This window comes from Eulemur rufifrons, chromosome 17 (genome assembly GCF_041146395.1).
Source record: "Eulemur rufifrons isolate Redbay chromosome 17, OSU_ERuf_1, whole genome shotgun sequence".
NCBI classification, from domain to species: Eukaryota; Metazoa; Chordata; class Mammalia; order Primates; family Lemuridae; genus Eulemur; species Eulemur rufifrons.
The window spans coordinates 58,633,762-58,777,940 of NC_090999.1; the positions used below are offsets into that span (position 1 = coordinate 58,633,762).

Consider the following 144,179-nt stretch of genomic DNA (forward strand, 5'->3'; position numbering starts at 1 on the left):
ATATTTTGTAATGTATTACTTTCATATTTGAATTGCCAATAAAGCCAGAATGAGCCAACTTCATTTTCCTAAGTTTTCAGTTTCTTTTCATATGCAAGTCTTTGCCCAGCATTTTTATTATTTAGTGTTCATTAAATTCTATATTTCAATATCTAGAGCAACTTTTCTAAATTTCACTAAATTTCTAAAAATATAATAGATTATTTTATTAAAGGTAAAATGTATTTTGAATTTTCCTCTTTTTTTGTATATTGTTCTGTCCTTTAGTACCTACCTATTCAATATTATCTGTGAATTTAATTAAGACTGTTGAATTCCCTTTGTTAACTTATATTACATAACACCATACTTAATATCAATTCCTGAAGAATTCCTGTAATGCCTCTCTTCAAATAGATATTTCATAGTTTTCTTTTTCTTGTTCTTCAGTTTTTGACTCCCAAAACTTCAAGAAGTGTATTTATGTCAGAAAATTCAAGGGCTTTGAAGAAAAGAAAAGGGAGATACAGAAGTAGAAACTGAAGGAGAAATTAGCAGGAAAAAAAGAGAACATGATACTATAAATTAGAGATAAGCAGAAAGTCAAGGTGAGCAGAAAAAATGGCAATAGACACATTAAGCTCTTTTGGAAAAAATAAAGTCATTAAAAATAGACTACACGTTTGAGATTCAGAAAGTACACAAGCAATAGTAAAGATGAAAGCCTACATCTGTCCAATAATAGGAATATATTACATATTTGAAAATACCTTATAAAAATATGTGGTAATCTCTTTGGATGAAAAGGACAGTACTAACTCTAAGGTTAAATAAATATAAACTAGGTAAGACATTGGTATTAGATTGATTTACAAATAGACATAGTAGGTCCTTCCTAGTAGCTAAGAAATTGATTTCCAAAGATGTGAAATCTAATCCAGTACTTGTTAGAAGGATAGAGATATGCTCAAAGTAGTGTGTCAAGGATGCCTAGAACTGGGCTAGGTAGTAGGACAGACTGATCATAGGTTGTATTTGCAGTAGAGTTTTGTAGATACATACACCTAAAAGTAACTAGAAAACAATATATTTCAGTGTATAATAGGTGTTAGGTCAATTAAATATTGACCTTGACCCTTAAGTGCTAAAGAATTTTCAAAAAAGGAGAAGGAAGTAATTCTGCAATTAGAGCAGTGAGCCTGACCTGGACTCTCGGATAACATACAGATGTGTGAGCATTTAGAGAAGATCCGTGATAACAAAGAGCTGGTGACAAACTCCCAGGCCAATGTCCTGCATTTAAGGGTGATTGGTGGTGACTGGGGTGCTAACATGCTGTAGGTTTTCAAACACAGGCTATGTGAAAATTTATTGGGGATGTTGTACTTAGGGTTCATATGTTGGGCAGTAGGCAGAGTTGGTACTTTGACAGTCTTGTCTAACTCTGAGGTCTAAGTTTAAAAGAAAAAGAAAAACTGTTCTTAGGGAGGCCATAAGTAGTACTTCATTGTTATCTTAAGTATTATGGAACTACTTCATTCTCATTTCCTAACTTCCTTTGTAGAATAGCACAGTCCTTAGCAACTAAATACCCACATCTCTTACCTACTCACCTAATGAATGACATCCATTTTTTCTTTCAGAACCTTTTTTAGGTATTGCATATCTCCTTCTTTAGAGCATACTCTAATATAATGGTTCTCAAACTTGAGTGTGCAAGCAGTCACTTGGAAGGCTCATTAAAATAGATTGCTATGTAGTTTCTGATTCAGAGGTTCTGGGGTGGCATTTCTAATGAATTCCTAGGATGTTGCACCTTTGAGTTTACTCTGAGAACTCTAGCTTCTGTGAGTAGTCAATCTTCCCTTTTCCACGTGGTATCCTGCATAAGTGGTAAGCACAATGAAGGAGTCCTCAGGACTTTTTGATTGTTGTGACTGACTAGGTGAGTAGGCCTATGCAAACTTAGAAAGGAAATGTATTGTCTGCACCTTGTGACTTCTTCTGGTGGTCTTTTCCCTTTTTCCTGGGTTTCTATTACAACCCTTTGTCATCCCCAATGTGCTCCTATGTTGATTTGATCATCCTTAGGAGAGAAAATATTGATCACAAAGATCAATATTCAATGGTATTCCACGTGGGATTCCTCCTGGGAGGAATTTAAAAGACAAGAACAATATTGTAATTTTAAACAAACGAAATGATTCCTCCATCTATATGAATACATATAGTTTGTATACATTTTAGTATAAAAGATAAAATAAAACCCCTCTCTTGACTGTATTAAGGGTGAGATTTCTATTTATTGATAATTTTTGACATTACATATAATAATTTTAACTAGCATCCTGGGACATTCTTGCCATTTGACTTGTTGAAGGTGCTTGTATGTGAATCATGCCCTGTAGTGTTTTGCACAGAAATGAGGACAAAAGAGCACTGTAGTGTTCTCTGTGGCACCCTTCCTCTTCACACCTCTTCATTAGTACCCAACAGACTGGAAATGGAGTAAGTATACGTGTGTATGAGACAGTTGGTAAAGAAAACACGTACATAGAGGTAGAAACCTAACTTCACAACCACTATTTCTACCAAATTCTCCACCCTATTCATATGCCCCCCCTTAACCATTTGGTTTTCTTGAGTTCCAGAATCTAGTTTATTTTTTAGTGTGTAATTGTCCTATAGTGATTTTTATCATGAAACGAAAAGGAAAGCATTAATAGTGCTGGCCACACCTTCAAAGTTGCCCCCCAGCCCCTCGCCTGGGTCTGGTTTCTGTGCCGCCAGCTAATGCAGTTTTTTCTACGGGTCAGGAAATAGGGAACTAGTTTTCGAGGCATTTTTCTTTCCCTTTCCCCCTTCCTTCCTTGCCACCGCCTCCATGTCCTTCTCGTCTCTCTAATTTTCCTGGCTCTCAGCATCCGTATGCTCAGGTACTCTTCCCTTTCCTCCTGGCGATCACACAAAGCCCCGTGAGGCGCGCGCGCGCCACTGCCACACGGACAGGAGGAGAAGATGTCGCACCACCATGCGCTTGGCACTGGACTGGGACACCGAGCGCGAGCGCGCATCGCGCGTCCCCACAGCTTCCTTCCCTCCCTCCCTACTCTTCCTTTTCCTCCCTCCAGGCCTGGCCGGCCCCGCCCCCGCGCCTGCGCAGAAGCTGCCCTCGCTCTCCTCTTCCACCCTTCCTTCCCCCTGCTCCTCCTCCCCTGCCCCGCCTTCCTTTCTCTCTCCGGTTTCACTAACTGAAAGCTCCAGGTAGTGAGCAGTTCGGTCGATTTCCCCACTACCCCGCCCCCGTTCCTCCTCTTCCCCCCACCCCTCCCATCTCCAGCCTGGTGGAGGATGAAGCGGCTGCAGTGGCCCCAGCCCCTGCAGCGGCACCGGCGGTGGCTGCGGTGGGGGTGGCCGGAACTGGGGTGGTGAAGAAGCGGTGGAGGTGGCTGAAGGAGCGGCAGCCGCCTCAGCCGCTTCCCCTGTGCTTCCTTTCCTCTTTAGTGCAGCCAGGAAGTTTTTCGCTTCTGTACATGTGTGTGTGCGCGTGAGTGTGGGTGTGTAAGGTGAGGTTTGGGCAGCGTTGTGCAGGCGTTGGGTTTTTTGCCCACTTCGCTTCCCGTAACCGAGGCAGCTCTGGAGCCTGGGCTGTGGCCCTAGGAGGGGGCGCGGCGGCGGGCTCTCTCCTTTTGTTGTTGTTTCCTCCGCCTAGGGAGCTAAAGGGGGGACGCGCCTGGGTGGGGCGGCTCGGAGCCCGGGCCTGGTGGCCCCCGGGGCTCCCGGGCGGGCAGGGTAGGGCAGAGTAGAGCGGGCTTCAACATGATGGCGGCCGAGGCCGGCAGTGAGGAGGGCGGCCCGGTGACTGCCGGAGCAGGAGGAGGCGGCGCGGCAGTGGGCTCCAATGCCTATCCGGCAGTGTGTCGGGTGAAGATACCCGCGGCCTTGCCTGTGGCAGCCACCCCCTATCCTGGCCTGGTGGAGGCCGGAGTGGCCGGGACTGTGGGTAGCGGAGCCGCTTTGGGGTCAGGGTTCCTAGGAGCTGGGTCCGTGGCGGGGGCTCTGGGGGGAGCCGGGTTGACAGGGGGAGGTGCCGCTGCTGGCGTGGCTGGTGCTGCCGCCGCCGGACCTAGTGGAGAGATGGCGCTCACCAAGGTGACCACCTCGTTGCCTGCTGAGACTCTCGGGCCAGGCGGCGGATTCCCCCCTTTGCCGCCGCCTCCTCCGCTGCCCCCTTTGGGCGCGGGCCTGGGGACCGTGGATGAAGGTGACTCTTTGGATGGACCAGAATACGAGGAAGAAGAGGTGGCCATACCGCTGACTGCTCCTCCAACTAACCAGTAAGTGGCTGTTCAGCGATCGGGGAGGCTGGCTCCAGGAAAGAAGTGGGAATGATGCAGTAAAAACATACCTTGTCCTTTCAGCTGTGGTATGTTCTGAAAAGTTTTGAAGTTTCAGGTTTCATCCGTAGGGATTTAATGCGATCACTCATCTTCCCTACAGGCATACTACTCCCTGGCGTCTTCTTATATTTAATGCTCCTCTGGGAAGATGTAAAGTTTTTAAGATGGAAAGCATGGGAAAATGTGTACCCAATGAGAACCGGATATGGTTCTGCCCCTTCCAAATTGAGCTGGTGTCCCAGGATTGAGCCAAGCTGCAGCTACCAAGGCAGTCATAGTCTGTATTAACCTGTGTGTGTTCCCTGATAAAGCTAGATGGTTAGTGAGAAGCTTTGAATACAAGTATTTAAAAGAGTACTATTTTAATATAATTTGAAAAATAAATCGGTCAGAATGTTTTTGTTGCACTGCACATCTCAGCTTCTGTCTACTGAAAGCATAGTGATGCAGAAAAGTCTTTGGATCACTTATGAGTACGTGGATCAGAGAGAAAGGAGTTCTATGAATTGCAGGTGTGATTAAGGAGGGCCTGTACGCCAGCGATGTCTGTATCTTCTTCCAGACTTCCTTTTTATGTATTACTTTTTATGTAATATTCATGTAATACTTTTCCAGTTGAGACTTTAGAAGTACAATAGTGAAGTAAAACTCTAATAGTATAATACTATAGTGTTATACTATGGTATGGTATAGTATAATGGTATAATACTATAATAGTATTATTCTAATACTGCTTCTCGTCAGTACTTTTTGTTGGTGACCAGTACAGTATTTTGTTTGAAAATTAATTTTGATAATTTACTGCGAGATATACAGGACAAATGACTCTCTTTATATAAGTTAGAATCTCCTTACTTGTTCTCTTATGTGAACTTAGGTGTGTATTTTATAACAGTGGTCCTTGGTAAGAGCAAAAGGTTAGGATGAGAAATGGTGATAATAGGCAACACTTGTTTTATAGATCTCTTGAATCAGTCTTAATTGACACTTAGAATTTCAACAACCTTGGTGAGTATCAGGAGAAAAAGATTTGGTTCATATGTTGACAGTAACTCGGGACAATTCCAAGTTTTTTTTGGGTTAGCTACTTTAGAGGATTTAGAAAAGATTTAAACTAATTAGGAAAAGATTCTGTAATACTAATCCATTTTTGACTTAAGGCTACATCTTTTGATACTTAAGGTGGAAAAGTAAAGTTAGTCTGATTTATTTCACCCATATTGTACTCCTTTTATATTATTCAGTAGAATTCAATTTTTTGGTCTAATTATATTTCAACTAATTTCATGTCTATGTATTGCAAAATTTTGGGGAGTGTTCTGGAAGTGCTAAAAATTCCAGTTTTACAGCATTGCTTTTGACAAAATCAGTTAAATATTTGTTGAGTGCCCACTGCACGCTTAGTACTGTAGTTATAATAAATAGAATGCAACTGTTCATACTGAAAGAATCTAGTCTTCATGTCAGTTTAGAACTGAATTGACTTAGGCATATTTAGGATATTGTAGTTCATAATTTTTTTAATATATTATTTTTTAGAGTAGTTTTAGGTTTGCAACAAAATTGAGGGGAAAGTACAGAGTGTTCCCATTAAATTCTTAATAATAAACATGATTGAGTACTTAGGGAAAGTAGTGTTTGTGAGAGGTCTATTGTCTGAGATTTTCATCATTATTATATATATTTGGGGATAAAAATAACGTTTGTATGACTGTATATATGAGACTTGGTTCATGTTCTATCTAAAAAGTACCCTCCATTTCTAGTGTGTTTATAAAATTTACTGCTGAGAAGTACAAATTTCCCTCTTTTTTTTATCATAGATATCAACCCAGAGTCACTGGAGGCAATACAGTGTAGTGGTTAAGCGTGCAAATTCTGAAGTTAGACAAGATTTGGGTTGGAATCCTGACTCTGCCACTTACTAGCTGTGTGATCTTGGAAAGGTCAGTTTCCCCATCTGTAAAATGGGGATAATAATGGTACCTTCCTCATATGGTTGTTTTTAAGATTTAATGAGAACCCTGATGTATTCAGCAGTGCCTGGCACATAGTAAGTGTTCAATAAGTAAATAGTCCTCCTCCCCAAACTATAATATAATTTTATTTTCATTAAATTGCCTACTAATTCCATTGGTATAGGGTCTCCGTCATTTATTACTATTTTAGAGAATGTTTTGAACTCCAAAGGCAAACCTACCTTGATTAATTCTATTAAAAATTTCATTTTAACTTCGTAAGGGCTTCCAGTAGTAGGTTAAGCAATTTTAGAGGTGAAATCAAGTGTTCTCTATAAATTCCTATTTTAAAATGAAAGGAAAAAGCCTTTAAAACTTCGTTAAATAATGTCATATCTTTTGTAAAAATATTGAAGAAATGTTGTCTAGTAATTGGTCATACCTTATTTATTTATCGTGTGGTATTAAGGGAGTTTAGGTCATAGGTTTGAGTCTGTGTTTTGTTAGACTAGGGTTCCCTGGTCAGGGAGTTCAATCTTATTTCTAACTAGTTTTGTACTGTTGATCACAAGAAAGTTAAGTGACAATGTGTAGATAGATCAATGCAAATATACTAACACTGTTAGTATTTTGTACCTTGTTTTTCTGTGCATGGTGAATCATTAGTTCTTATGTTTATCACTGAGTATTTTCATTAGTTTGGTTAAGGCTGGAAAGGTTTGTGTAATTTTCGCTATTACATTTATCTGAATATTTTCCTTTTTGCACGTTTTGAGAAAAAATTTTATGAAGAAAAAATTCTCACTGTTTTCTGCTACAGGGTTCTTTATTTAGTTCTATCTAAAACTGCTAACAAATTTCTTTTTCAAAATAGAGAAAAGAAGTTTGTCACTGGTAGGTACTCTGTAATTTTATGGAGCTGCTTTTCATGGTCATTATTATTTTTTTCTTTCTTCTGTAGAGGTGAGGGGTGATGGGAAAGGAGTATTGTTTCCCGCTAGTACACCTTCTCCCCAGTATGCCTTCAATTCTGTAGAGAGATTTTTTTTTTTTTTTTTTGTTGAGACAGAGTCTCACTTTGTTGCCCAGGCTAGAGTGAGTGCCGTGGCGTCAGCTTAGCTCACAGCAACCTCAGACTCCTCGGCTTAAGCGATCCTACTGCCTCAGCCTCCCGAGTAGCTGGGACTACAGGCATGCGCCACCATGCCCGGCTAATTTTTTCTATATAGATTTTTAGTTGTCCATATAATGTCTTTCTATTTTTAGTAGAGACGGGGTCTCGCTCAGGCTGGTCTCGAACTCCTGACCTTGAGCGATCCACCCGCCTCGGCCTCCCAGAGTGCTAGGATTACAGGCGTGAGCCACCGGCGCCCGGCCTAGAGAGATTTTTAACTGTGAGCCTGCAGTGGCAGGAGGCCCTTAGTGAGAATCCAACCCACAGATATACATTGCTTGCTCTTGGTGTATTTGGAACGTTTAGTAATTAGGTGCCACCATTTGAAAATAAGAATATATCACATTTAAGAAGTCTTGATTTCTAGCATTTCTTGAAAAATCACAGACTTGGCTATCCTTGGTGGCCACTCCTGCTTGAGAGTAGATTACTAGAGCTGAACAGCGGTTGCCCCTTTTGGGTGGGTACTGAATGCTCCTGTTTGCTGTAGTCTCTACCGGGGCTGCTTTGCCTTGTATATTACAATATTTGTCTGGCATCTGACTCAGATCTTACCCCTGACCTAATATTCAGTTTTTTCAAGCCTGAAACTTTAAGAAGAGGAAAATAAGGAATATAAATAGTATCTTTTTTTTCCTTAAAAATCATTTTGCTGTCTCTGTAAAAATAAAACCATTTTCAATTAAGTCAAATAATTGCTGAAGGTTAATGTTAGAAATGTAGCATTCATTAACTTTGCCACTGATTGCATTATAACTATGAGTGAGTCATTGTTTCTTAATGAAAATGGGGATGAGAATTACAAAGATTAGTTATGGACAGAGTGGTTGCTGACCAGGACTCAGATATTTTTACTCTATTTGTTTGAGTAGTAGAGAAATGTAGGTGCTTCAAGGGTTACAATGAGTAAAATGCCCCTTTTCTCAATGAGTCTCTCTTCCAGGGGAGTTTTAGATCTAGTAGGAAGTTAAATAAACTAATAACTATGATTCAGGCTAGATTAAGAGAAATATCATGAGTGAAGTATGAGCAAAGGGTTGTGGGGGTTAAAAGAACAAGAAATTTATGATCAGGATCAGTAAGTTTTTTGAGGAAAAGTAGCGGATATGTTTTTCCTGGTGCTTAACTTATTTTCTGAGCAAGAGGTGATTGGTTCTGATGCCCTTCACTTAATGGTTCTATCAAGTCAGAAAGAATTATGAGTTAAATGAATATAAACTTTCAACCCTTTGTGAAGAATGTGTTTTACTGAACTCTTTTTTTTTTTTTTTGAGACAGAGTCTCACTCTGTTGCCCGGGCTAGAGTGAGTGCCATGGCGTCAGCCTAGCTCACAGCAACCTCAAACTCCTGGGCTTAAGCGATCCTACTGCCTCAGCCTCCCGAGTAGCTGGGACTACAGGCATGCGCCACCATGCCCGGCTAATTTTTTGTGTATATATATTTTAGTTGTCCATATAGTTTCTATTTTTTAGTAGAGACGGGGGTCTCGCTCTTGCTCAGGCTGGTCTCGAACTCCTGACCTCGAGTGATCCACCCGCCTCGGCCTCCCAGAGTGCTAGGATTACAGGCGTGAGCCACCGCGCCCGGCCTGAACTCTTAATTATGTACCTGTGGTCAGGAGGGAGGTTGAAGGGGCTTCTTGTAGTTAGTGAAGTATAGAGCACAACTGAAGGCTATAATTGGTATGGGTCATTGATAAGCCACTCTGAGGAAACCAGGCAGACATTATTGACAAAGATAAGAAGGACAGCTGTAAATTAGGAATAAGAAGAGGAAAATGAAGACTAGGCCTTTCTGATTGCTTTACTCCTATATCTTTCCTGGCTATTAGGGAAATGAGCAGAATGCCTTTAAGAACACTCAAATACCCAAAACAGTACCTTTGGGGAAAATGTTTTCAAATAATTACTAATAATAATTATTACCACTGACATTTTTTTTGGTTGCTTACTACCTAACAGCAACAGTTCTAATTGTTTTGCTTATCTATTGCTTTATAATAAAGCACTCCAATACTTAGTTGCTAAAACAACAATTATGTATTTGCTTTTGATTTAAAATTGGAGCTGCACTTGATGGAGACTATTCCATGTGTCATCTGTTGGCTATAATGTCCAAGGTGGTTTCTTAACTTGTAAATCTGGTGCCTCAGCTGGAATGGCTAGAACAGCTGGTAGACAGCTGGGCATCTTCCTCTCTTCCTCTTTCCTTCCTGCCACATGGGTTTCTTCATAACATGACAACTGCGTTCTATGAGGGAGCTTTCTAAGCCCCAGTGTGCCAGTACTTATTAAGCTTGTGTGTTCCTTATGCTTGCTAATGTTCTATTGGCCAGTGCTAGTCACATGACCCAGTGTGAATTGTATGGGAGGGGACCTGAATACTGGGAGGTGAACTTTCTTGAGGATACCAAAGTAAAAGTATACCATGTGTATAACTCATTTACTTGTAATACCAGGTAATACTGGAATACTATTGGTGAGGTATGGGGTGGGAGAAAGGGCAAATACATAAGAGTTCTTCCCTTAGACCCAACATGATAAATTGTCTTTCATTAAATGATAAGTATTCCCACAATAGATGTTACTTTTTGGCTACCATTATCTTAATTTTAAACCAAAAATATTGACTATGGACTGTGGTTATTGTTTCAATATGCAGGTATTTGTATGATGGGTGTGTTAGGTTAAAATCACCTGCAATACATTTCAATTTTGGGCTAAATTAAAAATAGCTGTTATTAAAGAAAACATATTGAAAACGTCTCCGTATGTTTTACTGCTTCTTAACAGGATTTGAAGTATGATTTTAGGCATTTAATGATTATGTGATTTAGTAAAACAATGAACATTATGGAAGATGAAAAAATTATAAACGAATATTCAGTCTAGTTGAAAAATAAGGCATTACTGATAGAGAAATAGATGATGAAATTAGTCTGCAAACATGTACAGGTTAAGTTTTTCAAATTCAAAGGATAGGTATGGGAGAGTTGAAAGAATGCAAGTAAATGAAAGAATGATACTGAAATCTCATACCGTAATCCTCTCATTGGAGTTTTATAGGGAAAAAGTTTGATTGGTTTTTGTAGCATTAGCATTTGATGTTATAGTCATAAGGTGATAGGTATAGATGCATAGAATTTTAGTGACAGAGGGAACCCTCTCACTACCCAGGTACAGAAGCAGACTCAGGTAGAGTGGTTTGCTTAAGTTTCACATAGCCAGGTAGCAGTAGGATTGGGACAGAACCCAGTTCTCATAATTTTTCGGATATGTTCAGACTTGGGTAATATTTACATATATATTTTGGAGAGGACTAGAAGGTAAAAATCTCAATATTTACTAATCATTCACTGTATATCAGCAGGTACTTTACATAGATTATGTAGTTTAATTCTTACACAGTAAGAATAGGTATCATCTTTATTTTCATTGAGAAACTTGAATGATAGACCTGGAATTCTAATGCAAACACTGTGCTTTTTGCTTTGGCTTGCCCTCTTTCCCTTCCAGTACATAGAATACTCACGTATATATGTGCACCCGTACAAAACTGAATATATAATACTTCAAGGCTGCCAGTCACTGAGTGTTAATGGACTGAATTGTTTCCCTCCTCCCTGACACCACCCCTACCCAAATTCATAGGCTGAAGCCCTAACCCCCAATGTAACCTGTTTGGAGATAGTTCCTTTAATGAGGTCATAGGGTGGCTCATGAACCCTGTAGAATGGGTACCCTAATAAGAAGAGACACCATGAGTATGTGTGCACAGAGAAAAGGTCATGTGAGGACAGAGTGAGAAGGCCTTCATTTGCAAGCCAAGGAGAGATGCCTTACCAGAAACCAACTTTGCCAGCACCTTTATATTTCTATTTCTAGCCTTGAGAACTGTAAGAAAGTAATTTCTGTTGTTTAAGCCACCTAGCCTGTGTAGCATTTTACTATGGCAGCCCGAACTGACCAATGCATGGGTAGCTCTTCATCTTTAAAAATGAATTTGGATGATTTTGGAGCAGATTAAGTGCACATCTGCTGCTTGAGAAATAAGGTCCTTGTTCTTTTAATTCCTGTCTTATACTGTAGGAAAGAAAAACTAGCCTTATTTTACCTTATTAGAGATTTTTTATTTCTTTTGGCAATACGTGTGTTGAAAGGTGGAAATCATATTTAAATCATGTCTAATTACTATGTGTAGGAAAGATCCTACACATGACCATGGTAGCCATGGAAAATCCTTTGGATGATGTTACTCCAGCAAATTTTCTGTATTCATTGTATGTTCCTTGTTATAACATTCAGTGTTACTTTTAAAATTCTGTTTCTCTAATATATCTGTCTGAAGCTAAGGGAAAGACCTAGAGATCTCTCTCAATTCTTGTAAGTCTTTTTGAGGTATAACTCACTAAACTGGATTCACATTTAAGACACTTGTATAATAATAGAACCTTATTCCTCCTCTATCCTTGTCTATCTATCTAAATATTGATCTATCTCTCTAACTTTTGAGTTAAACTTTTTCTTTTGAGATCATTATAGATTCATGTGCAGTTTTAAGAAATTAATAATACAGAGATGTACCCCTTCATCCCTTTTACCTCAGTGATAAATTTGCATAACTAACTATAGTACAGTATCACAGTTGACATTGATATAATCCATCTATTTTATTTAGATTTCACCATTTTACATGCACTCATTTTTGTGTTTGTGTGGGGTGTGATGTATTTAGTTCTGTGCAGTTTTATCACACCATTTATTGTGGTGTAAATGCATGTAATTACCACCATACTAGAGATACAGAATAGTTTTATCACCACCAGGATCCCTTGTGCTGCACTTTCTAACCAGCCTCTCTCACTTCCCTCCCTCTTTCCCTAACCTCTGGCAACCACTAATCTGTTCTTTATTTTGTTATTTAAAGAAGGTTATATAAATGGCATCATATAGTATGTAAGCTTTTGGGATTAATATTTGTCATTCAGCATGGTTTCCTCAAAATTCAACTAAGTTGTAGCATATATCCATATTTTGTTCCTTTTCATTGTTGAGTAGTAGATCATGCATGATACGGACGTACCAGGATTTGTTTAACCATTCAGACATTGGGGAACATTTGGGTCATTTCCAGTTTTTCTGTTATGAAAAAAAGCTGCCATAAACATTTGTGTATATGTTTTTGTGAGAACATAAGTTTTCATTTCTGTCAGATAAGTTCCTGCGAGTATAATTACTATATTATATATTAGTTGCATGTTTACTTTCATAAGAAACTGCCAATCTATTTTCTAGAATGACTATTTTACATTCCCACCAGCAATGTTTGAGTGATCCAGTTTCTCTACATCCTTACCAGCATTTGATGTTGTCACCATTTTCTATTTCTATTTTAGCCATTTTGATAGATGTTCTGTGATATCTCATTGTGGTTTTAATTAGCATTTTCCCAATGGCTAGTAACATTGACAGATCTTTTCAGGTGCTCATTTGGCATCTGTATATCCTCTTTGGTGAAATGTCTGTTCGTGTCATTTGTCTGTTTTCAAATACTATTTTATTTTTAATTGTTGAATTTCAAGAGGTCCATCCATTTTGTAGCTTGTGTCAGAATTTTCTTTTTAAGGCTGAATAATATTCCATTGTATATATCACCTTTTTGCCCATTTATATCCATCCATGGACATTTGAGTTGCTTCTAACTTTTATTTATTGTGAATAATGTACATATGGTATACAAATATCCATGTGAGTGCCTGCTTTCACTGGTGTATACCCAGAAATGAAATTGCTGGATCATAAGGCAATTCTGTTATTAATTTTTTGAGGAATTGTCGTACTGTTTTGTACAGTGGCTACACCATTTTGCAGTCCCACTAGCAGTGCACAAAGGTTAAAGTTTCTCTACATCCTCACCAACACTTGTTATTTTCTATTTTCTTGATAGTAGCTATCCTAGTGAGTGGGAAATGGTATCTATGGAAATGCATTTCCCCAAGATTAGTGGTGTTGAACATCTTTCCGTGTGTTTATTGGACACTTGTATGTCTTTTTTTTGGAGAAATGTCTGTTGAAGTCCTTTGCTCATTTTTGAATTGGGTTTTGATTTTTCTGTTGTTGATTTGTAGGAGTTGTTTATATATTCTGGGTATCAATCCCCTTATCAGATGTAGGATTTGCAAATATTTTCTCCCATTTCATGGGTTATCTTTTAATTCTGTTGATAGTGTCCTCTGTCCTCTGCACAGAGGTTTTTAATTTTCATGAACTCCAACTAACCTATTTTTTTCATTTGTTGTGTATAATTTTTATTTCAACCATCAACCATCAGCTATGATTTTAAAATCTCTGGAATAGAAGGGTGATCTGTTTTTTTTTTTTTTGGTATAGATGGAGTCTCATGTTATCCAGGCTGGTCTCGAACTCCTGGCCTCAAGTAATCCTCTGACCTTGGCCTCCCAAAATGCTGAGATTACAGGTGTGAACCACTGCACCTGGCCAGTTTGTTTTTCACCCACATTTTTGCTTTTCCCATTGTTTTTTCTTCTTGATGTTTCAAGATTCCTTGAAGAATTTTCTTAGCCATTCTTAAAGGGTATGTCTGCTAGTGACAATTTCTTAGTATTCCTTTACCTGTGAATGTCATTTCACTATCATTTCTGAAAGATAGTTTTACCACATATAGAATTTATGATTGACAGTTCTTAGTTCTTTTTTTTCAGTGCTTGAAAAATTTTGAGTGACTTTCTTCTGACCTTTGTGCTTTCAGATGAGAAATCTGTTGTCACTTGAATTGGTATTCCCCTATAGGTAATGCATCTTTTTTCTGTGGTTGCTTTTAAGATTTCTTTCTTTGTCTTTGTTTTCAGAAGTTTATTGATGATATGTGAAGATGTAATTTCTTTGGATTTACCTATTTGAGGTTTGCTCACTTCTTGAATCTGTAGGTTTATGTCCTTCTCCAAATTTGGTTGTTTGTGGCCATTTTTTTGAATACTCTTTCAACTCCCCCTTCTTTTTCTTTTCTTTATGGAACTCCAGTGATACCGAGTTAGATCATTTGTTATTGTTGACACAAGTCCTTGAGACTTTGTTAATTTCTTTTCTTTTTTTCTCTCTGTTGTTCAGATTGGGTAAATTCTGTTGACCTGTCTGTCTTTAGGTTTGCTGATTCTGTCTTCTGTTATCTCTGCTGTTGAGCCCATATAGTACGTTTTTAAAAAAATTACTTTTTAAGCCTGGGCGTGGCAGCTTGTGTCAGTAATCCCAGGGCTTCAGGAGGCTGAAGTGGGATGATCTTAAGACCAGCCTGGGCAACATAGCAAGACCTCGTCTCTACAAAAAACTTGGGGAAAAAGAAAAACAAAAAGCCAGGCATGGTGGTGTACACCTGTAGGCCCAGCTACTTTAAAGGCTAAGGCAGGAGGATAACCTGAGCCCAGGAGTTTGAGGTTATGGTGAGCTATGATTGTGCCACTGCACTCCAGCCTGGGTGGACAGAGCAAGACCCTGTCTTTAAAACAACAAAAATTAATTTTTCAATTGACAAATAAAATGTGTATATTTATGATGTACAATGTGATGTTTTGAAATATGTATACATTATGGAATGGCTAAATAGAGGTAACTAATATATGTATTACCTTACATACTGAGCATTTTTTGTGCTGAGAACACTTAAAATCTTTGCAATTTCAAGTATACGATATTTTATTATTAACTATGTTGTACCATAGATCTCTTGAACTTATTCTTCTAACTGAAATTTTGTTTCTTTTGATCAACATCTTCTCAACATTTCATCCAGTAAGTTTTTTTTACTATTGTTTTTGTTGTGTTTTTTAGTTCTATAATTTCCATTTGTTTTTATAACTTTCTTTGCTGAGATTTTCCTTTTCTTTCCTGTTTTAACAGAATTTTTAATTGATTGTTGAAATGTTTTTTATGAAGTGTTTTTTTTTTGCTCTGAAATCTTTTAAAAATCATTCCAACATCTAATACATATCAATGGTAGCATCTGTTGGTTGTCTTTTTCTAATCCAAGTTGTGATTTTCTTGGTTCTTGGTATGATGAGTGAGCTTTGATTTTCTGTTGGACAGTTTGGCTTCTATATAATTTTTTTAAATTACTTTTTTTCCCACTATGTATGATTAATATGTGTTTACTGTATAAAATTTGGAGACTATTAGAAAATACAAAGAAAAAAAATCATTCACTTTTAATACCAAAGGTAACTGCTATAAATTTTTTGTATTTTATATATATACGAAATGTATCTGTATATATCCCTGTCCCCCTGAATATAATTATAGCTAACACATATGAGCTAACATACGAGGACATTGAGATGTGGAGAGTTTTAGGTAACTTTCTCAGATTGCAGAGCTACCAAATGATTCAAACCAAAGTTTTGACCCCTAAGTCTATACTTTGGTATATTCACTCTTCTGTTTTTCTTTCTTACCACTTCAGAAAAATTGTTTTGGTAGGAGAATGAAATTCTTTTAAGAGGAACAGCCAGGAGAGTAATAGCCATCTTAAAGCATTTAGTATAGTGTTTAAGTACTTCAGAATATGTTGATAGATATTTAGATACATGTACATACATTCTGGAGAATATCTCGGGCAATAGAGAAATGAGCTTTAATACCTCTGTATATGCATTTACTTAGGGATGTTTGAATAAATAAATAACTCCTTAAAGTTGAATGAGAAGTGATAATAGGTCTTTTTTTTTTTGACAAGTTTTTATCTCTTTTCAAGAGAAATACAGTAAGTCCTCATTTAATATTGATAGGTTCTTGGAAACTGTGAATTGAAAGGAGGTATAGTGAAACTAATCTTTTTATCATTAATATTATAATAAAATGACATTTGAGGGCCCTATTGCGTGTTGTTTTGCTTAAAGTTGCAGTTTCCAAGAACCTATCAATGATGTTAAGTGAGGACTTAACTGTAGTATTTTTTTAAACTAAATTATTGTTAGCTTTCTTACAACTGTAAGAATTCTTTCATACATTATCTCACTTAAGTAATTATAGTTTCCTCTTCCTATATACAAATAGGTAGATAGTGTGCTTGATTGCTTGTCCACATCAGTTGAATTTTCGTGTGGCTGCAAAAGCATGGATTTAGAGGAAATTGTTAATCACTGGATTAAATAGTGACCATATGAAGCTTAGGAATATTTTACTGTTTTTTAGTTCCTCCTTGACCAAGAAAGCTAATCCAGGTATCCAGAGGAATGAATACTGCACTTAACATTTCCATTAGATTTTAGTAGTTCTTTGGAATTATCTAAGAATTCTCTACATTTGTCATTGCTCACAATTAAAGAGAAGTTAAACATGTGGTTTGTTTTTATATGTTTGCTTCTCATTTTTACAGTGATTTTTTTCAAGGCAATGAGGACAAAGGATGCAAAATAAGAAAAGTCATTGGATTTAATGGTTAAAGGTGGTGTATAAATGGCAGGAATGTAGTTTGAGTAAAATAGTGAATATGTGATAGGCACAAAAAGAATTTGTTTTCCCCAGTTCACTTTTTTAAAATTAATAAACTTTGTTTTTTAGAGTAGTTTAAGTTCACAGCAAAATTGAGGGGAAAGTATAGAGTTCCCATATTTCTCCTCTCTAGCTATTGATATCCAGCACTGTGGTACATTTGTTACAGTTCGTGAACCTACATTTATACGTCATCACCCTATGTTCATGATTTTCATTGTTTATTCTTGGTATTGTACATTCTATGGATTTTGATGAATGTATCACCCATTGTAGTATCATACAAAATAGTTTCACTGCCTAAAAATTCTTTGTACATTTCCTGTTTATCCCTCCCACTCTCCCTCCTCCTTAAACCCCTGGCAACCACTAATCCTTTTACTGTCTCCGTAGTTTTGCCTTTTCCAGAATGTCATACAGACGGAATCATACAGTACATAGCCTTTTCAGATTGGCTTCTTTAACTTAGTAATATGCATTTAAGATTCTCCCATGTATATTCATGGCTTGATAGCTCATTTCATTTTAGTGCTCAATAATATTCCATAGTCTGAAACATAATTGTTTATCCAGTCAGCTACTGAAGGACATCTTGGTTGCTTCCAGGTTTTGGTAATTATGAATAAAACTGTTTATAAACACCCACGTTCAGGTTTTGTGTTAATGTAAATTTTCAGTTTATTTCAGTAAATTCTAAGAAGCCCAATTGCTGGATTGTATAGTAAGAGTATGTTTAGTTTTTTGAAAGAAACGGCCAAGCTGTCTTCCAAAGTGGCTGTGCCATTTTGCATTCCCACCATCAGTGAATGAGAGTTCCTGTTGTTCCTTGTTCTCATCAGCATTTGATGTTGTCAGTGTTTTGTTTTTTGGCCATTCTAATAGGTATATAGTAATATCTTGTTTTAGTATGCAATTCTTTAATCACATATGATGCTGAACATCTTTTCATGTGCTTATTTGCCATTTATATATCTTCTTTGATGAGATGTCTGTTCAGGTCTTTTTCCTGTTTTTAAATCATGCCATTTGTTCTCTTATTGCTGAGAAGAGTTCTTTGCATATTCTTGAGTAATATCAGATGTGTCTTGCAAATATTTTTCATTTAGTATGTGGCTTGTCTTTTCGTTCTCTTGACAGTGCCTTTTGCATAACAAAGTTTCTAATTTTAATGAAATCCAGCTTATCAGTTATTTCTTTCATGGATCATGGTTTTTGTGTTGTATCTAAAAAGTCATTTACATTACCAAGGTCATCTAGGTTTTCTCCTATGTTGTGTTCTAGGAGTTTTATATTATAGTTTTGCATTTCACAGTTAGGTCTGTGATCCATTTTGAGTTAAATTTGTGAATGGTATGAGGTCAGTGTCTAGATTCATTGTTTTGTTTTGTTTTTTGCATGTGGATGTCCAATTGTTCCAACGCTGTTTGCTAAAAAGATTGTCTTTGTTCCATTGTATTGCCTTTGCTCCCTTGTCAAAGATCAGTTGATTATATTTATTTGGGTTTATTTCTGGGCTCTCTATTCTGTGCCATTGATCTATTTGTGTATTGTTTTGCCCATACCACACCATCTTGATTATTTTTGCATTATAATAAGTCTGGAAGTCTGGTAATATCTGTCCTCCAACTTTGTTCTTCTCCTTCAATATTGTGTTGGCTACTCTGGGTACCTCTCCACTTCAACTTTTCTTTTTTGAGACAGAGTCTCATTCTGTTGCCCAGGCTAGAGTGCCCTGGTGTCAGCCTGGCTCCCAGCAACCTCAAACTCCTGGGCTCAAGCAATCCCCCTGCCTCAGCCTCCCGAGTAGCTGGGACTACAGGCATGTACCACCATGCCCGGCTAATTTTTTCTCTATATATTTTTAGTTGTCTGGCTAATTTCTTTCCATTTTTAGTAGAGACAGGGTCTTGCTCTTGCTCATGTGGGTCTCGAACTCCTGACCTTGAGCGATCCTCCTGCCTCAGCCTGCCAGAGTGCTAGGATTACAGGCATGAGCCACTGCGCCCTGCCTCCATATCAACTTTAAAATCATTTTGTCAATATCTGAAAATAACTCGCTGGAATTTTGATTGGGTCATGTTGAATCTGTATATCAAGTTGGGAAGAACTGACATCTTGGCATCATTGAGTCTTCCTATTCATGAACTTGGAATGTTTTTCCATTTATTTGGTTCTTTGATTTCTTTTGTCATAGTTTTTTTTCATATAGATCTTATATGTATTTTGTTGGATTTATTCCTAAGTATTTCATTTTTGGGGGTGCTAATATAAATGGTAATGCATTTTTAATTCCACATTCCACTTGTTCATTTCTGGGATTTATAGGAAAGCCATTGACTTTTATATTAACCTTATATTCTGCAGCCTTGCTTGTTAATTTCATGAGGTGTTTTTTTTTTTTGTTTTTTTTTTTGCAGTTCTTTTGGATTTTCTGCATAGACAATCATGCCATCTGAGAACAAAGACAGTTTTATTTTTTCCTTTCCAATCAGTATACTTTTTATTTCCTTTTCTTGTCTTACTGCATTAACTAGGACTTTGAGTACAATGTTGAGAAGCAGTGGTGAAGGCGATATCCTTGCGTTGTTCCCCATCTTAGAGAGAAAGCTTTAAGGTTCTCACCATTAAATGTGGTGTTAACTGTAGGTTTTTTTTCTAGATGTTTTTTTACCAAGTTGAGGAAGGTTCCCCTCCATTCGTAGTTTGCTGAGTGTTTTAATCATGAATGAGTGTTGGATTTTGTCAAGTGATTTTTATGCATCTCTTTATATGATTATGTGATTTTTCTTCTTTAGCCTGTTGCAGTGATTGATTGCATTAATTAATTTTTTGATGTTGAGCCAGCCTTGATAAATCCTACTTGGTCATGGTGCATAATTTTATTTATACATTGCTGGATTCTATTTGCTCATATTTTGTTGGGATCTTCACTTCTATATTCGTGAGAGTTACTGGTCTGTGGTTTTCTTTTTTGTAATGTCTTTGTCAGGTTTTGCTATTAGGGTAATTTTGACCTCATAGAATGAGTTAGGTAGTAACTGCTTATGAGATTGTAGAGATTTATTATAATTTCTTCATTGAGTGTTTACTAGAATTCACCAGTGAAACCATTTGGGTCTGGTTCTTTCTGTTTTTGAAAGTTATTAATTATTGATCCAATTTTTTAAATAGATATGAACCAATTCAGGTGATCTATTTCTTCTTCTGTGAGTTTTGGCAGATTCTGTCTCTTAAGGAATTATTCCATTTTATCTCAGTTTGCAAATTTGTGGGCATAGAGCTATTAATAATATTAGTTCATTATCCTTTTAATGTGTTTGGGACCTGTAGAGATGTCTCTTTCTTTTATGATGTTAGTAATTTGTGTTTTCTCTTTTTATTTTTCTAAGCCTGGCTAGAAGCTTATCAATTTTATTGATCCTTTCAAAGAACCAACTTTGTTAATTTTCTCTATTGATTTCCTGTTTTCAGTTTCATTGATTTCTGCTGTAATTTTTATATTTCTTTTCATCTGCTTTGAATTTAATTTGCTCTTCTTTTTCTGGTTCCCTAATGTGAAGCTTAGATTATTGATTTGATCTTTATTTTTTTTTCGTATATGCATTCAGCTATAAGTTTCCTTCTAGGCACTGCTTTCACTGCAGCCCACAAATATTGATGTTTTCATTTCAATTTTATTCAGAATATTTTAAAATTGCTCTTGAGATTTCTTCTTTGATCCATGTGTTGCTTAGAAGTGTGTTGTATAATCTCCATGTATTTTGGGATTTTCCAGCTTTTTTTTGTGATTGATTTCTAGTTTAATTCCATTGTGATTGGAGAGTAGACGTTGTATGATTTCTATAATTGTAAATTTGTTAATGTGTTTTATGGCCCAGAATATGTTCTATGTTGGTGACTATTTTATGTAAGCTTGAAAAGAGTGTGTAATCTGCAAGTGTTACATGAAGTAGTCTATAGATGTCAGTTATATCCACTTCATTGATAGGGCTGCTGAGTTCAACTATATCCTTTACTGATTTTCTGCCTGCTGCATCTGTCCATTTCTGATGGAGGCATGTTGAAGTCTCAACTCTGATAGTGCATTCATATATTACTTCTTGCAGTTCTGTTTTTTTCCCCCTTGTGTATTTATGCTCTCTCTTGTTAAGTGCATATACATTAAGAATTATTATGTTTTCTTGGAATAGTGACCCCTTTATTATTATGTAATGCTGCTCTTTATCGCTGATAACTTTCCTTACTCCCACTTTGTTTTGATTAATGTTAGCATATAGTATTAGTATTTTTCATGCAGTGTTAATATTTTTCTCCATCCCTTTGCTTTTAATCTGTATGTGTTTTTAGGTTTGAAAAGGATTTCTTGTTTTTATAGTTGTCTTGGGTTTTGGTCCATTCTGACAGTGTCTTTGAATTGGTGTATTTAGACTCGATGTTTAAAGTGATTATTGATATAGTTAGGTTAATATTTACCACATTTGTTACTGTTTTCTATTGGTTGCCCTTTCTCTGTGTAACTATTTTTTTCTGTACTTTTCTGTCTTTGGTGACTTTAATTGAGCATTTTATATGATTCTGTTTTCTCTCAGTTTTTAGCATATCAATTATACTTCTTTTTAAAAGTTATATTTTAGCTTGCCCTGGAGTTTGAAACATACATTTACAAGTACCCAAGTCCATTTTCAAATAATGCTGTATTGCTTCATGGGTAGTGCATATACTTTATACTAAAAAGTATTCCTGTTTTCTCACTTCTGTCCTTTGTTTCATTGCTGTCATTCATTTCACTTATATATAAGTGTACCTAATCAAGTACATTGTTGTTATTATTTTGAACAAACTATTACCTGTTAGATCAATTAAGAATAAGAAAAATAAATGTTTTTATTTTACTTTCACATATTCTCTGATGCTTTTCCTTTCTTTATGTAGATCTGAGTTTCTGACCTATGTCATTTTCCTTTTCTCTGATTACCTTCTTTTAATATATCTTGCAAGACGGGTCTACTGGGAAAAAAATCCCTCCAAGTTTTGTTTGAGAATGTTTTTATTTCTCCTTCACCTTTAAAGGATAATTTCACAGGGTATGGATGTTTAGGTTGGTGTTTTTTTTTCTCTCAACCCTTTAAATATTTCGTTCCACTCCCCTCTGTTTGCATTGTTTCTAAGGAGAAGTTGATCTTCTATAGGCAAGGTGTTTTTTGCCACTGGCTTCTTTTAAGATTTTTTTTTTTAATCTTTGAGTTTTTGAAGTTTAGATGTGATATGCCTAGATGTATTTTTTTTTTTTTTTTTTTTGGTCCTCTCTCTTGCTTGTTGTTCTCTGAGTTTTATGGATCTGTGGTTTGGTGTCTGACATATAATAACTTGGGGAATTTCCCAGTCATTATTGTTTCAAATATTCTGTTCCTTTCTCTTTTTCTTTTCTTTATGATATTTCCATTACATGTAAGTTACACCTTTTATAGTTGTTCCACAGTTCCTGAATGTTCTGTTGTGTTCTGGTTTTATTTATTTATTTTTTCTCAGTCTTTTTTCTCTTTGCTTTTCGGTTGTGGAAGTACTTCTGTTGTCATATTCTCATGCCTTGAGATGCTTTTCTCATCTGTGTCCAGTCTACTAGTGAGCCCATCCAAGGCATTCTTCATTTCTGTTACAGTGTTTTTGATTTTTGACTTTTTTGTTCTTTCTTAGAATTTTCATCGTTCTTCTTATATTGTCTGTGTATTTGCATGTTGTCTACCTTTTTAATTAAAGCACTTGCATATTAATCACAGTTTTTAAAAATTCCCAGTCTGATAATTTCAAAATTCCTGTCATGTCTGGTTTTGATGCTTGCTCTGTCTCTTCAAACTGTGTTTTTGCCTTTTAGTATGCTTTGTAGTTTTTTTGTTGCAAGGTGTGCATGATGCAGTGGGTAAAAGGAACTGCTGTAAGTAGGCTTTTGGTAATACAATGGTAGGGGAAACAGTCTATAGTCCTATGATTAGGTCTCAGTCTTGTGGTGAGGCTATGCTCTTGGACTTCACACTTCACCGGTGTCTCTCAATCCCCCACCTTCATCTTTGCTGCCCTTAGGTGGGACAGAATGGCTGTAATGGACTAGTGTTCAGTATTTTCTTTTTCCCTTGTGAAAGGATAAAGGGAGCTGGATTTTCGTACAGTATTTCCTTTCCCCCAGGTAGGTTAGGCTCTGGTAAATTAATTTCTCCTAAAGACAGGTCTTGTTAAGAAGGTGCTCTGACATATTTCACAATTGTTCTTTTTCCCTTTCCACTACCCAGAAGCACAAAGGGATTTTTCTCTGTTACTTACTGTGAGGACCTAGTAGAGCTCACAGAGATAAAATTCACAAAAGTGTCAGGGCCCTCCTCTGACTGGGCCCCCCCCCGGAGTTTTTAACTCTCAGACTTGTCTACACTGAGCCTTCAGCAATTCCTCAGTTATAGTTCAGGGTTCCCTAATCTGGCACTGGTTCCCAGGGAAGTTTCTGCTTGTGGGTTTCTGCTATGGTGAGTTGTGATTTTTCTGTTTCTGCCTGTCTGTCTCTCAATTTTGGGCAGTGGTTTGCCCTGTGACCTCTCTTGTCTGAAGGAACTAAGAAGAGTTGTTGATTCTTTAGTTTGTTCAGTTTTTTACTTTTTGTTAGCATGGAGTAGTGACTTCTGACCTTCTTACATGCCAAACAGGAAACTGGAAGTAGCTTAAAGGAGTTTTAAGTTATAGGTTTTAAAGGGCTTAAAAAGAGATTGGTTTGTTGGACTTTGGAGACTAAATCCTTTAAGGAATGGGTAGAAGGGATAATAAATTAAGGAGAGGAGTGTTTTTCAAAATAGCAAAAGATGAAATTTAATAGATAATTTTTTTTATTCCTAATAGTAAATATTTTGCTGTCTTCTTAACCAGTCATTTAGCTTGGCTTTCTTGGTTTTACTTTAGTTTATTTGTGTTTATTTATTTATTTTGAGACAGGGTCTTGCTCTATTGCCCAGGCTACAGTGCAGTGGCGTCTTCATAGCTCACTGCAACCTCGAACTCCTGGGGTCAAGCAATCCTCCCGCTTGGACCTCCTAAGTAGCTGGGACTATAGGTGAGTGCCACCACGCCCAGGTAATATTCAAATTTTTTTGTAGAGATGAGGTCTTGCTATGTTGCTCAGGCTAGTCTTGAACTCCTGGGCTCAAACAGTCCCCCTGCCTGTACCTTCCAAAGTGCTGGGATTACAGGTGTGAGCCACTGCACCCGTCCTACTTTAGTATATTTGAAAGTAAGTAATGCTTTATTTTCAATATTTGCTGATATATTTAATCAAAACCTAGAGAATTGAAATAGATATTTTACCAGAAGAAAGCAATTTTGAATAAAGAGAGGGAATTACTGGCCAGGTAACAAGTGTCAACTATTTCATAAGCATGTCATACCATTTACTAAATTTTGCATAGCATTGTTCAGTTAAAGGAATTAGTGTTCTGTGGCCTTTTTGATAGTTTAAATAATTTGGGAACTTCTGCATTTTGGGTCTGTGCTCTTGGAAATCTGGAATGCACATTGATACAGGAGTCCTAAGAGTCTTTGATATACTAAACAAACTTTTTTGATTAACTCTGCTTTTTCTAAACTTAACGTGCTTAGTGATCGTTCTTTTCGGGGCATGTATTGAGAAACTTAATTAATAGCAGGTAGCTAGGTTTCTGTCTACCTGATGCTTATAGTGGAAGTAGTACGGAGGAAAAACCCATAGTTCAGACTTTGGAAAACCTGAGTTTGTGGTTTTAATGCTTTTAGTGAATCACTATTTTGGAAAAGTTAATTTAAGTTCCTCATGATTCAGTGTTTCCTTTTGTGAAATATGGTAACATTTCTCGTTTTCTAATTCACAGTGATGTTGATGTTTTATAATTATCAAAAGGCTATAATAAAGTATTTACTACAAGGTTTGTACATGGTTCTTGTTTCTTTCTTTTTTTTTTGCTTGTATATAAGGTACACAACACAGTGTTTGATACACATATGCATAGTGAAGTATACTACAGTCAAGTAAATGAATACATCATCATCTCACAGTTAACTTTTTTGTGTGTGTGGGGTAAGAATACATAAAAATATGGAACACTTAACAGATTTGCATGTCATCTTTGTGCAGGGGTCATGTTAATCTTCTCTGTATCATTCCAATTTTTAGTATATGTGCTACCAAAGTGACCTTTGTATTTGATTCTTACAGAAGAAAGGGAACGTTTGGCACCTATTTTCTGGTAGCAGGTGATATTGATGTGAATTGTCATAGGAATCAGAAACCTACATAGATGTTGAAAGAGAAAATCAAGTTGTAAGTGAATGACATGTTAACATTATATAGAGGCTTAGAAGGTATGCTGTTTTCTTGTAATTTTTTTCTTTGGACACATTATAATATGTGGCCAAGAAGAGATGACCCATAATGCAAGAATAGATAGATATTAATTGTTGCTTATTAAGAGTTAGAGGGATTAAGAGGAAGCCTCCCTAACTGGGAAGCTTATCCTATTATTGATATGGCATTAAATGTGATAGAAACATGATAGAGAATTTTTGGATGAAATCATATGTGGTTGATTAAAGTTTGCATAATTACCTAATGAACAGAGAAAGTGAAAAATGGTGAGAGAATCCTGAGAGTTATAGAAACACACATGCCAAAGAGACAGAAGGATGGATTTTCTAGTCATATTTTTGACCTCAGTGGGCATGAGGTATGTTAGTCATAGAAAGGCAGAACTGATGAGACAGGGCTAGGACCTGGTTCTGTGTCACCCATTGACTCAGCTCTTGGTACTGACCACTGAGTCTTAGGCTATTGAGCAGAACATACGTGAATTTTCAAAAGTTACAACAGTTTGGCCTGTGCAAACATTTAGCAGTATTGGGGGTTAAGGGAGATTCGGTCCAAGACGATGTAATAGGTAAGGGAGGGGGTAACAACTGGACAGTGCACTGTTGTGAAGTGTTTGGCGTGGATATAACTTTGCCTAATATTGTTTATACACACTCCCCCACACACATGCACATTCTGTATATACATACACACAAATATTTTTAAGCATATTCCCCTTTAACATTGAAAGTGTTTGTATAAAGAGGTTTTCTGTATTTAGAATTACTTTTTTTCCTTAAGTATTCCTTTTTTTGGAAGTATAACACATAAAGTGTAGTGTTCAGCTAAGTGAATTTTAACAAGTGGATGTACCTCTGTAATCGATGCTTAAATCAAGGAACCAGAATATTACCAACATCCTAGATGCCCTTTTGTGCCTGTTCCCAGTCTAATACCCACACCGCCTCTCCCAGGGGTAAACAGAATCTTGACTCTTATGCTATAGATTATTTTTGTCTTTTGAATTTTATATAATAAAATTGAATCATATACTGATTAGGTATCCCTTAATGCTTGAGATTAGAAGTGTTTTGGATTTTGAATGTTTTTGGATTTTAAAATATTTGCTTTATACTGGTTAAGTATCCCTGATCTGAGAATCTGGAATCCAAAATGCTCCAATGAGCATTTTTAATGAGTATTTCCTTGGACCCTCATGTTGGGGCTCAAAAGTTTCAGATTTTAGAGCATTTTGGATTTTGGATTTTTGGGTTAGGGACACTCAACCTATAATACATATTTTTTTGTGTGTTATTTAACTTTGCTTATGAGATTTATCCACGTTGTTGCATGTAGCATTGTTTTACTCATTGTGATTATACTACAGTGTATTTTCCTTTTTACTAGTGATAGACGTGACATTTAGGTTGTGTCTAGTTTTGGATATTAAAAATAGCATTGCTGTGAAATTTCTTGTAATGACTCTTGATGAACATATGTATACATTTATGTTATATACTAGGATTAGAATTGTTGGGTCATACGATATTGATATGATAAGCTTAGTGGATATTGCTGAATAGTTTTGCAAAATGTTTGTACTAGTTTACATTCCGAACAGCAATGTGTGAGAATTTCAGTTGCTTCACATTCTGTGCAGCACTTGATACTGTTTATTCTTTTATTGTAGTGATTTAGGTGGGTGGGTGGTGAAATAGCCCTTGAGGTTTTAATTTGTATTTTCCTGATATGATGCGAATGAAGGTATCTTTTTGTATGTTTATTGGCCATTGGGATAATCTCTTCTGTAAAGTGGCTGTTCAAGTCTTTTGCCCAGTTTTCTTTTGGCTTGTCTTCTTTTATCATGTTTATTGTTAGTTATTCTTTGTCCTGGCTATGAGTCCATTGTTGAATGTATATTTTACAGATATATTCAATTTTGTACTATTGTTTTTGGATGAACAAAAATTCTTAATTTCATCAATTTTCCTTGTATGGTTGGTGCTGTTTTGGTCATGTTTAAGAAATCTGCCTACCCTTAAGGATGTGAATACATTTGCTTGTGTTTTTTTTTTTTTTTTTTTTTTTAGAAGCTTTATTGTTTTATCTTTTTCTTTTTCATGTAACACAATTCCACAATATGAAATTGATTTTTGCTTCTGGAGCAAGGAAGGTCAAGATTCATTTTTTAAAAATATGGATATCTATTTGACTCATTTCCATCAACTAAAAAGCCCATCTTTTTCAGATTCAACATTGTTGTGAAAAATGGCAATGTTTGTGTGAGTTTGTTATTCACATCTCTGTTCTGTCCCGTTGATTTATTTCTACATTCTTGTAATTATTCTTGATATATAATAGCATAATTAATTGTTCTTCTGTAGGATCTATAGGATGTCCGTTTTTCATTACTGAAATTGATAATTTGTGATCTTTTTCATCATTTGTTCAATGTTGTGCTAGGATCTATCAATTTTATTAGTCTTTCCAAGAACCATTCTTTAATTTTTTCCTCAAGTTTTATGTTGTACCTTTGCTTTTGATTTCATTAATTCTGTTCTTTTCTATTTTCTTTCTGCCTTTTCAGGTTTAACTTTTTGCTGATTTTCTAATTTCTTAAGGTGGATACTTAAGTAATTGTTCTCAGTATTCTAATATAAGCACTTAAAGCTAAAGATTTCCCACTAAGTATGATGTCAACTGCAGTCACAAATTGTTATATGACTGATTTTCATTGTGATTTCTTCTTTGATTCAATAATTATAAAGGAGTATATTGTTTAATTTTCAAATAGATGGGAACTTTTACAGTTTTAGGGGATTCCTGATTTCTTGATTAATTCTATTGAGGCCAGAGAACATACTCTGAATGATTGTTTTGAAATGAGGCTTGCTTTTTGATTCAGCATATGGTCAGTTTTGGATAAATGTTCCTTGTTAACTTGAAAAGAACCTATATATTCTTTTTTGTTGCTGGATGCAGTTTTATTTATAGGTCAGTTATATTTATGAATCTTGGTTATATTTGATTTTTTTTTCTATTATCGTCTTCTTTTATCAACTATTGAGAGAAGTATGTAAAGGTTCCTGGCCTCTCAAGTCTCTTAATATTTATCTCACTAGCTTTGTGAGACTGATAAAAGTGCTGCTGGATTATTTTCCTCTTATTAGGGTCCAGGAGGAGGACCTGGGTCTTTTGAATGGATTCTCAACCTTTTGTTTTGTGACCACAAAAGACAAATAGTCTGAGGGAAAAAGTGGCTACTGAGTGGCACCTTACTTCTTCAGGTTCCATTTTCTCTGAAATGTTTACTCCTTAAGTTCCGATTGCCTCAGTATCTCTTGGATGATTTAAAACAATCTTTCTTTTTATTACTTTTATTTTTAATATTTTATTTGCCTTTGTAGCTATTCTTGGTAGGAGGATTATTTTGCTACAAGCAATGTAACAGGTGATACCTATTGTTGAAAAAAAAAACAACCAAAAAACGAATAAGTGTTCACTCTCTTATACCTCCCTAGTCTAACTGTTCCTAGTGGTAACCATTGCTATTGCATATGTGTATGTGTATTTGTATTTATATATGTATAAATATGCATATGTATAACATGTATACGTTTATTGTATGTATAACATATAGTCATATGTTGCATAATGACTTTTCAGTCAGCCCATAAGATTATGATACCATATTTTTACTGTACCTTTTCTATTTTTAGATATGTTTAGATATAGAAACACCACTGTGTTACAAGTTTTCTAATAGACAATATATATTTTCACACAGGGAAAAAATGTAATATATAAAAAAAAGTACTCTTTAGTTATAAAGATCCCCTTCAATCACTGACTCTCAGTTCCCCAGTTACACTCTCTAGGGTCAACTGTTTACCATTTCTTTGTATATTGATTTATTTAAAGATGAATTTTTCAGAACCTGTGTTATGCCAGGAATTCTATATGCTTAGGATAAATGAAAAAACAAATGAAGATACCTGCTCCTTTGCAGGTTACATTTTGCTAGTAGGAGAAAGGCAATAAATATGATAAATAAATAGTGTGAAATGCTAGAAGGTAATAAGTGCTATAGAAAAAAGAAAAAAGAATTGGAAAAGATAAAGTAGTTATTGACAGTGTCAGAAGAGTGGGTGCTATTTTAAATAGGATAGTCAAGATAGGACTCATTGAGTGAAATTAGTGTGCAAAGACTTGAAGGTAAGTTTATGGTAATACACACAGACAATGTGTTTGTATACTTCTGAATGTTTGAACTACCTTATTGTTTTAAGTAGGTACATAATTTTCTGTTGGATATACATAATTTATTTACCCTTATTTCTAGTGATTAAATAAGTTTTATCTTATGATATTGTAAACCGCTATAGTGATGATCCTTGCATTTGTTATGTGAGCACATATGAGCATTTAGTGTTTTGCCTGCTTTTGTTTTGATATATTCTTTTATTTCTTTTAAGAGATGGGGTCTGTCTCCATTGCTGGACTGCCGCAGCACAATCATAGCGCTCTTCTGCCTTGAACTCCTGGGCTCAAGTGATCTTCTTGCCTCAGCATCCCCAGTAGCTGGGACTATGGGGATGTGCCACCATGCCCAGATGATTTTTATTAATTTTTTTAGAGATGTTACCCAGGCTGGTCTTGAACTCCTGGCCTCAAGGGATCTTCCTGCCTCAGCCCCCCGAGTTGCTGAGATCATAGGCATGAGCCAGTGCACCCAGCCGTATTTATTTTTTGTACTGTCAAATCTCAATCTTCTTTGTGTGTATATTTCTTTGATTTTTGGTTTTTGTTTTGGCTTTTAAATAAGGATTATCGTATTCATCAAGATTTTATATATAAACCTATAATTTTTATAATTTGATTAAAAAATAATACTTTAATTTGGCACTTATTTTGGTATAGTTTAGGAATCTAAGTTGGTTACTTTCTAAACATCTAAATAGTTGTTCCAGCAATGTTTATTTGAATATTTATATGAATATTCTTTGTGATGTGCCTGCCATAATACATTAAATTTTTATATGCTATAAGGTCCTTTCCTAGGGTTGATGTGTATGTGCTAGTTGAAATATCTGCTACTTGTTGGGTGAGCTGGAGGGAGGGCTTTTAGAGGAAAAAGTGGAAGGTGTGCTGTTAATGATTTGACTAGAAGGAAGACTTATATTGTTGGCTGTGGCAAGTAGTGTCAAGGAGCTTGTTAATTTTGAAGATTAGTTAGGCGATAATTGTCTGGTTTGAGGTTCATTTCTTTGAAAGTTAAAAGTATTTGAAAGTAAGATATTCCTAAATAATTTATAAATAATTTCTGAAAATTTGTTAAAGGTAAGGAACATATAGAAAACCATCATGTAGAAAGTAAGGAAATTTTAAGGAATTTTGTAAGTGTATGATTTAACCAAAGAAAAGTAATCTAAAGAGACTGGATTTATCATCAAAATGTTTGTAAGCAGAAGAAAAATGTGAAAGTTAGGAAGTTAAAATCTGAAACATATTGGAATATAATGGTGGTCAGATTAATAAATTATTTAGAAATCCAGTTATTTCTTATTTAGAATTCCACAGTTATTTCTTATAACCGAGTTGATCTTATTTGAAAACAGTGGTAACCCAAAATTTGTAACTAATGGTGGCTGAGTAGGCTTGGCATGAAGAAATAGAGAGGATGGACTTAAAATTTTGGTTACAGTATTGGTGATGGTCTTGTGTTTCACATACGAGTTGACAGACTTAGCTGAGTCTGTTTAAGAACGAGGTTGGAATGGCTTCCCTGGGATTGATAGTCTCTCCTAGTCTGCTTTCACAAGAGTATTGGTTCTAAACCATGGGGTTCCCTGAGACCATTTCAAGAGGTCTGTAAAGTCAAATGATTTTCTTAATACTAGGGCATCGTTTGCCATTTTCACTTTCTTTACAGTTGCATTGATAGTACAAAGCAGTGACAGGTAAAACTTCCATGCCTTAGTATAAATTAATGGAGTAATTGCATTAACCAAGTAATTAATGCACCAAACTGTACTAGTAGTCATTGTATTCTTTGCTGCCGCATACTTGGAGAAAAAAAGAAGAAAGCCAATTTCAATTAAGAATGTCTTCTGTGGAGCAGTAAAAGTTATTAATTTTATTAAGTTGCAATTCTTGAGTGTATGTCTTTTTAGTATTTTGTGTATTGAAATGAAAAGTACACATAATATTAGTCCTGAGAAGTGCAGTGTTTTGAGAAAAAGCAGTTATGCGGTTATTTGAGTTTAGAGCTGAACTAGCCACTTCTTTTGTGGCCCACTGGTTTTACTTTAAAGAATGACTGACAAACTGCGGTTATTCTGACTTGAATATCTGGTGGATGTTTTTCTGAAAAAGAACTAAGTGAGCTTGTCACTTTAAGGAACATAAGTGGCAGTATTTGGTGCTTTCAGGCAAAATTTGAGCTTTCAGGCAAAAGTTAGAATTTTGGAAGCCTTATATCTGCAATTGTGAGTTTGAGAGCTTCCTGAATATTTAATGACTTTTCTGATGAGCTTGATAGTTGTTGTCAGAAGTTCCTAAGACCATGCTTAGGTTCAGTGATTTGCTAGAAGGATTAATAAAACACAACACAGCAAAGCTGTTATACTCACAGTAATAGTTTATTATAGCAAAAGGATACAAATTAAAATCAGAAATGGAAAAAGATGCGTAGAGCAGAGTCCAGGAGAGACTAGATGCAAGCTTTCAGTTGTCCTCTCCAAGTGGAGTCATATGGACAGTGCTTAAGTTTCCCAACAACAATGTATGACAACACATACGAAGTATTGCCAACCAGGAAAACTCACCTGAGCCTTGGTGTCCAGGGTTTTTATCAGGAGTCGATCATGTAGGCCTGAAGCACCCATGTGGCTGACCTTAGTATAACTTCATCAGTTTGACGCTAGAGGTCAAACGGATACTGTGTGGACCAATGCCCCATCAAAAATTACATTGTTAGCTAAAGTGTCTGTTGTGGCTCAAGACTTCTGGTAAACAAAGGGACTGTTATTAAACAGGATATTTCAAGGGCTTAGAATTTAACTTCTGGGTGCTGGGCAAGGGCCATACCTTTCTTTTGGAATATCCAGAATTTGAACAATATAGCCCTGCTAAGTTAATCCTTTACTGCATAATGATGTCTTAAGGAATGTGATGTTTTGATGTTGTAAATGAAATGCATTAATATCTTAAATATGCATTGCTTAGTGAGCCAGTATTTTTTCACTTGATCATTGCATGATAGGAATCATGATATGCATGAGTAAATAATAGACATTGGTTGGATATTTATAGATATGGTCAGAATTTATATTTTATCTAACTTATAAGTAACTATATTAAGTAATAATCTTCATAGACTATGGACCAAAACAATATACAGCAACAGATTGAATACAGAAGCAAATATGAAAATCCAACTGTTTTCTGTTAAGTTAGATACTAAACAATTGTACGAAAACAGTTCTCTGTTTTTAGGAACTTTCTGCACATACACTGTCAAAGCCTCTCACTAGTATAGATACAAAGCTGTTTTCTGGTAACTTGTGGACTCACTGATATCTTCTTCCATGTAGAAAAGGAGCTTTGTAAATTAAAGCTTCTGTGCAGTGCCAGAAGAGTCCAAGTTTACGGGAAAAGTTACTTGAGTGTACTCTTTGAATACTACAAATTTGCGCTAATTTCATCTGTGCTTTTATTGCCGCTCTGAAATTGTTCATGTCTTCTAGACTTCCAATATATTTTCCCTTAGCTTCTCTTTCTTGGCATTTTAACATACTGCTTGAGGCCTACCCCCTTCCTCAATAGATGGCCTTATTTACTACTTTATTGGAAGAATTGAATATATATATATTTTCAAGTTCACTCATTACTTTATTTGTGAACTTAAGGAATTAGACTTAGATGTCTGAGGATTTTTTTCATCCCAGAAAATTCATCTCAAAATAATTTTCTTTACTTTTTACCTTGAGACTACCGTGTATTTGTCCTTTACCATTCTAGGATTGTAGATGCTGTTTCTCTACCCATTCTTTTTTGTTTTTAAGGAAAAGATGACCTTCTTCCTTACTATGAGTAAGCATTTTCCTCGTATTCTTAAACTCATTTTTTCAGATTGCCTTTAGAGCTTTCCAATATCAAACATCCATCCCCCTTAACTTGTATAATAGATAGTTGTAATGAAACAGTTTTCATAAGGAGGTTAAATTTAGACTAATGGTACTGCCCTTAGATTAGGAATGAGGATATAAGGTTAAGATTCATTGCTGGGCTAATATGTTCCTGACATTTTGAAGGGTGCTTTCATATATATATATATATATATATATATATATATATATATATGAAATCCAGAGAATTAGTTCTACCCTAACTTTTAGTTTAACCTTCACAGATATTTACAGACTCCCTACTGTATGCAAGGTCCTTTGCTGAGAATGCTATAGGGGATATAAAAACCAACGAGATTTGGTCCTTTAGAGGAGGAGTTTATGGCTTACTATAGGGAACATGTAAAATAAGTACTATGAGATAGAAAAAGATTAACATCTAAATCTAGAGGAGTTTAAAGGAGGGAGGTAATATATCCAGTTAAGAGGGATAAAAATGACTTTAGGCAAATATACTTTAGACTGGACTTCAGAGTAGAATAGTGTTTTGACAAGCAGAAATGGAATGATAAATGTATTGAGAGAAGTGGTCAAGCACAGATAGTATTTGTGGACTAACAAGCAGTCTAGTTTGGCTGAAAAGGTAGGTTGGAGTCTTTAGTGGTGGTCTTTGAATGCCAAGTTGAATAGTTGGTACTTCATTTGGTATTGGATAGCCATTTGTAGACTTTTGAGCTATTAGAGTAAAATGATTAAGCCTGTGGTTTAGGAAGAAAGAGCCTATTAGGAAGATGAATCTTTCTATAGTTGTAGGAAGGATTGGAACAGTATGAGAGAGAAAGAGGGCCTGAATTAGAGTAATCAAAGGAATGGCAAACAGGGGAATAATTTGAAGGTACAGTATACAACTTGGCAGTAATTTTATGGGTAGGAAGATAGGAAGGAATCAGAGTTGCTTTAGCAGTTTTGAATCTGGACACAAGGAAAGATGCTGATGCCATTTAACAGTAAAGAGGCAGAGGAGTGTGTGTGTGCTGTGTGTGTTTGTAGAGGTAGTTGCTGAATTTTAGATTTGAATATATTCATCTTAAAATGAAGATTCTTAGCAAGTATTTGTTAATTTAAGCCTGGAGTTTAGGGAGAGAATTTAGATTTAGAAAGGGAAATTTGGGAATCGTCATCATAGAGGTTATATAGTTTCAGCTGAATTGGTATTGATATTTCCATGAGTAAGAATAATAGAGAAATTGAAAATTCTGAGGAAAAAACCCCATAGGAAATGTGTTAGTTTTAGGATAGCCTTTGAAGAAACTGAATAATCTTTTTACCTTCATTTAAAAAAATTTAATATAGGAAAAACACCTTGAGAGAGCATAGGAGAGAACTTTTTTATAAAACAGTGCCTAACACATAGTAGGTGCTTAAAAAATCTTTGTTGGATAAATAAGTGTAGTTTGGTTGGGATATAGAGTACTTATACGAAAATAATGGGCATATTGTGGAGAACTTTGTGTGCTGTAGTTGGTGATGTCCATTCCCTTGACCCCCACTGGTAGGATTATCGCAGAGACCAGATAAGAGGATAGATTTGAAGATAATTTGAACTTTTAAAGTGTTCTTTGAGGCATATTTTTCATATTTTTGTGGTGTTGAGTGAATGTTTTCTATCATTTCTTTGTGATGATACTACTATTTGTAGAGACAGAAAGTGTTGCATTTTAAAAAATTGAGTATTTTAGACAAATATCCACTAGGGTAGTGTCCACTCTTGGGGAGTAAGATATCTTATTGGGGTTATATTAATATTTTGAGAAGCCACATGCCATGTTATTTTGTATCTTGAAAAGAACTACATTGCAGACTTTAGAGAGAGAGAGAAGGTAGATAGCATTTTCTTGGCTGCTGGGGTTAAATAGAATATATACTTTTCTATGAGGGACTGGCACATTAGGGACTCTAAATCTTCTGGTAGATAAAATTTTTGTGTTTATAAAAAAGATTGTTAAAAAAAGTTGAGAAACATTGTTTTTGAGTAGAACCAAGGACTGGTGTTTAGTGGATATAGAAATTTACTTAGGGTCTATAAATCTGTGAAGTATCTGAATCAAATCTTATCACATTGGATTTATTGTGATTTATTTGTAAGGTATTTGTTTCAGTTGCATATGGTAATGCCATGTACAATTTAAATAAAATGATTATTTTTACCTAGTGTAATGCTAATGATTTTCTGATTTCCAAGTTTTTACATGGGATTAGATAGCAAGTTGTATCAGTTTAATTGAAGTGCTTTTGTTCTACTTTAACAGTAGCTTTAAAGTATCTGGGCAGATACATTTAAAATATTCTCGTTACTGTGAATCACCATGATATTTTGGAGTAAACCAGACAGATAATTCAAGAAATTCTTCTGACTTTTGATTAAGACCATTCAATTTTTTTTCTAGTACAACCAGAGTCTTGTAACAATTGAAATGTTTTTGAGAATCAGATCAACTACATATGTGCTTATAAGCTTATTATTGAACAATTTAATTGCAGTTTATAGTCATAATAAAAAATTGACATGTTTTGCTTTATGTGTTTGAAGTTTATGAGCTTTTGGCATGAAAGGGAATTACTAATATTCAGAAAAATAAAGTTTATTTAGATTAATGTCTCTGTCTTGAACTTAACCATTTTAATGCTCAAATCTTACAGAAAGTACATAGATATAAAAACTAAAAACAGTAAAGGTCTTAAGTCAGGTATTTATTATAAAATAGTGATCATGTAATGCCTTATGTACCTCTGTGTATCATCTTATGGTGACTTCACAAGATAAAGGAGGTTAACTCTTTTAATCTTAACATTTTGCTTAAAACACAATAGAAATTGAACAGATATCAAGGATACAAAAAGAGATATTTGCTTAAAATTTTCTTAATTTTGTCTTTGTTGGATGTACAAGTCTGCTTTGTGGGATAGTTCATTGCTTTAGGTAATAGATAATCTACCAGTTTCATATCCTAAGGGTATCTCATATATTTTCACAATGAAACAAACTTCCAGCCTGAATTTCAAAATTTTATTTTCACATGTCATTAAATTTTAGTTCTTCAAGGGATCTTCAGTGGCCTCTGGTCTAAACTTTTCCTTTCAGGAAAACAAACAAACAAACAAAAAACCCTGAGCTCTTGAAAGTTAAATTTACTTGTCAGTTGTCTCAAAGATAATGCTTGTAGTAAGGCTAGGAATTTAGAAGGATGCAATATTGATTATTCTTTCCTTTTCTCTAATACTAACAGTTTATGTTTTCCCTATTAAGTTATAATAAAACTCTATGAATAAGTTTTTCATTATTTTATTTTCAGCCTTATGCACAGACCTTTAAATAAATAGGTTGGTTTTAGAAGAAAACCAAAAATAATTTTTATTGAGGAGTTTTAATTTTTTGTGTTTTTGTTTTGTGTTTTCAAATAAAATACAGAGTCAAGAATAAAAAGCTTTTGTTACAGCAAGCTTACAAAAATAGTCATATTATAATAGTATAATAGTTTTATCATTGGCTTGTATATGATATATTATATAATTAAATATATCAATGTAATATGAATGTTTATTGTTTTCCTCTGCATGTTTCAAATTAGACTATAAGTATCTAAGGATGTTTGGATCAAGTATCAAAAATGTGAAAGTATTTCATGCCAATTACTTTGTAGATTTGTTACTATGCCCATATGATAATTACAGTCTATTTCTAAGTATGCTTCTGTTTATATCCATCTATGAGGCTTTTATAGGCATAGAATGGTAGCATGAATGATGCTAGTTATTTAAGCAGATTTTCTGATAGTACATAGGTAGAATATAATAATAGTTAAATTGAGAGCAAGAAGGTTAGAGGGACAAAGGTGCTATTTATTCTCCACATATTTGTTAAATAAATTTGGGAAGTTAAGTTCAAATCTGTGGTCATGGAGTAGATCATCTTAGCACCAAAGAGAATAATCAGCTTCATGTTGAAACAGGAAATTAGAATAGCAGCCTTTATGCAATATCATTCTGTTTTCCTATCCCAGAACACAAACTCTAAAATGGAATAAATGTTTTATTTTCTCATAGTTCTCTTGTGCCCTTGTTATGTCAAGTCTTGGTTCCTGAGTATATAGAGAAGTAGTAAATTAATCATCCAATTCCATTTGTCCATCTAAGTAAGGAGTTGATTGTGATAAGTGCTTACATTTTGAACAGATAGACTATCCTGGAAGTAGGGAGATGGGTAGAAATGGAAGAGATTTGTTTGGGAGATGATTGGGCCCAAGCTTATAGCACAAATTAAAAACTGAGTAAATGATTTTTTTTTTTTTTAAGAGACTGAGATTAAAAAGAATTGAGTTAAAATTGCAGTAACTGGTTCAGAGAAAAATGTAAATGTTTAAGTTACATATAGGTATTTAAAACCTCTTGTAATGTTTTTCAACTACCGATAGTAACTTTATGGCTGCTATTTTTGTTCTAATCTCTTATGTTTTTTCTTCCTAGGTGGTATCATGGAAAACTTGATAGAACAATTGCAGAAGAACGCCTCAGGCAGGCAGGGAAGTCTGGCAGTTACCTTATAAGAGAGAGTGATCGGAGGCCAGGGTCCTTTGTGCTTTCATTTCTTAGCCAGACAAATGTTGTCAACCATTTTAGGTAAGTCTTTATTCCTGTTATGAGGCCACATTGTGTAGCTGTTTTGATGTAGTATTCGTAAACATACCTGCTGTCATAAAGATGAATGACTTGTTGACATTTAAATAGTGGAGAAAGAAACTTGCTGTCATTTAAAGGCTTTAATCTGTGACTTAGAGTAGATGCTGTTGAATGTTTACATTTCTTGTTTAAAAATATTATTAATTGACTATTACTGTGCTAATCTTCATGTATTTATCACTTTTAAAGTATAAAGAATTATAAATAACCTTTGGTAATGCTGAAACAAAGGAAATGTATACTTTTAGACTACAGAGTAACAGAAAATATAGGAAACATTGTTTAAAAGTCAAGGTTTGTGCCCTTTAATTCATTTTAGTTAGCCTCACTATTCTGAAACTCTTTGCAGACATTTACTTCAGTGAAATAGTCATGTAGATTTTCAAGTACAGATATTAAAATCTGTATATGTAAGTATAATTACAGATGTATTCTATTTCATTTTTGTGGAAGAAATTAGAAAAAAAATCTAGTATTTATAATGTTAATTGGTAAAATGTTTGTGTACTCTTGATTTTGACATTTAACAATAAGCTTTAGGAGTACTGTCATACCACATGTAGTATGTGAAATTATTACTGTTCTTAATATAAATATTTCAGGGAATCTGTGAACTACTTTTAGCCAGAGAAAACTTATTAAAAATTGCTAATTTAGTCTTAAATATGGAAAGTGATGGGAGAGGTATCGGCATGAATTTTCAAATGTTTGATTGAATTATATAATTCAGGTTTATAGGCCTTATTTGTATTTCATATCAAATGCATGTATATGTTTAAAAGAAATAACCCCAAGAAATTTGCTTATGATGAAGATACTAATAATTGATATTTTAGTACAGAGATATGACCAATTGGGTGTCGGACATAGGTGGGGGGTGGGGAGAGGGGATGGGGGTATACCTACACAATGAGTGCGATGTGCACTGTCTGGGGAATGGACACGCTTGAAGCTCTGACTCGGGGGGGTGGGGGGAGCATGGGCAATATACATAACCTGAACTTTTGTACACCCATAATAAGCTGAAAAAAAAATAAAATTGATAAAGGGAGAAAAAAAAAGAAAAAGAGTATGAATTATGGATTTATGTCTTCATGAAACTTGGTTTTAAGAATTGGCTATAGAGATTTTTATTATACTGTTTTTTTTGTTTTGTTTTTTTTTTTCTGTCCAAATAGGATTATTGCTATGTGTGGAGATTACTACATTGGTGGAAGACGTTTCTCTTCATTGTCAGACCTAATAGGTTATTACAGTCATGTTTCTTGTTTGCTTAAAGGAGAAAAATTACTTTATCCAGTTGCACCACCAGAGGCAAGTAAAACTTTAATAAAGCATCTTTCAAAACTTTATTATTTCACTTTAATAATGGTTTTAGCTCTTGTTCAGTTACTTATGATGTTTATTATAATTTGAGAAGTACAATGTAAAATTTTAATTCTGGTTAAAATGTCAGAACAAAACTGACAACTTCTTTAATAAAAAAGAAAATAAATTTTTTATAATTTTATATTTACATAACTAGATTTTTTAAAATACTACTTTATAGTGATAGCTTAATAAATACTTTTCAATGTATGAGAAGTAATTATTGATTGCACAGTACTAATACTGAAGTTACTGCAAGATTTTGAAATGCTTCTATATCATCAAAGAAAGGTTAACTTATATGTTTCATGTAGTTTATTTAAAATTAAATGATCAATTCATATTACCTAATAACATTGGTTATATTTTTTAGAGAATTTCTATAAAAACGGCAAAAACAAAAACATTTCTAGGCACTAGATGTTCACAGTTTCAGTAAAAATTAATTTGAATAATCCTGTGGAGTTTATAATGTGGATTTTTATTCGCTTTAATTTTGTGTGAATATATGTCTTTTGACTTTGAGACAAAAAGACTATTTATCTTTTTAAATCTTTTTTTATGGTTTCTAGCCAGTAGAAGATAGAAGGCGTGTACGAGCCATTCTACCTTACACAAAAGTACCAGATACTGATGAAATAAGGTATTTTATAATATGTTTTCCTATATAGGCATTTGAAAGAGCTAGACTTTGAAGATTTATTGCTCTTAGACTAGGAAGGTTTTGAAATTTGAGGAAATGGCATACAGCAATGTAAAAGTGCTTTTAATATTTGGTCTGTTGTTCCTGTACTCCTGGGTTGGTTTATGTGAACCAGGATTTGGATTAAGGTGGCAGTAGTGAAGATGACAGGAGAAATAACTTTTATTACACTGTCTCTGACAAAGTAAGGAGCATTTTCTTATAATCTATACCCTATTAAATTTTTATTACCATGTGGCATTTATGCCCCAGTTATAAATAATAGTCAAATGATAATTAAACTTCTTCTATAAATACAGTGGGTGAATAATTTTCAACCTTAAGAATGTTACTGAACTATAGAACATGATAGTTTTTTGTTTTTATTTTTTATATAAAATTTGATTTATTTTATAATTTGATAGTGAAATTATCAGTGTCTTTTTGTAAGCTATTTAACTTTCCAATAGAAACTTTGTTTCTTACCAGTAAATCATTAAGGCTACTTCTGAATAATTACTGATTATAAATATATAGTTTTTTATTGAAATGAATAGCAGCATTTAAAATGTAGTGAAAACTTTTTTGGGGTACTAAAAATTTCTGAAAATTTGGTACTAAAAAGCAAAGATTCATTGTTCTCTATTCTCTAGTAGGTTCCAGAAAAAAAAAACCCACAAAGATTCAGGTATCTGAGTCTCAAAATAGAAATTTTATTTTTATATGGTTGTTCTCAAAATAATTAATTCTCACTTAATTCTTATTGACATACTTTTTTATTTGTGATCTAAGCTGGAAAGGCCAATAAAAGAAAGAGAAAGGAGAAAATATATATATTAAAGAACAACAGTGATGAATTGCAAATTCAGGCATTTTAAATAATTTGTAAATTTTCATTGCGATCATCTAGAACAGCAGTTTTCAAAGTGTGTTCCCTATAATGCTGGGGATCTTCCAGATCCATTTAGAAGGTTCATATATTTATTAGTCAGGGTTCTTCAGAATAGACTTATTATGAGGAATTGGTTCACATAATTATGGAGGCTGACAAGTCTCATGTCTACTGTCTGTAAGCTGGAGGACCCAGGAAAGCCATTGGTATAATTCAGTCCAAGTCTAAATGCCTGAAAACCAGGAAAGCCAATGGTATAAATCCCAGCGTGGGGGCAAGAGGAGATGAGATAATGTCCCAGCTCAACTAGTGTGGCCGAAAAAAGGGGTGAATTCCTCCTTCCTCTACCTTTTGTTCTATTTAGACCTTGAAGGAATTAACTGGATGATGTCCACCTACACTGGGGATGACAGAGATTGTCATCTTTTTTTTTTTTTTGAGAGTGAGGCTGTCTTACTATCTTGCTATGTTGCCTGGGCTGGCCTCAAGCACCTGGGCTAAAACTACCCTCCCTCCTCTGCCTCTGCCTGCAGAGTAGCTGGGGTTACAGGCATGGTCCACCATGCCCATCTGGTGGGATAGGGTCCTTTCATTCAAATGCTAATCTCACTAAATCCACTGATTTAATGCCAGTCTCATCCAGAAACACCCCCACAGACAAACCCAGAAATAATGTTTAATCTGGGCACTCTGTGGGCCACCCAGTCAAGTTAACACATAAAATTAACCATCACAATCCATGAGACCAAAATTATTTTCATATACTATGACTTAATTTGGCCTTTTCACTGTGACTTTTATAGTGATGGTGCAAAAGCAATGGATGGTAAAGCTGCTGATGTCTCAGTAAAAATCAAGGCGGTGGTGGCACTAAAGTGTACAGTATTTGTCACTGCCACACACTTGGAGTTAATCAAAACCAGTTTCACTTGATGAGGCAGTAAAAAATATTTATTAAATTTCAACCCTTGACTACACATCGTTTTAATATTCCGTATGATGAAATGAGAAGTACATATAAAACACTTCTGTGTACCATGTTCAGTGTCATGAGGAAAAGCAGTACGTTGAGAGCTGAATTAGCTTGCTAATACACACCATTTTTACTTGACTGGCAAACTGTGGTTATTCAGACTCAAGTGTTTGACATATTTTTGAAAAGGAACAAAGTGAGAATGTTATTTCAAGGAAAATAACTAATTGTATTTGTTGCCAATGACAAAATTTGAGTTCTTGAGCAAAAATTAGAATTTTAGAAACCCTATAATGGCATTTAAGAGCTTGACAGCTTCCCAAATAATGACTTTTTTGATGAGATTGGTTGTGATATTACAGAATGAGATGTTTGATAATGTATTATATATTAACAACTGAAAGATATACATAGCTCAACGAACCAATATTTTCTAAATGATTAATGAGTGATATTACAAAATCATGCATGGGTAAAAGATACATTTAATGTGCAAGGTAGACCAATGGATGTCACTGGAATGCTTAGAGAAAGTTCATTGATATGTAGTTTTAGATTCCACATTACAACTAACCTTCAGGAAAGCACCATTTGTTGAGTTTTCAGTGTAATATCATGGAATATCTATAATTATTTGAAAAGGCTATTAAAATACTTATCTCTTTCACAATTGCATGTTTATTTGAAGCCAGATTTTCTTCATATAGTTCAAGCAAAAAATCATATAGCAACAAATTGAATGTAGAAACAGATATGAGAATCCAACAGTTTGCAGTTAAGCCAGACATTAAAGAGCTCTGTAAAAATACAAAATGATATTCTCACTAAACTTGTAAAAGTTATAATTATTTAGTCATATTCTTTAATGAGATATATTATTTTAAAAGGAATTAATAAATATTTAAAGACTTTTAAAAATTCTAATATGATAAGTATCAGTAGATATAATACATATAAATAAAATCCATTTATGATATCAATTTTTAAGAGTATAAAGGGGTCCACAGAGACCCCCCCAAAAATTTTCATAACTGCTGACTAGGAAGATGGAAGTTTAAACAAGAATTAGAATGTGTAAGTTTTAATTTGATGATATAAACTTGTATGAAGTTATGAGTCTTTTTTAAAAAATTTGAGTATACTTATGAATTTTTTAAGGTAAAAACATCTGAAAATGAATAAGATTTAAAGTACTTTAACCCTTTTGGGGGGAAATGCAAAATAATACAGACAGAATTTTAGGGTCATCTTATTTATACTAGTAAGCTTTTTGTTTTTTTAAGTTTTTGTTTTTGCACTGTAAAAAGTTGGTATAGCAACAATAACAGAACTTGAAAGTTTAAAAATCTCTTATGACTACTTTTGACCAAGAAATGAACTTTGCCAGTTTTCATTTCTGTTTTAGTTCTTGTCCCTGTGCACTCACTTCTTGAACACTTAGTGATTTTCTTTAATGTGCTAATGTAGCTGGTTCTAGAAAGGAATAATTCATTTGATTGAGTGATAATGTCTACCATTCCTCTGAAGTACTGGCTATCATAAAGAAGGGTTGTAGAAGCAAGATAGAATGCAGTGTTCTGTGATTATTCAAATACAGTGTAAAAAAATGTGTACAAGTTCTGTTTGCTGAAACCTGTCCAAGCAGCAATTTGAGATAGTTTAAACAATTAAAACTTTCAAGGATATGAGAACTTTTTATTCTTCATTCTTACTTAATAGAACTTTGGTTTGTGAATTTTAAAACTGAAAGGAAAATAGCTGAAAAATATATGACAGATATGGTTGTAGATAGAGAGTCAGTGGTAGTGTCCAACTAATCTTGAAACCTTAAGTGTTCAGAAGCGTTCTTTTGAGCCTGAAAGGAAAAATTCAGGGAATTTTTTGATGGTTTTATATTGATGATATATATCAGCAGCTTCTTGCTCCCTTTATTGTGCGGAGGTTGAAAACATAGAGGTTCAAATGAAAGGAAACTGAGTTGTATATGTGACCCCCTCCTCTGAAATTGATAACACAAAAAAAATGCATGCTGTCTAATACTATATCCCCTGGTACCACTTTCAGAGAAAACATGCTATACTCATTGGATGATGGTGTCTGAGTGGGTTAAATAAGCCCTATTTTTTTTTTAATAAGAAAAATGTTAATTGGCATAAGCATCTCCATGATAAAGTTAACTGTGTTTATCTAAAATAAACTTTTTGGAGTGTTTTATTGGATGCATCCTCTTTGATAATCAAGGTATTTATGCATTTAATAAAACATCTTGCAAGAAAATGTATTTAATCGTTCATAGTGAATTTCTTTTTAATTGATATAATTATACATATTTATGGGGCACATGTGATATTTTTATACATGCTTACAATGTATAATACAGTCCCATGATTTAAAGGAGGAAATCTATTCCTCATTTCACTTGCCTCAAAGGGAAGAAAAACAAAAACAAATGAAGAAATAAGACTTTCCTTATTCTTGTACTAAATTTTTCTACATATTTGACTCCACTGGTAGTATTTTATAAAAAATAAAATAAAATACATAAACTTTTTCTGAAGTAACTCTGTATCTTGTATATGTATATGTTAATTATATTTATTTTGTGTTTTTGATTTTATAGCTAACCTACATCTGAAAGTAATAACATTAAAACTTAAATTTTTCAACTTAATTTTCTTGGAGTTACACTCAAAAGCCTGCAATACACATATAATTAGTTACTGTTTATAAACATTTTAGTTCAAATCTAACAATAATTCATGATATAGATAGTTCAGGTACTATTATCAAACCCATTTTACTCATGAGGAAATTAAGATATAGATTATTAAGTGTCTTCAGAATTTTGCATGTAGATAATGCCAGAAACAGGACAAAAATTTAGGGTATTTGACTCTAATTCTTGTATTTTCCAATATCATATTATCTCTGTGTTGTGGTATATGGCTATTCAAATTTCCTTGTTTAAATTTTTAATTTTAATAACTTTATGATTGCTATTTTCAGTTTCTTAAAAGGAGATATGTTCATTGTTCATAATGAATTAGAAGATGGATGGATGTGGGTTACAAATCTAAGAACAGATGAACAAGGCCTTATTGTTGAAGACCTAGTGGAAGAGGTGGTAAGTTTTATTTTTTTCTTCTCAGTTCCAGATTCTAAATATTTTATAAGATTTGGAACTTGTCTGTGATCAGGGAAAGTAGGTGTGAATACATTCTTCTGTGAAAGACCTTAATTGAAAAGTATAAGGAATTTTTCATTAAAATCTATTTACTATTAGTAAATGCTATTTATTTATAGCAAAATTAATCAAGCTGGCATGTTATAATACATAGCTGCCAATTTTCAGAAAGCTTTCATGAGTTTCCGTGAATTAAAAATGTATTAACATACTAACACATCTTTTAAGTAAGAAAAAAATGTATTAACATTTGGGCTTATTTTTATCCCTTTTTTGCCCTCTTGTTCTTCCCCATAAATGAAATTATGGCAAACTGATCATGGTTGTACATGTTTGGTTTCAGATCCTTTATCTTCCAAGCATATGCATAATTTTCCAGTAACTTTGTAAAAATTCAGTTATTACACATATATTATTACATGATTCTGCATTTTGAATATTCCCCTTGTTTCTGTTGCTATCACATAATATATTATTAGTTGTCTTATCACAGTATAAATTACCATATGTGTGGATTTTTTGAAAACAGGTCAGCAGTTTCAAGCAGCATTTGTACTTTAGAGATAACAGTGTCACTGAAATATATCAAACATTATATTAAAATTTTTGAATTCTCTTTTTCCTTTTGGATTTGTCCAGTGGGATGTAATGGATTTCTGTTGTCTTTAACAACTGTCACAGTTACTGTTTTCAAATTATGCCACAGACCTGATAATATGTTGAAACCTGTTTATTGCTCCAGGAAGATGGCAGTGGAGAATATTCTTCTTTGCTCTTAATTCTCTTGTCTGCCTATCTGGCACCCAGATCTTGGTGTATAGAAGTAAAACATACTGAGGAAAAGTGGAAGGAGTTGAGGAAATGGTATGATACATTCCACACTCATATTCACATAGTTACCTACTAGTACAACAGTTGGAATTACAACTTTTAATTCCCAGATTAGTTTTATGTATTCTACAGGAGGAGAGAGTGTTATTCCATATAGGCAAGAAGTATTAAAACTGGAGCATCTATTGTCTGTGTTGGCTTTCTTATAAAATTTGTTAGTTAAACTTTTATGTTGGATTTCTCTCTCCCTGCTATACTACCTACCCCCTTCCTCCTCCTCATTATTTAAAGGAATTGCAGTATAGTTGGATTTTCTTGAGCTCTTGGAATTCTGGATCAATTTAAAAAGAACAAGTTCACTTGATATGAGTGAACAGTGTGATGTGGCTGCTAAAAACGAATATAGTCATACTTTGAATTAATAGTGCAATAATTACAAGTTAGAATTATAAATAGTTTTCACTCCAATATTTAGAATAATTTTTCACAGTGGGCTTTTATTGTAAGATAGTGAATTCCTTATAGATTGAAAAACCATTTGGACATTGTCTAGATTGTGAAGATGTTTTAGGCATTCAGTTAGTGGTTGGATTTAAGAAATTTCCCCTCTAAAATTCTAATTACTGTTCTCCAAGCACATTTATACTTTTATGTTTTAACTCTAGAATGTATGCTCTGTGAGGGGAGGGATTTTTGTCTGATTCAATGATATATTCCCATTACCTAGAATAGTGTCTGGCATTAGTTGGCATTCAGTAAATGTTTGTTAAATTTATGAATGTTTCTTAAATTTATGAATGTTTCTATGCCTATACTATTCACTCTTCCTTGACACTCCTGCCCTGATAGACTGCCTTGTAAAATTTGATTCATTGCTATCAGTTCAGTTCATGTGTCACCCCTTCTTTCACAGGGGTTTTAATTGCCTTTCTAGGTTATCTTAGGCTAAATTGTTTCCTCCTGTGTTTCCATAGCACTTTGTTAATTCTACATTCTGTTACATTGTATAAATGAATTTATTGTTTAAATTTCTAAAAGAAAATAACTCCTTTTGGGCAATGATAATGCTGTTCATTTTTATAGGTTTTTTTTTTTTTTTTTTTAGTATACTGCCTAGGATTTAGTATGAATTCAATGAATGTTTGCTTTTAGTTTAATTAGGTATTTAATGAATGAGGATCAGATTGAGGGAAGTAAATCCATCTATAGTTAGCCCATTTTTCTACTCCTTCCTTTGTTATTTATTCACTGAGAACTCAGTGCCAGGTGCTGTGCTAGCTATTATGACTGCAGTTCAACAGAAATTCAATGAAAACTATGTACCCAGCATTGTGCTGGTGCTTGTGCCGGTGGTGGGTGTCAAAGAATGGCAAAGACCTTAAGATGCATATAGCCACTGTAGTGGAGTGAATAATACTAGTGTATCTTAAAAAATAGGAATATAGTATAGAGTGAAGTTCAAAAGATGATAAAAGGAAGGATGTCTTTTGTATTCAAAGTAAAAGTTGATATTCACTTTTTAAGAGCCCAAAATGTCTCACTGAGGAGGTAGCATTTGAGATGGATCATTCCTAGATGTTTATCTAACAGGTAGCAAGCAATATATGCGGAAAGGATATTCTAAGAACAAAAAGAACAAGCTACAGTGGTGGGGGATTGGCAAATAGGTAGTTACATGTAACCATGGTTTAAGTACCTAAAGAGACTTGTTAGTATGAAACAGGAAATGTGGACTTGAATCCTATGATAAAGAAGTTTGGTTACAGAATGAGAGGTGTGTAGGCAGTAGAGAGGTATTAAAGGTTTGGTTTTAAAAACGTGTTTTTGTTTGGTTTGGTTTTTCTTAATGCAGGGCAGAGCTGCAGTTGAAACTGATGCATCCAGATTGGAGTGGTGGGGTGGGACACAGAGGTAATTATACTAGTTGGGCTACTGTAATAGTTTAAAAAAAGGGGGAAGGGGGTCTATATTAGCGTATGGCAGCAAGGATAGAATAATAAGGGAGAGAGTTAGGGAAAGATATTTCTTGAACAGAAACTTCTTTTATACACATATAGGGAGATATGTTTGAAGATATGATTTTTATGAATTTTAATAAAAGTAGATTAATAGTTCGTTATATAAAATACTGTCTTAATGTCTTCTCTTTAGGGCCGGGAAGAAGATCCACATGAAGGCAAAATGTGAGTTTGTGTTAATTATTAAAAGAAAAAAAAATTGTAAACTTACTAACTGGAAAACTTTGGCCAAAAAATATTTTAAAGTGTTTTTGGAGTGACTTAAAATTTTTTTTTATTTGACTCAGGAGACTGATGTCTAAATATTTTCTTAAGGATCCAGTGATAAAGTTTTATTTTTAAATAAAAGGTAGCCTATACTCTTGTATCATCAAACTAAAGACTTTCAAGAAACATTACATTTATAACATTGTGAATGTCACAGTTTCTCACATTTTTCTATATTATTGATTATTCATAGTATTTCTTTTTGTTTTTCTTTGCTGATTGTGCTTTGTAAGTATTTCTTGTTTTTATAGCCACATCTTTTATGCATTTTATGGTTCAGATTTTTGGGGGGGAGGTGGTCAGAGAACTATTTGCCAAGATAATGGTTCTTTACCATTTTAATAAGGTTCTGTAAGGTTTTTCTTTTGATAATCTTTCAGACTGACTTTTTCAAAATCTTAACCATTAATCCAAATTCTGTCTTACTCATATTATTTTAAGAGACTGTTCATATTCTAATATCTTTTTAGTAGAATTTTTTCTTACTATCCTGTCAAGATTAGGTACGTGAATGGAATGTAAAGCTTGCCTCAAGTGTTTGCGTTTTCTGTTTTCTAACTACTAGAATTTACAAACATTAAGCTGAATACTCCATTTGCAGTCACCCTACTTAGTTCCCCACCCTTCCTTAAATGGAATATATAAGATATTATATCTGAGTTTATTTTTCCTACTATTTCATGGAGCTATAAAATAGACTCTGTTAGTGAGACTGTCTCTTGTTGATTGTATTAAAGTCTCCCTCCTACCCATATTAGGAGTTACAAGTTCTAATTAGTGCTTGGAAAAGTCAGATAGGTAACTTACATAAGAAAGTGAAATGGGTCAGGTGTATATTTTCCCATTTTTCTCTAAACACAATAATTTTGATTTTTTTTCCCCCCTCTTTGATAGAGATCAAGGTGCATGGAACCATTTCCCTACTGTCAAAAAACCACACTGTAAGTGTGGTGATAAATGGCAACTGACATTCACTCTTGATGTTAGGGAGGACTGTGGGAAGCAGAAAACTAGAAGGTGTTTGCCTCTTGCAAGGTGATCACTCTGTCTAGTTGATGTGTGTAACAATGTGAGTTTAGTGTTGTGAGATCCTCCTGATTTTCAAGAGAACCTATAAATTTAGATTTTTATTCCTATTTTAAATAGCTTTTTCAAATAAAAAAATGTAGGTCAAATGCCAGTAAATATTTAAAACTATTTCCATTTTTCTCACAGTGTAAAGTATAAATCCCACTTTCAGTGGGAAGTGTTTTCTTATTTTTAATACCATTATTCTTCCATTTTCCCAACTTTGTATAATTTCTTACTCATTTGGTATTTAGGATAAGTTAAATTTGCATTGTTAGTTTATTTTATGTGTGTGTGTGCTTCCTAAGGAGCTGGGACTATGGCAGTGAAGTGGCACTTTAAATTCTTCAAGGTGTCTCAGTAACATCCACAAGTGCCCTTTAGGATTAAATAGATGATATAACTTTAGCTGAGTTTCTTTCCAGCTCCCTCTTTCTACAACGTAGAAATGTGTTAGTCAGCAAGATAGATAATAGGCCTTCATGTAAGTAAAAGGAGATTTTAAATACTTTGATGACTAGTAAATAATTTCTAAAGCAGATTTGTTATTTTATTTGAAGGTAAAATTTAAAGACTTTAATTATTATGAGTTATGTATCTTGACGATAATGACATTTATAATAATTTCTAAAGGCTGAATTTAAGAATACAGAATATAAAATACTTTAGCAACTGAGTTTGATAGGTACCTCAAGTAGAATTAGGAATACTACGTCCTTTTCTTTCAGTTCTTGATGTTAGTATCTACTTGTTCTCATCACCCCATCTTATTTTCTGGCTTTCAGTAAAGAATACATCAACATATTGATTTTATTTGAAGAGAGAATTTATTACGTTATAGGAAAATTTACTTTGAGAGAAATATGAGAAAAATTGAATCATTAATTTATTTTTCTGAGTAATTCTAGAGTGAGCTCTACCTGTACTGCTTCTCCTCCCCTTTATCCCCCCAAAGGAATAAAAGAGCTAACTACGAAGTAAGCATGTATCAGTTTGTCATTATCAGGATTAAAATCTTTGCTGTTTTTGTGTTGTAATTAATATGGCAATTGTAGTTTATATTTGGTAGTTTCTAGTTTTTTTCTATTTTGTTGAAATTAAACATGGTATGTCTACACAATGTAATGAATGTGATAAGAATGAGATAATTTGATCAATTGCATTGTATTTATTTCATTATGTCAGTTTGAATTAAGCTCATTATGTTGGTTGTTTAGTTTTGATCATACGATAACAGCAAAAAGGACTTTTGATTTATATATCTAATTGGTTCTCTTTTTAAGATGGTTCCATGGGAAGATTTCCAAACAAGAAGCTTATAATTTACTAATGACAGGTACTTGTATATTCACTTATCTTTTCTAATGTCTATTTAAAAAGAATAGAAAGGTGAACCAACCATTTATCATGTATTTTGCCTTTTGCATTCTGTTAATGTTTATGCATGTTGTAATTTCTTTCCTAGCACTAAGAAGCTGGTGTTTTTTCTTTTGTTTTTAGTTGAAACATACATGTAGTATAAAATTTAATGAAATGTTTTCCTTTTACACCAGGCCCCTGTGGCCCCTGTGGCCCCTTCCCCAGAAGTAATACCAGATGACAGTTCTTTCTCCATGTTTCTGGAAGTTTTCTGTGTCTATGTGAATCTCCCTTCCTCACTCCTGCACATACACACATGTACAGGAATATGTAACACACTTTTTTCATGTTAGGAATATATTGGGAGATCATTTCTTTTGTTCAGATATAAATTTTTATTCTTTTTTATAGCCATAAGCTTTTCATTATATAAATACCGTAACTAATCTGTCCGCTATAGAGGAATAATTGTGTTGTTTTTTAATTCTTTTGCCATTCCACTGCAACAAACATTCTTGTGTTTATCTTGGTGTACTTGTGGAATTATATATTTGAGGCTTATTTAAAATGTATACATTTTAACATTTCCCAAAACTCTTGTAGCTGTACAGAAATGCAAAGTAAAAATTGACTTGTATAGTGAGTTTATTATTTAAAATAAAAACCGTCCTGTCATTCTTTATTCTTACTAAATATTTAAGGCTGAATTTAATTTAACTGCCAAATAGTTCTTCAGTAAACCACATCTTATAAAAGATCTGATTTTCTGAGACAAATTGAAACTGTAATATGTAATTTAGAAGTTGTATTTCTTTAAAAATGACCCTTGTTTGATACTTTCTATATTTGGTGGAATAGATTCTTATGGTAAATAAACTATTGATTATTAAAGATATGATCTGAATTGTTGTTTTAAGCCATAAGGCATTGCCCTTTAAATTAATATTTTTGCACTTTGAAAGATTTGAAGCAGTTTTTGAAGTGCCTAATTTTATTGTGAGGATCTAGGTTTAAGTGGGTTCAAAAAATAAAGAATATGATAATGCTATATGGTAATAATAGAGAACAAATGCTAAACCAGAATGACATTCTATCAGCTTTCAAAGTATAACTAAAAATACTCATTGTAGTGAATTTATTGAATTCCATTTCTTTTTTGGAACTTGGGTTCACCAGATAATTTAGGCACTCTTGTTTTAGGCATGTAAAGTTAAAAAGGAGTGCTAAACTTCATTTCCTTACATTAGTTTGTATTTTCCTTGGGTCATGTGCTTTTTTGAGAATCTGGTGGGATTTTCTCCCTTGAAAAGTTCTCATAAGAACTTGCATGAACGACTTTGCATGAAATTCCTATCTCAACTTTCTAGAAGTATAGAGAGTATACTGGATTCTTGTTACCAAAATTTGTTTTATCAACTTAGAAACACTTTTATTTCAACCTGTATTAAATTATACAGTTTCTGCAACTTTTTTGTTTACTTACATATTAAGCCTTGATGTTTACGGAGGTTTATTTTTTACATCTTTGTACTGAATGTGAAATTACTTGGTATTAAATGCCTTGGCTAGATGGCTGGCACTATTAGTAATTTACACAAAAATTACATCTGATGTGTTAAGTGCTCATTCTATTTTCCTAAAAACAATCAAGTCCTGATCTTTTCTATGTCATCAGGATTTACATGGAGAAATGGCAGACCATCTCTGTGTTAGGAGTCACTGCTAATTGAAGATATCAAAAAGACTTCTCTCAAGTTAATATGAAAATATTTAATATATGATTATTTGCTTCTGTATGTTTTTTCAGGATCATGCCTTTTGAATAAAATATAGTACATGTGTGTTGATTTTGATAATGTACAAAAATTTTTTAGTTGTTTTGAACCTACCTTTGTAAGATATTGGTACTATTCTCTTATTACAGTCATTACTGTTTAATAGTTAATTGGAAACACTGATAAAGTACAGAGTATTCCTAAGGAAAATTGGTCTTAATTTTTTAGAATCTTATTCAGAGGATTTATAGGCAGAAGGTATGAGTTTAGCCAGTCTCCCCAATTGTGCTTAGGTTAATCTTTCCATTATTGATCAGAAGTAACTACTGCAAAATTTCTGCTCTGTGTTTTTATGTAATAAAGCTGGTAAGTTATGCCAGAGATTTAGCAGACATGTAACATGGGTGGTTGTGAATCATAAACCAGAAAATATGAAAAAATTATCTTAAAAAAATAAGTTCCTGGTGAAAATTTACATGTTTATGACCTTGAATGTACTTTGTAATTATACTACTTAATATTTTTTTCTTTTTTATTTGATAATTAGGGAATAAAACTAACAGCTTAATTTTTGCAGTTGGCCAAGTCTGCAGTTTTCTTGTGAGGCCCTCAGATAATACTCCTGGTGATTATTCACTTTATTTTCGGACCAATGAAAATATTCAGCGATTTAAAATATGTCCAACACCAAACAATCAGTTTATGATGGGAGGCCGGTATTATAACAGGTAAATCATGAGACATTTTTAGTTATCTTTTAGTTTTGGCAAACTAGTTGAAATCTTGATAATATAATATATCAGATTCAAAATTACATAAAAACTCCTTACTTTTTAAAATTACAGGACCTTAATATAATTTGGTAGTAGTCATGTCCAAAAATTTTTTAGGCAATGTCATAGATGAATAAAAGTTACTAACTTATAATTTGTTTCTTTCCAAAATAATTTGCAATTTAAAAAATTATTTGTGCATTAGCTATTTGCAACAAATTTGCTAACTCCATATATTATCTGTAGGAGAAGCAAAACATCTAATCTAGGAAAAAGAAAATACATTCTTTTAACAGTGAGATGTTTTAATAGGAAGCAAAGGTTCCTAAAGAGTTACCTGAGATTTATATAATGTTACTATGTAACTGGGTTGTTCTCAAGTTGATATTTCTTATTTGTAATTATCGGTTTCTACTTCTCACCTTCAAAGTAAACTCTTTGCTTACTCAAAATTCACAATGAATTTAAGTTACTTGATTAGGAAGATAAGAAGAGGAAATCACATGGTAGAATGTCAGCATTTTTTCCGTAAAATAGAAAGTAATCTTCATTTCTGGATAAAGGTTTCCCCATACCTGATTACTCTAGTAGCATTGTTTTCCTTTTTTGGAGACTGGCATAATCTTGTTCTTTTAAAATACTGACATTTGCCTAGGTTAGCCCCCAAATATCACAGCAGCATTATCCATCCCAGTTAGAATTTCTCTCAATTACAGCTAGACTTTTGAGTGAATAGAGATCCAGCAGCTACTTTATCTGGCAAACAAAACAAAACAAAACAAAAAAAATAAGTTCTTGTAGTTGCTTGCTAGAGTTCAGTGGACAGTTGTAAGATATCAGATGGAAGATATGAGTCTAGGCAGTTGTACCCTTTTTTATACCTTTGCACATTTAAGCTGCTTTAGTGCCTTCTACATTACATTCCAGGTTCTAGACATCCTTGTTGAAAATCTAGCCAGTTGCAATTTCAACTCTTTCTGTATGAAAATTAATTTTTTCTGTTGTCTGGTTTTCTAGAGATTTGGAACATATACAATTATAAATTAAAAACATTGTCTTAACTAAATAAATGTACATATGGAATTTTTTTAAGATAAAATAATTTATATAGATTATTTTTGGGGATTTTGTTTTGTTTACTAACTTAAACTTCCTTAAAACGCCTATATCCTGCAAGGATGGAAATTCTTCCTGCATACTGAGGCAGTGGTAAAACATATAGTCTTTTTGTGTCAATAAAGACCATGATCTAACAAGCAAAAAGAAATATTTTAAGTACATTTCTTTCCAAATTACTGCAAAATTATTAGTCTCTTTGCAAAATAAAGACATCTGAAAAAATTAACTGTATGCTAATTTTAGTAGCCTTGATCATTCCCACAGACCTTTGAGTTTTAGAATTTTTGCTCCCTGTGAATATGTTCATCTTACAAAGTTCAGTTAGTTGTATTGCTGTTTCTAGTTTTAATATTTAATTTATTTTAAGAAAGGCCCAAATTATGTGAATGATACCTGGAAAATGAAAGATTTTACAGTTGTTTAGGAATTATATACTCCATTTCAGCATTAATGTCGTAAATAATTCCTAGGAAGCTTCCCCTTTATGATTATCACTTACTGTTTAAATACAAATGTATAAAGTAAGAGTTTTCAATAAATCTGTTTAACACAACAGTATTCTGCTGTCCTGTCTCCCCATTAACTGTACATTAGACTTTTGGTAAATAGAGGTAGCAGTTATATCTGTTTGATTTAGAAACTGTTAAGATACAACTTTAATGTTCCTATAATAAAAGTTTAAAAAAAATAGAGGCATGTAACAGTAAATTGAATTTAGCAAATAGTAATTGACCAGTGTACCTTGTGAATGTACTGTGCAGATCCTGTGCATATACATTAAAGAAAAAGATATAGATTCTGCATTATTCGTGCTCAGGTCTATTAGAAAAGATGTTTTGCAGACTATGATAAATTCAGGGGATGAACAAATATGCATGAGAATCAGTGGAAGAGAGTTGAGATGGTGGTGAGACCGAAGGAGGATTTTGGTCAGACCTTGAAGATTATCATTAACATTTATCTAGGCTTCAGGAAGAGGAACATGTGATTTTATATATTAAGTGTATTACTAAAATTAGAGTATAGGATATAGTATCTCTAAAAACTCAAATTTCAGAAGTAATTTTATACTGAACATGTTTTAGTTTTCTGAGATGTAAATCTGTCTGATTTCATGGCTAGAAATTTTATGGAATGTCTAGGAAATTTTGGTTTGCTGTATCTTCCTTGACTGTTTCTTTAGGTGTTTCTGGGTAGATTATGAACAGAAGACTAATTTTTAAAAATATCCCTAAGTCCACCTCATTGGTAAAAACCTATCTGATTGGTTGCTACTCACTTTGGAATTTGCTCATTAACAATCTGAACTATATTTCACAAGTTTCCTATTCTTCGAGCTCATGGAAAACAATTATACTGTAACATTGAGGTGCTACACCGGGTTGATTTCATTTTACAGTTACTGAGCCAAAAACTTTGATGTTTACTGATTTTCATAGATTTGATGCTTTTTGCATTAAAACACATCTATTTAGTGGTATCTAGTTATATTCAAATATTTTCCTGATTTTCATTTTTCTTTTAACAAGTTTGGATTTATGTGGTGTTATATTTTTTCTTTAAAAACTTAACTATCCTTGTCTTTTTTATGATAATTTCTTTTTATTTGTCTCATTTTTACCCTACCCCTCTGCCTTTGTATTAAATGCTGCCTCTGGTATTTAGTTCATATTTATTCATACTCATTTTTTTATTAGTTATCTTTTCAGTTTTGTTTTGCTTTTAACATTATTTATATTTGGTTTAAATTAACTTCATAGTATCGGGAAGATAACTTATATTTAGATATATACCCATACACATATACTAATTATTTTATCAGTAAAAAGAATTATGAAAAAAAATCAAGTAACAGGTTAAACAAAATCTGTTTGGGGAAATGTTTCCTAGGTTTAAAATTTCAGGATTTAAATATTTAGAACTTTATTAGTGGCCTACTGATTATAGAGAAAGACCCCTTTTAAATATTAAAAGTACACCACATTATGGCATGCTAAAATTTATGTTAAAATACATTGTCATTTTGTTTTCAGTTTTATTTGTAACATTTCTCAAATATTTAGAACAATTTATAGCATTTTTTATTAAAGTCATCAATCAGCCTTTCTTGCTATATTTCCACATGTAGGATTACCTCCTGGTTTTTTTGTCTTTTTTTCAGGGGTGGGGTGGGGAGGCTTTCTTCTTTCACTTATTCATATGTTTTATGACCTAACTGCATCTGATATAAAAGCAGAACATGTACATGTTTTGATGATAAGAATTCTTAGTTTATCTGAACTCTGCTTCCTAAATAAATGCCGTTTCTCTGTCAGTCTTCATTCTCAATATCTCAGAAGTAGTACTCTTGTTAAAAACAAAAACAAAACGTAGGCTTTTAATTATTTCCTCACTTATGGTGAGTCTTTGAGTATGGGTATTATTGACTTGGCTGCCTACTTGATGTGTATAGAAAGTTGAAACTTCTAACTCACGTATTCCGACCCGTAAACCTATATTGGGAACCTTCTTGTTTTACTAGAATAATGTGATTATTATGATCATTTATTCTATTAATGTATTTGGATTGTATGCTTTAAAAATATTTGATAATAGATAATCCTTGATAACAGGGTTTACATGTATTTTATAAGATTTCCATTTTTTATAAGACAATTATGTCAATGTTAGTAATTTTTATTTTAACAGCATTGGGGACATCATAGATCACTATCGAAAAGAACAGATTGTTGAAGGGTATTATCTTAAGGAACCTGTACCAATGCAGGTCAGTGTTTTTTGTTTTTTGCAACAATTAGCATTTTAAAATGCATTTTGGTGGTATGTTTATACTTTTGTACAATTAAAAATGGATAAAATTGAAAACTGCAGATTATTTAGATTCAGAAATTAAATTGTAAGAGAATATCTTAGTTTACATGTATGTTGATTCTAGATAATTAGGAGGTCCTCGGTGGCTTTTTGAGAATACACACAGTCATGGTGGCAGAAGCCAAGTTACACTAGGACAGCGAGGGAGTGTTTTGGAGGCAAAAGTAGAGACACCAGGGTTATAAACCACAGGCAGGCTTATTTTGGTAAGCATGATAAGCAAAGAAATTAAAAAAAAATAGAAAAGGATCAGGGACCCAAAAATGGTTTAAACTTTCTATTTCGTTGTTTGTTTGCCTATAGTTTTATGAAAGCAGAATTTAAGCATGTCCATATACTCCAAGTAAAGACTACAGTAAAAGCCAGGCACAGTGGCTCGTGCCTGTAGTCCCAGCTACTTGGGAGGCTGGGATGGGAGGATCGATCACTTGAGCCTAGGAGATTGAGACCAGCCTGGGTGATACAGCAAGATCCCATCTCTTAAATAAATAGATAGATAGATAGACAGATAGATAGATAGATAAAAAGACCATTGTAAAGAGTACAGTGACAGTGGTCAGTGGAGGATGAGTAATGGCAGTACCTTATGTACAAGATCCTACAGAATGCATGATTGAATGAAATCCAGAACATAAGAGGAAAGATTGGCCTTGAACAAGAGAGCTGGTTAAATATTAGTTGCTTAATGCATGGGATGATTAGTCTCTCTTCCTCATTATACTTTCTGAAGTGAGGTAGGGAAAGGGTGTCATGTGGATTTGAAAAAAGTGCAGAAAAAGGTGCTTAAAAAGAGTGATTAAGAATTTTCCTACATGGAAATGGAGGTACTGATAATTCCAGGGACATAAAGGATTGTGAAAGAGGTTTTGTGTACCCAGGTGAAGTTGTACAGTAATTTGTAGCATCTCTTGTTTCTCAATGTTTCCTCTTTTTGACAAGTTTATTTCAGATGGTTATCCCTACTGCTCATTGTAGTTACTGGGGCAGGGGAGGGGGGAAAATCATTCTGAAGGTAAATATAAATTCAAGAATCATCATAATCTTGTCACATTTTAATATACAGGCATACCTCATTGTGCTTGCTTTATTGTACTTTGCAGGTATGCATTTTTTTTTTTTATAAATTGAAGGTTTGTGGCTATACTGCATTAAGGAAGTGTATGGGTACCATTTTTCCAACAACATGCTCATTTTGTGTCTCTATGTCACATTCTGGTAATTCTTGCAATATATCAAGCCTTTTCATCGTTATCATATTTGTTATGGTAATCTGTGATGAGCGATCTTTTATGTTACTATTGCAATTGTTTTGGGCTTCCATTAACTGCACTCATAGAAGATGGTGGTCTTAATCAGTAAGTGTTGTGTATGTTCTGACTGCTCCACCAGCTGGCTGGTCCTCCATCTCTCTGCCTCTCCTCTGGCCTCCCTTTTCCTTGAAACACAACAATATTAAAATTAGACCAATTAAAACCCTACAATAGTCTCTAAGTGTTCAAGTGAAAGCAAGAGTCGCATGTCTCTCATGCTAAATAAAAAGCTAGAAATGATTAAGCTTAGTGAGAAAGGCATGACAAAAGCTGAGATAGGCTGAAAGCAAGGTCGCTTGTGCCAAACAGTTAGCCGAGTTGTGAATGCAAAGGAAAGAAATTAAAAGGGTACTCCAGTGAACATATGAATGACAAGAAAGTGAAAACAGCTGGGGAAGCTGTAGAAGAAAAATTGAAGCTATCAGAGGTTAGTTCATAAAATTTAAAGAAAGAACCCATCTGCATAACATAAAAGTGCAAGGGGAAGCAGCAGTTACTGATGTGGAAACTGCAGCAAGTTGTCCAGAAGATCTAGCTAAGATCATTAACAAATGTGGCTACACAACAACTGATTTTCATTGTAGGCAAAACAGCCTTCTATCGGAAGAAGATTCCATCTGGGACTTCCATGGTTAGAGAGGAGAAGTCAATGCCTGGCTGCAAACCTTCAGAGGATAGGTTGACTCTTGTTATGGGCTAATATAGCAGGTGATTTTAGGTTGAAGCCAGTGCTCATTTACCATTCCAAAAAGTTTAGGGCCCTTCAGAATTATGCTGCACCTACTCTGCCTGTGCTCTATGAATGGAACAACAAAGCCTGGATGACAGCACCTATTTACAGCATGGTTTACTCAATATTTGAAGCCCATATTGAGACCTGCTCAGAAAAAAAGATTCCTTTCAAAATATTACTGTTCATTGACAGTGCACCTAGTCACCCAAAAGCTCTGATGGAGATGTGTAAAGAGATTAATGTTGTTTTCATGCCCACTAATACAACATCCATTCTGTAGCTCATGGATCAAGGAGTAGTTTTGACTTTCAAGTTTTATCAGTTGAGAAATACATTTTGCAAGGCTATAACTGCCAGGGACAGTGATTTCTCTGGCGGATCTGGGCAAAATAAATTGAAAATCTTCTGGGAAGGATTCACCATTCTAGATGCCATTAAGAACATTTGTGATTTGTGGGAGGAGATCAGATATCAACATTAACAAGAGTTTGAAAGAAGCTGATTCCACCCGTCATGTATGACTTTGAGGGGTTTAGAACTACAGTGGAGGAAGTAACTGCAGATGTGGTGGATGTAGCAAGAGAATGTTAATAGAATTAGAAGTGGAGCTTGAAGATGTGACTGAATTACTGCAATCTCATGATCAGTCTTGAATGGACAAGGAATTGCTTCTTATGGATGAGCAAAGAAAGTAGTTTCTTGAGATGGACTCTACTTATGATGAAGGTGCTATGAACATTTTTGAAATGACAACAAAGGATTTAGAATAGTCTATAAACTTAGTTGATAAAGCAGTGGCAGGGTTTGAGAGGATTGACTCCAGTTTTGAAAGAAGCTCTACTGTGGATAAAATACTATCAAACTGCATTTCATGCTACAGAGACATTTCTCATGACAGGAAGAGTCAGTTGATGTGGCAAACTAAATTGCCAAGGGCACCCAACCTTCAGCAACCACCACCTTGATAAGGCAGCAGCCATCAGCATCAGGGCAGGATCCTTCATTAGCACAAAGATTAGAACTGGCTGCTGAAGGCTCAGATAATCATTAGCATTTTTTACCAGTAAAGTTTTAAAAAATTAACATGTGTACATTGTTTCTTTAGATAAAATGCTATTGCAGACTTAATGTCTATCAAGTATAGTGTAAACATAACTTTCATATGCACTGGGAAACCACAAAAAATTCATGTAACTCACTTTATTGCTGTGGCCTGGAACCAAGTCTACAGTTTTCTCTGAGGTATACTTGTATCTTTCTTCATTTACTTATGCATTGCTAGTAAAATATAAGGTCCATGAGAGCAGAGATTTTTTTTTTTTTTTGAAATTTTTTCCCTAGCGCATAGTGCAGTACTTGACATTGATTAAATAAATGACTCTCTGCTTTCCAGCAGGAAGTACCCACTTTAAACTGTGTGAATTAATACTAGTATGTTTTAAATCTCAGTGTATTCCTTTCTGTCACCATATCAGTCTCTTCCTCTCTGCCTATCTAAATACTGCTAGTTTAAAATCCATCTTAAGTTTTACTTCCTTCTTGACATCTTCCTAATAACTACAGTCAGCATGGATGTACTACTTTTGGCAGTTCTGGCAGACCTTGGGTGCTTGCTCTTCTAATTACTGCAAAAGTAAAACAGACTTAAAAAAAAAAAAAAAAGGACAACACAGTGTGGTGTGTACTTTCTAGAAACCATTGCCCAGGGTTTTTTTTTATTAGGGGTCAGGGTGCCTTTGCCTCCCCAATGACAGATCCTGCCATATAATTCCATTGCTATATTCTTAATTGAAATTCACATTGACTCTTTGAGTAAGTTATGATTTTGATTTGTTTCACAGGTCCATAAATTTTATTTGCCTACAAACTAAATCATAAATTTTTCTCATCCTGAATTTGTGCTTAGATTTTTCTAATTTAATTTTTTACAGTTAGAAAAATAAGTAGTATGTGGCATCTAGTAAACTTTTAATATATAAGTCTATAAGGTTGCTTTAAGAATTACTTCAGAGATGTATATAGTGTGCCTCATTCTTACGTGTTACTGTTTTGCAATTGAGCAAACTTCAAATTGTTTTTTTTGCAAAAGTGCCTATAATGCATTGAATACCTCAGCTGTAACTGGTGCTGATTGTAAAGCAATTTGATTGCTACACAGAAACTATTAAATGCTATTTGTAGCCTATTTAGTGCCCAAAGTGAAAGAAGGTTATAGTAGAAGTGTGGGGAATAATAAAACTCACCCATTCTTCCAGCAGCATTCTAACTAGAATACAAAGGCTATTAATATCCTTTTACAAATGGACAGATTAGCTGGCAAAATCAGCGCATCCCCCCTGGGTACATAGAGGTGACCCTGCACAACCAGACTCAGGCTAAGGTGATGGAACAGAAAGAGCAGAGTCCTAGCTAGGTCTACTTAGTTCCTAGAACTAACACTTCTGGAGACAGGCATTAGAAGAAGGGGAGTCTTTTGAGACAATATACCCCAGAATAAAAGTAACTAATATTTTTAAGCACTGTGTTTTAGGTACTGCTTTTTATATGTATCAATTCATTTAATTTTTTCATCAACTTGATGAAGTTGGCACTATTAATGATGGCTATTTCAAAGATAGGGAAACTGAGAACAAAGAGATTAATTACTTTAAGCATCAAGTCATCTTGCCTCTTCTCTTTTTCTCCTACAATCTATCTGTATCCAACATGTCAGGAACATTATGCTAACTCTGCTTTCAAAATGTCTAGAATGTGACCACTACCAGAATCTGACTTCATCTCCGTTTCTACCTTTGTCCCCTTATGCTGCACAGCAGAGGGATCCATTCAAAACATCGGATCTTGTCACTTTTCTGTTTAATACTTGATGACCTTCTCCATTTCATTCAGAGTAAATGTCATATAAGACCCTACAGTAGCATCTCATTAGTTTTCTAAACTCATCTCTTTCTACTATCCCCCTCTTGTCACTCTTTCCCTAATACTTGCTTCTGTGCTTTTTTTTTTTTTTTTTTTTTAAATATGGCAGGCTCTTTCCTTCCTTAGGATCTTTGCTTCTAACTGTTCTCTCTACCCAAAATGATTTTCCCTCAGATGTACACCTGCCTAACTCTCTTACATCTTTCAAGTTTTTGCTCAGAAATTATTAATAGCTTTACAATGACACTTACTTAGACACCTTATTGGATACTGCAACTTGCTCTACCTTGCAAAGCACTTACCATCTTTTAACATGTAATACAATTTATTTATTATGTTTATCATCTCTTTCCTTGGTGAGAACTTTAGTTCAGTGAGGATAGGGACCTTTGATTTGTTCACTGATATATCTGAAAAATGAGAACAGTCCCTGGCACTCTGTAAAATAATCTTATTAAATGGAGTTTTCCTAGCTATTAAGTGACAAAGGCAGGATTCACAACTGAAGTCTGGCTTTAGGAGCCTGCATACCTAACTTGTAGGGGAAAGCTTGGTCCAGCAGCTGTCACGCTCCTACCAATCAGATTATCCATTTTCCTCGGGGAGGAATGTGTAAAATGGGGACCTCTCTGTCCAGAACTCTGTAGAGAGTGGGCTGAGATAAGGAACACACAGAGAAACTGTCCTCCTCTCATCTAGTGATTTAGTACAAATTAAAAGTGAAATTGTGTTTTTGCTTATAGGGTCTTCTAATATATTGGAATCCTTTAGGATTTGTAGGTCAGTGTACCAGTTCCTACTATAACATAATTTTTTAAATTCTTACATAGATTATGTTGAAATCAGGTATTTAAATCCAAATATTAGTGTAGTAATATGTCTCAAATGACAACCACAAAAATGTCCCATTCTGCATCTAATACTAAGTGTCATCACCACTGAAATAAGGATTGATAAATACAAATCTGTATTACCAGGAAAGTGTAGTCATCACTATTTTATCATCTGAGTCCAATGTACTTTTTTAAATTTTTTATATTCTTAAGTCATTTTACAGATAATTTGCATAAGAATAAACGGATAATCTAGAAAACAACTTTATTAGAAAATGTAATAAGAATTTAAATATAGCAAACCCAAATTTTTGTTCCATATTTCCCTGGTTATAAAGGCTTACATACTTGAAATGGGCAATGTCTTTTGAATGCAACTAACTACTTTACATCTTTCATTCATGGACCTGGAATGTACCCATCTTGTAAATTCCAATTCCAGATTTCCAATACATCTCTAATAAGTTCTGCTTATAATTACTCTGGTTTTTCTTGCACTGTACTTGTCAAAATTCAATACTGATTGCATTTTGCATTCCATATTTTAAATACATCACTACTGGGTTCTAGCTTATGATTCGTTCTCATTCTTGTCATCAAAATGCAATACTTTTGAAAACTTTGATGGCTCATAATTTTGTTGGAGAGTACAGTCTTTGCTCTATAAGTGTAAAATAATTTTGTTTAGATTTAGAAACACCATTTAAAATGATTGATCCAGTGAATTGTTTTATTTCTTCAATATATGTTTTCTTTCAATAATTTTAATTATACAAAGTGCCTTCATCTTAGGTAAATTTTTGGTGCACAAACAAAAATTTAAAGAATGGTCTCATTTCCTTTTAGCAAAATAGGATAATCCAGGTTCTTGTGACAAAATATTGCATGATGATGTCTTTTCTACTAAATTACTAATGAGATGACAGCATCATATTTCCCTTTTCTTAGAAGCAATATGGCCCCCTAGTGATTTTTGAGTTTGAGAAAATTTATCGAGTATATTATCATCTCAAAAATAATGGCCTGAGGTTTTGCTTATCAAAATCAATTTTGCCATCACAGTGGAGCCCAGAGTGCTGTTTCTTTGTAGTCATTTTCTGAGTCTTTGAATAATTGTTAAATATCTTCCTCTGACAATTTTTTCTCTTACCATTATGAGGAGTTCTGAATTTTTACCTATGTTTAATGAAAGCTAAAATAAGAAAGATGGTCCTTTATACTTTTTGGAAAGATGCTGTAATACTTGACAACACAGTAAAAAAAAAAAAAAAAAATCAAAGAGTGATGTAATACAGATGATTTGTTTCACTACTGCATCATCCTCTGGGCCAGGGGTTAGCAAAGTTTTTCTGTAAAGGGCCAGACAGTAAATGTTTTAGGTTTTGTGAACCATTCAGTCTCTGTCTCAACTACTACACTCTTGTCTTTGTAGTTGAAAGAAACCAAAAGACAATACATAAAGGAATGAGCAGGCTGTGTTCCAATAAAACTTCATGTACTGAAACAGGTGGCAGATGGGATTTAGCGTGCATACCAGTGTGTCAGCCCTGCTGTAGGAATTTCATTCTTCTTTTTTTTTTTTTATTTTAGTGTTTTTAGCATACTTAGGAATAATTATTGAATAATGACGAAACAGTTCTTAGGATGATGAAACAGCAGAATGTTTCAAGACATAGGAGAACATATCTTAGATTTTTAAGAGGATTGAATGGACCCATGAAGCTTCTAGAAAGGACTAAAAGTCATAAAATACTCATCCTTGCAATTAAGAACTTCTCAAAAAAGAAACTAAAAAACTAACATTGATTCCAGTTGACTCTGCTAATAAAATCGAAGATTGACTTATTCTGGAAAGATCATGATAAACTTACTTGCCTTGTATTCTCCTGACAAAATTCTTTTTTTGTGTGTGTGTGTGTGTTTTTTGTTATTTGGGGCATTTAGCAGTTCCAGCTCTGCTATGATATAACATATGCATTCCTAAAAATCATAGCATTGTGCAAAATCAAGCAATGAAAACTACAGAGTTTGTAGGAAAAGTCGGGTTAGGAGTGTAACACTTCAAGAACTCCATTGGTGACACGTTAAAAGGGATAGGAACCTAATAAAAATGTAGCATAGTTTTATATATGCTAAATGATTAAGAAATATATAAATGTTACAATAAATGTGTTACTTTGTTTTGAAAAAAAGACCTCAAGTTTACATGTGAAGTGGCCTTCAGAAGCATTGAAACATGAGAATGTTGTGAAGGTAGTAGGAGGAGGATTGTCTGATATCAGTTACAACACCAGATGTAGATGGGTGGATGAAAGTAGCATAACACACTTGGTGAACTGGGGGAACTGTTATATATTTGGAGGGGGTGTGTTTTTTATATTCCCACATTTCTGTTCAGCTGGGTGCACTTTTCTGTGTTCACTTAGTGTTTCCCACAGATATTGTGTATAAGCAAACATGAATTCGCTTTGTGCTCAAATTGATCCTAATTTACCAGTTATGTTGGGACATATTCATGTTTTCAAAACATCATTTGCTGTAAAATATAATAAAACTATTTCTGAAAATAGATTAGTTATCCCTGAACACACAGACAGCTTATTAGTTGTTCTTGGGAATTGGTAAGGAAACCTGAGAATTTCTTTGGAAAGGAGAAGGATGTGTCATGTATGTCTAGATTTTAGTATTAAACACACTTTGGTTTTTAATCAGTAATTTAGTAGATTTTTTATTTCATTTCCATCAAGAATTCATGAAATAATTTCTTTTTTTTTTTAAACTCAGGATCAAGAACAAGTACTCAATGATACAGTCGATGGCAAGGAAATCTATAATACAATTCGTCGTAAAACAAAGGATGCCTTTTATAAAAATATTGTTAAGAAAGGTTATCTCCTGAAAAAGGGTAAGTAAACTTTTAAGACTAAGGATTCAATTTCAGTATATTACTGTTAACCCATTTGATAGAGGCATTGCAAATATCAGGCATAGAACTTACCATTGTGATACGTATTTTAGTAAGTTGTTTTGACATTATTAGTAATTGACACTTGTTTAGAGTGCATCTAAGCAACCTTCATATCTAAGCATCCTTCAAAATTTAGAGTCCAGGTATATTAAGTGCACATTTCCAACCAGATTCTTTGCTCCTTGTCCCCATGCTTTTTTTTTTTTTTTTTTTTTTAATAAAAGAGAAACTCCTTATGGCACTTGGCATATTCATGGTATTGATGTTTTTATTTTATAGATTGACCTCAGTTCGACATGAAGACATGTTTGGGAGTTGGGGATGGGGGTGTTGTTTAGTGTAAGGATTTTTTCCTTAAGACTGGAAAAGAATTACTCCAAAACAAGAATTTTGAAGATTTCATCATAATGAAATCGCTAAAGATATAGTAAAGTATCTTTGTCATTTTACTCTGTGATTCATTAAAATAAGCAATATAACAAAATGTACAGATTAGTTACAGACATTTTATGTAAAGATTGGTGAATTTAAGCTTTGGCATAAAAATGGAAGTATATTTAATTATTTTCACCAACAATAATTTTTATTCTAATATATGATTTCACGGTTTGCTAAGGGAAAACAATTTTTTTTTATTTTAATAGGCAAAGGAAAACGTTGGAAAAATTTATATTTTATTTTAGAGGGCAGTGATGCCCAACTTATTTATTTTGAAAGTGAAAAACGAGCTACAAAACCAAAAGGATTAATAGATCTCAGTGTATGTTCTGTCTATGTTGTTCATGATAGTCTCTTTGGCAGGTAAGAATTTGGTTTCCTACTTTTCTTTTGGAATTGTTTTAATAATAAAATAGTGGGTATGTTCAGATCATTTCAAAGTATAGCAAGACAAACCAATTTTGGGAGCCCTAAAATCATCTTCTAAAAATGTCAGATTTATTTTCTAGGGTAAGTTTTGTCTACCTATGCATAAAATCTACTTTATTGTATTATGTAGAAATCTTTGGAATAACAGATCTTGTAGTAAGATTTAAGCTGTATATAGCACATTTTTCCTCCCTGCCCCCATCAACAATCTTTTGAGTGACTCTGAGTCTTGTCACATTTCCCCTGATTTTTTGTACATTCTCTGTTAACTCAGTGCATCCAATAGTAGCTGCATGCAATTCTGCTATTAACTCTATAGGCACATTTCTAAGAAACTTAACATTAAAAAGCAATCATACCATAAAAACAATTGTTTAAATAGGAAAAAGAGTATTTGGAGTTAAAAAACAAAACATTTTTCTTACATTGATGTCAAGTTCTTTTTTAAAATAAACATAAATGTATCAGCTAAATCCTGAACATCACTAGACAAATCCATTTCTTGACTATATCTAGATTTTTGATCGAGAACAAAGGCCTTTCTTTACTTTTCACTGTATTATAAATAATGCATCCCAGAGTCTTTTTAGATATACATATCACTTTTATTACCCATTATGTTATGACACACAAAGCACAAAGCACTTAAAACAAAATGTTTTTAACAACTTGCTTTTCTGCTGTAGGATGGCATTTCTTGTTAGGCAAATCTAGATTTTTTCTGTTGAAGTTGTGAAACTTCAAGAGAAATACCTGTAAAAATATGTCATTTCTTTTCTCCAGTGTGTTTAGGAGATAATGTTATGTTATTTGTGATTTTGATAGGTAGTCAATTTTTTTAAATGATCAAAAAGGTTTAGGAAATGCTGAATTGAACAAATAGTTTTCCTTACAGCAAAGATTTTTGGAGTCTTAGTGTTTATGTTTCCAGTCTCTAAGATAATATGAAGTATGTCATAAATTCATTTGACCTTGATACCCTCCCCTTTTTTTCTGAATACTCCCTAATATCTCATAAAAAGAGTTGTTCCAAAACACACAAAGTTTGGGTAAAATAAGATTTCTTGACATTTTTTTCCCCCTCCTTTTAACAGTATGGGAATTTAGGCCTTCAAATGGGGTTGGATCAAGCCGCTGGCTCCTTTCCTCTTTAGTTCTGCTCTGCCTTCGTGTGTGTTGAATTCTTCAAATCAGTTTCTCACCTGGTAGCAAACAGTACCAGAGAAAGGGCTGTGAGCATTCACTCCCGTAGCTATTAAAAATCCTGAGAATACACTACTGAGCCACCTCTGAACTAATTTCTAGTCTTGGGTTACCTGAGGTAGCAAAAGGAATGGGATTACCCTGATAAACAGAATGAGGCCCTTCGGTGCCCAACCCTGTTGCTGGAATTGATCTCACCCAAGTAGTGAGGCTGCTTCACTTATTGTGTGAATAAGGATGTTGGGGAGACAACACTATTTACTATCAAACATAGTTTATCAGTGCTAAAACAGTTAAAATGGTAAAAGGACATTTGGGGGACAACTTTATTGAGATTGGTAGTATGAAATTGGTGATTCTTGAACTGAGTCTTGGAGGATGGGTATGAATTCATTTGAATAGTCGATTAGAGCTTCCCGACCAGTGTGCCATTAATAAGTAAAGGCATCTCTTGAGATACTGGTGGTTGTAAAATGTTATTGTAATAAAAATATTTAAACAAGTGTTTTACATTTCAAAAATTAAATGGCTTCTTGTATAAACAGTTCTAATTGATTATTTTATGGGGGCAAAAGATTGGTACATAACACTTGCAGATAGAGAGCTCTTTATAGTGGCTGTATTTTACTTCTTTTTGTTAAATCACCCAGTTATTCTGAATATTACTTGAATATAGTTTTTTGTTAATCATCAATGAAGTTACTTTTTGTGTTCATGCATAAATTTAGTTTCATTTTGTCTCTTATATTTTTTCCTATTAAAACAGAAGTTAAAATTGTTTTTTAATATTGTTGTAACATATATAAGGGAGTTCTTGAAAAGAATATAACTAATTCAGATTTTTTTCATTGTTACATCTTTATAATTTAATGTAAAGATATTTATTTTCCCACCATAAAGGGCAACTTGGTGATTAATGCTGGAGAGTCACTAGATTCACAAGATAAAAATAGTAGCTTTAATCAAAAAAAGAAATCAACACGCTTATTAGGCCACTTAAGATATCTATTAGATTTAGATTGCTAAAACCCAGTAAATCTTCTCTTTCCCAGCCTAACTGCATAAAAGTTATTGAATAAGTCAGTCAGTGGTGCCAAACACCTTATGCTGCTATCGTACCACTAAATATCTACTTCTTGTGAAAAAAAATTGAACTGTAAACTCCAAATGAAAAACAATTTCTTCTTTTCCCTCCTCTTCCCCTCTTCTCATAGATACGTTCCACAGTACCAGGTTAAACTTGGATGAGATCATGCAATGAATAGCTAAAGCTGAGGCAAATGCTTCACGCAGAATTGGGGAATTGGAATTGTGCTGTTTTTATCAGTCTGCATGGAAACTGCTAACTTTAAGGGCAAAAAGTTAAAGAAATAGAAGAGATACGACTTGCAAATAGTATTAGATAGTATTCAGATAGTATCATCAGTAAACGCATTTGTGAATCAAATGATGTATATATATCCAGAACCTACATTTTCACCGCAGAATGATGAATCTACAGACATTAGAGAAATACTTGAAAGAAAATTATTGTTCATTCAATGAAGTACCAAAACTATTAAGAATAAAGTACTCCAAACAGTAAATGAACCCTTTGAAACAAAGAAGGTCCTGTGGAAACACTATTTAAGTTTATGATCAATCATGAGGCTTCATGAAAATTTAAAGGTTTTACATCAAGAAGTCACTCTGGAAAATAAGCAATATAGAGATCGTCTTTATACATATAAGTTTGTCTGCAGACCTGAATTCTGTATTAAATACTATTATGAAATGGAGGCTGTATTAAAACCCAAGCTACTTCAGCTGCATATGTTTCCAGTCTTATGAGAAGAAATGGGATCAAAACACCTACTGGTTGATGCTGAAGTATGTTAGCTGTCTAAAAGAAGAGTTTTGTTAAAAGTTTATAATCTACAAAAAAATTTATTTATTTATTTATTTTTTTTTTTTGGTGAATGATTCTCACCCAGCAGATATTTTGAAGAAAGGGTAAACTTCTTCAAAAATTATATGTACAATACAAAAAGATATTAATATGTTCTGACAGTTTATGGATTTAAGGAAGAAATTCAACCTTGGAAAAGTGAGGTTAAAAATGATTTACTAGTGATACTTATAATTTGAATAATATGAGCATTAAACAATATCTGTAGGTTTGAGGAAAAGCTTTAGCATTATTTTGATGTGAACATTTTTACAAGAACAAGTACAGATTGTTGAAAAATCTGCACAATCAAAAAGAAACTCCACATTTCACTTGACAGTTAAAGAAAAAGAACTGCTAGAGTTAAAGGAGGGTTAGATCCTTTAAGTATAATTTAAAGATACTGAATTATTCTGATTCTTGTTAATATCAAGAAAGGAGTTCTGTCAGGTGGTGAGGAAAGCAATAAGTATACCATTTACTGTACGGTTGTAGCTTGCTTGCTGTGCAGAGTTTCTTGTTGAAGGTGACTTTCAAGAATTTGAAGACTTTTTAAAATGTCTTAGTCATGAATTGTATCTAATAATACCAAGTCTGAAACCTGATATGAAAAAGTTATGTCTATGAGACTAAGTCTCTCATTTAAAAACACAGATTTTTTTTTTTAAAGTATTTCAGTTTACCACCAACTATTTTTTAATGTGTGCCTTACTGTGCAATAGTTGGGAAGCACTAAGTGAGAAAGACTGAATGCTAGGGAGAACAGCATCAGGAAAATGTATCTCAAGGAAATAAGAAGACATCTCCTCTACCACATAATAAGACAAGTGAAAATAGGTTGATATCAAATTATGTGTCATTAGATAATGCAAATACCAGAGCACAAAATGGGAAATTATAGATGAATGCTATTATCTTTTTAAAAAATTGTTATCAAATATATGGCAAGCATTGAACACTTTCATGCTTATGTAAGGCACAGAACTTAATATACACTGACCTTTAGCATTTAGATGAAATCTAATGGTAAAGATAATGGCAGCTTTCTGCAATAGGTGAGTGGCTGAAGAATGTTAGCACTGCCAGCATGCCTGTTTTCCTGCATGGCTCTAGCTGTGCAGCTGTGCAAGATTTCCAGATTATTTTCAGTATTAACAGGTTGCTAAGCACTCTATTTCTTTGTGTTAAACTTCTGACTTTTTAATACTGCTTTACTTTAAATATTAACAATTTCAGAAGCATAAGTGGAAAGATATGTCAGTGGCACAAAGTTATTTTAGTAAATATGTGGTAATTTTTATAGCTTTATCTTTTTATAGGCTGTGTATTTCACAGTGGCAATATTTGTTGCTTTATCTTTATTTATGAAGAATGTTTTGGATGTTAAATTTCAGATTTGCAGTTATTTTCTTTCACAATTTTAAAGATAGTTTTCTCCTTTCCAAGTTGTTTCTTTTAAAGGAAATATATCTTTTTTTTCTCTTAGAGATAATGTCCCACTCATCTTTCTCTAGATGCTTTGAGATTTTTCCTTATCTTAAATTTCCATCAGTAAAACTAACATGTGCCTAACATAAAGTTTTAAAAAAATTTAGTCTAATGTTTATAGAGCTTCTTCAACCTGAGACCTCATCCTCATCTCTTTGGTCAGTTTTAAAAAGCTCTTGGTTAGTATCTCTGTAAAGTTATTCTGCCAATCTCTTGGATTCCTGTTAAACATGTTGTACCTTATCACCATATCTTATGTGTCTATTATAAAATTTTCTGTGTTTTTCATCATTTTTTCTCTGTGCTTCAAGCTAGATATTTTCTTCTGATCTTTCAGTTCACTAATCTACTCTTCTGCAGTTAAATATACTTGTGGAGGTCTTAATTTTATTTATTACGTTTTTCAATTTAGAATTTCTATTTTTTTTTTAGACCAAGCTTTCTGGCAAAACTCTTGTTACCTATTTTCTGGCAAAACATTTCAATTCTAGTTTTTTTAAAGTCTTACTTATCCTCCATGCCTGGATTATATGTATGTCTTTCTCTGTTGTCTGTTTTTTCTTCTTGGCTTTCAGTCATTGGATCCTGATTCCTGTAATGTCTGTTTATTTTTGACTGGTAAACACTGTGTATGAAAAACAACAGAAGGTATGGTTAATGTTATTTACTCCAGAAAGGATTGTTCTCACAACAGATGGAGTAGGGGTAGTTCATCTTAATCTACTCAGGGATCAAGTGGAGTTTGGGTTTCAGCATTGTGAAGGCTGTTCTATTTCTGGTTTGCATTTTTTGTGAAGACATAGTCCTTCAGGGTTCTCAACCGAAAGCCTTTTCTCTGAAAGCCCTGAACTCCATTTTACTCTCCCAGCACTGCTGGATTTGCTGGTTAGCTTTTTAGCCTTTTAGCTGCTGCTTTCTGTTTAGCATCTCAGCTTGTTGTCCTCCCTACATAGCTTAGGAATTGGCAAATTCCTTGAAATTTAAAAGTAGTGGAGAATGTCAGGCTTACTGCAGTATGATCTTGGCTCCATGAGTCTTAGCTGTTTTGTTTGTTCTCCAGTGCCCTCAAACAGCTGTTTTTTGTTTTGTGTTTTACATTATATCCAGCAGGAGGGTTAGTCTGATATAAGCAACTTTCAAGATTGTAAGTTTTCAATTTACATTTTCCACTATTACTTTTATGTTCTCAAAGCATGAAAAGATGGTTTTTATCTTTAACAATTGTTAAACTTGTACTCTGGGTGTTTTGCTATAGCTTCCTAACATTATAAAGTATAAGATATAATTTTTGTTTAAAGCAGAAAATAGAAATAACATTTATTTTGAGTTCCAAAAATATGCAGGCCCTTACTATTTTATAAACCTTTTCAAGTCAAGTTGGAAAGACAGCATATCTCCAAAAATGATATATATTACTACCTAATATTGTACTTAAGGGTCAAATGATTTCTAACAGAGCATACAAAAGGAGGACAAGAACTAACGTGTACACAACTGTTACCTTCATTTTAACTTCAGAACATACATATGAGATGATGTTTCCATTTTAATGGATGACAAAAGACAATCAGTTTGTAAAAAATTTGAAAATATAAAATCACAATCTCCTTAGAGGTAATTACTAAGAACATTTTTGGTGTAAGGACATTTCTAGTCTTTTCCCAATATGTATAAAAATTTTTAGTGTAGCTATGTGTAATTCTAACAATTCAGCTTCAATTTCTTTGTATCTTTTTTTTTGTAATATCTTATAAAATTAATTGACACAGTATTTTTTTTAAATTTACATGTAGCTGACTTTTTCTTAGTAATGATCTGGAACAAAAGAATATTATTTCTCTAGATTAAGAATTATAATTTTATATAAATTATGCAATTATATATAGTGATATTTTAAAAGTTGGTGTAAATGTTTCAATATCTTTTGTTAAGCTTAATAACTTTTTTGTTTATCTTTTGAAGGCCAAACTGTTTTCAGATAGTAGTTCAGCACTTTAGTGAAGAACATTACATCTTTTACTTTGCAGGAGAAACTCCAGAACAAGCAGAGGTAAGAACACTGTTTCTTAAACTACTGTAAACCTTTACGTTAGCCCATGTTTCTTACTAACTAGAATAGAAACTATTGTATTTAAGATAAAGTGATAAAAAGGATGCTTGAAATCTAATCATCTTTTTATTTTAAGGATTGAGAAGTTTCATGTGTAGAATTTTTTCTTTCTTTTTTTTTTTAAAGAAATGCAGAAACAAACACAGTGAAGGGTTATTAGGAATAAAAACTCCATTTTAAGTTGACCTTTAAAAACTATATGAGATGTTGAGTCCAACTGAGAATGCTCATTTGAAATCTTTCATAAAGGTTGTAGATATTCTCAGTACAATCAAAGGTAAGCTAGGTTAGTTTTGCTAACAAGCATTATTCTTCTTCACTGGTTAAACTCCATGTCTGAAAATAAAAGTTTAGTTAACAAAAGGAAAAATATTTTAGGACTCTTCTATATATTCTCTTAAATCTAGATACAATGTCTACCTTAATACTTGCCATTGATACACGTGATATGCCCTTCTTGTAAGTTTTATTAAATTTTAAGTAATTCTGTGAAGAAATAATGTTTTTAAAAAATATTTTGCTTTCTTTAAACCACAGTATTTCTAGGGTGTTTAGTTGTATTTTGAACAAATACTGCCATATTTCTGCTTATACTCTTGAAGGAACTTAAAGGTGGTAAAGAGGTGAAAGTGGCTTTGTTGGAAATAGAACATAATTTGCCAACCCTAGATATGAGACAGATGCTTTTAAAATTGTTGTTCCTAGTATGGGCCCCTAACTCATAAATTATCAAACTATTAGATTCATAGAATAAATTTGATGAATGAGCTATTGTTTTATGGCTTATAACTGAATGTTATATTTCACATCTTTATACAATTTCTCAACTCATTTTACATATAATGCACATAAAACTTTGTACCCTTGATTTTTAAATGAGAAAAGCATACATTTTTTTTAAATATTAGAAATTGAGTTAGAAATAGAAATTTAAATTTCAGTGTCCTATCTTCTAGTTATTTTACCATGTTTCTTCTTTTTGAATAAACATGTGTCATATACTTTGATGGCACTTCAGTTTTGTTTTGCAAGCCTCACTTAGAACCTTTTCTTATATTTATGCGTACTCTTTCCATATTCTACATTTCTAGTTTTCATCAATTTTGGTGGGTGTGGGGGTCCCTGGTTATTCTCTTCTATTTCTAAAAGCTATGGTAATTGATTTGGTTTTAATTTGCTCTACTTTAAAGATATGCTCTAAACACTGACAATTCAGATTCACTGAAATAGACAACAAACTGAAGACATAAATTAGCTTTCCTGAAACATGTGAATCAAAGCGAATATTTAGATTTATTTTTAATAAACCTAAATTGTTCTCTCCAGAGCACTAGATATTTAAATATCAAAAATATATAGCCAGGCCGGGCGCGGTGGCTCATGCCTGTAATCCTAGCACTCTGGGAGGCCGAGGTGGGCGGATCGTTTGAGCTCAGGAGTTCGAGACCAGCCTGAGCAAGAGCGAGACCCCATCTCTACTAAAAATAGAAAGAAATTATATGGACAGCTAAAAATATGTATAGAAAAAAATTAGCTGGGCATGGTGGCGCATGCCTGTAGTCCCAGCTACTCGGGAGGCTGAGACAGGAGGATCGCTTGAGCTCAGGAGTTTGAGGTTACTGTGAGCTAGGCTGACGCCACGGCACTCACTCTAGCCTGGGCAACAGAGTGAGACTCTGTCTCAAAAAAAAAAAAAAAAAAAAAATATATATATATATAGCTGCATTTAACTTGAATTATTAGGCTGTAATGATTTTTTAAATCTAATGTCATTTGAAAGGCTTAAAATAACTAAAATCCCCTTATACTTTTCTACCTATGTCATGGTCTAAGATAAAGATTAGAATGCTTGTCATCAAATCAGTCCTCATCTTATCAGTTGGTTTTGTAATCAGCCCTTCCTCTTCCCCCAAAATATATCAAGGTAAATTCTGACATAGCTTGCCAAGTATAGCAACTTACATATACATGGACATTTTCCCCCAAGGGTAGTATTTGTTTGGGAGACGATTTCTTTAATGTAAATTTCATTTTTTGGCTAACTAATGGCCACTCATTGATATATGTAATATTAACTTAGAGATTCTACCTAAATTCAGATATTAACAGAACTATATAATTATTTTGGTTGTTTTACTTTATTGGGGCACAAATATACTCCAAGAATGGAAATGGCAGTCCAGAGAAGGAAAGAACTAGTCAATTTGAAGAAAACAAATTGATGATTGGAAACCAAATAAACTAGGGTGTATTTTTGAAATGGTGTGTTATTTTTTGTAGGACTGGATGAAAGGTCTGCAGGCATTTTGCAATTTACGGAAGAGTAGTCCAGGGACATCCAATAAACGCCTTCGTCAGGTGAAACTTAATTTACTTTGATTTATACTTGTCATATTTTGCTCTATCACTTTGCTCTCTATCTTTTTTTATTTCTATCTCAACTATTTTGGGCAAAATTTCTTAAGAGAGGTTAATCTATTCAGGCATTTTAAAGCCATGCTGCCCACTTGTGCTTTAGTAGCAGGAAAGAGTTTTTTTTTTTTATAAAGAGAATGTTCTTTATATACTTTCTGGTTCTTAGCCCAGATACCAACTTTTGAATACATAGGAAGGATTATTTATTCCTCCCACTTAAAATAACAATACCAAAACAACAACAGCAGAAACAATTCTGTTGTGTACTTTTTTTCCCTTCAGAAAATTATTGTGGCATATTTTAAAAAAAACAAAACATTTAAAAGATTATTTGACTTGTAGTATTAATCCCAGTAAACATTTGAAACCTACTGTATAGCTCTTAGGTAATATTCAGTCTTATTTGAAACCTTAACATGCCCTATACTTTCCTTTGTGGAAAGTTAATCTAGGCTTTCTCTTTTTTTGTCCATATAAGAGTAACTTTATAACCTTCATTTCTTGGCTTTTTTTTTTTTTCTTTATAGTAATCCCTAGGTAATTGGAGGAAGTTGGGCAAATTTTGACATTCTTGGGGTTTTGAGGAAAACTTAGTATTTATTGACTGAAGTGACTACTGTTTGATTCATGGGAATATCCAGTAAGCTCAGTGAATTTAACATATTGTTCTCTTGACAGTGGATAAATGGTTAATATAATAGTTCCTGTAGCCAAATGTGTGGCCCTTCCCCAAAGGCATTAATTATACACATAATCACTACATGTCTTCAAAACAGCATAACATTTTGTAAGCTATAGAAAGTTAGATTGAATTTTTGCAGGTTTCAGACCAAGTTTCTTATGAAAAACTTATAGCCATGAAATAATCCTTTGTAGGTATAATATAATCATAGCTAACTTCTCTTGAGCCCCTTATGTGTCACTTGGCAGTGAGATTTAATGCTTCACGTGTACAGTTGGCCGTCCCTATTTGCAGGTTTCACATCAGTGGATTCAACCAACTGTGGATTGAAAATATTCAGGAAAAAAAACAACAATACAGCAATAAAAATATATTAAAAAACACAGCATAACAACTATTTATGTAGCATTTACATTGTACTAGGTATTTTAAGTATATAATCTAGAGATGATTTAAAGTATACTAGAGGATGTGCATAGATTATATGCAAATACTGTGCCATTTGAAGGGACTTAAGCATCTGCAGATTTTTATCATGTGCTAGAACCAATCCCCCATTGATACTGAAGGATGACGGTATTGTTTCTAATCCTTACAACAACCTGCAGTGTAGACTTTATATTTATATATGAGAAAGATGAGGCTTAGAGGGACTGACTTGTCCAAGGCCACACAAGTAGCAGGTGTCAAGTGAAAAAGAGGACCTGATACTAGAAGGTAGATAGTCTTAAGTTCTGGCATCAAAACTGACAAATAACTTAGCTTCTTTAGATTTGTGTCCTTTTCTGTAAAATGAGAAGGTAGAGTCAGTGGTTCAAAAATAGTTTCAGCTTTGGAATTCTTTTTTATAGAAATACAATCTCAGCATTAATAACATATGGGATTTTGACTTGGGTAGCAACAGCTGTTTACTTGAGAATTCTCTTCTCAATTTCATTTTCTCTGCATTATTATTTTATGGTAGAAAAGGTGTATTTCATTATTTCTGCAAGAATATAAGAGGAGAAATAACTTGTAAAATAAAATTGCATTTTCTTTAAGTGGGAAGAATTATTTTAAATTCTTGGATGTTTTAAGTATGTCACATAAAAGGGAAAAATATACCAAAGCCCATATTTTCTAAAAAGGTAAAAATAAAGTCACTATTTTTGGGTTTTTATTTGCTTTTGAAATCTAATAATACATGAAATCTGGGGTAATAATTTTTGTTTTGTTTTGTTTTTAGGTTAGCAGCCTTGTTTTACATATTGAAGAAGCACATAAACTCCCAGTAAAACATTTTACTAATCCATATTGTAACATCTACCTGAATAGTGTCCAAGTAGCAAAAACTCATGCAAGGGAAGGGCAAAACCCAGTATGGTCAGAAGAGTTTGTCTTTGAGTAAGTCTTATTTTATCATTACATTAAATAATTTTCTTTTACCATATTGCATTTTCTTTCCTTTTTTTTTTTGGTCTCTGTTATCTAAATTGTCAGAACAAAGTACCAAGTCCAGATGTTTTAATTTTTTTTGTTATATTTGTTCACCTTTATTAGTAAAGTACAACTAGGTTTTTTACCTAGTTATTAATATGAATTAGTATTACTGAGAAGTCCAAAAAACATTCACTAACCTACACATATAAGATTGTTTACTTGAGTTTCCAGGAATTATTTGAATTATTGGTAGTTTAGGTTAAAGGTGGTAGAGAAAATGTATAATTTGCTTGTCTGTATTCTTGTGTACCAAATAATAAAATTTGTTGTGAATCTAGTTTTAAATCTAGCACACTCAAATTCTTTAGCAGAAATAGGGGGCTTATTTGATACTAGAACTAAAGGAATCAAGTAGTTTGATGCCAGAACATTTGTTAATTCTTTTTCTCCTTGCTCCTTTAGTGATCTTCCTCCTGACATCAATAGATTTGAAATAACTCTTAGTAATAAAACAAAGAAAAGCAAAGATCCTGATATCTGTAAGTTGATACAGAAACTCTTTCTAAAGCAGAAAAAGCATGTTCTATATACTTTTAAAATTCATAATGAAATGCACTCCTAAAATGGAAATTGAAAAATAAAACAGAAGGCCAAGTAGTATAATCTCCTTCTAAAAGTATTTGAGAAAGAATGTATCTAGGAAAGACAAAGGCCAAAATGTTTAATTAACTGTAAACTTAAGACCCTAAGATTAAAATACATACCTATCCAACCTCCTTTTCTCCATGAATAGGAAGAACAAGAAGATGGTAACAGTGTGGGGCTTCTCCCATCCCTTCTTTCTATCAATACTTACAGTGTTTTCCTATTTCTTAGTAGAAAAGAATTTGATTTAAAAATTTTCCTTAAATGTGAATATGTTATTTATTCGCTTCAGGTAGTCAAAGGCTCCCAGTTCTTGTTCTCAGCACCACACCTCTTTCCAGCCTGTTGCTAAAACAGTTGGCAGTGGGGTTTAGCAACATCAGGGTGAATTAGGTTAATACCGTCTTAAAACTCAAGCTTAGCAAAGGAAGTGATATGTATTAACAGATAGATCAAAGCTTGAATTTTTCTCTATAAAACGTTTATTCTGTCATTTCTGTACTATTTAAGTGCTTAACATTTTTAAATGGTTCTCCATTACTTTTCTGATAAAATCCAAACTCTGTAGTAATGACACAGAAGGAAGGCCATACCTTCTTATTTGAACTGCTCCTTTTCTTTTTTCACTACCTTTATTCTTAGATATACCTCCAGATCCTGTTAAAGTCAGCTCAGGGGTTACCTGTTTGGAATGGATTATTAACCTCCCCAGGATGAATTAGATATTTCTCCGTACTCTAATAGCATTAACCACTGTTAAAGCACTTACTTACTGCACTGTACCATAATTGATTTCTTGCCTTCTTGACTAGACTGACTTCCATGCAAGTCAGAGACCACGTCCTAATCATCTATCACCCTCCCTCAAGAGTCTAACACATAGTAGGCATTCAGTAAATGAGTGAATAAGCACTTAAGTATTAAATGTGTGATGTTCCTGAAAACTCCTGTAATAAAAAGCATTTAACACTATAGAGAAGACTGAACATCAAGAAAATTTACTTGCATGACTAATAGTGTTATCTTTAGACAATAATCATTTGTTTTTCTTTCCAAGTATTTATGCGCTGCCAGTTGAGCCGGTTACAGAAGGGGCATGCAACTGATGAATGGTTTCTGCTCAGCTCCCATATACCATTAAAAGGTATTGAACCAGGATCCCTGCGTGTTCGAGCGCGGTATTCTATGGAAAAAATCATGCCAGAAGAAGAGTACAGTGAATTTAAAGAGGTATTAAGTTATTTACCAGTCTAATTATTTTTGTTGGCATTATTAACAGAAACATTTAACATTTAACCCATTAAGTTAAATATAGTAATTTCATAGCTTAGTGGTACACAGATAGCTAGAGAAGGTTAAAATCATATTAGTATGATTTTGGTTTTAAGAGACTAGAAATATGTAGGCTACAAAATCATTCTATTTTTAATAAATTTATTCAATGAGACATATTTCTGAACTTAAGAACTTGTAAAAGAACATATTTCCTGTTAGTGTCACTGAGAATGCTTAATACTATGTACTCTAAACAGTCTTTTTTTAAATGTCATTTTTAGCTTATACTGCAAAAGGAGCTTCATGTAGTCTATGCTTTATCACATGTATGTGGACAAGACCGAACACTACTGGCTAGCATCCTACTGAGGATTTTTCTTCACGAAAAGCTTGAATCATTGTTGTTATGTACACTAAATGACAGAGAAATAAGTATGGAAGGTATGGTATGGATGTGTTAGTGTGATACTTTAAAAAACAGGGTTAATACTGAGATTTTATATATGAAGTATATATAGACTCTATCTCTGAATATATGAAGTTGTTAAATCGTACTGCAAAGTAAGTTATTCTGTTTTTCCTTCATTAAAAACTGCAGTTAGGATGCCAGTTTTGATTCTTATACTGGTTACTATGGGGAGCTAGTATTTTTAATACAGGTTTCTTTCATCACAGATTAGTACTAGACACCGTAAGAAAGCCCATAGTGTTTCATTATCAAGAATAGTGGGTATACTTACCATATTCTTTTGTTTAATTTTTACCAATTCATTGGACAGAAGATGGGTGGCCAGCTGCATTTTAATTCTAGATTCTGTAGACAGCTAGTTCCCTGGCTACTGGACACATAGATTATCTTTTCTGACAATATTTGAGTTTCATTATTTTACTGAACTCAATAGCCTTGTTTTAGGCTAATAAATTAATTTATACTGTGACTTATGTTATATTCTTATTTGGAAATAAACTCACATTTTTCAAAACCATGGGATCAGTGGGCAGCAAAGCTGGTTTCTGGTCCTTGTTTTGTCAATAACCAGATAATTGATCTTAAGTCATATAACCATTCCAAACCTTCATTTTTTTCATATGAACATGGTAGTGTTAATCCCTTCTCCTATTTATGATCTAATGACGTTATACATATGAAAGTCTTTTACTGAGTTAAGTCTTTAGAAAAATAGGATGTTGTTATCAATACTTCAATGCTGCGTGGAAAAGTACATTTAAGTGGCTATAACTATTGAGGAAAAATGAATTCACTCCCAATTTGGTCATATTAGTACAGTCCTTTACAAATAGTCTTTTCTAACACATTTCTATAGATGAAGCCACTACCCTATTTCGAGCCACAACACTTGCAAGCACCTTGATGGAGCAGTATATGAAAGCCACTGCTACACAATTTGTGCATCATGCTTTGAAAGATTCTATTTTAAAGATAATGGAAAGCAAGCAGTCTTGTGAGGTAAGAACTTAATGTTTTAAGTATTTCAGCAAAGAGCATATTTTAATAGGTAATACTTTTATAGCTAATTACGTTTTTAAGGGAAACATAACTTTCTAAAATTATTCAGAGCAGTATACCTTCTGTAATATATTTATAAAAATGTTTTACCAAATAGACTTTTAAAAAGACGAACTTTATTTTGGGATTAGAAGCCATCAAGCTGCACCAGAAATTCATGAAAGTACTTTGTCGTTTCTCCTGCTGTACTAACGATAAAGTATACATTATTTTCAGAAAGTGTGCATAACATAAATTGAAGTCTTTGCTAGTGATTTTTATGTACCCTGTGTCATAACATCTAGGTTTGTCCTTGAAGGGTTTTTGGGGTAGAGAGGGGAATTATGAGATAACTTCCACAAAATCAAATAAAAACATCTTTTTAGGATTAAGGTTTCAGTGTAAATTCAAAATAAATCAGTTAAGATAGTGGAACCTCACTTATATGACTACTCTCTCCTTTTATTTTGATCTAGAGCAACTACAAAGAAGGATATTACATTATTTAGGTCTGATATAAAGTCACTGAAATAAGGACTTGTTTTTGATAATGTACACTGGGAGCTGTCAAATGTTAATTGTGCACTGAGTTGTCAATTCTTACTAATAACTTAAAGAGAAAAAATTAATGATTTAGTGTTGGAAATCTAAGGTAACTAACCATGAAGGATGACACAAACACAGCAAGTTTGTAGGGAGTCTCTAGACTTTGGAGATAGGCTAGTGAATTCACTTTTATAGATAAATCTACTCCACTGATACTAGATCAGAACTCTCAGATTTCAGGGGTTACTGGCAAAGTTTTGAGAAAGGTTTGTGATTCTGTCTAAGCCGTTTGATATTTTTATTAGCTATTAAAGATGTCTTATCTCATTCAGAAAAGCCTTTTGTTTTAATCAGCTTTTTCCCTTAATAGAATTGAATAATCACTGCTTGCTCTTCAGTTGGGTAATAGGGAATGAATGGTAACAAACCCATCAGAAAGAGTTCCATAGAGCAAATTACTTAAAAATTCTCTTTTATACAAAGAAAAAAAAAAAAAAGACTGATATACATTGAAAAATGGGAAAATAGAACCTTGAAAACTATAACTGCTTGTTTACCTTGATTCATTTGCATTTATCATTGCCAAGATGCATTTACATTGACTTATTCCTTCTCTTAGTTAAGTCCATCAAAGTTAGAAAAAAATGAAGACGTGAACACTAATTTAGCACACCTATTGAACATACTTTCAGAGCTTGTGGAGAAAATATTCATGGCTTCAGAAATACTTCCACCGTAAGTGGTGAAATTTTCATTTGACAAGATATGCATTTGTGTTTTGAACAATTTCTATTTCAAGAACATGTGAAAACCTATTATCCTGGTATTATTATACCGTGAGAAAGTTATTGTTTGTCCTTATAAGATAAAGTGTGTTTAAAGAAAAGGAGTGACTTAAACCACAGTGAAATATTTGCATTAATAAAACAATCCATATTTTTATATAAGCCAATGTCTAGTTTATGTAGTAGCTTAGAGAATGAATAGAGGCTTTTAGTCCCAGATTTGAGGAGATCACTAAAGACATCTTGTCTGTCCATTTAGTCTATACTTGAATTTCTTATTCCAAATGTATAGCAGATAATCACTCAGCATCCTCCAGTGTTTCAGGTAGAAGTTAATTTAAGTCAAAATCTTTGTCCCCAGAACTTGTATCTAGTTCCTCTGTGTTCTCATTTCAATACTTGTTTCATACTTCTCATTAACATAGAAGTAGTCTAAAAATGGTAAAGTTTGTTCCCAAGTAGATGTCAAGAAGCTGACTTAATAAATTGATGATAAACTTACTGGATTAAGTTTTTCTTACCCCCTGCTAAATGTCTCTCTCATTCCTTCTGGCAAAATACTTTTTGGGGAGAAAAGGTCAATTGCATTAAATATGGCATATTTGGGTAAATTAAGCTTTGGGCTGCTATGAGATCAGTATTTTCACTTGCTTTCTGTATTGAGATAATTATGTTATTTTGGCAGGACACTGAGGTATATTTATGGGTGTTTACAGAAATCTGTTCAGCACAAGTGGCCTACAAACACCACCATGAGAACAAGAGTTGTTAGGTAAGGCTTATCAATTCATTCGTTACATCACTGTATGTATCACAAATGAGATAGGCAAGTGGATAACTGAATATTTGAAGAATAACAATATACAATTCAGAGCTTTTTTTCGTAGAATATTTTCTGAGTTCAGGTAGCTCCTAAACTTCAACTACTTTTTTTTAGGAGTTATTATGAGATACTTAGCTACCTTCTGCATTTTTTAAAAACATGACCATTCATGTATAGTCAATTATTAGGGATTTAAAAAAAATCTTACAGGATAAGGTTAAAACTTACATAACCAACAAAATATGTAGCTAACTTCACACACACACTCACAGACATATATACATACAAACACATACCGTAGAGAGAGGGGAGAGGTATTGATTTGGTGCTGAAAGGGAAGAGCAATAATGGAACTGTTTAGATTTCAATTAATTGGTTTGTAATACAGTCTGTGCTTCCAGGCTAGTCTCCAACCAGAACCTCCAGTTCTGAAGCTGTGTTTCAATCTGCTCATTGTACAATAATAAGGAAGAACTGCTTTGGCAAATGATGGAATTTGGGAACTTATATAGAACTTCATTATCATTATTTTAACTTATTTTTCCAAAGAGGAATCAGATCTGGAGAGGTTAGGTTGTTTGCCTACAGTTATACAGAAAGGTAGTGGCTAAGGCAGAACTAAAGCAAACTTACTTTTTTTTTTTTTTGCCCTTTTGAAATCATGAATAATATTCTTAACACTATTGCAGGTTAAACACACCCCAACCAATTCAAGGCCACTGGAAGTTTTGTGCAAAAGCTTCAGAGATTACAGCAGTTTTCTAATAATACTATACAGAATATATAGTGCCAGTCATGTTATATTTCCCCCTCCAAAAAGGCAACTAATGACACCAGTATCACAAAATAGTTTTGAAAATATCTTGATCCTGCCTCCAACCTAAATTTTGTCTAGGGCCTTCTATTTTTTTTTTTTTTTTTTTGGCAGATAAAATCTCTCGGTTTGTTATGATATGACATAAATAATATTTAAGAATTATAGCTTCTGTATTTCTTGGGTTTAGTGGTGATTGGGAGGAACGGAAAAGAATTGTAAGCATAATATTTCAGCACAGGTATGTGTGGGAGGTACATTAAAACTGTTCTATAAGTTTAAAACAAGTATAATTTTTAAGCAAACACAACAGGAAATTCTGCTATGTAGTTTATTTGCTGCAACAGGGTAGATTTGTCCCTAGTAAGCTTTTAAATGTATAGGTAACTATTTATCCCTCTCAAATTTAAAATAACCTGAAAACTCACAAAGTAAATTTGTATACCGAAATTCTTATGTGGTTCAATGTTGCCAGGTTAGGTTTCAGGTTCACAGACCTACTTAAGTATCAAAATGTTTTCAAATAAAATTTATGCAAGATTCCTCATAAATTAATTTGAGAAGTCCAAATTTACAGACAAAAAAAAACTGTTATATGATTGCTATAAATACTGTTTGGGAAGTAAGATTCATTTTCTAAGACTCCAAAAATTAGCAGACTGGCACATGTTCAAAGGGAAATGCTGAGAAGTTGGGTTGTCCATTCTGACAGAGAACAGAGACTGTGCCTGTTTAATCTCAAGAAGGAATTTTATCAACAACTTTGGGAATAATGCTTTTCTTTACATGCAAGTATAGTGTGGATTTCTCTTATAATGAAATTAGAAGGAAATTATCTACATGACAGCATATACTCTCTGAAGGAAGCGAAGTAGGAATATCTGTGTAAGCTTGCATTTTTACATTACTACCTTGTTCCCAAAATAAAAATTAGCAGGTAAAAATCATATATGACAGCTATTGTTATGCCATGTGCTTATATATTGATTTTTGCCTTTGCTATGGTTATTTTCGTATTTGAATTTTTTTACTTTAGAATTCCTAATGTCTTACCTTAAAAGCTTTCAGCATTCTATTGTATACATTTATCAAAAAGTCAGTTTTTCTCTATTGCAATGGATTCTTATTTTTATATGACTCGTCAACAAAATCAATACAACCAACTTGATTTATCACAGACTTTAAATAAATGAGAGAAATGAGCAAATGGAAGTTTTGGAACCTTACAGAACTGTTCATCTTTAAAGGATTTATTTATTTGTACTCCTAAAGTATTTCAGACATGCTTAGGGCTCCTAAATACACTGCTTTCTCTAGGTGTGAAATGCACTGCCAGCCTGGAATAAAATAAAAACCAAAGCAGTAAATACTACAGTTAAACTTAACATCTTCCCAAACTTAATCTAAATTTGGGAAAAGTAATATATTCAAGAAGCAGGTATATATGTTCTTAAAATACAATACTTTGGCTTATAGTTTTCTTAAAACTTTCTGTGTTTGGGCTTATCTACACTAGTTCAGAGTAAAGTTTAAAAAAAATGTTTTTATATATTATTTTAATGTGACACATATGTAGTAGTTTTCTAAAAAAAAAAATTTCCCTCCCATTCAGTGGTTTTGTTTTTCTTCGACTTATATGTCCTGCAATCCTGAATCCACGGATGTTTAATATCATCTCAGGTAATTAAAAAAATATATATTAAACAGTTTCATACTATCTAGTAAGAATACTCTGTTTTAAAAATCTGGGGTTTTTTTGTATTATCAGTTCTAAGACTTGAAATAATACATTCCAAAGCACCCTTTCTTCTTCCTTTCTCTCTTCTGCTTCTTTAGCTTTTCTGTTTTGCTTCTTTCTTTTTCTTCCATATAATATCTGAAGCCTGAGATGGCATGGTTAGACACATTCTACTTTTATCTCTATCCCTACTGTGTCTCAAACCCTTCGTATAATGCCTTTTTACAGTTTGCAAATTGGCTTTAAGTTGGGGAGAGCTTTCTGTGTGCTTAGCCCTTGCTAGACTGCTGCAAACTGGATCTTTAACATCAAGTAAAATTATATCTGCAATTGCAGTAGTGCTCTGCGAGTACTTATGAAGTGAGTGGCCCTGGTTCTTACCATTAAAGATTTTTTAGCAGCAGTTATATAATGTTAATGAGGCATTTTAAATTCCAATAAACTGGATTCAGTTTTGCGTATTACCCACATGCCCATTATGGAATGACTGTCGTATGTTGTAGGCTTCTTTCAAAGAAAGGATAACAATGATATTTATGACTTCAAATATAATAATCAATCATTATTAACAGAAGGAACTTGAACCATTTCTAGCTTAATAATTTGAAGCTCAAAGTTGTATTAAAATATATTGGAATATCTTAATTTTTACTTTTATAGCCATCACATCTCGGTAGTATCTTTTATTGCAACTAAAATGGTTAAATCTACAAGTTTATTAAGGGTTTAGCATTCTTTTGGAGAGATTTACTTGATTGTTGGCTTCTGACCTGCTAGGTAACACTATAATTTAGCTGCTGAAGATACAGAGTACAATCTAAAATTGAGCAGTCAGGTAGACTACCTGTAGGATTTTACTGTTAAATAATGATCTTAATTAAGTTGCAGGGTTTATATTTAATAGCCACAAATACTTTTCAGTTACATTCCATTGTCTGTGTTCTAGACAGAAATGTATCCTGACTGATCTTTAAAATTTTTAATTTCATGTTTTTTTCCTCAATAAAGTTGAGGTGCAGACTTTATCTTTGTTCTTGAACTTTAAAGTGAATTATTTGCAGTTAGACCACAAATAATGTTGGGAGCAGGGAATTGCTCAGGTTGCAAACTGCTAATCTCAGTGGGTTGAAATTTGCTTTTTGAATTGTCCTGAAAGGCATGTGGACTGATGGTCTTTTTAGCAAGAAAGATTAAGCTTTGAGGTATTTTGAAATATTATCATCCAGTTGGGAATTGCTGAGTTTTGTAGTACCCTTTTCACAAAACTAGAAGCACTGATAAGCATATTCAGGTTTTCCCTTTTAACTCAAGTTCTTTTGAATTATACATATACAGATCATACATTTTTCAGAAAATACATTTTGAGGTCTCACTGGAAGAATATTAGTATTTAAACAGTAAAGAAATGATAAGGTGCTAAATTTATAATGGCTTACCTTTGGAGTTGGTGTTATTAGCTGTGCTCAATTCTCTTATAGATTCTCCATCTCCTATTGCTGCAAGAACACTGATACTAGTGGCTAAGTCTGTGCAGAATTTAGCAAATCTTGTGGAATTTGGAGCTAAGGTAATGACATTTTGATAGTTTAAAATGTAATTTAAGAATGAAACTTTGACATGATAAAACCATAAAATACAGCTAAGTAAATTTTCAACAGTGAATATTTCATAAAGATAATTCATTTTTGTTGGTATATTTGTTTTTAATTGTCTTGTTTAGATTTTACATTTTAATAATGGAACTCTAAAAAACACCATTTTAGTTATTATAGAAAACTAATTTTTCAAGCTCCAGTATACTCAAATTCTCCCACTTTCAACTGTAAAATTAATCAATGAGCATAGTTTTAAATGTACCCAAATTCATTTTTTTATTTATTTCACAATAAACATTCACTCAGGTGAGTGTCTTAAAACACCCAAACATCATCCCACTGCGCAAGGATAACAGCTGTTTAATATTCTGGTTGGGATCATACTATATCACATGCTTTTGTCACACACATAATGTGACAAACTTCTTTACCATACCTGGAAATACTAAAAATATATAACTATTTCATAATTCTTAGTGAATACTAAGCATGCCATCCTGTGGATATTAAGTAATCTTCTAATGGCTATTTAGATGGCTTCTAATTTGTGACTGTTGCTGCTCTGACATGTATCCTTATGTACATTTCCCTTCATAGTTGTCCAATTATTTCCTAAATTTTGCATTAAAATTTCTAATTAAGGAAGTAAATACATGCTTTAGCTTTTGCTACATATATTGTAAGATTACCCATCAGCAATTTAAGAGTCTTTTGTTCCCCCGCTTTGCCAAAACTCAGTGGGTATTATCTTTACTTTTGCCAATTTGATAGGCATAATGTTAACCTATGTTTCATTACTCTTAGACTTTCATGTCTGTATCTTTGGAATTACCTATTGAGGTCCTTGTCTCATTGAGTTTCTTATTGATTTTTAAGAGAATGTTACTATTAATGCTTTGCTGTTTCATATCATATTTTTAAGTAGGCTTAGGATTTTAGTATGATGAACAGTTAACATGTATGGTTTTGAGTTTATCTGATTCCTGAGTCAGGTTATGAATAATATATTTTCCTATTACAATCCTTATTATACTGTATTTTAATTCCCTATAATCACTGCTGGATTCTTGGTGCTTGGTAAGTAGTTTTTTAGTGATTGTTTTTGAAAGAATGTACATACAAGCCATGTGTGCCTGCCAGGCTATGTATTATGATTTGCGTTTGGGTCCAGAATTTCTCACTCTTTCATTAAAAATATCCCAGCCCCTTAGTATAGCTATTTGCTTATATTAGAAGAAAAATATTGTCATTGTATGATTAATTATGAGCATGTGAAGCTACTGATGGACATAGAGTTATAAGAATTCTTGCTATATATGTATGGTTTTTTGTGATAGATTAGACTTTTATTTTTTTAGGAGCCCTATATGGAAGGTGTCAATCCATTCATCAAAAGCAACAAACATCGTATGATCATGTTTTTAGATGAACTTGGGGTATGTATATAATTTTCAGGTACTTGAAACCTGTAGTTAGCATAGCTGAGCTAACCCATTTAGGCAACAGGCTTTAGAAAGATTTTTCTAGCCCATTTTTGTCTGCCTTCCTAAACAAAAATCGTATTTTTGTTTGTAGTCATAACCATTTATTCTTCCACTAAATGGTTTACACCACACATATTATACATTACTGTGGCTTTTGGACTACTGTCATTTTTTAGTTTCTCTCACTGCTGTGACATTCTCTTGTCCTTTAGTTACTTTTACTTTGCTGCTCCTGTGTGGGATTTGAAACAAGGTAGATGACCCACTGTTCTGACCAGGTTACTTAAGTAAATAAACTGAAGAATGAGTGTTCTTATGGCTTTTCCATAAGAGAAAGAGAAAGAGAAACCCATAAAGAGAAACCCATAAAAGACATGGATTTGGTATTACTCTTCAGTCAGTGTGACTACCTATGCTTCATTTGGGCCTTTATAAAGTAAATTGTAGTTACAAAATTCAGAACAGGGGATATTTTTATTCATTTCTTAGTAAGATTTTCATGGTTATGTAGATTTACAGATACTGAATCAATTTTAAACTAAACCTAATTATTATTAGTAATTCAGTTCATATATAGAGAAACTAGAAAGGTAGCATGTATGGGTGAATGGAGCCAGGTATATGACATTAGGGAATGCTAGCATAGGAGACAGATGCCCATGTTCTGCCTTAATGCATTCAGATTCAGTTAAAAATACAAGTGAACAATCACTGCACCACTGTGGCAAACAAATCAGGACTGTCTGTGGGCCACTAGCTTGTAATTCAGATATTAAAATTAATGTATAAGAAATTATTTATGGTATAGAGCTTCATCTTTATAATGAAATTGAGAAATAGAGGGGTAAATGCTAAATCTTCACGTTTCTGTATGTGAACAAAAACTTTCCAGAGAAATTTTGAAGATCTAAATATTATAAAAAAACATAGCTGGTGATTGGAAAATTTTTTTACTATAATAATGGTTAAGGAGCTGTGTGAGAAATGTTTGCCCAGTATTTAAGGCTAGCTCATTTTGTTTGAATACATTATATCTAGGTTTTTAGATTCATGGTTGGAGCTCCATTTTCCATAATCACAAGTGTGTCTGTAGTTCAGCTTTTATGTCACCCTCCTGGTTACGCCACACAATCTAGCATTTTATACTGCTTAGAATCCAAATATTCTATTCTAATACTCTTCCAGTGTCCTCATACTCTTCTGTTATCTCCTTCAGGAAACCTTTGCTGAAGCCCAAAGTTTAATAAAATACCCTTTGTTCTGCTTCCCTTGCATGTCTGTGATAAATAATTCTGTGTTGCTATGATTACTTTACTTTTCTAAAATCTTCTATACTGGAGTATATGTTCTCTGAAGGCAAATACTGTAGTGTCTTTCATCTTCATAATCCTTCAGTCAATTAATGAATCAATAAGAATGAATGTATTCTGCCTAATTGTTTCTCTATACCATTGAAAAGTGTTTTTCAGTCTTTAGGAATATATTGCAAATATTGTCACCATTAGGAAGAGGAATGGATTTGTACAAAATTACTGGTAATACAAGCCCATGTTAAATTTTATTCCAAGACTTTAAATAACACTAGATTTAGTGCTAATAATAAAGTACAGGTTGAGGACCCCTAATTTAAAACTCCAAAATCTGAAACTTCTTGAGCACAGACTCGATGCTCAAAGGAAAAGCTAATTAGAGCACTTCAGATTTTGAATTTTTGGATTAGGGATGCTCAGTCAGTAAGTATAATGCAAATATTCTAAAATCCAAAACATTTACTTAAACCGGTAGTACAAACTTATAGTGACAAAGTTATTTTATGAATCATATCTAAAGATACTATAGTCAACACTGATTATTTCCACACATTATCTGGACTATACTCAAAACACTTACTGATCACAAACCTGACATGTTCTCATAATGCAGTTCCTACTTAGATGCTGATTAATTTAGACGAACTGTAGCAGCTTAATAATGAAATTCAGTCTAGGAATTTAGCAGTTAATACTCACACAGTTTATTTGGTTTATGTTCTAGATTTAAAAAAAAAAAACAAAACCCCAGTCTTTATAACTATAAAGTTAATTGTTAGAAAACTTTTTTTTAAGAATAGCAATAATACTGTACGATATTCTGCATGCTGTGGAGGAAAACGGAACATGGCTTTCATGTGAATACAGAAGTTATAAAACCGATCTTTTATCAGAATTAATGCTGAATCTTTCATTTCAATAAGAATCCTTAGAATTTTAAATTAAAAAAATTTAATTTACTATACTCAATTAGGATTTTTTTCAAAAGAGACTATGGAAGATTTGTATTTCTAAATGCAGTTTTTATGATTTCCTTAAAGAATGTGCCTGAACTTCCAGACACTACAGAGCATTCTAGAACTGACTTGTCCCGTGATTTAGCAGCACTGCATGAGATTTGTGTGGCCCATTCAGATGAACTTCGAACACTCAGTAATGAGCGTGGTGTGCAACAGGTAGGTTTCTACCAGCCTTTGTTAACAATGATGTTTCAAGCATAAGACCCTCTGAAGGTAATCAGTAGCTAAATTCTGGTTAACATTTCTATCCTGTCTGATCGAATCCAAAAAGATCTCAGCAGACAGGAATAATGGGCCCATACTAAGATGATGTACTTCTGATGGTATACTTCCGTAAAACGTTAAGTCTTGCTCGTGAGTCTAAAATGTTAACTGTACTGGAAAACAGTGGTACTCATACACTTTAGTGGTATATGTGAAAATGGCAAGTGAGCGAATAAGTCAATATTAGACATATCAATATGTGTCTTTTTTCTTTCAGTTTCTGTCTTCATACACAAACAGCAGGCATGGCCAACATGATTCTCAAGTTGATGAGATTTGGGGTGTTTGATAAAAATACATATTTCAAGCTCCATATCTAGAAATTCTGAAGTGTGGCTATAGAAACTGCATTTCTAACAAGCCCTTACAGGGATTCAGATGCAAGTGGATCATGGCCTACTCTCAAACAAACACTCGTCTACATTACTAAACTACTCTCTGCTGTATAGACCAACAGATAGAGATTGGGATATATTCAAGGAGGGACTAGAATTTGAAGGGACTTAAAACCAGGTCAGTTAAGATATTGGAGATGTAGAGAAGAAAACAAAACAAATAACAATTTGACCTCAGCTGAGACCACTGAGGGGAGGACATTGCATGGAGAAAGTCTTGTAAATCAACGTATATGCTTCACAGGACTGAATAGTTTCTTCCATAGTTTCGGAATACAGTGAATACTATCTTTACACTGGCTAACCATTTGGCAGGGATTTTGAGGAGAGACTAAAGGACTGAGTTTGGTGACAACCCCAGATTCTAGACTCCAAGTTTAAACGAGTCTCATTCATTAGGGCTCCGATTACTTTAAAATTTATTATATGATCTGCACTAGTTACTAAATTAAAAATAAGACTTTTTGTTTGATTTAATTTTAGGATCAGTGTAGTCATTTCTTCCGTGATTCTTTAAAATTAAATATGGAATCTTTCAAAACATTCACCCTTTTGTGATTGTCAAATGTCATTTATAATGACACATGTCTATCTTCTGATAAGATGATGCATTGCCAAGCACACTTTGATGTACAAAAACTCTCTATCTTGGTTATGACCAAAAATACTCACTGAAGGACTGAATTAAATCCAGGTTCCCATCCTGAAATTTCTGACCGAGCTTTCATTTATTTACTAATTATTTTCACACTGTTTTTCCTTGTGCCTAGCATGTACTGAAAAAGCTGCTGGCTATAACAGAACTGCTTCAACAAAAACAAAACCAGTATACAAAAACCAACGATGTCAGGTAGCAGCCTTTACCTCAGCGTTCTGCATGGATTCGGCATGCCCCCCATGGTAAATTCACGTCAGTATAATGTCTCCTTTGCTCTTGCCAAAAAATAGCACACCTTTCCACATTCCAGTGATGTGTGAGCTATGCAAACAAAACCCAAGATTCTGCTGGTGACTAACTGTGCCAGCAACTTTGTAAGCTATCTGTGCAGGATATTTGCACTTTTTCCACATGGATTCAATCTTTACCAGCCTCTGAGCCCTGGTGTACAGATCACCTTTCACAAAACAAAATGCTATGACTGTATCTTAAACTTTGAAAATATATTTTCAGTACACCCAATTGCCAAAGTTTTGCTGTCTCTTGGAAAAAGAACTATGAAATCAACTGACAAGAAAAGCATTCTCTATTGACAATTGAGTACAACTGGATTGTAGACTGTTCTTACTGTAACTTCTTCCTGATTAGGAATATGACCATTTGACTGTTCAATGACTTTATTTGTATTTACAGTTTCCAGAGTTTGCCATTATAATAGGAACAATCTTTGCTGTATAATACTTTTTTTAAAAAATACTGTGCTATTTCTCTTGCTGGAACTGTTGAAAGAAAATATCTAGAATGGATCTATTGCTCATCAGCTTTATTTTTTAAACATACCACTTATTTTGTTGGAATTGTCAGACTGTATTTAGAGCTCATAATGCTTTTGTTAAATGTTTACAACAGTAACTAGTTTGAATTCAATAAATATTCTTGGTCATTGTACTGATCAGTGCATGTTACCCATTCAGCCATTTTTATAGATTGCCAATTTCTTTTATGTTAAAAAAAAAAAAAAAACTAGAATGCTTTTGTTGAAAGTATTTGTTCATTAATTCCAAGTTGATTTTTTTTTTTTTGTGCTACCCCTTTGATTTATGTGGACACCAGCCACTTATCCATCTTTGAACTGACTACTTGTTGTATCTGCTGGATATTAGTTTGACTGTATAGTTTTATTTGCTTCTGTATGTGTATTTTTGTGAAGTATTCACAAAGGTTAAGTTAAAATAAAACCAAGGGATATCTTGCATAATTGATTACTTCTGTGTAAATATGGATAAGCATTTAATTTCATTATTTTCTTCCTCCTTTAGGGTCTGGTTCAAACTTTAGTATCAGAGCAAGACCCGGGGAAAAGATGAAATTTCAGATTAGTATTTTTGCTAATGTCCTCTTTTGAAAAGGACTTCACTTATTCATTCAATGTATATTTGTTAATCAACAATTCCTTCCCACTACAATTGTGCAGGGTAGATAAGACATGCAAAATATCATTAGTAATCAAAGTGGGTAAAATAGGCATTAGGAAAACTAGTTCTCACGGTAAAGAAAAATTTTCTAAAGGCCCAGATTCCAACAGCAACACTTTATGCTACTCCTCTGATTGTATAAAACTGATAATCAAGATGTCTGCTTAGCATGGTTATAACCTATAAAAGGCCATTATTTCTATGGAGGAAGGTAACTTTATATAGCTTCGATCAGTTCCACACTGATACCAAAACCTCAACACATCCTAGGCTCTTTTTTCCTTGATTATCAACTCAATTCATTCCATTCTCTCTCTTCTTGTTTCTACATCATATCACCTTTTTTCATCCCTCCTGCTCTTCAACTAAACTATACCACAGTAGTATCCCAGGTGATCTCCTCCCCTGGTTTACAGAATAGGAGATAGTCTTAGAGGGATGTGGACTAGTGGTATTTCCTAAGATGTTTTAACGACGAAACAAAGGTCCACACTCTAGTGCTTGGCAAACTTACCGTGCTTTTGATATTTTAATAACATGTTTGTCTCTTAAGTTGGAATGGGAAACTTGTCACTTACCTTTGTAAGCCCTGCAGTAACTAGCTTGTCAATGTTGAAGTACAATCTCTCAAACATTAATCTTTTTAATGGGGCTGGATGGGAACATTTTCAGACATAAGTCTTGTTCTGATGCCGAAGTTTGGTAATCTGAAAGGGAAATAGGAGATAAATTGTGAACACTGTGCAATTCTGTCTAAAGCCTAGCAGCAATACTACTTAACCAGGACTACACTGGAGGATTATAAACTTTGGCTTCTTCACTCCGCTTTTGTAAAAATCTCATTTCATGAATTTTATTCCTCTCATTCCAGAATGAGAAGGAAACAAAAAACCCTAGACACTCAGCTTAAAATGTAAAGAATTACTATAGAGATGAGTATGCATATACTAAGTATTGCCCTCCAATACCAAGATGTAATTAAAATGGTACCTACCTGCACGGAAAGCACAGCCCGGGATGCACTGAGACTGAGGAGGTGTCTGTATTTGTAGTTAGACTCAGGGCAGTTGAGTTTCTCAGTATTCCTTCAAGCCCATTTTCCTGAAAAATCTTGGCTTGATATACAGACATCCACAATTTGGTTCCAACTATTAATAGCTAACATTTACTGAACACTTAGCATATGCAGGCACTATTCTAATTAATCCTATGAGGAGTGAGCATTGTTACTCTAATTTCAATTTGAGAAACTGGCATGCAAAAGTTTAATAACTTGCCAGGGTCACACAGTGAAGTAGAGGCAGCCATGATTCACACTCAAGTAACTGGGTGTCAGACCCTCTACTTTTGTATGTTTATACCAGCTCATTTCAATTTGAATTAAATTTCTTGAACATACTTAACATCTGTTTATATGGACTCAATTAAAGGTGACCTAATAGGAAAATTATAAAACTGAGTTTATGGCCAGGTTTAGTGGCATGCACCTATATGCCCAGGTACTCAGGATGCTGAGGCAGGAGGATTGCCTGAGTCTAGGAGTTTGAGATCATCCTGTATGACATCACAAAACTCCATCTCAAAAACAGAATATTGCAATTTGCTGATACTTACCTATAGCAACTTAAAATTTGTTTCTAACCACTCAAAACCACATTGTTTTTTAAATCCATTTGGAAATGTTTTGAGAAAATAACTGAGAAAAACAAATAATTCACTGCACCCAAATGACTAGCTTTCAGTGCCACAAAAGTTGAAGTACCTTCTACGGTTCAGTAGTAATGCACAAATAACTAAGTATATCAGGAAGGCATGTGAAAAAGTCATTTATAAAGGTTTCTAGAGGGTAAAACACATTCCTTAAAACTAAGTTTTGGTTTTTGTGGTGCCTGTTTTCAAAAAGCGTAGGTTTTGCCTATCATATGTTAAAAAATATAGGAAAATAAATTACAGCTTTAACTTGGCTACCATACCATAGAAAGACTAATTTGATTGATATGAGTCATGGTGGGGCAAGAATATCCAAACTGGCTCTTTTAAAGATGTTTTATTTTACATAAAGCTACTATGAAAGGAAAAATATTTAAATAATGCATAGAAAAGTTTAACATATTTTGATGTTTTCCCATTATACTTTTTAAATAAAGTAAATGCCCAATATACTTCCTACTTCTCTTGATTAGTTAGCATTGACAAGTCAACTTCAAATGGTTAGAGAGAATCTACCAGGTCATCGTCAGTCCATTCTTCCTAAGAAGGAAAAAAAAAGTGGTAAGGATAACATCTTGAAGCATAAGCAGTATTATTTACCTCCTCGCCTCCCTTCAGCAAAATTATCTCCTTTTACTTACGTGTATTACATAAGATAAATAAACCAGGAAAGTGTAGTAGTTCACACTTACTAATATTGGCAGTATCTTACCAGACTACTCCAATGAGGCATAAAGGTAACATGTGTGACCTTCTGCTTTTGTCTCTAACTTGCCAGGTATAATTTTAAAAAGAGGGTCAAGGTAAAAATCCTTGGAGAACCACGAAATAAAACAATAATTTAGTATGTATGTGTATCCCTGCTGCCTTCTATGAACATAGGAAAGATTCTTCATTAAATAATTATTTCAGAACAGGCTATGGCAGAAGTGAGAAAAAATTCTTTAATAATGGACAATGTACTGTACATAAGAATTATGCAAAAAATGAAGACTTTAAAAACCCACACCTCTCTCTCTAATGCTCACACTCTGGAACAATAAATTTTAACATACCTCCTCATGTTTGGATTTCTTTGAGACATAATCATCTTCATAGCCTTTCCTCTTCTTCCTATAATTAAGCAACCATCAGTAAGCAATCTAGTACTGGCAACAGAAACTAAAAAATATCTAGGAATAAACTTGCTGGGCCATATGAAATATTATATACGTACTGAAAAACAAGGCCGAGCTAAATAAAGATGCAGAGTTATAGACGGGAAGACAATATTTTTCAAATCAATCTTTAAATTTGATTCAATTCTATTAAAATCCCAATAAAATTTTTTTTTCATGGAACCTGTGGAATCTGACACTGACCTGGGAAAGACTGTGGGAAAAATAGCAAAGAAAATCTGAAAAATGATGTTAGGGGACCTTGTCTCAGTTTTCATCAAAACACACTATAAAAGCTATGATAATTGAAAGTGTGACATTAACATTCAAAGACATCAGTGATCAAAATAGTAGGCAAAAAATGACTGTGTATACTTAGGAATTTAATTTGTGATAAAAAGTGTTTCAAATAACTAGGAAAAACATGAAATACTCAAAAATAGGCTACCACAAAAATAACTAAAAAAATTATTAGAATATGTCTTCCTCATACCATTCACAAATAATTCTAAGTGGTTTTAACAGCTAAACAAAAGGCAAAATAAATATTAAGAAAACGCATTCAGATGTAAAAGCATAAAGCAAAAGTAATTTTATATATATTAAAAAGTGACATTAGCTGCACCGTATATAAGAAGATGAGTACAGTTTGCTCTCCTGATATAACCGTGGGTTCTGCATCCATGGATTCAATCAACTGTGGACTGACCATCTTTGAGGAAAAAAAGTTTTGTCTGCAATGAGCATATACAGACTTTTTTTCTTGTCATTATTCCCTAAACAATACAGTATAACAACTATTTACATACATTTACATTATATTAGGTCTAGAGATGATATAAATATATGGGAGGACGTGCATAAGTTATGTGCAAATACTATGCCATTTTGTATCAGGGACTTGAGCATCTATAGATTTTGGTATCAGTAGGAGGCCCTGGAACAAATCACCCACAGATACCGAGGAATGACTATATACAGAATCTATAAAGCATTACAAATCACAAAATTAACACCAGAAAATTAGGTAAGGATTACAAATAAGCTATACAGAAAAAAATACAAGTGACTGTTACACATGGAAACACCAATGTCTCACAGTTACCAAGAAAATGCAAATTAAAATACCAATGTAAAACTATTTTTCACCCAGACTAGCACAGTTAAAACATTGATATTGTTTACAACATGTACAAAAACATTAATGCAAAGAAAAAACAACTTATTTCACACGTGCATGGGCAGCAAAAAGGCTGACAAAGGTACACACCAACTGGTGAGTTACTTATAAGGTCGTGACTGAGATTTGGGTTTTGGTCAAAGGGAACTTCGGTTTTACCGGTACTGATTAACTTAGTGACAAATGCAGTTTTGTGTAATGAAAAATAAAGGTAAAATAATTTTAAAAATCAAAGAAAACAAATATTTTGTTCTAAAGTAGTGCCACTCATACTATGGACCATGGACCAGTGGTGGTCCATGAACTATTTCCAGTCTGCAGTGAGATAAGTATAGGAATTGTGTGTTTAGAAACTTTTTTGCAATTTGAGAATAATTTTATGACTGTGGTATCGAATAAAATTTGAGCTTACATTTTTGTATGTCTTTTTTATTTCATTTTCCAGTAACTCATTTTTTCTTGTATTTCACAAAAGTGTATGTCTTTAATGAATTTTTTTAAAAAATCCTTCACAGTTTGAGAAACACCTCTCAAATACTCAGATTTGTAAAATTTACTTGGCACAGTATGAAACATGTCAACTTGGAATAAAACATAAACTCTGGCAATTAGGAATTTTGGATTATGGGCCATTCAGTTACCTAGCTAAAATGGCAGGATTAATCTAGGGATTAATAGTTTTTCTTTAAAGAGCCAGACAGTAAATACTTTAGGTCTTGCAGGCCATATAGTCCCATTTCTGTCACAACTAACCCAGCTTTTCTGCTACAGCATGAAAATAGCCATAGAAAATATGTAAATTAACAGGTCTGCTATGTTCCAATAGAACTGTATTTCTAAAACCAGGTGGTGGTCCGGATTTGGCTGGTGGGCCATAGATGGCCAATCCCTGTTCTATTCCCATTTCAAAGTTAATGTGAAAAGAACATAATTATTGCTGCAATACTTTTATTCATTAAAATAAACATTTATTTCTCTGTAACCACTCTGAAACATTCATAACAGTTACCACTGAAATCTAGGAGTGAAATCTACAACTTTCAAGTTCTGTGCTAAGCTATGCTTTGTAGTGATAGCTATTAACTATAATCAAATAGTCTCATATTTTGCATACATCATAAGTTCCTGGATATTCCACTACTACAACTTTATAGTTAAGGAATTTGAGTTATGTGTACCTGATCTGAAGGCCCTGGAATGCTGTTCTGGGTTCTCACACATATTCAGCAGCATATACTCACCAATTATAGAAATCAAAATATCTCAAATGCATCTTAACTATAAGATATCACAGCTAACTCCTATTAAATTTTAACAAGCTACAACTTTAGAATCAGAATGCATTCCACAGAAAACAGCAGTTTCAACATTCCTATCACCTGCTCAAATCCCCAAGTGCTTAAACTCCTAAAAAACTAGATCCTTCAAATTGCAAAGCATAAAATGTAAATCTTATGGTTTCCACATTCAACTTATAAATCATTTAAGAGACATTAAGGGTGTTCCTATGGCTGCAAGAAGAGATCTAAGAGCACATGTTCCTACTGGTTTTGTCTTCAATATAAAGTTTGTCAATGAAAGAAAACATGCCAAGTTTCCCTACTCTAAGTCTGGAACAGTATACTTGTTCTTCAGACTAGATACCACACCTGCAAATAGATCAAAAATTAAAAGGGCAGGAAAAAGGTCAGTGGTTCCCTAGGAAGGCCCTAAACCCTTAGATCCCATGAGGAATAACAGGACAGGGCCTACAAGCCAAAGAACACATTAGTTACCGCAGGATCAGAACAGTATGATGCAAGCCAAACTATTCATTATTTGTTCAATCCCACCAGAAATGTCCACTCAATTAAAAAGATGTGATTTATGGGTCAGTTTTCCCCAGATGAGCAAACATTTACCAATGAAACGATTTATTTTAAGGACCAGCTGGACTGGATAACAGTTGTACCTTTTCTTGAATAACATTGTCATGTTGACTTACGTAATCACATTAAGTGCAAGCTCAGCAGAATGACATCGCTCTAACTTCTGTTTCAGAACAGCAACTTCTTCCGATCTGGGTGGTTCATACTTCTTTACTAAATTTCTCATGCCTATGTGGAGATAAAATGGATTTAAACTGAATAATAAAAAGCCTCATTCTCACAGTAATGGAGCTGAATAATTTCTCATTTTGTTACAGGAAACAACACAACATTCTTGAAATGACATGATTGTTTGTATCAGGATTTGTCTCACTCTGCATTAAAATCCAATAAACACCATACTTTTAGTTCAGGGAATTACAGTCTCTACTGTAATTACTGTTCAGCCCATACCATGTACGGGATAAATATAAGCACAAGTATAACTTATTCAGTGTTAATTTACTGCAAACATTACTGTGGTTACTTCTTGCTTAGTTTTGAGGCTTGTTTTAAAAAACCCTAAAAGTGAATATGCTTTGTTTTTTACCACCAACCACATTCATAACATTTTATCCTACAGATAGTGGGCCAAGAGTATACTTCTTGTTTATAAAGGAAACACTGTCAACATGTTATAAAGGAAGGATGCTTAGTAAAAATGTGTCAATGATCTTTTACTTTAATAAAATGTAGACTCTATACAAAAATGTTCTTTCTAGGTTAAAAGTAAAGTACTGTTATCAGTAACTTTCTAATTACAAAAACATCCTCTAGTTGATCTTATTATTCAACTATAATAACCAAAAAAATATCAATCTCAGATTTATTAGGGGAATGATGAGAGATCCAGGCCTTATTATTAGCCAGCCAAGTGCTCCAAATGAGTAACTATACCACTGACTTATTTCATAATGCAAATAAAACAGTGTTTTCAATTAAATTAATACATGTGACTCAACACCCTTAGGACAACATCTGTGTTCCAAAAAACTATGGATATCTTAACATCATTATAGCTCTGAGTATTTTATGAAGGGCTAAGGGCTACTCTTATTTCATATTAAGTGGAGCAAAATAAAGGTATTGAAAAGAAACCAGCAATAAAACTGTAAGCCATGAAATGGGTACAGTGGATTATCTTTAAGGCCCTTTTGAAATAAAAGTACAGTGGAACATCTTTAAGGCCCCTTTTACCTACTAAATTCTATGATCCTAATATCTATAGCAAAATCACAATTAGCTTTGGAAGTGAACCCTCTAGTGGTATAACTGCAAACCTACAGTTTATGATTCATAAATCACAAATCCATTGTTTGCAAAGAGGGAAGCCCTCAAGATCACTTCAAGCAAATAATCAAGAAATGATACTTACGTAACCTGAAGCATCCTAACTTTTAAAACACTTAAGATCACCAATCTTTTATTGTTTACTCAACATTTAATTAAATCACAAATCTAATTAATACGAACAATTAGCCTAAAAGGTTTGAGAACAAACATGATTGACTTTTAACCCTCAAGAGTAGCCTAGTAACCATAAGCACTAAGTGTGCCATGGGTGAGAATAAAGAATGGAGAGTCCTGGCTAATCGGTTAAGTGGAGATTCTACTCAACCCTTAACAGAACTCAATGCCAACACTAATGACTTTTTGGTCTGGATAATTCTTTGTTATAAACGGCTGTATTAGTTTCCTGAGGCTGCTATTAAAATTACCACAAACTTGGTGGCTTAAAAAAAGAAATGTATTCTTATAGCTTATAGAAATGTATTCTTACAGCACAAGAGTCCAAAATCTGTTTGTTTCACTGGGCAACACTCTGGAGGCTCCAGGAAAGAATGCATTACTTTCCTGTTTGGGCTTTTATTGTGGCTGCCAGCATCCTTTGGCTTACAGCCACATCACTCCAATTTTCAAGGCCAGCATCTTCCAAACATTGCTTTCTCTGATTTGTCAAGCCTCCCCCTACCTTTCTATTATAAGGACTATTGTGACCGCATTCAGTCCCCACCTTGATAATTAACATCATCATCTCAAGATCCTTAACTTACCTGCAAAACCCCCACTAATGTTTTTTTTTGCTTTTTGCCATGTAAAGTAATACTCACAGGTTCCAGGGATTAAGACATGGATATCTTTTAGGGAACCATTTTTCAGCTTACCACAGGGGCTGCCCTGTGTACTATCTATCATAGGATGTTTAGCAGCACTCTTCCCTCAGCTTACTAGATGCTGGTAGCAGCCACCACCATCCAAGTTGTGGCAGCCAAAAAATGTCTTCAGACATTGCAAATATTGCCCCTGATTGAGACCCAGAGCATATGTACTATCAATTAACAAAGTGACTAGAAAATGACATGTATTAACTAGTTAAAACTGACTTATCTACAAAATAGAAATTCCAAATTTAAACAATATGCTTAACTTAGTCCCTTTAGATCTTTCTCAGTGCCTGTCATATATTTGTTTATACTTTAAAAAGATCCTGTTTTCAATCTCTAAACCCTTTTTGAATCTGATTATGTTTTAATTCTTCTCATAAATTCTATGTGAAAACTACTTCCTTCCATGTACCTTCTACATGTTTTCCACCAATGTATCTTTCTTTTCTTTTCCTAAAATTTTTCTTTTCTTTTAAGAGACAGGGTCTTGCTCTGCCACCCAGGCTGGAGTGCAGTGGCATGATCACAGCTCACTCCAGTCTCAAACTCCCAGGCTCAAGTGATCCTCCTGCCTCAGCCTCCCGTTTTATTTTTTACTTTGGATCATTTACACCAAAACCAATGTTATCTTTTAAGCTTCCATAATACAGTAATTCCATGAAAATAAATATAACAAAAATCTATGTTATATCTCAAGTTAAATACCAAGATAAATATTTATAAAGTGTTCTGTTTTACTTACTTTTCATTATATCTAGTAAATGTGACAAGCAAGTTCTGTTCTCTCTTAGCATCAGACTCTCTGATAAATAACTGGTAAAGAAAGGAAAAAAGTTTTAATCTATTGAAAACATACAGCATATTAAGAAACATGACATCATAAATTTTCCTCCATGTTCATTTCATCAACAGCAATTTTAAAATTAATTTATTTTAAAAGTATTATTACATAATAATCCTTGGAAATCCATGAGGACAAGCTACTACTACAGTCTTAAGGACTTACTACTACTTACATTAGATTAAAAGATGTTTACCATTCAAAGTTAGCTTAAATTTAGTAATATACATGTATAAGAATTCAGAGTGAAAATAATATGAAAATATCAGTAGAAATAGCCAATACTTATACCATTTATATTATTTTATATAGAAACCCTATAAGTCTACCCTCATTTTAAAGATGAGGAATCTGAGTTACAGGGATGGACAAGTCATTACCCTGTAACTTGCCCAAACTCATAAAGCTAGGAAGTACAATCTGAGCTGGGATTTAGCACTACTAATGATACTTTCTCCCCTTAATATTAAGGTCATTTTACCTATAGTTGCATTTCTAGGGAGCAACAGGCATTCAAACCAATGGCAATATCATCCTATGCTTTATAACTCTATTACATATTATTTGCATCAAGTCCAAATCAAAAGTGTTAATACTTTTCCATCAATGTGATATAAAACCCAATTACCTGTTTTCCTCAGAGCCACTAACAGCATGAAAATTATGAAAATATAGTTTTTATATTTAAATTTTTAGTTACTCTGAGGTTTTATGTGCCTGAACTTGATTTATAATTGATAAAAGCCCAAGCCAACAGATAACCAAAGTGTAAGTAGTTTTTCAAACATAAATGCAAAAAAATATTAATTTTTCTCTTGGGTGTAATAGTTATAAAAATAGAAAGCAATGCTTTAAGAACTTTTGTTGCTGTCTTTTAAACTATCCAGATTATTTAAATTTTATTACAAAGCTTTGATATTACATCATTGTCATCTATTGTGGGAATTAATTTTGGATATGGAAATCAATAACTTCCTTGATAACCAATGCATTTCTGGTTATAAATAATTCAAAATAACTAAATTAGTTTCTTCCTTTCCCTTTTTCTCCCTAGAACTCCACTCACTTTGCCATCTTCCTTTGTTTCAATTTAATCTTCCTTTCCTTCTGATTTCTTAAGCCTAAGGGGGATACACTTCACTCTACGAGTTAGCTGATCACTATGAAAGCTTAAGTTAGCAACTATTAATCTCAACCGTGAATTAGAATTAACATTTTTGACATGTTTAAGTCCACAGACAAGTAAGAACAGTTAAAGAGTCAAACTAGCAGATGAAAAATAAAGTTCTAAATCCACAAGAAAGAGAACCCAGAAGTAACAAAACATCCTATGAGTAATAATCTGAGGCATCATCCAGAGTATGACAATAGCACAAGAGTTTTCCCTTTTGAAATGAGCAATAAATGTAAACCCAAAAGTCTGCCCATAAATCAGCTGTAAGTTAAAAAAGATTGGAAAGCATTTCTCTTAAGGACAAAAAAAAAAAAAAAAAAAAAAACCTCCAAATATCTACAGTACCTGGGGATGCAACAAAAGCCTATTTAATTTGCAGAGAACCAAAGGTACCGCAATTTCAATTTTGCCTGTCTGGAATTATAACTAACTAAACTTCGGTGGTGAAATAAACTCACATGTGGACATTGGAATGCTTCTTCCCTCTATCTACATAACTAAAATCGCACTACTGGAGAATTTGTATGTATACTGCATAAGAGAAGATGCTTCAACAGATTAAACTTTTGGTTATTTCAATTGTGAAAAATAAGCCTTTTTTTCCCTTATAGACTGGAAGTCCACATCTGAACTCTATAAACATCAATCATTTACATGGCTATCTTTCCTAACTAAGGCAGGGATTTATATCTTGTTTATTCTTATATTCCTATATTCCTACAGTACAGTGCACAGTAGTACATAGAAGGCGCTCAATGTTTTCTTAGTAAATGGAAGTATAAGTCACTTTGGGATTAAACATATATATTTATATATAAGTGGTAAGCTGTGTTTGTAGAGAAGCATATCATAAATAAAATATAAGCCTACAATCCCTTATCTTGGATGCAGATGTGTTTTGAAATTCCCAATTGTTTGTGTCTTAGAAAAGCAACCTAGTATATGTATCATGAAATATGAAACATCCCAGTGATGTCTGGGGCAGCATCCTGTAATCAGGAACATTAAGACTTCCACAAAAAAAATAAATAAATAAATATTCCTATTAAGTGGAATAAAAACTAAATCACACCTATTCCTATTTTCTACCACTTTATCGATGATTCTGAAATCATGGAGAAAGGATTATAAACATGTAATACAGTTTAACTTTAGAAACTTTTATAATCTTTCTTCCTTAGCTATTTCTAGGAATGAAATCAAGCCAAACTTCAAAGGTCATAAATTCAGAAATTCAATGTAGAAACTAAAAAATGTCTAATCTGCCACTAGGATGTGCTTCAGTTAGTTATAAATGCATACGATAACAATTATAGGCACAATAATTAATCAGTGCATAAGATATTAAGAATGAAGTGAATTTAATTCATATAAAGTGTTTATCACAGAACTTGGTTCTCAGTGTGCATTTATATGTTATTACTATTTAAGGTTCAATTACAATTCATTTGAACATCCCCTGAAGGTGTGGTCCCCAGCCCCTGGGCTCCAGACCAGTCCCTGGCCTGTGGCCTGCTAGGAACTGGTCCGCACAGCAGGAGGTGAGCAGCTGGCGAGCCAGCGAAGCTTCATCTGTATTTACAGCCGCTCCCCATTGTTCACCATTCCTCCCGCCCCCAGCACCAGTCCATGGAAAAACTGTCTTCCATGAAACTTGGTTCCTGGTGCCAAAAAGGTTGGGGACTGCTGCCCTAAAGCATTATTCGTTCAACAACTCTTTACTCAATTCCATGTGTCACACATGCCCTATAGCAGGAGAAAAATGATAAAACAGATATATTAGCCCACAAAAGTTGCTTACCCGTTCATAAAACTTCTAAATTTGCCATACACTGATAGCTGTACCAGTCTCTCAAATATCACCTGTTTTACTTCTACTGTAGTCATAAATGTATTCTCTTAGCTCAACAATATATTTTACTTAATTTTTAAAGATTTCCTTAAAAGGTGATTTCATCTCTTCTTTCACCAACCCTCCCAGCCACAAGGGATATTAAGGACTATAGTCACAAATAAACCTTACTCAAAAACTCAGACTCTATGAATAAATAAACCAAGTGACTGAATCTGACCTAAGTTAAAACACTAATTAATACCTTTCCATAGTAATTCCAGCCCTGGAGGCGCTAGATAAAATGGCAGTCAGGGCAATTTGGGAAGGTGTGTATAAAAGGTAAGCATCCGTCAAGGCAATTCTATTAAGAAAATCATCAGCTGTTTTCCTCAAGACCTCTGGATTCTCCAACATGGGATAGCGAGTCTGGAAAGTAAGTTGCAAATGTTACCATTTCTAAGGGTTTAATGGAGTAACAACAGTTCAAAAATACACAACCCATACTAAAAAAATATATGCTTTAAGATAACATATCTCAAGTTCCCAGCACAGTACTTAACACCATTCTCAATTTATGTTAATCCTTTCTCTGGGTCCTTTCCCATGTGAGGACCAACAAGAGGAAGTTAAGCAAGGGAGCGGAGTCTTTTAGAGATTCCACTGGATCTAATGTAGACCCAAGAATTACATAATCCGAGGTAAATGCTTCTGAGGCAATCCAAGTGATTCAAATGTAAGGCCACATTTAGGAACATACCTCATTTTTATATGAAATTCTTGCTACTTAAAGTTTACTTTTGGGAAGAAGTAAATGAAAATGCATCTTTGTTTGGTTAGAACCTACTAGATTTCCCCATATATCTACAGAATTATTTTTAGAATATTCCCAAGAAATATGGAAAATGTCATACTTCCTGACAATTCTCCATATCCTTTAAGATTGTGGTCCCCAACCCCCGGGGCCACGGACCAGTACCAGTCCGTGGCCCGTTAGGGACTGGGCCGCAGAGCTCCCCCCGCCAACCCCCCTTAGGAAAATTATCTTCCATGAAACAGTCCCTGGTGCCAATAAAGGTTGGGGACCACTGCTTTAAGATGCACTCTAAATCCTGAACACAGACTGATTTCAGATATCCACATTTAACACCTGAAGAAGAAATCTTTTTCTACACTCTGAAACAAAATATCCTGAGTCAAATGTGCAGTCACACCTAGGCCTTGTCATCATTCTAAAATGACTGACCCCTGATATGACACATTCAGACACTCCACTCTAACCACAAATACCGCTTTTCCCAGTACAGTTGCTCAATTAATTCACAGTTGTTCTCCCTCCTCAGAACCTTTGGTCATTTATTCCTATACTTGCTCCCACTCACCATTGTCCTCTGGTCCTCATTTCCCTGCCCCAATATGCTACCAACACATTTCTGGCAAAACAGTGGTTAAATCCAACCAACCTTTTGTTTTGCAACTATTTCTGGGTATTAAGAGTTACTACAATGTTACTATAAATTCACGTTCACTGACCTCTGCAAGGCTCTTAAACACTGTCTAGCATTGATAATGTTTCCACAGAAAATGTATTCTCCCATTTTTTAGTGACTATGGTAAACATTTTATACCTATTTCAACGTCCCTCTGTTAAAAGAAAGAGCTATAATTCCCTGTAAGGCCAGTTCTCTTACTTTGCGCTTCAAATCCCATGCCAACCCCTTCTACCTTACTCCAAAGAGAATATTTTCCACTTTTCCCTTTAATCTTTCTCTACTATGAGCTTCCTGCACCAGCATTCAAATATATTATCAGTGTCTTTCATAAAACAAAGAACAACAACAAAAAACTCTCCCTCTGCCAGAAACCTGGGTTCTTCCTCCGTCCTCATTCTCTATATGCATTGAAAAACCCGTGGTTCTATTGAATCTACCTACTACAGGTTAAGCATCCCGAATACAAAACTTCTAAGTCCAAAATTTTCTGAGCACCAACATGACACTTAAAGGACATTCTCATCGGAGCATATTGGATTTTGCTGAGATATTCAACCGGTAAGTACAATGCAAACATTTAAAAATCCATCATTAGTCATCAGAGAAATGAAAATCAAAACTACAATGAGATGCCATCTAATCTCATTTAACTCCAGTCAAAATGGCTTTTATCAAAAAGACAGGCAATAACAAATGCTGGCAAGGATATGGAGAAAGGGGAATCCTTGTACACTGTTGGTAGAATGTAAATTAGCACAACCACTATGGAGAACAGTATGGAGGTTCCTCAAAAAACCAAAAATAGAACTCTCATATGATCCAACAATATCACTGCTGAGTATATATCCAAAGGAGGGGAATTCAGTATACAGAAAAGATCTACACTCCCATTTTTATTGCTACACTATTCACAATAGCCAAGATTTGGAATTAACGTTAGTGTCCATCAGCAGATGAATAGAAAAAGAAAATGTGGAACACATATACAATGGAATATTATGTAACCACAAAAAGAATGAAATCCTGCCATTTATAACAACATGGATGGAACTGGAGAACATTATGTTAGGTGAAATAAGCCAAGCACAGAAAGACAAATCTCTTATATTCTTATTCATACGTGGGAGCTAAATATTAAAAACAATTGATCTCATGGAGACAGAGAATAGAATGATGGTTACAAGAGGATGGGAAGGGTAGTGGGGGGAATAAAGTGGGGATGGTCAATGGGTACAAAAATATAGTAAGATAATTACATAGAATGAACAATATTTGATAGCACATCAAAGTGACTACAATCAACAATGTTAGGGTATACTTTAAAATAACTCAAAGAATGGAACCAGAATGTTCATAACACAAAGAAATGATAAATGCCTAATGTGATGGATACCTGAATTACCCTGATTAATTCACATTGTATGCCTGTATCAAAACATCACAGAAACCCATACCACTATTATGTACCCATAATTAAAAATAAATTTAAAAAAAAACAAATATTTCAAAAAAAAAAAATCTGAAATCTGAAACACTTCTAGTCCCAAGCATTTTGGATGAGGCATATTCTCAACCTGTATCTCTGCAGCCCAGGAGCTCTCACTATAAGCACTGCCATTATACAAGTCAAGCCAACAACTATCTTTTGCCTAGACTTCTCTAATACCACCCTGTTACTCCTTACTCCATTGTCTGCCTTACGCCTGATACCTACAGATGTGCAATAAATATCTGAGGTAGACTGGATGCATCAGGTTGCCAGTAGGATTTTTTAAAGCTGCAAACCTTATCGTGCCACTATGTAAACTTAAAACTTTCAGTGGCTTCCCTCTATTCTATTCAACATCTTTAACATTGTCTCCAGAGTCTAGACTCTGCCTTCCACTCAGGCAGCAGCACTCTGTAGCACTCTTCCCCTGCTCTCCGGGCTTTGTTTAGGTTCTTTAGCACACCGTGATTTCTTAAATCTGAGCCTCTGACCAGGTAGGTCTCTGACCAGGATGCTCTTCCCTCACTTAATTCCCATTCTTGCTCCGAGTTTCACTTTAAAAGACACTCTCTCAGAAATGTTTTCCTTACTCCCTAATCTGTTATCTCTTCTAAAGTAATCTTGTATTTCTCCCTCTGCAACATTCAACACACTGCGCATATAACATTTGTTTAAAACCAATAGATTGTAAGGTCCATTAAAGTTGAGATTATTCTTATTTCTGGTTACATCCTCAAGCACAATGTTTGGAACACAGAAGGTACCCAAATTGAGCTGCCAGTACACTCAGACTATCCGACTTCTCTTTTAGGGCCAAAACAAATTAAGATGCTTTTATTAATGTTTACTTATATTTTTGATGCCTACACAGTGACACAAGTTCACTAAGCATTAAAAATAGAAGTCACTTAGCAAACTTCTAACTTAAAATTAAGACTTTTTTAATGGCTCTAATTTAAAGCATCAGGCCCAGATCCATGATGATATTCCTCAAAGTCTTAAAAGTTATCTTAAATCTTTAAAAGCATTATTCTAAACACTCAATGCTGTTCATTATGGTCCCGGGACCAGAATTTGCAGATCATTTAACCAGAAACTCTGGAAGTCCCATCCAGTCTCTGTAAATAGTCTCTCCAGGTGACTCTTAGGCACCCAATAGTGAAGCTGGGAAACTATTGCCCTACAGGTCCAGGCCAGACTCATGGGTTGCATCCAGGCTGTAAAAATTAGGATGATTACGAGTTATAAAATTTGGGATTCTTTTGGTTAAAGAACAATGGCAAAGGAGAACATAATATTAGTTAACTTTCTACCAACAAAGTTACCTTTAAATCAATGAGGAAGCCCTCAAATGGTCTGTAAGGATTGTGGACAATAAGGTGGAAATTAAGTTGCTGTATAAGTAGTAGTTCATATTCCAAAATCTGTTCAAGTGCCTTCTCCTGTCCTAGAGGACTCTCCCGAAGGTTTCCAACAAATTGAGGACTGGATACATTGAATTCATCCACTTTGCAGGCCAAAAACACACAAGTGAGCCTAGAGGAAAAAAATAGGGGGGAGGGGATGGAGGCACATGCATATATTAATATTTAATAATGTAATATTAGTTAATATTTGATATTTTGAGACATATCTAAATATTTTGTGAGTATATTCTAAAATTGCCTAATAGTCACAAGTGACTATGCTAGATATTGCAGGAAATTTAAAAAAGACAGTTCCTGTTCAAACTTTTATCCATTAAGAGATATAAGACAAACTGTAAAATCAGGTTGAATCATCTAACATTACCACAACGTTTGACCATCATAGACTTAATGGCAGTTTCACATAGTTCAACCTAAATAAGGAAAAGCAAATTAACTGAGGAGGAAGACTACACTGTATCGTAAGATGTAGATGGAAGAGTGAAAAATAAAACAGTATACACAGATGTACCATAGAGTGTGGGAACAAAAGTAGGTTAAAGGAAGATTGTGGAAAGTCACCAGTGAACATCTCTTAGGGCATTTGATTAGGGGATTATTACCTCAGGGACAAATCTATGAAATTCACCTGGCTATTTTGTGAACTTCAGAGTGAGAAGCTGTAGGAGTAAAAAAGCCACTTCAAAAATCAAGATTGGAACTAAAAACAAAGGCCTAACCTTGACTGGTGGAAATGGGATTGGAACAAAAGAGAAAACAAACAGGGACAATATCATTTACAGGTAGCTCTTTGATGAGTCTCACACTAATTTCATCTTTATCTTTAATGATAAGCAGAGTGCTTAGCAGATAGCAGAAACAAAATAAACCTTTTTTCAACTGAAATGAATATGAAATTATAGGATCTGTAAACTGACTGGATATGGAGGGAGAAGAGTCACCACAAATGATTCTCAATCTAAATAACCAGGAAGAACAAAGATGTTATTAACAGAAAGAAATATTAAAGCAGCAGCTGGTTTGAGAAAAACAGAATTTGAATTTGGACAAGGTGAAGTTCGGATGCCATCAGTATTACAGGAGGTATAGGTAAATAGAGGTCTTAAGTTCTGAATGGCAAAAAAGAATGCAAATCTAAGTTATCCTTTATTAGGAAGTCAGTTCTCTCATTTATCCCCCAACCCCAAAATGCTCAAAGAGTATAAAAGTCTTCTTAAATGAAAACAATACATTAGATAGACTTATTATACTTACATTATTATCCGGGGATGATATTCCATTACTGAGTTATTAAGATAAAAACGCTTGAAATACATACAAGCTGTACCCTAAGATTTAAAAAACATGTTATCAGGATCTATTTGCGCATATGTAACATGTTAAATTTTGTGAAAAAGAACTTATTTATGCAAAAGTTTCTTTGAAAATGTTCTCCATAAATGTACTAACACTTGTTAATTCTGTAATCAAAATAATGAATTACTACAGAAATGTCATGGCCAAAAGCCCCTGTTCCACCCTTTAGTTGTTCATCCCCAGGCCACCCTGGGTAATCCTTCCTATGGTCACTGGATTTAAAACAACATATGTGTGTGTGTATTTTAGAATTCAGATCATCAAAAATGTCCTGAATTAGAAAAATTCAAGGAGAAAAATACAAACGTTCACAGATTAACAAATCAATCTTGTAAAAATATTGATAGAATAACGGTTGGGGCAATAAGCCTTCTCTCTAAATCCACTCCAGATTTGTGATATAACCATGATCACTGTTGCCAAACTGAACTGTAGAAGCAGCACATACCATTTACTGAATGCATTCCATGTGCCAGACTGTGCCAAGCACAAAACTATTGTTCTTATTTTAATCCTTACAACAGCTTGGTGAAGTATCACTATCTCTACTTTACAGAGAAGGAAAATGAGCATCAATGAGGTTAACTGACTTATTCAAGGAAACACATTTAATAAGGAACAGGATTGAATTCAACTAAGACCTACCTGTACTTTCAACCATTACATCATTTGGCAAGAACCAATAAAATAACCACTTATCTATTTTTAAGATGGAAAAACGTATTTCCTTTTAAATATTTTAGAAGTTTAGTTTTGTCATTTTATGGGCAACAAAACCAAAATTCTCCACCGATCATAAACATGTTTTATAAAGTTACATTCCATACATAAATTCATTCAAGGATTCAGTTTCTTCATCTGATAAGACTCCTTAAATCTACTGCCTCATTTTATAGTTAACTAATCAAGTATATCTAAAATTCTTTATGAATCTTTGATCTTTCAGATAGAGGTCTAGTAAACTAAGAAAAAGAAAATATAGATAATATTTTCAATATACTTCAATTTTTTCAACTATAAAAATGGAGATAACAATCCTACAGGGTTATTCTCTATAGGGTCATAAGCTAGTCACTCTGTATAACTTTAAAACAACGCAGACTTTCACTTAAGATAGACTTTTACTTGATCTTCAAAATAAACCCGTGAGATAATAAGGTAAAAATATTTTACACACCCTCCTACTCTAGCTTTTTTCTTTATCTTTCAATGTTTTAATCTCAGCGACTTGTTTCTCCTCACCATTGCCCACCCCAGCAAAAAACAAACACGTTCTTAGAGCCATACATCTAAAAAAGCTGTAACACAATCTTTTTAACCAAAGATAAATCTCCAGCTTCTACTAACCAAAGTTTAAAAAAATCTTGTGGAATCAACTTCAGCTGGGGCATATGAGTACAACTGACTAATTAATATATTATTTCAAACATGTGTGTCATAGAGTTGAAAAAGCACTCATCTACGTTCTAGTCCCAGTTCTACTGTTCACTAGTTGAGAACTTGGAGGGAAAAGTAATTTAATTTTTCTTTTTCTATTAAATGAGGATGTTACAATATGTCCAGCAGACCTCAATTCTTTTGACTTCGAAATGAGACTTGAAATAATTTTTAAGACATGATATAGAAATTTGTTATTTAAGGCCTTTATTGAAAAATACATAATGTGACAAAAACTTAACAAATATAACTAAAGTGAATTTTTGAGAGTAGAATGGATAGTGAATTAAGTTACAAATTTATAAGAGGACAGATTTCATAAGCCAGCTAAAGGACATTATAGTTCAGCACTACCATAACTTACCACGACAGACCTTGGCATTGCTGGCTTAAACACAGAACAGAATTCCAATAATCTTTTCTCATAGTATTTGCAGAGGGTCATTTCTTCATGAGGCTCAAGGAAGACTGGATCATTTGGAAGCACCTTTAAATCAAAATTACAACACAAGTTCAGTGAATTAAACAATCGTAATACATTTTTCTCTGTCTAGATTAAATTTAGCTTATATTTCCAAAGGGAAATATACTATGCCTCGTTTTCTCTTTAGATATTTGCTAATCATTATAACAAACAGCTTTAGGAAAATACTTAACAAATGAAAACGGTACCCTCATTTCACAACTTCTCAGCAGGTCAGCTGGACATTTGCCTAATTAAGGTATAAACAATCATGACAGAGTGAATGCACCTGCTCAGAAGTTTGATGTCATTATTTACAAATTTAAAAGAAGACAGATATTTCTGATGGTTGGAAAGCTTCCAACATCCCTTTCTGAGTCAATCATTATGTCACAAAAGTTGAGGTAAAAAACAGCAAATGTCTCAATAAATTTCTGCTATTTTAAGGTATACAGTTTGTAATTTTGTTTTAATGCAGCCCTAGGAGACTAATACAGGTGCTAAAATCTGTGATATGAAATAAATGTGAATTAAAAGTAACTCAGTAGCAACAATTTGAAGACATGGAACACTTGCTGAAGTGAAACCAGTGGGAGAACGGGCGGTGGACCTTGTAAGGAAGTTTAAACTAGGATGGGAGCTATAACAGCAAGGGCTTGGCTAGAGGGCCATAGTACAAACCATCTTCAGTCAATTGGTTTGTGCCAACAATCTCTTGTCTACCTCCCACACCCAACCCATTCACCAACATGTTGCCAAAGGGCTCTTTCTAGGAGGGAAATCTGCTAAGTTAATTTACCATTTTAAATCTTCCGAAGGTTCCCTATCCTTTCTGTATAAATCTCTACCTCTTTCCTTCTGCTTACAAGTTCCCTTCCTATCCCCTCAAGCCATTCCTGCACAGGTACTCCGGCCACACACGATCACGAGCATTCCACATACCCTCGTTGTAACTTATTACCTCCCACTTTGCACGTGTGGCTCTCTCTGTCTGGAACGCTCTTTTCCCATCTCAGCATGAGCTACTGGGAAAAGGCTTCCCCGACATCAACGCTTGAGAAGTGAATGGCTCTTGCCCGGAACTACCTTGGCATCCTACAAAATCTCCTCTTCGCCTTGAAGACCGGTTACAGCTGTCTCCCATTCAACTACGGGGATGGCGCAGTTTGTCTCTGTACCCACAGAACCTGGCAAAGTGATCCCCTATTTTAATAAATAAACGCACTCTGCTCCGCGGAAGCAGAGGCGGCAGGAAATGAAATTGTGCTGGAAGCCAGAAGAGCTCCCGCAGCTGCTCAGAATTTAGAGACGGCGGCAAGTGTGCAGCCGCCAGTTATCTCACCTTCCCGTTGGCCACCGCTTTGCACTTGAATTTGCGGTTGGCGTCGGCCCGAAGTCGTGCCAGCTGCTCCTCACTAGAGAAAGTCCAGTGCCGCTTCTGGCTACTGTTGTGGTACATCGTGGAGTCAGAGACCAGGCCCCGAGAGCCTACAGAAAAAGACCCCAAAAGCAACAACACCGTAGCATGAAGCAGCTAGGCCCCCGACCAGGATCCCACGGAAGCCTAAGGCATCTAGCGGGCGCGGGCGCGCTGACGTCACGATCACGTGGGGAGCCCGTCCGCAGTCGCACTTCCGGAGCGCACTTGGAGGAGACCAACTCTGTCGTTCCTAGGACGGGCTCCGGCCACGCAAGTGGGCGGAGCCAGCGGAGTGCGCTTTCCTTTCTGTGGGCCTGGGCTAAAGCTCCGTCTTTTCCAGGCAATATTTTAAAGCAGAAGAGCGACGCAAGGGTGTCCACGTGGGGCGCAAATTGAGAGTATGAAGCTGGCTGACCTAAATTTACTTGGGGTTATCAGAAGTGGGAAAGGCGCTTGGGAGGGTGTCAGTTTTTAAATAAGGGCCTCACTGAGAAGTTGACACTTGTGCAAAGGCTTGAAAGAGTTTGAGGGAGTAGTAGGCCCATCAGTCATCTGGAGGAAGATCAGAGAGAAGCGTTCAGGTCTTAAAACAGTATTCCTGGCTCCTTTAAGGAGGGAGTGTTTTTGGAGCGGTACCAAAAATCTCGGCGATTAGAACACGGTTGGAAAACTAGAAGCAGTGAATGTGTGTTGGTCCTTACTGTTCTGTCCCTTGTGACCTTGTCCGTTCTTTCCCTGTGTTATTTTCCTTACTCCTCAGTTGACAATTAGTCAAACCTCTTCCTCTATTTCCATCTCTGAAACCAAATATTTTGTAGTTTTAGGGTTTTCTTGAGATTCCCGTCTTCATTAATGCCTATAAGGAGCCTTACAATAAGCTATCATTAACACAAAATTTACAATTTTTTAATTATTAGGACTCTCAAAATTTCATTTGAGGTACACAATTTACATTGATTCTGAAAGCCTTTACTAGTTTGTCCCACTTAGGCATAACATTTTTTCCTGTGTATCACACATCCAGTCAGAAAGATGGATTTACGTATAGCAAATAGTTTTTCTAAAAATGAAAAAATAAACATCAGATAAAGATGATGAGACCCAGAGAGTTTAGGTCTCGAAAAGCCCACAGAGCTAAAGAGAAGTGGCAGGATGATTTTAATTGTCCTTTCTATGAAAATGTTTTTAGAGGCTTAAGAAAGGGAGATTTATTTCTTTTTGTTTCATTTTGTTGAGTGCAGCTGAGGGTAGAGTTTGCCACAAGGCCTGCTACTAATAGTTAGGTGGTAGTGGCTATGGTGATGGGGACACAAAAATGACTATCTCATAGTCCCTGTCCTAGAGTCCTTAGAGTATAGTAAAATGATTATGATATATACATAAACAATCTCCTCTCAATGACAGTAACCTTGGATAGGGCTGACCAAAACTTTAGTCCAGCTCCTCGAAGTTCTCTGCTTGACTAGGCCCAAACTTGGGCCTTCTTCTCTGTTCTTGTACAGATGCTCATGAATTTATGATGGAGTTACAACCTGTTGTAAGTTGAAAATATCATTAAGTCGAAAATACATTTAATACACCTAACCTGCCAAATATCCCAGCTTAGCCTACCCTACCTTAAATGTGCTAAGAACACTAACCTTAACCTACAGTTAGGCAATATATAGTTAGCTCACTCCCACTGCCTAGCATCAGGAGAGGATATCAAAAGATCAAAATTCAAAGAACAGTTTCTACTGAGTGTGTATTCCCTTTGCTCCATCATAAAGTTAAACCATCATAAGTTGGGGACCATCTGTAGAATCCAGTTTGAGCAAAAATCCTGCCAAGTCAGTTTAATGGAAATCCGCCCCTCCCTTAGTATCTGACCACCCTCGATATATTTGCACCCTGGCCTGCCTTCAGCAATAATCCTATCAAATCAGCTTAGCCAGAAATCACTTATCCTTGAGGTTTCCTATAATTTTCCATCTGCAGTCCCCCCCACCCTCAGGCTGCTCCTTGGTTATAATTCCCCCCTTGTCCTTCTTGAAGTCAGAGTTGAGTCCAACCTTTCTCCCCACTGTAGAACCCCGTTTCTATGGTCCCTATACCTATCTCCGTGGTCCTCTTTGAATAAAGTCTGTCTTACCATTTTTAACAAGTATTGTGAGCAATTTTTTTCTTTAACAGGGCCTAAGAGGGACCTGAGTAATAAAATTTCTGATGTTTGATTGCTGATGCTGGGTGCGAATGTAAACAAGACCTTTATGTGGTTTGAATCCAGTGGAATACCCAGAGATTAGTTAGTTCAACTCCTCTAGCCATGGCTCTGCCTGAAAGGTTAGTGTCTCCTCTGTTAGCTAGGGGTATATGTTCACACAAAGGTCATTCCCATGAGTTTGCATTTTTTTTTAATTACTGTTAATCCAAAAGACAGAGTTGATCTTTAGCTCTGTTACTACCATGATTTGGAATGATTTGTTACCACTTTATTTTTTATATCAATAAATCAAGAGTGAATACATTTATGGTAGAAAATACCACATGATCTTTTCCAACACAATTTTGTAGCAATTAACAGGATAAAAATATCCAATTTGTGACACAGATCTAGGGTTTCAGAACTCAGGATCTGGAGTCAGAATTCCAGCTTCAGCACTTACTACTGAGAATTCTTGAGAAAGTCACTTCAACCTACTTTACCCTAAGTTTCATCTTTTGTACAGTGAAGAAAATAGTTGTAGCTATCTCATAAAGGTGGTTGTGAGGATTAAATTAGTTAATACATGTGAAGATATAGTAGAGTGGCTGGATTCTACAACATATTTTTAAAATGTTACTTATTACTTAACTGACACATGGGATAGGCTAATTGGAGGATATAATATTTATATGAATTTGTATTGATATTGAGGGAGAGGGCATTGTAGGTGGATAGGATCTACTTGAGTAAAGACAAACAGGCAAAAAGTGCAAGGTGTGTCTAAAGACCAGGAAGTAACGTAGCTTGACTGGTTGGAGAATAAGGTGAATTATCTGAGATACGAATTAGTAGGCAGGTTAGCAGAGGGCTTTGAATGTCAAGCTGAGTAATTTGTATGTAGTGAGCAAAAATTTTTGAGTGGGAGAGTAAAGTGATCAGAGTTTCATTACTTTAGTCTGGAAATTATTTGTGACTGTTTTGATATTGAGGACTTTATCATTAAAATAAATTAAAATAGAACAAGGGGATCAATTCTAAAGTGATACCCAAATATCTGCTCTTGGACATGAGATTCAGGATTATATCACATGGGTAAATCCCTCTCCATGACCCCAGACACAGAGAGAGAGAGATAGTATATCATGTGTATCATATAAGATATGCTGTATAAGATATAATACATCTGTATATAATATATTATTGAGTGAAATTCTGAAGCAGGGCCTGGGAATCTTTGTTTATAAAAATTATAGGTTTGAAAGTTTTTACAAATGTAAAATTTACAGGACATGGCAAAGGCCCACAGGTTTGATGGGGTGATGGGATGGAAGAGGAGCAGAAACTCTCAAGTAGAGACTTTCAAATACAAATCAACATAACAATCATCTAGAAGCATGTTAAAACACAAGCCAGAGATTCCAATTCAGTAGGTCTGGAATGGAGCCACGAAAATCTGAATTCATAAGTGTTCTCTTTTTTTTTTTTTTTTTTTGAGACAGAGTCTCACTTTGTTGCCCAGGCTAGAGTGAGTGCCGTGGCGTCAGCTTAGCTCACAGCAACCTCAGACTCCTTGGCTTAAGCGATCCTCCTGCCTCAGCCTCCCAAGTAGCTGGGACTACAGGCATGCGCCACTATGCCCGGCTAATTTTTCTACATATGTTTTTAGTTGTCCATATAATTTCTTTCTATTTTTAGTAGAGATGGGGTCTCGCTCTTGCTCAGGCTGGTCTCGAACTCCTGACCTTGAGCGATCCACCCGCCTCGGCCTCCCAGAGTGCTAGGATTACAGGCGTGAGCCACCGCGCCCGGCCTCATAAGTGTTCTCTTGAGTTTTGTGGTTTTCAAACTTTTGTGTTCATAATACCCATTTGGAGAGCTTGTTAAAACACAGATACTGGTTCCATACAAAGCATAGAATTATTTTTTCTAGATCTGTAAAAAACGATGTTGATGTTTTAATGGGGATTGCATTGAATCTGTAAATCACTTTGGGTGGTATAGACATTTTAAAAATGTTGATTTTACCAATCTATAGCATGATATAATTTTCCATTTGTTTACATCCTCTGTAATTTCCTTCCTCAGTGTTTCATAGTTCTGCCGGTATTGGTCTTTCACCTCCTTGGTTAAATATATTCCTAGGTATTTTATTTTCTTTGTTGCTATTTTGAAAGGTATTTGGTCTTTGATTTTATTCTCAGCATGACTGTTGTTGGTGTATAAGAATGCTACTGATTTGTGTACATTGATTTTGTAACCTGAGACTTTGCTGAATTTATTTATCAATTCCAGGAGTCTCTTGGCAGAATCTCTGCAGTTTTCTAGATATAAGATCATATCATCAGCAAAGAGCAATAGTTTGGCCCCTGCTTTCCCCATTTGGATACCCTTAATTTCCTTCTCTTGCCCGAATGCTCTGGCTAGGACTTCTAGCACTATGTTGAATAGAAGTGGTGATAGAGGGGCAAGCTTTTCTGATTCCAGTTCTAAACGGGAATGCTTTCAGTTTTTCCCCATTCAGTATGATGTTGGCTGTGGGTTTGTCATATATGGCTTTTATAATTTTGAGTTATATTCCATCTATGCCTATTTTGTTAACAGTTCTTATCATAAAAGGTGCTGAATTTCTCAAATACTTTTTCTGTGTCTATTGAGAGGAGAAAAGACCCCAAATAGCCAAAGAAACCTTAAACAATAAGAACAAATTGGGAGGCATCATTTTACCAGACTTCAAGCTATACTACAAGGCTACAGTAACCAAAACAGCATGGTACTAGCAGAAGAACACAAATACAAAACCAACAAATCAGAACAGAGAACCCAGATATAAAATCATCCTCACATTGCCATCTGATCTTGACAAATCAGACAAAAACATACATGGGGGAAAGAATCCTTATTCAAGAAATGGTGCTGGGAAAATTGGATGGCCACATGTAGAAGACTGAAACAGGTTCCACACCTCTCACCTCTCACAAAAATCAACTCACGGTGGATAACAGACTTAAATCTAAGGCATGACACTATAAAAATTCTAGAAGAAAATGTTGGAAATCTTCTAGTTATCAACCTAGGCAAAGAATTTATGAAGAAGACCCCAAAAGCAGTCACAGCAACAACAAAAATAAATACATGGGACCTGATTAAATAAAAAATCTTCTGTACAGCCAAAGAAATAATCAATAGTGAAACTAGACAACCTACAGAATGGGAGAAAATATTTGCATGCTGTACATCCAATAAAGGGCTAATAACCAGAATCTACAAAGGACTCAAGCAAATCAACAGGAAAGAAAATCAAAGAACCTCATTAACAAGGGGGCAAAGGTCATGAATGAAAGCTTTTCAAAAGAAGATAGAATAATGGCCAATAAACATATGAAGAAATGCTCACCATCTCTAATCATCAGGAAAATGCAAATAAAAACCACAATGAGATATCACCTAACTCCAGCGAGAATGGCTTTTATCAAAAAGTCCCCAAACAACAGATGCTGGAATGGATGCAGAGAGAAAGGAACGCACTTATACACTGTTGGTGGGACTCCAAACTAGTACAACCTCTATGAAAGTAGTATGGAGAAACCTCAAAAACTGAAAGGAGACCTACCATTTGATCCAGGAATCCCATTATCAGGTATTTACTCAAAAGAAAAAAAGTCATTTTATCAAAAAGACACTTGCACTTATATGTTTATTGCAGCACAATTCACAACTGCAAAGATGTGGAAACAACCCAAGTGCCCATCAGTACATGAGTAGATTAATGAAATGTGGCATATGTACACCATGGAGTATATATCATGGTATACCATGGAGTACTAGTGAGCCATAAAATAATGGTGAACTAATACCTTTTGTAACAACCTGGATGGAACTGGAGACCATCCTTCTAAATGAAGTATTGTAAGAATGGGAAAACAATACCACATGGACTCACTATTAAATTGGAACTAATTGATCAATACTTATGTGCACATATGTTAGTAAAACTCAACAGAAATGAAGCAGGTGGGAGAGTGGAGAAGGGGATGGGTAAATTTACATGTAACAGGTGCAATCCACACTATCTGGTTGATGGACACACTTAAAACTTTGATTCAAGCTGTGCAAAAGCAATGCATGTAACCAAAACTTTTGTACCCCCATAATATTCTGAAATAAAAACAAAGAAACAAAAACCCACAGATTGCTGAATTTCTCATTCAGGCAGTCTTGGCAGGCCCAGGCATTTGCACTTCTGTTTTCTAGGTGATGCTGGACCACCACACTTTGAGAAATAGTACTCCAGTTGATTTTGATAGCTTGGGTGATGGGGAGGATGATGGTGCTCTTATCATTGAGAGTCTCCACCTTTTCTTTTAGGTTAATTGAAGGAAATCACCCTTTTATTTCTTATTACCTTTATAAGAAAGAAAATGGAAGATGCTTAATAATTTGTTGGCCTTACACACACAACGTGACCATGGTGAAATTTAATATCCATTTGAAAAACAAAAGTGATTAATAACCACATTCTCAGTGGCTAAAAATAAAGGTGAAGAAAAACGTTATTTTCCCACCATTGGATTAAAATATCCTTTAGTTATAGAGTAAAAAAATCATCAAACTCCTTAGTTGTTCTTCTGTTGTTTTAGAATCTAGACTTTAGGTGATAAAAATAATTTAAGAGCCAATTTGTTCTCCATTTTTCTGTTGACTACTCAAATTCTAAGACAGGGGTCAGCAATCTGTGGCTCATAGACCAAATCCAGCCAATGCCTTTTTTTTTTTTTTTTTTTTTGGCATGGAAGTTTTGTAATTCCAAGGTAAGAATAATTTTTACATTTTAAATGGTTGAAATAAAAGTAGAGTAATTACTCAAATGTAGAGTAATATTTCATGACACATGAAAATTATACAAAATTCAGATTTTGGTATCTGTAATTATATTAGGGTTCTCCAGAGAAACACAACCAATAAGATATATATGCAACATATAATAATATATGTTGGAGTTGGTTCACACAATTATGGAGGCTGAGAAGTCCTATGATTTACTCTGTGTAAGCTGGAGATCCAGGAGTGTGGGTGGTATAAATTTCAATCAAGTGCAGGAGAAGATCAATGCTCCATCTCAAGAAAACAATTAGGCACTGAGGACAAATTCTCCATTGCACTGTCTTTGTTCCATTCAGATCTCCAACAGATTGGATGAGGCCCACCTACATTAGGGAGGACAGCCTGCTTCAGTCAGCCTACAGATTCAAATGTTAATCTTATCTATAATTGCTCCTACTGACACACCCAGAGCAATGTTCAACCAAATATCTGGGTACCCCATGTTCCAGTAAAGTTCACACTTAAAATTAGCCATCATAATAGTAAGGTTTTATTGGAACACAGTCACACTCATTCATTTACATGCTGTCAACTGTGGCTGTTTTCATGCTATAGCCATAGAGTGGAGTAGTTAAAACAGAGACCATGTGGCCTGCAAAGCTTGAGGTATTTACTGTTTGACTCTTTACAGGAAAAACTTTGTTCACTGATGTTCTAATAGAGTGCTTTTAAAATTTTAATATACATACAAATCAGCTGGAGATCTTATTAAAATGTTGATTCAGACTCAGTGGGTCATGGCCAAGATTCTCCATTTCTATTATGTTCCTGGGTGAGGCCAATGCTGCTAGACTGAAAATTGCATTCTATTTCTCAAATTTGCTTTTGTTACAGCTCCTAACTACAACGCCTTGAAATCCTGCTTATTCAAGATTTCTTAAGGTCCATCAAACTTAAATCCTGTTACTTCTATTCACTGTCCAAGCTGTTTCAGCTTACTGTGAACTCTTGTTCCTCAGTGCACTTACTTTGTTTCACCCTTTTGGCCTTCCGTGTTGCCTTGTTGACTTTTTAACGTGTGGCTATCTTAACTCCTCCCAAACATTTAAAGTCTAAGGTAGTGATACTGTTTTTAGACATCTGTCACCTATTATGCTCACATAGTACCTTATATATGGAAGGTATTCTCAGAATATTTATTAAATGAATTACTGCTCAACACTTAGAAAAGACATTTTTAATCGGTAGGACACCATCACAGTAAGTGAGGTGATATTCTTAGCCATTGACACATTTTTAGAACTAATTCATTTTTTCTTTTTAATAATTTTGATACATTTCATTTCTTCCAGAACAAAAAACAGTTAATTGAAGTAAAATGCAAGTCTTTGAATTAATATATTAAATCGTACTATAGAACTGAAATTTAAACTTGAGTCAAGCCTTGAGATAAAAAGTACACCTTAATTATGAACTGAAAAACTGCTTATTGTGCAAATTGTCTGGAGGCTGGAGAATTAGAAATGCTATGTTAATTTCACTAGTTTAATAATCTCATTTTCAGAATTTTCTTGAAGAGATATTGATAAATTGCAATAGCCAATCATGTATGAAAGTTTACAGACTATGAAAATGTTTTATTTTGCCATTAAGAATCACACATTCCAGCTTTTGAAGAGAATTATGTGAGTAGTTAAATAAGATGAGAAACTTCTGCAGTCATAAAAATTAGTCAATTTATTTTGCTCTTCTTCTAATCAATTTAAAATTTCTACCTGAACTATTTCAGTGTATTTTAAGAATGAGTGTGGTCTGATTATGAAGCTACTTTCAAGGAATCCTATAAGGTAGACATAAAAAGCAGTTATAAATGTTTGGCATTTTTTGAACTTTTGAGTCCTTGAAGCAACACTATTTATATCTTTTACCCAAAAATATATGTGATAATTTAATTATTTATGTTTAAATTATTTAAACCATCACATATATTTAATTTAAATATTAATTTATTTTATTAATATTAAATCACATGATTTAATTTAAATATGAAATCATTTAATATTTAAATATTTACATATTATTTAAATATTAAAATATTTAATACATTTGGACTTAATAGATGCAAATAAATATGTTTTTCATAAATGTTGAGCCCAAGGAAAAAACTATAAAGACATTGCATATATAAAACATTATATTAGGTTTGAAGAAAATATTTTCATGTGTCAATACATATTTTTCTTTGAATCAACACATTATTTTTGGCTTTTTAAAATTTATTTCTAATAATCACCTCATGTTAGTAGCAACCAGGAGCAGAAGAAAAAAGCAACCAGCCAACTTGGTACATCACAGTTTATCCACATGGTGGAGCCATGTGGCTAGGTGCTGGAGACACCAATTTTATTATACTCAGTGAAATAACTCATGGTAAATCCAACCAACCAAATTTCTTCTTCCTGCAGGTAGTTTTTTTCTGGTACTCTTAGTTTAGTCCCTTGTCATCTCTCATTTTAGCATACTGCAGTCTTGTTCCATTCCAGTCTGTCTTTTCTAGCTGTGGTTCTCTAACTTTGGCTGTACATTTTAAAAACCCTTATGCTGAGGGCCTTACCTCCGGCTAATTGAGCAGCAACCTTTGCAGTGTGGAGTCTGGGCATTGGCATGTTTAAAGACTCCATGGGTAATTCTATCCTGAAAGGAAGGTTGCAAACCAGTGCTCCACACTACCACTGTAGATATCTTTTTCAATTATAAATATAATTACACCACTCCTCCAGTTAAAATCATTCATTGGCTCATCAACTTCAGGATAAAATCAACATCTTTAACACAGCAAACAATCCTCTTCAACATCCGAGCATTGCCTTTCTAGCATTGCCACCACTATTCCCTACTCCCCAACCACACAGAGTCCCAGCCTACAGAATTGCTTGCAGGCTTCCAAACTCACCAGACTTTTTCAAATTTCCAGAATTACCTCATATTCCTAGCAACTAATACAATAATCACGAATCAATACTTATTGAATGACCAAATGAATAATGTAAAATGGCTTTATCTTACTTAGGACTGGGCTGTTTTATTTCTGTCAAACAACTATTGTGTTTGCTTACCTTTTGGTGGCTTGGGTATGGAACGTGGCAATCACAAGTTAAATATATTCTAACGAAGACACTATGTTCTGCAAACTTATTCAATTCAAAGGTAACATTTGAAACTCCCCAGAAATAGCTGCTTCTACATTGTACTTCTTTTCAAGGTAAGTTTCTCAACTCTAACATTTGTGTTTAAGTCAACAGAAAATGGACTGCTTGCATGTGGGTGACGGTGCAGATATGCTTTTTAAGTTAGTGGATCCTCATATTTATTGGATAGTCATTTAGAATAGTTGGGATTTTAATAGTACTCATGCTAGAAATGCCACGAACCTAACTGAACTAGATTCTCATGGCTGGATATTTTTAAAACGTAAGTGATTTTAGTCAGGGCCACCTTCTCCATTAGGCACAGTAGGCACAGTGCCTAGGAACCACAATGCTTTTAGGGGGTCTATGAACATGTTTTAAGGTCCTTTAAATCAGAAGAAAAAAATACACTTTAAGGTCAAAGAAAATGTTTTAATATAAAATATTAATATATTCATCTTTATGCCAACACAGATAACATACAATTTGAAATTATTTTTGTGAAGTAAGGGCCCCATGAAGGCAAAAACAACTAGGGCCCAGGAAAGTCATGTGGCCCTAATTTCAGGGAGGAGCCCTCCAGTCCTCCAATATCTCCTCAGATGTGCCTGCCAGATGACATAATGCTGATAACACCTAGTACAGTATCTTGGTCTTTATTTTGAGACCATCAATATCTATCCCCATACGGTTCCCTCCCATCCCTCAGGAGAAATAGAATTAGTTGCTGTTACTTTTATGTTAAACAACTTTAAAGGGTTCTTCTAATCATACCCTCAATCCGATTTTTCACTATGGCATGTACCTTTCTTATAGCCAAATGAGTCACTGGGCATGTAAAAGCCACTGTTTTTGAACAGACACATCTTGATGTTACTCTAATGAAAATGTGTCAATACTAAAAATGGGTACAGTCATAAAAATTATACTGTCCTGTCATTTATACTGTCTTCAGAATCAGTCATATAAAATACCCTCTAGTGAAAAAGGTTGACAAAGTTTTCAAATTTATGAAAATAAATGTTTTTGAACATGTTAATCATTGCAAAGAGCTCACATTTAGCTGAGCACTTTCAACGTTAAATCCATGATTAGAATATGGATGATATTTATGTGCAATACTAAACAAGTGATTTCGCTTTTCTAATGTAAATTCAGACATGCTGCTGAATCAATTAACTAGTATTTCTGTGACATTGAATAGACTTAATATAATTCTTTATTAAAGATAAATAATAAACTCTGCTGCCTTTATTAGCCATATCAGGGAATCCCTTTCTGGCAGTAGGAATATTTTAGGGTTGATGATCCTTAATAACCACAATATGTTTAGAATATGTTTATTGGCTATATAGAATATAGATTTTTAAATCCCAGTGTCATTCTTATTATAAATAGTAAGAGGTTCTTAGCTGGGTGGTGTCTGGCTCCCTAAATGGCATTCAAATTGCATACTTGAATAGCTGTTCATCTTCTTTCTTAGTAAAAAATAAATTAATGATATTGATATGGTTAGTTCATAATTTTAAAGATGAATTCATAATTGTTTAATCTATTGTTATGGATATTTCTTTGCTTGGTTTGCCCAGCTTCTTTCCCTTCCTGGATTAACACCCTTCATTTAGTAAAGATGTCTAATCATAGTACATTGTGCCCACAGTGATTACTCCAAGGAGTGGGCACCTGACATTTGTTGTTCCAATCAGACTTCTTTCTAAGAATTTAAACGAGTTAAAGGAATGAGCCCTTTTATATCAGGTGGTGAAGATGTGAGGATATTAATCCAGGATTTTTCAGTGGCAGTAGTTTAGCCTTAAACTGAGATATCTATGCAGTTAGAGGAATAAAAGACAAAAGGGAACCAAAGAAAAGAAAACAAGAAACTGAGTCCTGAGGAGGTCATTCACATCTCTAGTTCCAGTTATTGAGGTCCTTGAAAACTCTAGTTTTTGCCATTCCTGGTCATGGTCTTTCTTGTCCAATCTGTGAGTTGACCCAGTGCCCTTTGAATATATCTACAAATACACCCACCTTCTTTCTTAACACTCTTCTTACCCTAAGCTTAAATCTATCTATACTTTTAAATAGAATCTTTTAAAATATTAACTAAGGATGAAATTTCAGACATGTCATTATGGGGATAATAGGATCTTAGGATTAAATGAGATAATATATATATATCAAACATTTGTGCTTGATCTTAGCCAAAGGGCCAAGAAGCTATCTTTTTTTTTTTTTTTAAGAGATAGTGTTTTCCTATATTGCCCAGGCTAGACTCAAACTCCTGAGCTTAAGTGATCCTCCCCAAATAGCTGGGATCACAGGTGTGTGCCATTGTACCTGGCTTTTTGGTTTTTTTAAAGTTGGAAAACAGACTTTATTCAAGGGGGTCACAATGATGGTTATAGGGACCACTGCAATGGGGTCTTGCAGTTGGGGCCCTCTTTAAACATTTGGTCAGTGTCTGGGATATATTAATTCAATAAAAGTTATTTTTAATGTTTCTCTTTCTTAATTACTTATGTAATACATGCTTTGAAAACTATAATAGTGAATGCATATTATTAGATTATTTTTGGACTCAGTTTCACAATACAAAAGGCTAACTTGGATACATTTTCTACTTAACAGCCCAAGTAGCCATTCAGATAATGAGAACCTATCCAGGGCCATCCCTAGGGTATGCAGAGTCAAGAACAAATATTTTTTGTCAGACCCCTGCCTACCTGGTTAATTCAATTTTAAAATATGTTATGAAATTCGCAGGCCCATGTGAGCTATAGTGATATATACATACATTTATATATATATATATATTTAGAATAATTAGTTGACAAGAGATTTTCATTTATTTGTTTATTGTCCAATCAATGCACCTGAAAATTCTTTGTAGGCTCTTCTAAGAACTGTGAACATTCTGAAAATTTACCCTACTTGCAATCTAACAAGTTTGTTAGTATTTCAAGGATGCTGGCAGGAAACAGGAGACTCCTGGGTCAGAGACAAAAGACTTAATTGCTCACAGCACAGCAAACAGCATGAACATTAGCATATTTGCATTGGTTCTCCTTGCCAAGTCTCATGGCTTAATGAAATGTGCCAAGATGACACCTGCACATGCAAAGGGTTGCACTAAAGGAGAAGACCTAAGGGCCAAGGGTACAGCACTTGTTGAGCAAGCTATAAAATGTCATAGCAGGCAGCAAACCAACCAGTCCCCTTCACCCCTTTGAAAACTTGTAGTCTTACTGTGGTCACCTTGACCTACTTAGTGCCTATATGACTAGTTTACAGAACTAATCAGTATCAGAGGATGGATAAGCCTTGTCACCTGATGCATAGAGTAAGAACATTCAGGACTGATCATCTGTGGCCGATGACCTATCCCAATAGTGTCCAGGTATTATCTCTTCCTGTTCAGGCTCAAGAACCATATCTTTATGTTCTTCACAGTCAAATGCACCATTCCTGGCTAATTTCCTATCTTCCACAGAGAGAAAAAGGCATTAATGTTGTTATTATACAGAAGGTCATGATTCTTTGGAACCTGCTTATATTGAAAAATATAGATCTTGCCTCCGCAGTTCCCTGATACCATTTATTTAATTCTGGTTACAAGATTGCTCATGACTTTGCATCATCCATATTGCCTCCCACGATTACTGGCTCCCAAGACTCTCTTAAATGTTGCTACTATGCTGCCTTGATAATGAACAGAATGGTAACCTTTACCCAGACTATGCAAAAAAAAAAGTGAGCAATTTATTTTTCACTCATGTTAAATTTACCATTTGTAATTTTATAGTGTAAACATAGAACAACATGCCTTCCAACCATGTTTTCTCTTGAATTCTTTAGACTATATCACTGCATTCCTAAAGTGGGATCTCTTTAAATGTTGACTGCCTCTCTATCTTCTGTACACTGCTACCAGCAGAGGGAATATGTGAAGGATTTGTGGGGTAGGTGGGATAGAAGAACAAAAGTATTGTCCAATTTGTGTGAAGAAATCCATTTCACAAAAGCACAGCATTTCCACAGTGATCAATGGCAAGAATGGATATATTAAAAGATCCAAAGCCCTTAGAAGAGATAAGTGTGACCAAAACCCAGAGGGCTGCTGGATACATCACATGGAGCCTGCAGAAGGGGTATGTGACTACCCTAGAGGTCATTAGCCAAGGGTAGATAGGGTGAACCATGCCCTTCAGTGCTAGATCAAAGGTGCCACTATCATCAAAACAGAGATGAGTGAGAGCCCATGCACTAGCCCATGCACGGATCAAGCCCAGGGTTCAGTGGTGGATTCTTTGTACCCCAGAATTCTGAACTTGTTTTATATTGATGGTAGAGTCAACCAACATCTGCTGCTTTTGGTGCCATCTGGCAACTCAATCTTGTGTGATACTGCAAAAAGAAATGCTGTGTTTACCATCAGGAGTTAGCTACTCTTCAGTCTCCTGGATCAGAGGCCAGCCAGGGAGGTGACTGGATAATCCCATCAGTGTGAGTCCCAGGGCTTCATAGGCCTCAACCCACACCCTGGGAAGAGAGTTGGAGACCTCACTAAGTGGAGAAATGTGGAATGAAGGCTTTGTTTTTCATGATTTGATCTTGGAGAGCTCTGCTTGCATGGCTCTGATGGTCTGGCCACAACCAGACATCCTACAGGCCTCAGAAAATGTAGGGAAAGACACTCCAAAGTGTGAGACTGTTCTAGAACTGGATGCAAGCCTATATGCTATTGTGTGAATGTTTTTGTCTCCTCAAAATTCATACATTGAAGCGTAATCTCTGATGTGATGATATTAGAGGTGAGGACTTTTGGGGGTGATTAGGTCATGAGGACTCCTTATAATCCAAATAAGGGATTACTATGCTTATAAAAGAGACCCTAGGGAATTGATTCTCTCTTTCACCATGTGGGGACACAGCTAGAACGTGTTACCTATGATAGAGTGGCCCTCACCAGACACTGAATCTATTGGTACCTTGATCTTGGACTTCTCAGCCTCCAGAACTGTGAGAAATACATTTCTGTTGTTTATAAACTACCCAGATTATGGTATTTTGATAGAGCAGTCCAAACAGACTAAGACACTGCGCACATCCTACAGCCACCATTTTAATATTTCAATCCCAACTTTTTACATTTTTAAGCCTTTAGACTTGAAAATCAATTTAATTTGTTCTTTGTTCTATTTCTTCTTTCAAAACATTGCACCACTCAGAATATGATGTTAATTGAAAATGTTTTTAAAAAGTATCAATAATTCTGTAAAATATTATATTTTATTGATAAAAGCAAAAGGTATTCCGTGTCACTGGGATGAGAATTGAATCAGCATCTGAAACTACAGTTCATAAATAGTGTTTCAATATTTCTCTCACTCCTGTTTCAATATGTGTACTTAATACTTCTATTTTCTAATTTTGCATGAATGACTTAAGCAATCTGTAGTTGCTAATTGAAGTAATTCTGTGGTTAGTAAATGAACTTTTCTTATATAATAATAGATTTATTATTCCATTAAACTATTACACCAACTTGTATTTCTGTAATAGTTTATTGTGATCATCCCCATTATTTTATTTCCTCCTCACAATTACCTAAAAAGTAAATATAGGCCATGTAAATAGCTCTTTTGACAGATGAGGAAACTAAGATGAGGGCCTTAAGGTTGTCCAAGGTTACATATTTGGTGTCACAGCTACAAACGGAACTGGGCTTGCTGAACTCATCTGATGCTCTTGTGCTTTTGGCAACTGCCATGTGCTTTCCCCAGGCATACCTATCATGATTTAGATAGTATTTATTCTGAATCTTTTTCAATGTTCACCATGTCAAAGAAGATAACATGTCATTTTTCTTTCTTTCTTGATGCCTCTATTGCTTCAAGGGAATATAGTTTTAATATTCAATAGTGAATATTAAATACATCTATTAAACATGATATATGACAAGAAATCTATATCCTGCGTTCAGAGTTGTACTGTTACCCAACATTCTGATGTATGTGTCAATGCAGAGAACACAATGGATGGATCCTCCTGCCAGTCACCTTTTAACTACCTAAATTTCACAGCTTCTCAGGGCTGCAGGCAGGAGAATCTTGCTGCATGTCAGATTTGATGCCCCCATGTCCCTTTCTTAATTCTGAATAAAGAACAAAAAGGATTAGTATCCTTATATGGTTGGTAACTGATAAGCAGAAGTCTGCTCTGCATTTTCAAAAGGAGAGATGCTGTCACAACCTGCCCCCAGGGTTCCAGCAGGGCTTCCTGTCACTCTACAAGATCCCAGGGAACTGATAGGTTCATTACGATCGCTTGGGTGTGCAGGCCGACATTATATAGTTAGTGGGTGGTACAGCACAGTAGGAAATAGCAAGAGTTCTGGAGTTAGATAAAATTGGGCAGACTCTTACTTTGCTATTTACTAATTGTATGATATGGTCAAGTCACTTGTTTAAGGTCCATTTTAACCACTTCAGAGTTTTCTTTAAAAAAAAAAAAAATTCCCTAATGAAAATCATTTCACATTCTTTTTGGAATGACTTGAAACCTTGGTTTCTCTGACATTATATTATAAAAATCTCCAAGGTTCTAATAATTTTATGCTAGCCCATGTTCATCTATAGAAGGTTAGGGGAGAAGTGGGGTCAATGATTCCTGAGAATAGAAATTCAACATTCTACACTATTCCTTCTATTTTTTTCCCATTCCTTTTTGATAATAAAAGTTCAATAAAAAAGTCTTTTTACAATATCTAATGTAATACATAGGAAGAAGAGATGTGGCAGGCAATGGCATATGTTAGAAAAAAATAGATGCAAACCCTACTTTTACTTTTTTGTTTTTTTAATCATGATCATGGTCTTTAGGGCCCCTCAGGGAAATGGTGCCACTTGCCGAGGTCCTCTGATGAAGATGTGTACAATAAGAGTACCGCAAGTCCAATCTGTCTTAATGGCCCTGTTTATTCCTTACTTCTGTATCACTATGATCACAATTATTAAGTTATATCTGAATTTATTAAAGGATTGAAGAAAACTGAAAGCAATGGAAAAAGAATTGTAAATGAGCATGTAAGATATGGCTTTCCCATAGTCTAAAGGGAAAGCACCCAAGAATTTCTACCTTTTCTGCAGGGTTTCTTGGGAAGGTGTCCCAATTTCCAGCCTCATTTTTTCTACAGATTCATAAGAGTTTCTCCTTGTCAATCTCTTCATCTACTGTTAGAAACTCTATTCTTTGTCCACAGGGTTAGTCTTACTCTAGAATCTATTTCTCTCTCTCCCAGAATTATATCTTCCCATGTGTGAGTTATAAGAACCCCATGGGGGCACAAGAAGTTCAGATTTGGCATTCACACCCCACATTTCATAAAAAGATCTAGATTGGGTGTGGCCTTGACAAGCCTGGTCTCTAAACGTCTCCCCAATGGGCTGAGTTGCAGACGGGCATCTTTAGTGTTCAGTGAATGGCTATTGAATCTCTCTCTCTCTCTCTCTCTCACTCACACACACACACACACACACACGCACACACTTCTCACCTGGGCAAAAATTAATGTTCAGGACAGGAAAGACTAGATCCATAAGGAAGAAGAGAAATAATTTCCTTGCCTATAATTTTTAAGGCCATTGTTATCTAGATTTTGGCCTAGTGAAGTTAGCACTTTTCATTTGCTCCCCCATTTTCAAATTGCATCTCCTAAGGCTACTGGGTATAAGTAAATAACTAATTCAGATGTTTCTTTGTGGCTGCTATTTTAACTGTATATGACCAAATCAAAGTGTGTACCTTATTGCTCTTAATGCACCATTCTCCTTTCTTGTCTTGGGGGTCAGATGGTAGGGAAGAGGCAAGAGGTGGGAAGAGGTTGCGTCATAGAACTGAATTTCTTTGGCTAATGTACATATGGGGATAATGTTTGAAGTAATGGCCAAATAAATTTTGTTTTTTTAGGAATATTAGAAGATAAAGACTTGTGTGCTTAACAGTGTAAGGTAAGGGCTAACTTGATATTGAGTTTTAGCTGTGCAACTAAAATTATCTTAACCCAAATGTAGCACAGGAGTAGACCAATTATATGTACTTTATTAAGGGATAAACTTCTGTTTAATGATAAATTTAATTATTTAAATAATTATAAATAAGTAATATGTTGTTTGAGACTACAAAAACCTAGAGATTGTCTGTAAATCGGCTATATTGAAGAGTATTTATTTTCCATTCTTCTTGTAACTGTCCCTTTTATAGAAATGTTACTGTTTATTTAATTTTTGACATGCAAAAGCATGGAAAGAGCAAGGACATTGACTATCTGACAAATGTCAGGGCAAAAATAAGATGTAATTATAGCTTCAGATGTTGTCTAATTTTCCCATAACAAGTAACACAAATCCCTGAAATCAGGGCCAAATGAAATCTAAATTTTATACTTGGCCAGAGATATAAAGTTCCCTGGATATTATATCATCCATTAAACCTTTTTAAAAATGTAACATGAAATATAACTAAATTTGAGATTTTCACCTTTATGCTTTTATACTGGATGAAGGTCAGATATAAAGTTTTTTTTTCCACTAAGCTATTTATTTTAGAAATTTATATTTCTGTCACTCTCTCAGTGTTTGGGATAACTGTGTACATATTTTATCATATCTTTTCTTGCATTAATATATTTTTTGTGTGAAAAACTCTTGCCCTTTCAGTGATATATATCATAACTGCATATAATTTTGAGTGTTTTTCACATAAGGTTCTCAAATTTTAACTCTCCGGTCTAGTAGTTTACATATTTCAGGCAGATGCTATTTTAAATGGTCTGGGCTTATTTATGGGTTGGAATGGTTTGGGTTTCTGGTACAAAGTAAATCACTCACAGATACATCTTGCGAAAATGAATAAAAGACTAAAATCAAATATCTGCTCAAGCCTGTACCCTATGCTATTCATTGATGTAGCCAATTTATACATATTAAGCACCTATAAAGATGTTGGCATATAGTCAGAGCTCAAGAACTACTATGCTCAAGGAGTTGTAACTCCCCTCACCCCAATAATTGTAAAATAATAATTTTGAAATATTGCAGTGATTTTTCAACCAAGGCATTATCTAGAGAGCTTCAAAAAATCCCTATGCTTAGGCTATACCTCTAACCAATTAAATCTGAAATTTTATGGGTGGGACTCAGACATCAATTTTTTTTCCAGCACTTTATTTTGAAAACATATAAAGCCTATAGAATATCCATAAGAATAGTAAATCAACACTCACATCCCTTGCAACATTTTGCTTAAGCTGTTTATATAAGTATTAGTATGGTTTTTTGGGAAACATTTGAGAATAATTTACTCTCAATTTGTGAAATCTTATCCGTAAATATTTCTGCATGTAACTGCTAACAACAAAGGTATTCTTCTGTATGAATATAACATACCACACTCAGAAAATTTAAAAATGATAACGTTACTATTTTCTAATATGCAGTCAGCATTCAAAATTCTCCACTTACCCCTATTATATCCTTCATAATTTTGTTTTTTAAATCAAGATCCAGTCAACGATTGCACATATTTATTTGCCTTGTCTCTTTTTTCTTTTCTTTTGCAATAAAAATTTATCACTTTTATTCAATTTAAATGGATTACTATGATTAATATCATGTGATACAAATATACTCATAATTGGGAATATGAATTATATATAATAATTTTATTTTTTACTTTTTAATTATTAATTTTTAATTGGAAAAAATTATATATTTATCATGTACAACATGATATTTTGAAATATGTATACATTGTGGAATGGTCCTATAGAACTTACTAATATATGCATTATCTCACATCTTATCTTTTTTTTTGTGGTGAAACACTTAAAATCTATTCTCTTAGCAATTTTCAAGACTATAATACATTGTTATTAACAATGGCCACTGTTGGCAGGGCGTGCTGGCTCACCCCTGTAATCCTAGCACTCTGGGAGGCAGAGGCCGGTGGATCGCTCAAGGTCAGGAGTTCGAGAACAATAGCCACTGTGTTTTACAATAGGTCTCCTAACTTATTCCTCCTACCTAATTGAAATTTTGTATCCTTTGACCAACATTTACCCAACACTACTCCCTTCCCCCTGCTCCTGGTAAACACCATTCTACTCTTTACTTTTATGTATTCAGCTTGCTTGAGATTGTACGTGTAAGTGGGATCATGTGATATTTGTCTTTCTGTGCTTGGCTTATTTCACTTAACATAATGTCCTCCAGGTTCCCCCTGTTGTCCCAAATGACAAGATACCCTTCTTTCCTAATGCTAAACTGTATTCCATTGTGTAAATACACCACATTTTCTTTATCCCTTCATCTGTCAATGAGCATTTAGTTTGCTTCCATATCTTGGCTATGTGAATAGTGCTGCAATAAACATGGGAGTGCAGATGTCTTCAACATATTGATTTCATATCATTTGGATATATATCCAGTAGTAGGATTGCTGGATCATAAAGTTGTTCTATTTTTAATTTTTGAAGGAGCCTCCATACTACTTTAAATAATGGCTGTGCTAATTTACATTCCCAAGAACATTGTGCAAACGTTTTCTCTTGTCTCCATCCTCACCACACTTGTTATCTTTCATCTTTTTGCTAATAGCCATTCTAACAACTGTGAGGTGATATCGCACACTGTGATTTTAATTTTCATTTCTCTGATGATTAGTGATGTTGAGCATTTTTCATATACCTGTTGGTCATTTATGTGTCTTCTTTTGAGAAATGCCAGGTTCTTTGCCCATTTTCTAATTAGGTTATTTATTTTGCTACTGAGTTGTAGTAGTTTCTCATATACTTTGGATATTTGCCCCTTATTAGATGTATGATTTGCAAGTATTTTCTCCGAATCCATAAGTTGTCTCTTCACTCTGTTGATTGTTTCCTTTGCTATGGAGAAGGTTTTTAGTTTGATGTAATGCCATTTGTCTCTTTTTGCTTTTGTTGTTTCTGCTTTTGGGGCTATGTCCAAAAAATCATCACCCAGAACAATGTCAGGGAGCTTTTTCCTTGTGTTTCCTTCTAGTAGTTTTATAGTTTCAGGCTTATATTTAAGTCTTTAATCTATACTGAGTTAATTTTTATATATGATGTTAAGTAGGGCTCTCAATTTCATTTTTTCCATGTAGATATCCTGTTTTCCCACCACCATTTATAGAAGAGACTGTTCTTTCCCTATTATGTGCTTTTGGCACCTTTTTTGAAAATCAATTGATCATGAATGTATGGATTTATTTCTGAGTTCTGTTTTGTTCCATTGGTCTATGTGTCTGTCTTTAATGCCAGTTTCATGCTGTTTTGACTACAATAGCTTTGTAGTGTGTGTGTGTGTGTGTGTGTGTGTATATATTTATTTATTTATTATATATTATGGGGGCACAAAACTATAGGTTACATATATTGCCCTTGCCCCCTCTCCCCGCCAAGTCAGAGCTTCAATCCTGTCCATTCCCCAGACAGTGCTCATCGCACTCATTACGTAGGTATACACCCATCCCCTCCCCCCCACATCTGCCCGACACCCGATTAGTGTTATTCCCAAATGTGCTCTTAGGTGATGATCAGTGAAACCAATTTGATGGTGAGTACATGTGGTGCTTATTTTTCCATTCTTGGGATACTTCACTTAGAAGAATGGGTTCCAACTCTATCCAGGAGAACATAAGAGATTCTATATCACCATTATTTCTTATAGCTGAGTAATACTCCATGGTATACATATACCACATTTTATTAATCCACTCACGTATTGATGGGCACTTGGGTTGTTTCCACATCTTTGCAATGGTGAATTGTGCTGCATAAACATTCGGGTGCAGATGTCTTTTTTATAGAATGACATTTGTTCTTTTGGGTAGATGCCCAATAATGGGATTGCTTGATCGAATGGTAGGTCTACTTGAATCTGTTTAATGTATCTCCATATTGCTTTCCACAGAGGTTGCACTAGTTTGCAGTCCCACCAGCAGTGTATGAGTGTTCTTGCCTCTCCGCATCCACACCAACATTTATTGTTATGGGACTTTTTGATAAAGACCATTCTCACTGGAGTTAATTGATATCTCATTGTGGTTTTGATTTGCACCTTAGATGTGAAACTATTAGAATTCTAGAAGAAGATGTGGGAAAGACTCTTATAGACATTGGCCTACGCAAAGAATTTATAAAAAAGACCCCAAAGGCAATCACAGCAACAACAAAAATAAATAAATGGGACCTGATTAAATTAAAAAGCTTCTGCGCAGCCAAAGAAGCAGTCACGAGAGCAAACAGACAACCTACAAAATGGGAAAAATTTTCGCATGCTACACATCCAATAAAGGACTGATAACTAAAATCTATTTAGAACTCAGGAAAATCAGCAAGAAAAAATCAAACAACCCTATCAAAAAGTGGGCAAAGGACATGAATAGAAATTTTTCAAAAGAAGATAGAAGAATGGCCAACAAACATATGAAAAAATGCTCAGCATCTCTAACCATACTAATTTTAAAACTGTTTTTCTTAGACTCTCAAGAGCACCATTCTGTGCAATCTTACAATACAATCACCGGAATGCCATCCAAAAATTTAACAGCAATTTATCTATAGAATACATGAAAATAGAAGTAAGTTTTCTCAAGGTCTATATCATTGAGTTCCAAAATTCATCCATTAGTTTCTTGACTGCTTTTAGGCAGTGTCACAAAATAGGAATATGCTTACAAATTCTCCTCCTGCAAACATATTCAAATTGTCTTCTGAAACCCACTTTTCACATGTTTACATCATCGGTTTTGAGACTCTTAGATATATCTAAGATAACTGAGAGAGAATTTCAAATTCATTTTTAAAGAATTATGGAGGAAAAAAGGTAAATTGCTAGTGATCATACTAGTTTTAATTCCCTTTGTTCCTGGGCACTATCTAGATAGGCACTATCTTCCCAGTGATCCAAAACTAAAGAATTCCCTTCCTGAAAATTTCAGAAGTTAGTTATGAATATAATGAATATCCTATCCCCATACATTGCAGGAGCTACTTATTCATGCCATAGAGAGAAAGAATAAGAGGCAAGTAATATTCAAAACTGTCTAATTGTGACCCATGGGTGCTCTCCAAAATGCAGCTTTAGCACTTCAGCACCAAAGACAAGGTCCACAAGACAAGTTGCATTCTCCCAAAGTTAACTGCTTTTATTTTACTCCAGAATCTAATGCAAGGATATGGCCTTTTGTGGTATTGTCTCCTTTATACCCATAATATTTCTAATATGACTATGACCATTGCATTTTATTATTAGACTTGAAGTAGAGACATAATTTACTAAGATATAATTTAGTAACTTAGTTCTGATTGCCATAACGAGGTATCAACACTGTGTTCGACCAACCAGGGCATTTATGAGTTCCAAATGGTTGAATAAACTTGCAGTTTGTGATGGGTTCAAATGTCAGTCACTGATGCACAGACAACAGTACTACTGGAGGAGACTACATATATAGTGAAGTAATGCTTGATATGTTATGTATCCAATAGGACAAAAATTTGTGTGTGGAATTTGTATCTTTTCCTTCACCCTCTTCTTGCCCCATACCTATCCGCCAATGAAAATGCATTTGGAAATGTCCTGTTTAGCATCTTCTGTTCCCTACTCTCTGGAGAGAGAGAGAGAGACAGAAAGGGATAAAGAGAGAGGTGACAGGTCCGAATCGATGACTTCCTCACCGGGAGCACAGATCCAGGCCATCACCACCACTCCGCCACTTTTCAACATAGTATTGGAAGTCCTTGCGAGAGCTATCAGGCAAGAGAGCAGAATCAAGGGAGTCCAAATAGGGAAGGAAGAGATCAAACTCTCACTTTTTGCTGATGATATTATGTTATATCTGTAAAACCCCCAGGATTCAACCATGAGACTCCTGGAATTGATTAACGAATATAGCAAAGTCTCAGGCTACAAAATTAATATACACAAATCAGAGGCATTTATATATGCCAATAACAGTCAATCGGAAAACCAAATTAAAGACTCAATACCCTTCAAAATAGCAACAAAGAAAATAAAATATCTAGGTATATATCTAACTAAAGAGGTAAAGGACCTCTATAAGGAAAACTATGAAACACTGAGAAAAGAAATAGCAGAACTTGCAAATAGATGGAAAAATATACCATGCTTGTGGATCGGAAGAATCAACATTGTTAAAATGTCTATACTACCCAAAGTGATCTACAGATTCAATGCAATCCCTATTAAATTACGAACATCATTCTTTACAGACGTAGAGAAAATAATTATACACTTTGTATGGAATCAGAGAAGACCCCGTATAGCAAAAGCAATTTTAAGCAACAAAAACAAAATGGGAGGTATTAATTTGCCAGACCTCAAACTATACTACAAGGCCATGGTTTTTAAAACAGCCTGGTATTGGCACAAGTGCAGGGACACAGACCAGTGGAACACAACAGAAAATCCAAATATAGAACCATCCTCATATAGTCACCTAATTTTTGACAAAGCAGGAAAGAATATACTCTGGGGACAAGAATCCCTATTCAATAAATGGTGCTGGGAGAATTGGTTAGCCACTTGTAGAAGACTGAAACAGGACCCACAGCTTTCACCTCTCACAAAAATCAAATCACGGTGGATAACAGACTTAAACCTTAGGCGTGATACAATCAGAATTCTAGAAGAAAATGTAGGAAAGACTCTTACAGACATTGGCCTAGGCAAAGAATTTATGAAGAAGACCCCCAAGGCAATCACAGCAGCAACAAAAATAATTGAATGGGACATGATTAAATTAAAAAGCTTCTGCATAGCCAAAGAAATAGTCACGAGAATAAACAGACCACCTACAGAATGGGAAAAAATTTTTGCATACTACACATCAGATAAAGGACTGATAACAAGAATCTATTTAGAACTCAGGAAAATCAGCAAGAAAAAATCAAACAACCCTATCAAAAAACGGGCAAATGACATGAATAGAAACTTCTCGAAAGAGGACATAAGAATGGCTAACAAACATATGAAAAAATGCTCAACATCCCTAATCATCAGAGAAATGCAAATCAAAACCACAATGAGATATCACTTAACCCCAGTGAGAATGGCCTTTATCAAAAAAACCCAAAACAACACATGTTGGCGTGGGTGTGGAGAGACAGGAACACTCATACACTGCTGGTGGGACTGCAAACTAGTGCAACCCCTGTGGAAAGCATTATGGAGGTATCTTAAACAGATTCAAATAGACCTGCCATTTGACCCAGCAATCCCATTACTGGGCATATACCCAAAGGAAAAAAGGTCATTCTGTAACAAAGACACATGTACTCGAATGTTTATAGCAGCACAATTCACAATAGCAAAGATGTGGAAACAACCCAAATGTCCACCAATACATGATTGGATTAGTAAGCTGTGGTATATGTATACCATGGAATATTACTCAGCTATAAGGAATAATGAAGATACGACATCTCTATGGTTCTCCTGGAGAGAGTTGGAACCCATTATATTAAGTGCAGTATCCCAAGAATGGAAAAACAAGCGTCACATGTACTCACCAGAAAATTGGTTTCCCTGATCATCACCTAAATACACATCTGGGAACGACACCAATTGGATGTCAGACTGAGGTGGGGTGTGGGGGAGGGGATGGGGGTATGCCTACACAATGAGTGCATTGCGCACCGTTTGGGGAATGGTAACACTTGAAGGTGCTGACTCGGGAAGGGGGGTGGGGAAGGGAGGGATATATACCTACATGATGGGTGCAACGCGCACTGCCTGGGGAACAGACACGCCTGGAGCTCTGACTTGGGGGGAAAGGTGGTACAGGGGCAACGTATGTAACCTGCAATTCTGTATCCCCCATAACAAGATGAAATAAAAAAAAAAAAAAAAGAGAGAGGTGGTCTAAACCCACTCAGGCAAGTCTGGAGAGAAACAGTAAAACTAAAGATGAACGCCCATTCTAAGGAGGCTGAGTGTGGTGGGGAGGTGGTAAAATGTCTGCCAAGCTCCATGCAGGAAAATACAGCATGGTAGAGAGTGGATTCGGGGAGAATAAGGGGCTAGAGAAGAGGAGGGATATATAAGAAAAGACTGGAATCCCCATTCAGGGTGTTCTTGAAATGCTACACTAATGCAAAGCTAGACCCTTTGGGTCTCTGCTTTATAAGCATCACACATAATAGTAAATATTAGGTAAATAGTAAATATTAATATATGATAGGCCATGAATTTCTTTAGATAAAATTTTTCAAACCCAATATTTCCTCTAAAAAGGAAAAGGTTAAAGAAAATCACCAAACAATTCCGTAAGTTGGAAGAATCCGTAGTATCATCGTGTCCATATGCCACAATTAAGTGTGCCTACGTCCTGGTAGGCTGGCACCTGTTGGGTGTGTGTAAGATTGCCCTTGCACATGCAAACCACAGCTTGGGCAACAGCCAGGTTAACTAACATGAGTGCTTCCTCCAGCCTTCCCTTTCCTTTACCCTTTTCTTTCTCTCCAAGTAGCCCAAAGCCACATCTTAAAAAGTGACCTTCAACAAGCTGAATAATTTCTTCAGTACATGGGTACATTCAAAAGCCTTGGAGGATTTAGCTTTAATAAGTAGTCCTAGCATATGTATGGTTTTATGAAGCCTTTGAAGTCTCTAAAAACTTCCCTTAAATAGCTTCAGTTGAAGGTTTGGGCTAGATGATTTACAGAGCCCATTGCAAGGCAAAAATCCGATGATTCCGGATCAGCAGAACCAGCTGGATATTACAGCTTAGTGTCGTTAATATGGCTGTCCCATCTTTAAGAATGTTTTTGGATTCAAAACAGTCTTCTTAAATTGTTCGGCTACTAACTACTAACTGATGCCCAGTCTTCACTAGGCTGGCAACATAACCAAACAAGGAAGAAATTTTTATTTCCATTTCCCCAGCATAAAGAATGATCTGACAAAAGTTTTCCATTTAGTGCAATTAGAAAACATTGCACAGTATTCCAAAGTCAAAGATTTGTTTTGTGTGTGACTCTAGATTGTCACTTAGCACACTCATATCTTCTATTTTTCCTTCAACAAACTCCTGCACTTTTTACAACTACCTTCCACATCTATTTCTGAAATTTATAAACAAGTTTGAAAATATTATAACAAAATGTTCTTAATGTTTAATTTTTCAGTTAGAGGTGTAAAATACCACAGAATTTTTTTCTGGTTGGTGGATGAATCAGATTTCTAATCATGTGTGTGCTAAATACCATTTTTCTTGATTTTCAAGGACTTTTTATACTAATTACTGCCTTTCAAAATAGTAATTGCATACTTAATCATGTATGGCATCTTGGGCACAATTTTTCGAGAAATAAAATTTTAAAGCACAATTATGAATGATAAATACACAAATAATCATCAACCAAAAGCATAGAAATTTACAGAAAATCAATCTACTAAAATCCATTAACTTGATAACCAATTCCTGAATGGCAAACTTGATCAAATTTACCAAAAAATATATTCTAAAAGAATGTTTTAAGAAATATTAAAATATATTTAATATTTTAAATATATTAAAGAAATACATATTTAAATGTAGACTACATTTAATGAAAGTGAATCCTTTCAGTTTAAAATATGTCAGGCACTATTTCATGTGCTTTACATAAGTTATTTACTCTTCACAAAAATCCTATGAGGTATATGCTGTTATTATCCCCATTTATAAGGAAGAAAACTTAGGCATGGTCATGTTGAGTATCTTGTCCAAGCTTACACAGCCAATAAGCTGTCAAGTTTGGCCCACTATATCATATTGCTTCATAAAATGACATTCATAGAAATTGTATTAACTAATGTATCTCAGAATATAATCAATATATCAAAAAAATAAGGAGTTACCATGTTGTAACTCAGCTTTTAAAAGTTTGAATATTTATTAAAATACTGAGGATATATCCATTAGATAAATAGATAAAATTTAAGAAGAATACATTCATATTTACTAAATATATTTAAGAATATTCCCTAAAACATACTATCACTGAGGCTTTATTCTGTTCGTTAGAAGAGAGTCACTAAATCCAGGGAAAAGAGGCCACCTCTTAAACAGAGAATCAAAAACTTTATTGACATATTTTAAAACCACCAAACAAGGAGAAATTTAATCAAGAGAAAATCTTAAAGGTAAAAGATTTTCTGTAAAGATTTTATGAGGTTAAATTTAGGAATACCATAGGTTAGATGTGCTATGAACACTTCATTGAG

At 34.4% G+C, this 144,179-nt stretch overlaps 2 protein-coding genes and 1 non-coding gene across 4 annotated transcripts; 1 reads left to right on the plus strand and 2 right to left on the minus strand.

The window, feature by feature from the left end:
- Positions 1-3,225: 3,225 nt before the first annotated feature.
- Positions 3,226-94,401, plus strand: RASA1 (RAS p21 protein activator 1). 2 transcript variants are annotated; one of them, XM_069491971.1, is made up of 25 exons: positions 3,226-4,316; positions 38,022-38,174; positions 39,413-39,548; positions 40,175-40,245; positions 45,156-45,273; positions 48,316-48,347; positions 50,801-50,853; positions 53,229-53,379; positions 57,232-57,310; positions 65,994-66,114; positions 66,822-66,978; positions 73,625-73,712; positions 76,053-76,130; positions 78,095-78,252; positions 78,751-78,827; positions 79,991-80,163; positions 80,490-80,649; positions 81,534-81,676; positions 82,881-82,996; positions 83,732-83,818; positions 86,296-86,363; positions 87,900-87,988; positions 89,375-89,452; positions 91,851-91,985; positions 93,259-94,401. In XM_069491971.1, the coding sequence occupies exons 1-25, from the start codon at positions 3,799-3,801 to the stop codon at positions 93,340-93,342; spliced, it is 3,123 nt and encodes a 1,040-aa protein (XP_069348072.1). In that variant the 5' UTR covers positions 3,226-3,798; the 3' UTR covers positions 93,343-94,401. The 2 variants fall into 2 exon arrangements, with proteins under 2 accessions (XP_069348072.1, XP_069348073.1); XM_069491972.1 differs by having other exon boundaries at positions 4,263-4,375.
- Positions 25,114-25,218, minus strand: LOC138398488 (U6 spliceosomal RNA). The gene has a single exon (XR_011235979.1). It is a non-coding gene; the product is annotated as a U6 spliceosomal RNA (small nuclear RNA).
- On the minus strand, positions 80,053-115,844 carry CCNH (cyclin H). Its single transcript, XM_069491973.1, has 11 exons — positions 115,594-115,844; positions 114,153-114,275; positions 112,250-112,323; positions 110,894-111,104; positions 106,852-107,015; positions 103,483-103,553; positions 100,653-100,764; positions 97,387-97,444; positions 95,616-96,871; positions 95,200-95,328; positions 80,053-80,116 (listed from the first exon to the last, which is right to left on the minus strand). The coding sequence occupies exons 1-9, from the start codon at positions 115,708-115,710 to the stop codon at positions 96,833-96,835; spliced, it is 969 nt and encodes a 322-aa protein (XP_069348074.1). The 5' UTR covers positions 115,711-115,844; the 3' UTR covers positions 80,053-80,116; positions 95,200-95,328; positions 95,616-96,832.
- Positions 115,845-144,179: the final 28,335 nt, after the last annotated feature.

Bases quoted from the DNA above. Each gene is read 5' to 3' on its own strand.
- RASA1 (XM_069491971.1), top strand. From the start codon at position 3,799: ATGATGGCGGCCGAGGCCGGCAGTGAGGAGGGCGGCCCGGTGACTGCC. The intron at 50,854-53,228 runs GTACTTGTATAT...TAATTTTTGCAG, and splicing joins TTATAATTTACTAATGACAG to TTGGCCAAGTCTGCAGTTTT. The intron at 76,131-78,094 runs GTGAAACTTAAT...TTTTGTTTTTAG, and splicing joins CCAATAAACGCCTTCGTCAG to GTTAGCAGCCTTGTTTTACA.
- CCNH (XM_069491973.1), bottom strand. From the start codon at position 115,710: ATGTACCACAACAGTAGCCAGAAGCGGCACTGGACTTTCTCTAGTGAG. The intron at 100,765-103,482 runs GTAAGTAAAACA...ATCTCCACATAG, and splicing joins TTTACTAGATATAATGAAAA to GCATGAGAAATTTAGTAAAG. The intron at 96,872-97,386 runs GTATGTTAAAAT...TTTCCTTCTTAG, and splicing joins AGAAATCCAAACATGAGGAG to GAAGAATGGACTGACGATGA.